Consider the following 139,491-nt stretch of genomic DNA (forward strand, 5'->3'; position numbering starts at 1 on the left):
GGTTGCAATAGTTCAGGCTTTCTTCCTTAAGTAGAGAACTCAGTCCAGAACTTCCCAGAACCTCCTGTCTTTATCAACCACCTTCTCACCTGGCCCCAAAGTCTCTCTCCCAATTCATCCTAATCCTCACCTTCTCTGACCTTGGTCCCTTCACCCTCCACCCTACCTGATATTTCTTCTTTATCTCTCTTTCAGGATCATTCTCCTTCCTATTTGTGTGTATTGGGAGCTCGGGGAGCGGGGGTGGCAGGGGCATTGGGATGGGGTTGGTTTCAGGGATAGAGATCAACATTGGAAATCCAGAGCAGACAAAGGTTGCTTCCTTTTATATTGTTAATATAAGAATTTCCTCTGTATCATCTTCTTCCAGTCTTCTTTCTCTGGGACATTTTTGCAGTGTTCCTTGTTTACAGAATATAACTTCTGCACACACACTTATATTAGTGACTTCATCTTCTTTACCTGAGTAAGCGCTGACCAATAGCTGTGTGACCCCATCCACCCTCTAGCCGCTGTCCAAGAAGAGTTTATCAAAAAGCCTCAGACAGGATGAAGCCATTTAGGGTCTGGCTAAAGACATTGTGCCCGTCTCATTAATTCCTTGACTTTTAGCTCAGTCATTCTGGGTTTCTGGAAGTCTGTGCAAGATTTGACAGAATAGCCAGGTCACATAAATGTCTGTCTATGGCCAACCTCTAGAGCTTGGCTGTGGCTAGGATTAGGATTAGGCTAGGCAGGCTGGGTGCCACTTGGGATGCTCCCAATTGTGACAGAATGGTCTCTGTCCAGCGAGGCATGCGCTTAGTGTGGCCTTGGAGTCAGAGCAACAAGTAGAGGCACAAACGTCTTTAAGATCACAGACTCTTCGTGCGACTGTCATTTCCCCAGAAGGGCAAGAGAAGGAAGGGATGTTAGAGAGGACTCTGGTGGCCATGTTAATGGCATTTGATAGTCTAGGAAGGATGAGTGGGTTAGGATACGTTAGAAAAATGTTAAGGCTGTTTTCCCCAGTGTAGGTGAATGCCAGGGTGTTGAGGTGGGAGTGAGTGGGTGGGAAGGGGGAGCATCCTCATAGAAGCAGGGGGAGGGAGGATGGGAGAGGGGGGGAACCAGGAAAGGGGACAACATTTGAAATATAAATACATAAAATATCCAAAAAAAGATAGAAAAATATTTTTGGAAGAAAGAGCAGGGAAATGCTGATGGGTGAGATCTGAGAATAAAGCTACAGTGACATCTAAGAGTCTGGAGATCAGGACTGGGGACTCTGTGACTTAGTGAATACCAGGAGCGCCAGAGGCCAGGGCATACATACATAATGCTGTTCTTAAATATGTTCACTGTTATTTATTTTAAAAAGGACACATTTAGTGAAACTTAAAAATTAAACAGACCAAAACTTAACACACTATAATTGTAAAACATTGTGTGTGTGTGTGGGGGGGGGTTCTTCCCATCTATCTGATTTGTCTGGGTCACACTGCTACCTCGCTTCACAATTTCTTTACAGGCAGCTGAATAAATATAGAAATAGGTTCAAAGACATTGGGAACACTCCTTTGTGGTCTTTACAGACAGAATTGGTGCCAGAGTCCCAGGTTTCACTATGGAGATACTCAGCTTTTGAATAAACCCACCAAGGAAAAGATCCTGCCTCGGGGATGTTGAGTTTGCCTGAAACTCTCCTTGCTACAAATCCTACCAGCTCTCCAGTATCATGGCCCAGCAATTCTTCTCCTAGATAAAGCAATACCCATAGAAATGACAGACATACGAATGTTTATAGCAACTTTATTTACAATCAGCCAAGCCCAGAAACAAACCCAGCTGCCTACCAGCAGAATGACTAAACAAACAGATTCATCTCTGTAATGGAAGACTTCTCAGCAATAAAAAGGAACAAACGTCCAACAGACACAATGGCCTGGATGAATCACAAAAACATCACGGGATGAGAAGGAGGCCAAGATCGAAAGTGCATTCCATATGACCCAAACCGCAGTGACACAAGTCACGTTAGTGGTTGTGTTTACGTGAAGGAGAAGCTTCTGGGGTCACGGGAATGTGGAAATGTTTTCCATCTTGACTAGGATGGTAGCTACTGTAAGATTTATACACTTTATGCAAATATACATATGTTACAGCTCAGCTTTTAGTAAAATTCCAGGGAAGGAAGGAAAGGGGTCTTCACAGGTCGAGGTGACATCTCTCTGTGCTGCGATTGGGCGGCCGATTCCCTTAGGGCACTGCACAACCCAAGAAAGCTGTCTTGCCTCCTCTGGGGAAAAGGAGTTGAGGGGTTTGGAGTGTGTGGAAGAGAGACCATTGCTGTCTTGACCTTGGGGCCCAGGGAATACCTTCATGCTCACAGGAGGATTCACTGAAGGGTCACAGCATGGATGACATTGGGAACTCAGGGCATCTGTTCTCTGGCAGCCTTATGGCTCTGTGGCCCTCTCAGAGCAGGAAGGTGCAGGGCAGAGGCTGGGGCAGGGGGCACCCAGAGCCTGAGTTGAGGCAGGTGGGCTGTGCAGGTTTTTGATATGTGGTTTCTGAGACAAACTCAGAGGAGATTGTCCTGCTTTCCTCAAATGATTCCCCCCAAGAAAAACCCACAGCAACACAGCAGTTTTGTGAAGGCAAAACAGAAACATAGACCTGTCAGAGGCGACCCCCAGTGTTCTGTTCCCATCCACAGTTGTCAGAAATAGGGGTTTTCCTCTCCTTGCTGGACATCCCATAACTTGCTATGTCATGAGGTAGGTATTGGACTGATCTTGTCTACCTGCCCAGAACATAGATGCTGTGAGGGGAGGGACTCCAGTTCCCTGACTGTGGTCTCAAGTGACAGTAACAGAAGACAGAGGGCAGCAGACCGGACAGGGATCCAGGAGGGCAGGCTCAGAAGTTCTCATAATGATGCACAAAGTGGGCCCGGTCCTGCCTGTTGATGAGCTGACAGGCCTTCTCCACATTCTTGGTCATCCCTGGAGGACCACAGCTGAACACACCAATCTTATGTACCTGTCCATGGAGAGACATGTGCCTTGGAGCCTTGAAATACCCACTGTCCAGGGAGATCAGCTTCTCCAGCCTGACCACAATAATCAGACCAAGATGAGAAAATGAAACAGAGTCCTAGGGTGGGAGGGGATGGACCCACCTGTGGATGAACCTCCTGCAGAGAGTCTAAGAAGAGCTCAAAGGGAGGGCGACCAAAGTGGGTGACAGAGCGCAGGCCCGTGAACAGACTCCTGTTCAGCACCTTCTGGAAGTGCCTCTCACAGATGTACTGGGGAGTGAGATGGGGGAGGAAGGTCATGGCCAGGACCAACCCTCGACCCCGAGAGTGGCCCGCCTGCCATGCCTGGCTGGCCCTGACCTACCAGCATGGTGGTCCTGAGGTCAAACTTCTCAGCCAGCTGAGTGATATAGATGTGCACAGATACCAGGTCCCGGCTGTCATTCTCCTCCACCTCCCGGATGATGTCAGCCAGCCACTCAAACTGCCGCTGAGTCCTTGTCACCCAGATGAAGTAGATCTGAGGACACACACTGGGGCTCAGGGCCAGCTCGGTCTGCCTCCCTACACTCTGAGATGCTAGGAAGCCTCAGATATCCTGTGTAGAGCGATGCTCTAAGTCTTAGCCTCCAAAGGACAAAAGGCCAGCAGAGAGCCTTCTGGCCACTCTCCTATCCACACTCAAGATTCGACATCTGAACTACTGTGTGTAATGGTCCACACAGACCCTGCAGTTGGAAGCCAGGAGTGCACTGCTGTGGTGCCTGGGCTCCATCGGGCCACACATTTCCCACACGGAGTGGAGAAAAGATGCTCACCTTCTTACATAGCATCTGGGTACCCATGGACGATTTGAAGACCAGGTCTTTGAGGATGGAGGCAAAGGGGGTGACCCCAATGCCCCCTCCTACCAGCACCGACACCTCAAACTTGTGCCATTCCTGGTGGCCCTCTCCGAATGGTCCATCGAGGTACAGCTGCCAAGAGAAGGAGAAGTGAGATGGGCCCGGCCTTTCCCCAACTCTGAGGCCAGAAATGGGGAAGCCTAACAGAGGTCGAGGAAAGAATACCTCAGAAGTCTTTCAGATTAGCTTAATCATGAAAGATACTGAGGCGTCTAGTGTCAGGGTACAGGGAGCAGGGACATTTCCAGGGATGGGCACCTTTGGGTATCTGGCGCTGGTGCCACCCACTGGGGGTGAGTAGATCTCCCTGAGGCGAGTGGTCCAAGGTCCCACAGCCCGGATGTGCAGGCTGAGTGTGTCCTCGTGGGGTGCGGAGGTCAGCGTGAAGGGGTGGTACTCATTGGTTCCCAGACTCAAGCAAGCGATCCGCACCCACTGCCCGGATTTGTACTCAAAAGTCTTGGGCCGCTGGAACTGCAGATAGGTCACCCCTAGGGGTCAGAGTGGGAGAAGAGCCTAGATCAGAAATTGTACCCAAAGATGGACAGGTGTTTGCTCTTTCTACACTTCTAAGGCCCAGAGGGTCTCACACAGGCACAGGGTCTAGGCAGGTGGTATGCTGGGGCTGAGAGCAGTTGTGTCTCCTGTTTCCTGGGTGACGTAAGAGGTGGCCACCTCTGCCCCAATCCAGTGTCTTTCTTTTCTCCCGCCTCATCGTGCAGAGGGTATAGGCTCATAGCACTGCCAGAACAGCAGCCTACAGGGTGAAGGGCTCTTCAGATCCCCAGAAGCTTATCCATCCCCCACCCTGACACACACACACACGGAGGTAACTTCCACAGATATCTGCACACCAACAACACATTTTGTTACCAAGTCCTAGTCGGATAGTGTTTGTTGCTTGACCACTGCTAGGCCTCAGGTTTACTTACATTTGTTGAAAAAGGAAGTTAACAAGTTTTGGATAGTATGAAAAGCTACTTTAATTTTATCCCCCATGCAGTCTTAACTGAAATAAAATTGAATTCTTCGCAATGTCAATCCTAGAGGTTAGACAATGCTATGACACTTAAATCACCCCCCTTCCCTCTATAGTGATACAAACCTCCACATCAGCCAGTTCGGACAGAGCAGCACTCTGGCTGTCAGAGCTGTTTGCCTCTCCGATGTGAACCACACTGCACACTGGAAGCCTGTCTCTCCTGAAACATCGCTCCACCCACCTCTTCCCAGCATTGCTTCTCACTGTCTGCGGACCTCTTTCTGTATTTTTAATGATGTGTATATATGCTTGTCCGTGTGTAGGTATGTGCACCTGTGAGTGCAGGTGCCTATGAAGGACCGAAGGGGGCACTGTATACCCTGGAGCTGGTTCTGAGCTGCCTGACATGGGTGCTGAGAACTGACCTCGGGTCCTTTGAAAGAGAAGAACGTGCTCTTGACTGCTGAGTTATCTCCCTAGCCCCTCGTCTGCAAGTCTCATGAGGAACTAAGCACACAGCCCTTCTTGGGGTATTGTTTCTATCAGAAAATGTTCAGGGCTCCTCAAGAGGATGTCAGAGGTAGGGGTCAACAAACCTGACAAGCCCCCATTATGTCTGAGGAGCGGACTGGTTCCTCATGCCTGGGTCAGGCCAGGTCTTACCTGAAGGCAGCAGCTCAGCCTTCACCACACTGATCTCCACCTTCTTCCGGCTCAGGCTCACCAGCTTGTCCCCCACATAGATAATGGCGGGGACCAGGAAGTAGATGTGGAAGCTGGGTAATTGGATGAGGGCATAGCTGCCATGGATGATGATCTGGAAACATGGCCAGTTAATACAGCACCACCCACCAGGCCCCGAGTGGCTCCTCCCTGTCAGGCATGGCCTACCCAGGCACTGGGTCTGATGGATTAGCACAGACCCCAGGGTGGGGTCTTGGCGCTCAGGATCACAGACCTTGGGTCTAATTCTCCATTTTTTCCTACTTTACACTCCCTTTCCATCCCAAGGGTCCCCCTCCAATGTTCACCCCTGCCCAGGGAAGGCACTCACCAGGGCATAAAGCACAACATAGAGGTGGTGGGTCAACCAGAAGCCCCGGAAACTGCGACGGCGGAAGTAGTGGGAGGCAAACACATACATGATAGCCAGGACCAGGAGCAGGAGTACTCCTGTCATACCTGGGGGCAGGAGGACAGGGTCAGTGGGTACCCTCAGAACCTCGTCCTAAGCTGAAAATACAACAGGACATCTGCCCATGCCGCTCTACTTCACTTTGGCTCTATTCCTGTAGGGCTTCAGAATAGCATATCTGGAGGGGCTGAAGCTGGGGCTGGCCTATCAGAAAGGGCCTATGGCTATTACAGGCCAGTATATATTCAGGAAGAGGAGAAAAAGGAGGAGATATGCAGTTGGAGTGTTCAGATCCCACACACAGCTCCATTTCCTACCTGGAACTGTCTCGAAGAACCACCAGTAGTACTTTGGGGGAAGCTTGGACCTGTGGGGTAAAGGCACGGTAAGCCTCTGGCTGAGGCAAAAGGAGGTTTGCCACTCCCACACCACAGCCTGACACTGCCCCTGACTCCTAAGGTTACTAGGACTCCTCTAAGATGGCTAAGGGATCCTTCCAAGGAACATGGTGTCCACTGTCACAGTTCTACGCCTGCACCCACCACAGCTTTTCCTGCTAATCTATCTTACATTCTCTTCCTGCAGTCGAGCCTTGCTTGCCTCCCCGAGTACTTGGTCCATTATGCTGTGAGATTAGTGAGGGCAGGGACTTGCGTTCTGTGCACAGCAACATCAAGTGCATAGCAAAAGCGTTCAACAACTGCACATATCTGGAATAGCCCTGCTCTCTGGCACTTGAATAAAACACCCAGCACATGGTGTATAAATATTTGTCCAATGAGCGGTTATCAAACTGAGATAATAAACTGTGTGTCAAATGGGAAAGAGGCTCTGATGTCATCTCCTAAGGTCCTTTCCTGGTCAGTCACAGACAGCTTCCTTCCTGAAGGAAAGTCAGTCACCTTTCAGCTTCCCCGTGAGGGACAGCTTTGCACCTTCGTGCAATGAGAAACTGCTTCTGTGGTCATCTATTTCTTTCCTTTTACGCCCTTAGGCCCACCCAGGTGCTGTCCCCTGAACTGACCCATCATTCACAAAGACATTAGGGAAGACGCAGGTCATCAGGCTGAGGGGACTGACTGAGAAGATGTACACGTTGACCGCATGTCCAAGACTGTGCACAACTGAAAGACACATCATGTCAGAGATAGGAACTGGGACCAGCACTACTCCCATCTCCCATCTCCCATCTCAGGAGCCACATACCAGCGAGGACAACCGCAGCCATGGCGATCCAGCGGTGGAAGTCCACAGCGGCATCGAAGGGAATGTAGCGGTTGAGGAAGGTCTCCCGCAGGAAGGTGATGAGGTTGCGGCACATGGTGAGCAGGATGTAGGAGAACATAAAGGAGATGCTGGCCGCCGTGCCCCGGGACAGGATGATGCCCACGTAGGTGGTTTCTTCAATGTCCGTGGGTGGCGAGGCAAAGCCATAGTCTGGAGACAGAGTTGAGGCAGGTCAGCATTGCACACAAGACAGGATCCTCAGCCTGAGTCAGAATGCCTGAGCTCTGCCATCCAGACACTGAGGACTGGGAAGGGCAGCCAGAGGACTCTTCACTCCCCACTGAGGTATGGCATGCTCCCTGCCCACTGCCCACAACCTGGCACTCTTACAGTAGGCACGGTCTGCAAACAGGCCTACGCAGATGGCTGAGAAGATTGTAACACACACGATGTGGCGCCGGTAGTTTTCCACAAACCGCTTGAACTGCTTGAGCTTCTGGGCCAGGAAGCCCCTCTGCATTTTCTCCTGCAATGCTTCCGTGTATAGCCGGGGAGAGGGAGCCATTACCCTGTAGCAGTGATAGACAGGGCATTGGTGAGGAAGGGGTTCCTTGGCCTTCCCTCAGTGCTACCTGTAAGTGAAGATCTAGTTAGTAATCATGAAGGATGGATGGGTCATAACAGTGGAAGGGAGACAAGCAGCCCTCGCTCTCCTGACCCTTACCCCAGTGCTTACTTGTTCCAGATGCCTTCCTTTCTCTCTGTCTTTGTCTCTGTTTCTGTCTGTCTGCCTGCCTGCCTGTCTGTCTCTGTCTGTCTCTGTCTGTCTCTGTCTCTCTCTCTCTCTCTCTCTCTCTCTCTCTCTCTCTCTCTCTCTCTCTCTCTCTCTCTCTCTCTCTCTCCCTCTCCCTCTCTCTCTCTTCTCTCTCTCGTTCTGCACCCTCATCCTTTGCCCTCTACACTAGCCTACTTACTTATGCACCCAAGGCAGCAGAAGCCAGGAGGCTCTTACTGCCACGGTGGTAGAGTTCTGAGCTAGGCATCTTGCCTAAAGATGAGTTTAGAGCCCGAGTGAAACTGAGGTCACTGGATGCTCCAGTCCTCCAATGGGCAGCCCTGGGGGAAGGTCAAGGAGCCACTTTCTCACTAGTGTCCTGTCTCTCCTGCTAAGGGCTGTAGGGTTCCTCCCTACAAAAGAAGAGGCAGTGGGTTTCCTGGCCCAGGAGCTACAGCAGTTCAGGTGTTTCATGGAGAGCTCCTAGTGTCCCATCATGTATGTCGAATGGAGGAGACTCGAGGTGTTGTGTCAGGGCTCAGCGACCCTGAGACTTCTTTCCAAGAATCCTGGGAATCCAGGAATCTAGGAAATACTCCCCTTTTGCCAAACCTCTTCTTTAGGCCAGCACTTCCCAGCTCTGGGATTTCTGTGTCAGGGAGTACCATTTCTGGGGGGCAGGAACCGAAAAATCAGACAAATAAAAGCCCTGGAACCTGTTTGCGTTTGATTGTTGCAGCCAAGAGAAGAGTTGCCATGTTAAAGTTGGGGTGCAGTCCAGGGAAGGACCCCACCCGAGCAGGAAAGAACAAAACAGGATGAGTAGCTACAATCTGCACATCTGTCCTTAGGGCGACTCAGGCCGGGAGTGGCAGGGAGAGAACCAAAGCTTTTGAACAGCACAGGCTGTAGGAAGCAGCTGGAGTTTGGACTGACACCCACCTTGCCAAGGCAAATATCTGATCAGTGATATCTGATCAATGGCTAATCAGCTAGCTCTGCTTCCTTCCTGTGTCTCTCCATGGATCTAGCCAAGGAGACCCCAGTCCCTCCCATGCCACAAACCTGTTCCCAGGAGTCCGGGTGAGGAATGAGACTCGACAGGCATTGCTTTGCTTAAAGATGTCCCCGGTGCCTAGAAAGGAGAAAGGGGATCCAGATTGGCTTCTCTAGAGGGACTGAATTGGGTGGGATACTGTCCTCTCCTCCTGGGACCTGGAAAGGCTGCTCAGTGTTTGGAAGTGACTTAGTCATGTCCAAATCTGGGGCTTCAGCCCTATTTTCCTCCCTGTACACAGGGCAGACAGTGTGCACAGAGAAGAAAGGGGCTCTGGAAGATAGAACTCTACACGTTCTTGGTGAAAAAGAAAACAAGGTTCCCTGCTCTGGCCAGATACACCCCCAAGCCAATGCCCATGGTCTGTCCCTCAGCTTTAGTGAGCAACTTTTGTACAATGTACAACTTGTCTCTGAGTATCCAAGCTGAGCTCAGTATGAACCACCAAGGACTCGTGGGGAAGCAAATAAGACCTGTGTTATGTCCACCAGAAACTCTGTTTAGGAGACTCCTCGTCTTCCTTCCATACTCACACACCTCCAGCCCCACCTTTGACACAGAGCTGTGTGAATCGGAGATCGCTGTCATGGTCGCGCAGCATGAAATGGAAGTCCTCCCAGGTCAGCTCCTCCTTGTCCTGGAAGCCCGACTCCCGGAACATGGACTCCACCACCTCAGCCAGCTGGTCCTTGGACAGGCAGTTGTTGGAGATCTCGATGAAGGACCTAGGGGAGTATAGAAACAGTAACTGTCATCTAGCAAGGACAGGCCGGGGCAGGTCTCCAGATTACCTAATGTTGTCACCAGCAACCTGGGAAATGTCACTGGAAAGTGTCCTTCGGCCTGGAGGTGACACTAAGGCCAGTGAGGTGATGGCTCCAGGCTCAAAGGACCTTGAAAACTTAGAAAAGCAGTGCTCCCCACCCCCGCCTAAAGACATGGAAATGAATGGGAAAGAAAAACACTTGCTGCAGAGATGGGTCCAGGATACACCATGGCCTCTCTTGTGATGGGCTCGCTGCTGACTCTCTTCTGTGGAAGCTCACCCATACCCATCCACCTCTGAGTCCCCACTTTCACCATCCAAAGAGGACACTAGCATGTGGGGGGGAGAGTGGCTAAAATGTCAGCTGCCTCCTTCCGCCTATACCCTAGGCCATGTGGAGGACCCGCTCAGGCCCAAGTCTGATGGCACCCATAGTGCTGCAGTGGTAACTCTTCCTACGTTGTGCATCGGGACCAAAACAAATGTGTGTGTGTGTGTGTGTGTGTGTGTGTGTGTGTGTGTGTGTGTGTGTGTGGCCAAGCAGGCACTATCACCACGCTAAAAAAGCATCACGCCATTGAGGCAAAGCAAGGCACACATTTTATTATAGGCTGAAAATAATGGAAGTGGCCATTGCTGATGGGACCTCCTGGATTTCCTGAAACGTAGCCAGGACTGGGCAAGCAGTGACGTGCTGATGAGATACAGGCTGTAGTCATCTTTACTGTTTTAGAAGTCTATGTTGGGGACTGGAAAGATGGCTCAGTGGGTAAGAGCACTGGCTGTTCTTCCAGAGGACTCAGGTTCAGTACCCAGCACCCACATGGCAGCTCACAACTGTCTGTAATTCCAGTTCCAGGATCCAACACCTTCACACAGACATACATGTAGGCAAACCACCAATGCACATAAGATAAAAATAAATAAATAAAGTCTCCAAAGAGGAAGAGGAGGAGGAAGAAGAGGAGGAAGAGGAGGAAGAGGAAGAGGGAGGCAGCAGTCTGGGTTGGGATTGTCGGGGAAAGAGAATGTTAAGACACTTTAAAAGAATCTGGGCTGCTGAGCTCTGTCCATTCCCTCTCATGTATTTCTCTTTGCCTTTTTCAGTGGACTATGTACCAAATGCCTGCATGTTAATGCCAGCATGAAAAAGAAGCAGATTCAACAAAAAATGGAGAGATGTGCCTCAATGTGAAGTTGTAGGTCTTGAGCATTCAGGATGCAGTATGTACCATTCAGCCTCCTTGCCTCCCTCCTCTGACCTGACTTGCTTTTCTGTTTAAAACCTTAAGCTAGCTCAGGATTGGAAAGTCCCAGCCTGTACCGCATCATGGTGAAGAATTCCTCCTTGGAGAGAAAGCCATTTCCATCCAGGTCATACATGGTAAACATTAGGCGCGACTTGTCCTGTGGGGAACCTGAGAGAGAAAGGAGATGTAGTCACTTCCTTGCTAGCAAGCTTGTGGTTCCTCAGATGCTCCTCTAGTCCCCACCCCTACCTTTCATGAAGACCACCAAGATGTCCAGGAACTCCCGGAAGGATATGTAGCCATTGCCATCCTTGTCGGCCAGAGAAAACATGGACTCCACAAACATATCCTGGGGTTTGAGGCCCAGGGAGTCCGCAAACTCCGCTCTGCTCAGCTCGCAGGTCAGAGCCTCTCGTACTTGCTGGGATGAGTCCAGAGGCAGAGTCCCTGCGTCGGCCTGATTGATGTCCAGCACCTGTACAGGCACAGAAAGGGAGAGCAGGAGATAAGGCCTAGCTTACCTAGCTGGGATGGAAACCGTTCAATGACTCACATCTCCCCTGTGTGCAGTTCAGAAAACCCACTCCTAAGCATACTCATTGGGGCCTCTACTCTCACATAGGAGGGGTTGACTGAATCTTTATAAGCTTCAGTCAACAATCAAGGAGAGTACTGATGGGGAGAAACAGGGAACATACGAGGCAGGGAGCAAAGTTGGGGAGTGAAAAGAGAAAGAGCCCGTGTGCGATGCAGTGGGTATTGGCTATAACATGAACAAGCCTGTATGCTCATGCTAATACAGGTAGAATTGCCATGTGCCTAGAATCTGAATCCTATCAGCGTACAGACAATTTAAAACTAACACATCGCTACCTTTTCTTATGCTCACAATGTACCAAGTACTGAGGCTTATCAAGGTCCATAGAATGGTGATTTCCAGACTCAAGTCTATATCAGCATCACCTAGAAGGACTTGTTAAAATGAAGCTTTCTGGGGATCACCCCCAGAGCTCCTCATTCAGTCTGTTTGGGGAGGAGTCTGAGAATCAGCATTTCTATTAAGTTTCTAAGTCAGTTGACACTGCTGGTCCAGAGGTACCATTAGCGAATCCATCGCATTGATGATCTCACTAGCCCCTCTTAGCAGTGCAATGGACACAACTTTAGTCACCATTCGTTAGATGACGAGGTAAGGAACACAGAGACAAGAACGTGTGAATTGCCCAAGGATCCAACCAAGAGTGTCCGTCTCTAGCCTACAGTGTGAGATCTTAATTCACCCACGAGAACCCACTCAGCTCGGGTTGGCTCCGTCCCCTGAGCCAAGTATAACTCATGGCACCTGAGCAAAAAGCTGTCTGAAGAAGATCTCCAAGATGCCTGCCCGCTGCTGCTTGGTCACAGCCTTTCTCAGTAACTCCTTCTCATCCATCTCAGCTATGCGGAGGCCGGGAGTGGAGCAGACGCAGAGGTCTTGCAACAGCTGCACGAAGGCATCCCGGTCCTCTTCAGAGTTAAACATCAGCACCTAGGTGGGAGAGAAGCCTCATTATGTCTGGGGCTGGCTTTCCCGATCCAGTCCTGCTTCAAAGGACCTCAGGCTGAGGGAAGAAGAGAAGTCTCTTCTGTGACCATCCAGGCTGTGGCTAGAGAGTGACCTCAGGGGTCAAGTGAGTCTGGAAGCTTCTGAAAGGAGCCTCCTTCCCCAGCATAGCCTCCATGAGTAAGCTCTGTAGCTGAGAACACAGAGCTGAGAAGACTCGCATGCGAGAGGGGATACATATGAAAACAGCCCACAGAGGGAGGCAAGATGAGCTGTACCAGGTCGTACTCCTTGGGGATCTTGAGCAGCAGGGTGCGGCGTCCATGGCTGCTGGACAGGATGAGGTTGACCTGCTGTGTGGGCTGCAGTTGGATGGTACGGAGCACATTGAGCCTTTTGTCAAGGACCTTCAGACTCCTGTCTGGAAGCAGCTGGACAGTGACTGGGTAGCTGCTCTCCTTGGGGCCTGGCCACTCCATCGCTGAGGAAAGGATAATTGTGCATGGTGACTCAGCAGAGCCCATGCGATTGTCTGATATGAGCGTGTAGTTCTAGTGAGCCTGGCTTCCATCCTACCCTGCAACACGTTTTTTCCCGCTCAGGCCCTGGCTCCCTCTCCCTCCTCTTAGCCCTCAGGTTTCTCACCTGGTACTCCATCACTGGCTGTTTGTTTCTTTAGACTCTCCTTGCCTTTCTTTAGTAGCATCTTGCGTTCTCGCTTCCGGAAACGAGCCACCACCCAAGCAATAATCAGACTCACTGAAGGGGACCAGAAGAGACGAGTGAGAGGGGAGGAGAACCCTTTGCTCATAGCTTCAAGGGAAGCTTCAGGTACAGCTCCTTAGCAGATCAGGACACCCTAGCCTGGCTCAAGCTATGCAAAGGAACCAGCCCTGAAAACCAGCTTGTAATGGGGTGGTAAAGGGCAGCGGGTGGGGTGGGGAGAGAAATGACCGGGCCAGTCTGTGAAGAGGAGGAGGTCAGAAGAGAGGTAGGGAGAGCTAAAGCACTTACCTACTGGAAAGCAGCAGACAGCCAGGAGGGTGACACCATAGCCAGCACCACTGCCCTCAAAGTAGTCAATCACAGTAACAGGCACACACTGGGGCAAGCCTTCAGTTGTGAGTTGCTGAGGCTGTGGGCAGGGTGCACCTAAGGGACAAGTCACAGAAGACTGAGCCCAAGAGCCCCTAATCCTTGGGTAAGCCTTGTCTCCTGTCTTAGAAAGGACGAAATATCTTCTCCCATTCCCAAACCTACCCCCACTGGAACTTGTTCCCCTCAAAAGACCTCTTCCATATCTAATCTCTCAGTATCCGCCCCACTCGATTGCTCTTGGGCCAGCCCAGACGGTAGCACAGGAAGCAGCCCAACATACAGAAAGCACGAGTCTCCCTGTACAGCACCTTCTTGCCAGAAGAAAACATTGGGCTGCAAGGCACTGGGGTCCACACTGGAGACAGCTACCAGTACATCCCGCAAGGTGGTGTTCCTGATTTCTGCAATCTCCTCCTTGGAGAACAGCCTAAATGAGGGGAGGCCATTGCTGGGATAAGAAGGGGATTTCAGGCTTCCAGTGACCTCAGGCCCAAGGATTCATGGGAAGAGACTAGAGTAATTGAAAGTGTGGTAGGCCCCTGGAATCAAGACCTGTGGGGGCTATCTAGGACCGGACAGAGTTTCTGTGGCCCCACACCAAGGAGAAGTGTTAAGCAGGGCACAGACAGGCCTTACCCATTCCTAGTGTTCTCAAACCAGTAGCGATCACCATCCCGGAGCCTTACAAACTGGTCAAGAATGATGTTGCTGAATAGAGGTCCAGGGTCCCCATGGCTCTCCAGGAGCCCGCCCAGGAATAGTTCCAACCGGGACAGGTCCTGGTTGTACAGAGCAGCTGTGGCCTCCAGCACCTGGAGCATCAGGGAAGGAAGTAATTGTACACCCCACCTTACGGACAATGTCATCAGCAAAACTGCAGCACTGAGAGAGACTGCCTCATAAATTCTTACATAGATCAAGTGAGTTCATGTGTGTAGAGATATTTGGAACAGCATGGAAAAGCTTTGGCTACCGTTATCTTGTGTGTGTGTGTGTGTGTGTGTGTGTGTGTGTGTGTGTGTGTGTGTGTGTGTTGGGGTATGTGTGCATGTTTCTGCACATGATTATGTGTGCCTGTAGATTCCAGTGGTTGACACAGAGAGTCTTCCTCAATCACTCTCTACCTTATTCTTTGAAACAGGGTCTAAGCCTGTCATCACTGTCTGGGTTGGCTGTCTAATAAGGGTCAGGAGTCCTCCTGTCTCTGTACCCTTAGAACTGGGATCACAAAACCATCTCAGACTTTTCGTCACTAGAAGTCCAATGCGCTATCCATTGCGCCACAGAGCCACCTCCATCTCAGACTTTTATGTGGGCGCTGGAAATCCAAATTCAGGTCCCCACGATTGCATGACAAGCATGTTACCAACTGAACCATTCCTCACCCCACCCCCACCCAACTGCCATTGTTAATGTGTTATTATTATTATTTCTATTAACCTGGGGATCCACTTTGGGGTTGAGAGCACTCCAGTTCTTGGGAGGCTCCAGTCCTAAGGCCTGCAGAGCCTGGCTATAACTGGGCAGCCCCATATCTCGGCCACTCTGGATACTGCTAGCCACGTAGTCTGTGCGAGAGTATCTGTCTGGGCCAGGCCAGTAATCTGAAAAGAGACCAGACTTTGAGTCAGTCATCCCAACCCTCTCCATGCACTGCAACCTTAGACCCAGCTATCTAGAGCTCTCCTCAGCCCTAGTCCCCAGCACTCCTCTACATGACATCAGTGACATTGCTTGCTGTGGTGCCAAGGTCACCATGTGTGGTCAGGGGCACTTTTTCTAGAAAGGTTTTCTAAGACTCAAGATGATTCTTGACACTGGCTAGAAATCTCCTTCTCTGCATGTCCCAACTTTAAAACAGGACTGGAATTGAACCCTTAAGACCTAAGTAAACACCAGAGATGGTGTTGGATTGCGGTACCACCATAATCAGACATAGTCAACTTAAAATAAAAGCAACACAAACACAAAACTATCATCAGGGTTGGGGGAGCTCAAATTTCAATTTCTTCTGACATTTATTTAAAGTCTGAGAGTGTACATCTGCTGTCTGCATGATGGGTACCCTAGGACTGCTTGTTGGCTAACTCTGACACCCCACCCTTTGAGCTCACCTCTCAGATCTTCAATCACTATCCTGTCCTCCAGCTCTGAAATCTGGGAAGCCATTCCCAGAAGCAGCTGGTCCACGTCCTGAGCAGTCTTCAGACTGGGGTTCTGGAAGCAAGCATTACACTCAAGATTTTGACCCTGGATCAGTAGCACCTCAGGAAAACAGGCCCCTAGTCACTATTCTCTCTCTCTCTCCTCTCTCTCTCTCTCTCTCTCCTCTCCCTCTCTCTCCCTCTTTCCTCTCCCTCTCTCTCCTCTCTCTCTCTCTCTCTCTCTCTCTCTCTGACTCTGTTGTTCACTCTCTTGCTTGATTTTCTCACTGTCTCTTACGCCTCTTCTCTCCATCCCCTTCCCCTCCCCACTCCCTTGCCTTCTTCCACTTTCTTTCCTTTCTCCTCTCTATCTTGGTAGGTTGTTTGAACGCCCGAGGTTCCAGCAGTAGTCCTGCCTCAGCTTCCCTAGCAGGAAGGACAGCATTCACACTGCCTGTGCCCAGGCATTTCCAGCTCTCCTGAACAATTCTCCCAGGTAATTTTCTTTGCCTTTCACTCCCTACTTGGAGCACTGCTACTCAAGAGCCAAACTGTTACTTTTCCAAGCATTTTTGCTAAGTGACTTTGACCCCACCTCCCCACCCCCACTCTCTGACCCTGATCTCATGCTAACCTCCCGAATCCAGTAGTTGTTGCAGACTCTGAGAGCTGGAGAGCTGCTGGAACCTTCCTTTGGGAATTCCCGGAAGTGACAGCTGGAGTTTCTGAAATAGGGTGCCAAAAACACAGTGAGGGGACTGGGGGCAAAGCTGACATGGTGAGTGAGGTGAGCACTTCTGGCTGGACAAGACTGAAGGATGACCTGTGAGTTTCCTTGAACATTGGCTTGGATTTGAGGATAGAATGATCTCTACGGGTGGGAGGTCAGCGGGTTCCCCAGCTACTAGACACACCCCACAGTCAGTAACTGAAATTCTGCTATTAAATCTGGGAGATTTCCCATGGATTCGAACTTCCCACCCCAGAATTCTGTTTCAGCTCCCCTCCGATACTGTGCAGCTCCAACCGGCAACCCTTCCCTTACCTCATGTAGACCCCAGGGGGCACCATGGTAGAGAGGAACTGCTCTGAGGCCGCCACGAACTCTGGGGAGATGCTGGGGTCCGTGAAAGGGCGGTACCCTGCATCAAGACAGGTGCCTTACCTCACACCCTGGCATCATGAACTCTAACCTTCGTTTGTCTATGGATCTTCAACTTAGGTGTCCCCCCACCTTCCATAACTCCTCTTCCTTACCCGAATACTCTGGGGGTGTTTTCTGCAGGAAGCTGGGCAACCATTGGTATAGAGCAATGTTCTGAGGGTTAGAGAAGGAAAAGGAGAGGTTGGTCTAAGCCTGTGGTGAAGGGAAGACTTAGGTGCAAAGATGAGGGCCAGGCGAGGCCAGTTAGTTGTAGGGGAAGGAAGAAAAGGCAACTCAATTATAGTCACAAGCAAAATCACCCATGTCAACATTTGCAGAGGGATCATAGATTCTTCAAAGAATTTACTGAGGAGAGATGTTAAGTAATGATCAAACCTCAAATTATCTGGCATAAACAGAGCGTTTCCTCTCTATAATGTACAGTAGTCTTTTCTACACATTAGCTTTCCCTGAAGGAGAGCCCTATTAGAAAGGGGTATACAGGAAAGGGGCGTTGTCCAGGACCAGGGAAGCTTTGTTGGGGGAGCAGAGTCGCCCTGGACCCGTGGCAAGACTCACCTGGTAAGTGGCAATGACCCTCTTGCGAGCATGCTGGAACAGCTCCTCATCCCCCCAGTGTGGGTGCTCCTGCGCCAGCCTCTTGGCACACAGGTTGTGGTAGCGAAACCACAACAAGCCCAGTGCCTGCAGAAAGGGCTCCCTGTTCCCGCGCTGGGCCCCGAAGGCTGCATCCATGTGGGGAAGCAGGACAGGAGATGGGCAACAGCTTGAGCCAGGGGAGCCCAGACCCACAGGCAGACCCCCTCCTCCAGTACCCACCCCCCACCAAGCAGCCTGGTGCCTCCAACCCTAGCCCTCCTGCCAGGACCCCCCACAGTCTCACCATACAGCCCCTGTGGCCCGCCCTGCCCCGTGGCGGGGTCTGGTGCCATCCACATGAGCAGAGAGTTCTGGGAGTTCCGCGGGAAAGCAGGGTCAGGGCCAGAAGCCAGCTGTCCTCCAGAGAAGCTCCTCAGAGTGTCGCTCCAGGAATGAGAGGAGCCATAGATGGCGCTGCCATCTAGCCAGCCAGTCACCTGGTTGGTCTGCAGGGATGAGCAGGGTTAGGAGAACCAGGCAGATTCTTGCTGGTGGGCGAGAGGCTCATCCTGCCCGGCCTTCCCAGCCAGACCCCAGGCCTCCAGCAGATCCCGCCTCAGATCCCCTCCAGCCCTCTGCCCTCCTGCCTTTGGCTGCCTGGCCTCACCAGGTCCCGGGGGTTGCTAGGGCTCTGTCCAGTGCTGCGGTCCCAGCGGCTCCTCTGAAAGGGCAGCACCACGTTCCCGCGCTTGTCAGGGTCAAACACTGGGTCCCCACGTGGGATGTAAATGTTGAGGAACTCTGCGGGGCAGCCTGGTGTTTCCACACTCACCAGGTCTGAGAGCACGTGATAGCCTGGGTTAAGAGAGCAAAGTGGTGGGTAAATCAGCAGGTCCTGCTCACCTTAAAATCGGAAAGGCCTCTAAATTAACAGAACACAGAGGTCAGAGCACAAGCTTCAATGCTGTCTCTTAGGCTTATCCCCTGTGAGCCTTGATCTGCAATGTTGCAGGCCTGCGGGAGATGGGGTGGGGTGGGGGTGGGGGATTAAGATTTGAAAAACCAGCTCCCTTCATCTCCGTGTGGCAGTCATTAGTCTTGAAGAGAGCAATGGTCAGGGCATCGGTTCCTGAGAGTTCTTAGTGGGGATCCAATGTTACTTGTTGGTTTGGAGTAAGGTGTAAGAGAAAGATTCCCGAATCACACCTAAGTCCTCGAAGGGCAAGAAGCCCTTCCTGGAAAATTCTTTTTTCTGCGAGTTGAGGTAGTCCTTTCCCTGGACACTCAGCAAGCTCCAGATCTACCCTGGTTTCCTCTTCCCACACTCACCAAAGAAGAGCCCCAGCACTGTGCGGTTGTGCGCCGAGGGCAGCCCTGCTTTGCCCTTACTGACAGCGTCGCTCAGCAGGCGAGGGTTGGGCAGTAGTGGCTCCTGCAGAGCCTGATAAACACCGTCAGCGTAATTAGCAGGTACTAGGCGACGCAGCTGCGAGCCTGGGGAGTGCCGAGAGTTGAGTTGGATCAAGGCTCCCCGTCCCCCAGAAGCAACAAACCTGGTTTTTCTTAGCTCTCAACGTTCCCCCCTCCCGCCCCCATTTCCTAACCCAGGAATGCATAAGAGTGTGGTAAGAATGTAATCCCGCTGGCCGCCCTCTCCCCACACCCGGACTCCTGTGCCCTCCTCTGCGCAGAACCCAGGATTTACCGGCTGCACCGCGCTGGTGGTACTTGAGATTATTAAACCAGCCGTCGTAGCGCTGCACTTCCCAGGGCAGTGAGGGTGCATCCTGGCCACCTGTGGGGGCAGAGAGCCTTTCACTTAGCGTTAACCTTCCAGAAACCCCTCCATGACCCAATGGGCTTAGACTCCTTCCTCAGCTGGCTAACTCCTGCCAATGAACTCTGTTTCCAATCCTTTCGCCTGGCCGAGGCAGTCAGAGAAGTCTTGCAGTTCCCTAGCCCAATAGGAAATGGATCAACCCTTCCAGCTTCCCGGTGCCACCTGCCTGCACCTTTTTCCACACCCCCATGGGACACCAGCTGACCCCTTTCAACTAGAGGCCCTTACTACCTACCTGCTGGACCCAGGGGTCCAGTCAACAGAGCGCCCAGGAGCACCAATGTCTTGAGACTTGTTGGAAGCATGCTGTCCTTGATCCCGGCGGCGGGAGGACACACACTCCCACAGTTGGTCCTGGGAGAGGAGCATAGGGATATTACTCAAGTCCCGCATCTTCATGACGCGCTTTCTGGGACAACCTGGTAAGTATCGAGACAGTCCCCTACCCCAACCCCGTCTGAGTTCTGATTTCAACCACCTGAACATCCTGGGCAGGAGTGCCTCTGAGGCTTTGTTCTAAAACCTGGTACTCTCACCCCAATTTCCCACATACCGATTCTCCAGGAGGGGGATAGAAAAGGGGGGAAGGCTAATAAACTGAGAACCTGGTGTAAGCCTCCGGTCCGGTTCAACAGTCTTCCGTGTTCTTGGAGATTTTGTTTCTCTTCTCCGCTCCCTGCCCGGGGCTCCGAGAATCTTCACCTTCCTGGATGCACTTTCACCCTCCTCTCTGCGTGCAGTCTCGCAGGTGTCAGCTCGGCCACCGCTGCAGGTGTAAATGTGTGAATCAGAGGCTAACCGTCGAGTTAAGGACGGGATTTCCGTTATTTGCATGTCTCCGCCCCTTCGTTTGCATGATCTCCTCCGGACAGGACCCTGCTACCCGGTTTGGACACCTCCCCTGCTTGCTGCCCACGCTCCTATAAAAGAGGGTCTGCTTCTCTTTGCGAACGCTGCGCGAAGCCTCAGAGCCAGGAGAAAGAGTTTCGGGACATCCTGCCTCTGTGCTTCTTAGGAGAGCCGCAGGGCTCAGACTTTTTATCACTCACTCCAGCTCGCTGCTTGCGGGCACTCTTCTTGCAGGATGACTGCTTGGGACGGGGTGCTACCCTTTTACCCTCAGCCCAGGCATGCCGCCGGTTTCAGCGTACCGCTGCTCATTGTTATCCTGGTATTCTTGTCCTTGGCTGCTAGCTTCCTGTTCATCTTGCCTGGAATCCGGGGGCACTCGGTAAGGGGGTTACTCAAAGCTCTCCTAAGAGGGATTCTAGAAGAAACTCATTTCGCAGGGTAAGAGAGTGATATGGAGAGTGTTTCTTGGAGTCTCAGGACAGAGGAGACTAAGAAAGTTTCTCCGAGAATCAGCAAAGCAAATTCAGAAGTCTGGTGCCGTAAACGACTCTGTAAGGGACAGCCCTGGTCTAGGAATCTTGAGAAGAGACTCTAGCTGTCTTCTTTTGGAAGATGCTGCAGACAGTGGGAACCAGCCCAGTATACTTGGGATTCCGTCTAGGCTTCCGGTGCTGTCAGGATCCCCCCATACCCCTCTCTCTTTCTGAATACCTTAGCACCTCTGTCTTGTGCTTCTGGCCGAGAGAATGGGGTCTTCTGTGCTTTCCTTACTCTGCTGAGTTAAAGACTCAGAGGGTTGCACAGAGGTTTCAAACACGTAGCAAGCAAAAGAAATTTCCATCAAATGCTCCCAGCTTCCTAAACCATCCTAAAGCGTACATTGTTACACGTCTGAGAAGACCTTTAATCTTTTTGTGTTGATCTTTGTTGGTTCAGATGAACCGGGAGATCTAGAAAAATCCGCAGTCCCTCTCCTTTAATCGACTACCAGTCCCCGGGGCCTCCCTCTTCTGGGAGAGGTGACCCCTGTCTGCCTGGCACTTCTGAATTCACTGAGCCTCACCAAGCAGAGATTGAATTAGTGGCTGAGAGCAGGCGCCAGACAGCAGGGGGTATAAAGGTAGCCAGAGAGTGCCAGGCAAGGTAGACCTGGAAGTAGGCGAGGGGTCATAGTCAGGGAAGCACATGCCCAGAAACTATCAGAAATGTCATTGGCATAGAGGAACTTGAAGGGAAAGCATGCATGGCATCGTCTTCAAAAGGTCAGAAATGCAGTGGAATGGGGTCAAGGGGGGCCTTGAGGATGGGTTGGGCGGTACCCAAGCCTGATCCAGTGTGTATCTTTTCCTGCAGCGCTGGTTCTGGTTGGTGAGAGTTCTTCTTAGCCTGTTCATAGGCGCAGAAATTGTGGGTGAGTGAATTGGGTAACGTGTGTTGTGGGGAGTGGAGGAGTGGAGTAGGGAAGAAAAGGCACCGAGAACCTGGGGTTTCCAGGTCTCTCTTCTACTTACACCTATTTGTAGCACCCCTGTCTGTTCTTTTGCCGTGGGCTTTTTTGTTTGTTTTGAGAGTCCCTAACTATGTAGCCCAAGCTGATCTTGAGAAGTGTTTAGTTGCCCAGGTATCCCCCTGCCTCCACCACTGTGCTTGCCCACTATTCTGCCCTTACCTCATTACGCCAGGCTCCTCGTCCTTTGTCTTTCTATTCCATCTCCCATCACTAAGCCTCTAGCTTCCATTTCCCCACTTCCACCTCACCCACTCGTCCCTGTGTGCATCTCCTCCTAGCTGTACACTTCAGTGGAGACTGGTTCGTGGGGAGAGTGTGGACCAATACATCCTACAAAGCCTTCAGTACCTCCCGTGTTCAAGTCCATGTCGGTCTGCACGTCGGGCTGGAGGGCGTTAATATTACACTCAGAGGTAAGGAGGTTGGGGCAAAGCGGGCGCTTGGGGCCAGGAGATCCTGCGGTTAGGAGCTGAGTGGCAAGGCTTGTTAAGCACCAGTTCTCAACCTGTGGGTCGCGACCCCCACTCCCTTTTCACAGAGGTCCTCTAAGACCCTCAGAACGCACAGATATCTACATTACGGTGCCTAGCAGTAACAAAATTACAGTTAGGAAGTAGCAACGAAAAATTTTATGGGGGGGTCACTACCACATGAGGAACTGTGTTAAAGGGTCATGGCATTAGGAAAGTTGAGAACCACTGTGTTAGGGGACCCTTTCACATCCCTCAGGCTCAAAAAACCTTGATCTTATTGGATTTGTGTTTTCCGGTACCACTACCTAAGCTATCTCTTTCCGGACAGTTGCCCCACCCTTAGTTCCCTATCTGAAACTGCTTAGTTTCCGTGTCCCTGGCTTTGCTTGCACAGTGCCATGACCCCACCGGCTTCCCGCAGGAACACCAATGCAGCAGCTGAACGAGACCATTGACTACAATGAGCAGTTCACTTGGCGCCTGAATGAAGACTACACCAAGGAGTATGTTCAGGCTCTGGAGAAGGGACTGCCGGACCCAGTGCTATACCTGGCAGAGAAGTTCACACCGAGCAGTCCTTGCGGATTGTACCACCAATATCACTATGCCGGTCACTATGCCGGGGCAACGCTATGGTGAGCCTATGATGGGGATGGGGATGGGGCAGGGTGCATGTGACTTGGAGAGCTCGGTCTTCGGAGCTGGAACTGCAGCCTCGCGGGCAGGATCCGCTGGCCATCTGCAAAACCCACGGAAACTCACGTCCCAGCTATAGGGGGAGGCCGAGGGACAGGAAGGGGAGGCTCCGGAGCCAGCTCTCCTACGGGGGTTCCCCTACACCTTCAGCAGTCCTGGTCTGGGAACTCCGCTCAAGAGCGTCGCCTTGCTCCCTCACAGGGTGGCGTTCTGCTTCTGGATCATCGCCAACGCGCTGCTCTCTACGCCGGCCCCGCTCTACGGAGGTCTAGCTCTGCTCACCACCGGTGCCTTCACGCTCTTCTCCGTCTTCGCCTTCGCCTCGATCTCCAGCGTGCCGCTCTGCCACTTCCGCCTGGGCTCCGCCGCCCTCACGCCTCACTACGGCGCCTCCTTTTGGGTCACGCTGGCCACCGGTGAGTACCGAGGGACGCTTACCTGGTGGTGTCCGGGGTGTGTATGGGATGTGCGCTCTCCGGCTTACAGAACGACTTCTCTTACTTAATCTGTTCGTCTCCATAGCAGGCAGAAGGTGGGGACAGGGTTATTTTACAGTTGAGAAGAGCTAGTTTGGGAGGGTTCAGTATCCTGCCCGGGTTTGCATGAGAACTCGTGCATCGTGTAATACGCATCAGTTCTTTCTGCGGGTTGTGCGTATAGGAAATTCCAGGGACGGGCTCCAAATGGTGGCAAGGCGCGCTTGCATCCCTGACTCCCTCTGTCTTTCTTCCCTCCGGCGCAGGCATCCTGAGCCTCCTCCTCGGAGGGCTGGTGGTGATTCTCCACTACACTCGACCCAGCGTCCTTCGAGCCTTACTGGATCAAAATGTCAAAGACTGTAGCAATCAGGCTGACGAAAACTCACATCTCATCCTCGACAACCCTCAACACAGACAGTTTAAGACTCCAGACTTAAATGTTACCACTCTCCTATGAAAAGCGTTAACTCCGGATTTCTATCCGTCCTTGGGATCCCACACACCTGAAGACAGTGTTAAGAGCGCGTGCCAGGAGCACAGCTGAGTCTGGAGGACTGCATACCCATGCGGAATACAAGGGGGCGCCCCAGATACACCTTGCTCTAGAGAATGGATTTCTCAGGAGAACTGTAAATAAACTTTTTTGTTTCGTTTTTTTTTTTTCAAAATTCCCTCGCCTGTCAATTTCCTTGGCTTCTCTTGGCCCTTGGAGTTACAACCTTGAGAAATTTGTAGAAGCCGGAGAAACACAGTAGGGCTCTGGGAGAGGCGCGCCCTCTAGTGAGACCTGAGAGGAACTGACAGGCACCTGCATCTTGGCCTGAGCTACTCCAAGGGGTGGTCAGTCATTTCTGCCCAAATCTCTACTGGCCAAACTGAATCTATTGGCAAAGATCAGGATTTTGGCGTTCGTTCACTAATCCTTTCCGGTTGCCTTCTTTTACGTTTGTATCTGAGAGCTAAGAAAGAGGTCAATAAGGCATAAAAATATAAATCCTGGGGTCTGGAGAGATGGTTCATTGGTAGAGCACTGTCTGCTCTTTCAGGGTATTGGGATTGGGGTCTTTGTACCCGCATGGCAACTTCCTGTAAGTCCAGTTCCAGGGTTTGTCTGCAATGCCCTCTCCTGGACTCTGCGGGCACTGCATGCAAGTGGTGCACCGACATGCATGTTTAAAGTTTCTCACATCTTATCTTACATAGCACATTTCAGAACTAAAGGTCAAAGAGAATGTGGCACACAGTCAGTTAATGTTAAAACTGAAACATGATGATTGTTCTCTGGCTAATGTGGACGCAGAGGTGGAAAAAGCTGGAAAAAAAAGGGAGAAAGAAAGGAAGGAAGGGGCCCAGACTCCCCCAAAGCAAGAGATCGATGCTGAGGGCATTTGATGCCTGACATATTTGCTGAGTGGAAGGTTGGCACCTTGAATCATTCAAGAAGGCTGTTACTGTGCATTAACAGCCACCCCGGTGCTGTTGCCATGACAACAGTTTATGGGCCTGTCTGACATGTCTTCAGAACCTTGGGACTTTTGTTCATTTATTTTTTGCATTAGTAGGTTGTGCCTCCCTGCTCTGTTACATCAACAAATTGGAGCTGGGCACGTGACACAACCCAAACCCACTTCCTGGGCAGTTCTGCTGGTTTTGTGTGGGCTCCAGTGAGGTCTGCAGCCAGTCTGGAAACTCAGTGTCCACCAGGAGAAGAGCGTTACAGGGAACAGTCGGACTCTTTGAGGTGTTCCTCTTTAAGACACATCTCAGAGGAAGCCTCTGACATGGGAATGTCCTGCGTCTCCAGACTCTCAGCTATGGACCGGTAGTGGGGGCTCAGGAGTCCCCCTTCTCCAGAGCCCCACTCCAACATGGGGTCCTCCGAGCTCAGGTTGAAGAGAGCCTTCAGTCTGTGAGGTTGCATCCTGTGGGCCACTGCCATGACCAGGCCAAGCAGAATGCACAGCAGTCCTGTGGGTGAAGGTGACACGTGTCTTGCCTTAGTTTAGTAAGTCATCCCGAGATCATCTAAGAGCACCAGAAGAACCCTACGGGATGTCTGGGCTGCTGCCTTAGGGTAGCTGGAATTCATAGAGATGACTTAATGTCCTAGGGGTCTGTACTGCAGATATGGATCTATTGTCCTGAAGTTTCACACTCCAAACCGAGTGAGAGGAAGAGAGAGAAGACGACAGGCCAGGAACTGGGAGAGATGGGAATGGGAGGAGACACAAAGACAACATGAGGGAGTTGACAGAGCATGGTAGGAGAGTGACACAGTGAGGCAGGTTGACTTAGGGCATTGACTTAGGGGTAGTGTGAGATGAGGACACACATGGCCTCTAGGAAGAGACATGAAAGTGCAGCTAGCAGATGCAGGAGGGACACACCACAGGAAAAGCTGGAGGACCTATGTAAAGAGAGTCAAGGGACAATGGATGAGGCAGAGAAGTGAGCATAGATGAGGAAAGGAAATGGCACTGGAGAGAGAAAGCTGGCAGATGAGGGAATCAGGAAGGATACGGCTCTAAGAAAGACCCTGACATCTTGACCTCCAGAAGCAGACCCCCATCCCACCAACATGATAGCCCCTCCCCTCCATCCTGAGCCCTTATTTTTAGGGAAGGGTCTCACCTGTGGCTAATGTGATCCAGAAAGCAGGCCCACGGTGAGTGTACAGTACAGCAGTGCCCAAGCGCAGCGGGCAGGACATGAGTGACGTGGTCATGGAGAAGAAGAACAGTGCCAACAGCTGGAAGAGGCCAGTGGCCAGCAGCATGTGGCCACCATAAACCAGAACTGGCATAGACAGCATCACATTGGCCAGCAGCCAGCAGAGGAATGCTACCCTAGAGAGCCAAGAGGCAGTGAGGGTTGGCTTAGGCACCTCTACCTGCTAGAGAGGATTGCAGGGCGCAGGTAGAGGGTGTCCCGAATGTGTGAAGAAGAAATCTTGCCTGTGGGCTCCCCAACCGAGAACTAACGGTAGCTCCTCCCACTCAGGATTTTCCCTTGAGTGAAAACCAGATGGCTAGAAAAATCTGTTTCTGGGTTTAAGCCAGTAGGGTCTGTCTCAACCTGTATCCGTGCTCACCACAGCATGGCTGAGGCGTAGTGTCCTGCCAGGCGGTACTGGTTGTACAGGCCACAAGGGCTTCGAGGGGCAAACTTCTCAGCCAGGTATAGCACCGGGTCTGGAAGGCCCTTCTCCAAGGCCTTGGCATACTCCTCTGCATAGCTCTTGCCCAGGCGCCATGTGAACTCCTCATTGTAGTTGATGGTTTCATTCAGCTGCTGCACTGGGGTCCCTGAGGAACAGGGCAGCAAGAAGTGCTTAGTAAGAACCCGACGACTGCATTGGGCCATTCACCTCTGGTAGGGGTTCATTCACTCTAGTCAGAAGGCCAAGAGCTGGCAGCTGACAGAGAAGATAACTCTGAATTTCTTTTCCTGCCATTCTCTCAGCGTCCGCACTTCCTCCAAACTTCAGTGCTAGGCACACTATAGTTCTGTGCTCCCCACAAAACACATCAATACATCTCAAAGGCACAGGGCAGAGCCTTCCCTCCCTCACAAGTAAGAACCTCACCTGTGAGGGTGATGTTGAGTCCTCCGAGCCCAATCTGCAGTCCCACGTCCACGCTGACCCGCTTGGGACTGAAGGCTTTGTAGGTTGTGTTGGTGTTGATATGGCCCACAGACCACTCAGAACTAAAATTCACAGCTGGGATTGGGGAGTTGCAACTCAGGAAGGTCTGGGCATTACTGGGTTAGTCAGAAGGAGAACTCCAAGGGCTCTGTGTCTGAACTTGTCGTAATCATATACCCATCCACAGGCCCGTGTCTGACTCCCTACTAAGTCTTCCAACCGCTATTGTGGGAAAGGTTCAGAATCTAATATTTTCCATGTTCACACTCTGCTTACCCCCTTCCAAGTCCATTTAGGGACAGCCAATCGTGAAGCTGGGTAAGGAAGCAGTAACATAAACCATGATGGGCAAACACAGACATCAATTTAAAAAACAAAAAGGTCTGTTTTTCCTAATCACTGAAGCCAAGCAAGCAACTTCCCGGGCAGAGTCTTCCTGCTTACATTCATTATGACCCAAATGAAAAGTTAGGAAGATTTCGAAGGCACATCCTGCGGATTTTCCCTAGCTCACACCTCTCAGGGCGAGGATAAAAGTAAGGGGCTAAAGCCAAGGTTAGAGAGGTATGTGGGCAGGATCACACCCGGAATCAGTGGCCACTACAGAGAAACAAAAAGAAGAGAGGCAGGCCACAAAGAGAAGTTCACAAGACAGAGGCAGCTGCCCAAGTCTGTGGCATTTGGCACTTACCCAGGATCACAGCCCCGATGAATAAGCTGGTCACCACCCGTAGCAGCCAGAACAGCCTCTGAGTCAGAGTGGGTGGGTTTAGTAAGTATAGCCCTTCTTCCAAGGTTGCCCTCCCTCTTTCTATGATGGGGAGGGGCAGGGGGGCTCTACAAACTGAGCCTATCTAACACAGAATCACGCTCAATCTGTTGTTCTGGGTGAGTGGAGAGCTCTGCACTAGAGATGTGCAAGGTCGTGGCTGGAGTTTCTTCCCTGGGTCTGCTTCTATCTAGACAGACTCTATACCCCTCACTCTTGAAGATGAAATCTCTCTGGGGCTGGAGTCTTAAGGGCTGGGGCTTGTTTCTTACTGTCTTCCCACGGATGCCAGGCAGGATGATGATGAAGGTGACCAGGGCAGTCAGGAAGATGGTGATAATAACAGCTAAAGTGGTGTCCATTGGGAAGGTTGGCTTGGGGCCAGTGTAGAAGGGCAGCGTGTGTCCAAGAGCAGCCATCTTGGTGGAGGTGCACAGGGGTGTTGATGCTGCGAAGAGAGGCATCCATTGAGAGTCCTCTGTGTCCCAAACACTACCATAGGGCTGGGGATGCAGCCCTTCAGCTGTGTCTCCCATCTATTGGCTGTCACAGATTCAGGGTCTCGGCAGGCAGTCTCTGCTGGCTGCCCTTTGCTCCCTTCCTAACCAACCACTCAACCTCTAACCCAGCTCCATTGTTACCCTCAGGGTGTTTCCGTTTCTTCTGGGAATTCTGAAGAAAAATACCTCTCTTTTATTCCCCCGGGCTGTAGCACAGGCAGATCGCAGAACATAAAAAGGACTGTATTTACTATCAAACAAAGCCATACGGATAGGAGATGGCACAGATTATGAAATGATCGCCTTTCCTTTTCAGTCTCCAAAGCAACAAGAGTCAAAAAGCTGCTAAGTGTACAGTACAACTACACCAACATGGGGCTGATCCCTAGGCTCAGCACTGCCCAGATGCTCAACTGGTAATTCCAGAAAAACCTGAATAAAGTGTCCTCCAGGAGGCACAGTGCTGGGACCAGACGTTCTACTATCCTATGTATCATCAAAATAGCCCTTTTCTTTCATTCACCTCCCCATGCAGTATTTCAGCTCAAATGCTGGCTTGTCTACATGTAGCTTAATTGATCTTACAGCTTGTCTGTCCCAGTATACACTGGATGTAAAAATGATACCTGGCCATTTCATCAGTGTGTAGACAACATTAATTGCAAGACACTGTATTGTTCCACAGTTCATGTAGAAAGTACTACCAAATTAAACCCTAACAGCCATTGATGGTAAGATGCACCACAACTTCAGAGAAATAAAATTCATGGTTGAAAGAACAACCCTAGAAATGTCCCAGAGACCCACAGACCCAGTTCCTGTCATTCTCCTTGGTGTGATCTGTACTGGGGTCTTGGGGACCCAGGGGGCCTGTGATTTTCTCTGAGCAGGGCTGGTCTTGCTAAGTGGGAAGGCGAAGCAACAGTTGCTTTGGACTCACGCAGCTCCAGAGGGCTCGAATTCTGCGTCTGTCTTTTGGAACCTCGCCTCGATCGAGTTTCACTGAAAAACAGAAATAATTACTTCAGAGGGTCTTTATGAAATGAAATTGGGTGTGGAAAGTGCAAAGAACACCTTTGGAAACAAACAGGCAGCGCTAGGCTATCAGACAAAGAGGCAGGAGACTTACAGCCTACTTTTAATCCTGTCTTTTGGGCAAGTCTTACAACCACAGCCTCCGTTTATAATGTGAAAGTTTTGCTTTCTTCTTAAGTGTTAGACTCTTCCATCCCAGAGAAATACCCATCTCGTCTCCAGCTCCGCAGATCTTCCTGGGCTCTTCCCCCCACTGCCTCTCTACAACTACCACACCATCAGCCAACCCTAATATTCTCCCAGCACTCCATTCACCATTGGACTGTTTTCCCAAGGCTAAATTCAAGTTTCTCCCAACAGAACTCTCTCTCTCTCTCTCTCTCTCTCTCTCTCTCTCTCTCTCTCTCTCTCTCTCTCTCACACACACACACACACACACACACACAGAGGAAAGAAGGGAGGGAAGGAGGGAGGGAGGGAGAGAGAGAGAAACTTTCTTGATCTCCACACTCTTTCCTTTTCACAGCCAGAATTTTTGGCAGACTAGTCTGTGTTGGTGTTTCCACATCTTTGTCTTGTCTCCTTGACCATTGTTACCTAACTTTACTGAACTCTTATCTTTAGCATTACCTCACTAAATAATCTGAAGGGAAATTCTCACTTTTAAAAAAACCTTAGGGGCTGAAGAGAAGAGCTGAGGACAGAACCCAGGGCCTTGCGCTTGCTAGGCAAGTGCTCTACCACTGAGCTAAATCCCCAACCCCTTAGGGGCTGAAGAGATGGCTCAGTAGTTAAGAGCACTGACTGCTCTTCCACAGGTCCTGAGTTCAAATCCCAGCAACCACATGGTGGCTCACAACCACTGCAATGGGATCTGATGCCCTCTTCTGGTGCATCTGAAAACAGTGACAGTGTTCTCGTGTAAATATAATAAATCTTTTTTGAAAAACCCTTTTAAATGTGTGCTATTTGACAATGCAGAACACATTTTCTTTCTTGAAACTTGCTCTTTGGTCTCACAGCACCATGTTTTCCTGGGTCTCCTGCCACTGGCCACCCCACGTCAGCTCCTCCTTCTTCCTCTCTACTAAACATTTATGCAGCTCAGGATTCTATCTTGATTCTCTTCCTTTAGTGTCATCAAGGTTTCCTGGGATAGCCAGGCATGGTGCAGACGCACCCCTGCAATCCCATCACCAAAGAGGTGGGGCAAGAGGACTGAGATTTTCAGGCTAGCCTGAGCTAAGACCCTCTCTCAAAAACCAAACAAAATAATATTTAGGTAATCTTATCTGTTTCTGTGGCTTATATGTAGCTCTCAGATGTCTCCCTGATCTCCAAACTCAAAATGACCAACTACCTCGCCGCTCTTCCTACTCGGATGCCCCTTTGATGCCTCAAATTTAACAGGCTCCAAATTATCCGTTACTCTGCCTTTATTCTATTTTCTTTTCTTTTTAGCCTCACTACCACCCATTAATCAAAGATGCCTGACTCAGGACCACTGTACACATACCCTAGGCCCATGTATTTCTTGAAATTATCCACCAATTGCATTCTCGTCTGTCTCTTCCCACGTTAGTCCCAATTCTCTTCTCTTGCCTCAAGCAAGAATAGTTTTTCTAATTAACAGATATAATCCTTTCTCTTCTCTGTCCTGGCTAAAATCTCATTTCTTACTATCAATAGAAAGTGCTTTGCGAGCCATGCCCCTTCTTCCCCACTCCGTGACTGACATGCTTTTTCCGAACTTCTTGCCTTTGTATGGGCTATGTCCTCTACCTAGAATGGTCTAGCCTTGACAAACGCCCTTTTTCACTTCGAGCCTCAGCCCATTTTACTTCTGTGTGAAGTTATTTCCAATGCCATTGGCCAGTGGGAAGGCTTCCTACTCTACGATTCCAACTGTGTCTGAAGCATACCTCCAGAATCACAATAATTACTGCACTTCATCTCTTTGAACGTTTATCTCCCTTTTACACAGAGTCTCCTTGAGGGCAGAGATTTAATCTTCCCATCTTTGTACTGTCTTCATGTAGCATAGCCTAATCAAACTCTGGATCAGATTAATGAATATAAATGAGTTCTTTCGGCAGGTGTCTCTTTCTGAGTCTTCACACAAGAGGGAGCTATGCCCCTCGTTTACCTGCTCTACACTTCTATTCCTATTAGCAGAGCACCACCAATTTAAGACTAAAAGCTGCCCAAGAAGGGATCTGATGAGCCTGACCTACATTTTGTAACCTCAAAGAACTGTCTAGAAAGCCTCTTCTAATAGCTAGGGTCTCTAAGAAATGTAAACACGCAGACCTGACTGCTTGTATTTAGTTGACCATGAAGCCTACTCTTAAGCTTAGCTGAAAAGGTAGAGTAAAGATCTGTTACTTTGAGGGGCTAGAAGGATGGCTTGGAGGTTAATTAAGAGCATTTATTGTTCTTGCAGAGGACCTGGGTTCAATTCCCAACAACTACGTGGTGGCTGGCAATCATCTGTAACTCCAGTTCCAGGGGGTCTGATGCTCTCTTCTGGCCTCTGCAGGAGCCAGTCACGTACTTGGTACACTGGCATATATGTCTGCAAAACACTCAGACACATAATTTTTTAATTAAAAAGAAACTGTTTTATGCATGTGTGTTCATGTGTGTGTGTGGTGGTGGTGGTGGTGTGTGTGTGTTTGTGTATTTGTGTGTGTGTGTGTGTGTGTGTGTGTACTTCCCATGGCATGCTCATGGAAGTGAGAGGACATCTTTGTAGGGTTGATTCTCTCCTCTCATCTTTATGTGGGTTCTTAGGCTTGAACCCAGGTTGTCAGGCATGGGCAGGAAGTGCCTGCACCGGATGAGCTGTCCCCCTGGCCGAGTGACATTTATTATAAAACATAAGGATTTTTTATAGTGAATTTTTATTTATGACACCCAAACGGAAACCATTGTATTTCTAGGGAGGTATATGTAGGAAGAAAGGCTATACAATGTAGAATGCCTTAGGTCTTAGTTTAGATAGGGAGCATGGTAATACATTCTCTAATCCCGGCACTGGGGAGGCAAAGGCAAGCAGATCTTTTTGAGTTGGAGGCCAGCCTGATCTACAGAGCAAGTTTCACACAATCCAAGGCTATATAATAATAATAATAAGAGGAGGAAGAAGAGGAGGAGGAGGGGGGGAGGAGGAGGAGGAGGAGGAGGAAGAGGAAAGGGAGGGAGAGGGGAAGGAGAGGAAGAAAGAAGGCATGGATTAAGATAAAGCATAGAGTGTTCATAGGAAGAACTCATTTAAACCCAGCGAGGTGACTCAGTGTGTGAAGGTGTTCACTGCCAAGTCTGAAAATCTGAGTTTAATCCTTAGAAGCCATGGCAGATGGAGAGAACTGATCTCTAACAGTTGTCTTCTGACATCCATTTCATGCCATAGGATGCATTCATGCACGTGTGCGAGCACGCGCACACACACACACACACACACACACACACACACACACACACCAAATAAGTGTGGAAAAAGTGAAAGAACCCATATTATATATTATACATTATATTATATTATACATTATATTACATTATATTATATTATACATTATACTATATATTATATTATATTACATATTATATATTATATACTATATGTGAATTCCAACCACAGATATTTGCAGAATAAGCAGATATCACTAACTTAATGCATCTTAGTCAGGACCACGTATTCTTAGCATTCCTGTGCTTATTTTAATGAGAGGTTATAAAAGTTTTGTGAGCATGGCTCATCTCTATTAACAAGATGCATCAAAGAAACACTAACAAAAGGCCTTTCTGTATCTCACGTACAGAAAGGGCATTGTTAAACTTATTTGCAATTCTCCAAAATATGCATTAAGGATGACTAGAGCAAGTGATAGTTGCTGAATATAATTTGCCTTGCTTGGTCCCCCGGTCTCTTGCTCTTCTGCTCTTCCCTTCCATGACTTAGACTCTCCTTACCCTATACTGCCTGGCACAGTCAAGCTGAATTTCACGACTGATCCTAATTTGGTTTCATTATTATGCGAACAGGGCTTCAGCAGGAAGAGAGCTACTGAAATAAGGAGCTGGGGAAACTCTGCTTTGCCAACAAAACCTGTGTTTCTCTTGGGACTGTCTTTCTCTCTCAGGCTTGACAAGTGAAGTCTAACTGTAGAATTGGTTCTAATCTAGCAAAATCTCACATCAATATTAACTTTATCCCTTGGTCCCTTAGTTCACTACCATGACTGGGATACACATGCATTTTATACTGATGGACATAAGCAGTCATAGGACAATCAAACACACACCTACAGCCTTAAAAGTACAGCCAGAAGAAAGGAGCACCCAGACTTTGCCGTGCCCAGTAACATAGACAACTATAGTTTTTATAGGGGCCCCTTGTGATGAGTTGGACGCTTTTGCACCGAGGAGGGCCAATTCCTTCACTTTGGGGTTCTATTTTCTCACTTGGCCTGGAGGGCAGCCTTTAGGTACTTACGACTCGCCCCCGTGTTCAGTAGTATTTCAGATTTAGTTACCTAGTCTTACCTATCACAAGATGAAATGAACTTCTAGTGTTTATAGGATGAGTGGGTAAGAAATCAATAGTCTTGAAGACCCCGATCTGAACCTCCCAAAGCCTTTCTCTGCCGCTCGCCCCCATCTGCAGAATCTGCACAGTACGGACTGCTCACTTCCTATAAAGGCAGTTTAGGTGACATGTCTAATATTGTCAAGCACTCTGATGGGTGATGATATATGGCTACTGGAATGTGATAGTTTATTTCTCTGATTGAAGTAAAGCCCATTAAACAGCCCTGGCTGGCTAAAGGAAGTCTTTTTCAAGAACTCCTAACCTAGTCCTCCTTTCTAAGGAAGTTAGAGGTGTGTGTGTGTGTGTGTGTGTGTGTGTGTGTGTGTGTGTGTGTGTGTGTGTGTGTGCGTGTGCGTGGGGGGGGGGGGAGGGGGGTGGGGGGGGGGTGTGGTCGTGGGGTGGGAGATTTTCCAGTGATGTGTGGTAATGAACTCGGGGATAGGGAACTGATCAATCCAACCTACCCAGACTCAGTTAAGAGAAATAAAGATTCGGTGTCGACAAATCTTGTGACTTTTAAAGCTTTAAGAAGTTCGCCTTGTCTTACTTTCTTGTCAAACGTTTTCCTTCACAAATCCCCCCCTTGATCTGAATTCATCTATGTAGACTCAAGAAGTGCGCCCCTGGAGGTCGGTATCGGAGCAGCACTTCAAGGTCTGATCTCACAGTCTCTGTACCCACCCGATCCATGGTTCCCTACCTTCCTTTCTTTCAGATACTGTGAGCGTGGCACCTGGCGCTGCTCGTCTTTGGGAACTCACAGCGCTCCTGGTCGTAGGAATAGGTCAGGAACCGGGTCCAGACGTAGACGTCCTGTCACCAAAACCATGCACTTTGTCGCGAGTCTCTTCCAATTCCCCATTCTAACTCAATTGCTGATCAGGTTGTGACTCCATAAACCCAGCCTGGTGTCGTCTCCGACTTCCATTTCAAGTCATTTTCAACTTTTTCGGCCCTGGCGCTCCGCCTTCCGACGAGGGACAGACTGGCGCACTAGGGCAGAACTCCAGCACTTGTGCCCTCTGCGTCCACCCCTAAAATCCCCTATTCCTACCCATGCCAGCATCCCGGGCGGCTGTAACACAAATGAGGCTCTCAGGAGAGTAAGACCTGGGAGATTCCACCAGGAACTCTGGTTACCCAGACTTACAGGTTTTGGGGACAGATGGATACCTTGCTTTGGCGCCAGGTCTGATCTGTAGGTGAATGTTGGGTAATTATCTTTGTTTTAGAGCCCCGACTGTGTGGGGAGGATTTGGGAATAGCTCTCCTGCCCCGCACCCCGTTTATCTTCCACCCTCTTCCTCAACTCTCAAGAGTTGGAACTTGGGGAGGGAGACTTGCCTTTCCCGCCTCCCAAAAAACGGCTTGAACCCTCGGCACCCAGGAGCCCTGCATCCTACACGGTCTCACCTTTCATGCTCCGGTCCCCTTTCACGCGGGTCCCGCGCTAGCCTCTATCCCGCCCTACTGTGCCCCGCCCCAAAGCTGGGACGCGCTGTCCGCTCTTCACCCCCCCCCAGCCCCGCCCGCCCCGACTCAGAGCTGGAGAAGCTGCCAGAACCGAGCGGGCTACAGCGAACCCGGAGACAGCCCGGAGCCTATCCGCAGTCCCAGGCTGGGACGACCAGAAGCTAAGGTCAGATCCCAGAACATTTCTCCTGGCCCATGGAAGTGGGTGCTCCCAGGGAGAGGGCTCTAGGAGTGGGGACAGTGGGGAAAGGGTGGGCCTCCTTTTCTTCGGAATGGGAATGGTAGCCTCGTGCACCTACAATCTTTCCCCAGAGACTAAAAGGGACCTTGCTAAGGCGGGAGCTCAGCACACCAACATTTTGAGAAACCAGGGTCAACTGGTCCTGAGAACGTTGAGTGACCTAGTTTGTTTGGGCCTAGAGGGTTTCTTGGCACCAGCGAGCGCATCATGCCAAGGAGACTTTGTTGGTCTTCAGTATACAGTTACTCCCTGGGTCTTCTGGTTGGAATCTCTGGCTTTAACTCATCTCCCTCTCCTTCCCACCTCGGGGCCAACAGAATTCTAAGACTCTGATTTGGGGAAAATGGCCATGTGGACAAGAAACAGACAAACTTGTAACTCTCCCAGATCTGCCACTGCCTGGGGCTTCATTGTCCTGGAGTTGAGCCTTCATTTCCAGATTGTTTGGGAAGTTACCACACCCAAGTGGCTGTGTAAACTGTTAAGGGCTACCTACTCAGAGAGAGGTTATTGGCATGGCCACTCTCCTGAGTTTGTCCCCACAGTCTAGCCTGAAAGCCTACAGGGTGTTAGGGATGGAATGATGTATCTACGTTTGGAGTCCAGGCTCCTGAAGACTTGACTGGAAGGGAAAGGAGGTCAAACTATTTGGATTAGGGAAGCACGACCATGGCCCGTCACTCTACCACCCTGAACACACTAGCTTCTGTTCTCTAGATCCCAGCTCCAAAGAACTTCTAGATAGATGGAATCCTGAGTTGGGGGCTGGGCAGGGTTTTCACACTTGTCTAGTAGGAGATGGGGGTGGGGTGAGGTCACCTGCTGGGTTCTCATCTTCAACTAGATAGCTCATTCAGATGCCCCGGCTGCAGATGGGACTTTCTCTGAGCATGTGTCTTTCACCATCCTGCCTCCAATCTTCAGGCTATCTTTAGGACATCTCCAGTGACATTTTGCCAGAGGAGTCCTGACTTGAGTCCCCTGCTGCCTCTGTTTACCTGTGGTCCTATGTGTTGGCCTCTGGAAGGCAGGACTGAAACACAAGCCGCTGGTGTGATATTCCACTTGAGTTTTCTCAAGGGAGTCAGAGTCACGCCTCAGCCTCTGTCCAATTTGCATTACACCTGTCAGTCTTCTTGGCTTGGATTCAACCTCAACCTCCTGTCAGACTCTGATCGTGCTGTAGAGTGAACAGTTCTGGCACGCTCCCCACCTTGGCTAGGAGAGGATGATAAGGGTTGGATGAGATAACTGGTTTACCTCAGATCCCACAGAAGATGAACAGCAGATCTGAGACCTTGGCTGAGTCCCTCAGCTTCCTCTTCCCATGCTGCGCTCTGGCTATGGAGCAGCCTCTGTGGGCAGCTGGGCCACAGCAAGGGTGTTCAGATACTCAGACACTAAAGTTCACAAGGGCAGGGTGGTCTTTGTTCTGTTCCTCACTGACTCGAGAGTTGAGGTCAGTTCCGTACATATCGTGTGTTGGTCAGTTATTTATTGAATGAACTAAAGACCTTCTGAGAGAGTGAGTCTCTTTCTTTTTGTTCCCCAAATCCAACTCCCCAGTCTTGATTCTTAGGGGCCTCACCTTATCATGATCCTCTTAAATACCCAGGGTTCATCCTTCTACCCTCTGTTGTTCTAGGACTCTGTTTTGAAGTATTTCAACATTTCATCCCCCATTACCATTTTCATCATGGCAGTCTACTCAGCTCTGGCCTGGATCCTCCTTTTTGGGACGCTGGCTTCTTTGGGTGAGTACAGATTAGAGGAAGAGCTGCATAGGATCAGAGGAACCAAGGTCCTCTGGCCTTTTCCAAAGATGTGTCAATCATTTCTGCATCCCCCACAGATATAGTACCCTGTATATACCAGGCACTTGTTCCTAGTTGTTGAGTAAATGGGCAGACAATAGAATGAAAATGGTTTCTAGTGTGGGTCCCTTTCTCTCTCCTCCGTCTTCTGTCTTGTTTATGAGGCAAGTTCTCCTGACGTGAAATAGGAAAGACTGAATAGACATCTAGGACAATAAAGCTTCCTGGAGTAAAATTGGACCCAATGCTAAAAAGGACTCACCAATGTTTTTAAAATAAAATGATCTTGGAACGGGGGATATAATTTTGTGGTAAAGCATTTGCACAGCACATATGAGGTCCTAGGTTTCATCCCCAATGTTGAAAAAATAAAGCACAAAATAAAATAATTTCATTAGAACACAATATAACCCCCAGCAATCCCAGCTTTGGAGGTCTGAGAGCTTTAGAATCAGTGGTTGTCCCCTGTAGTGTAGGGCTCTGAGGAGAGAGGACACATGATATTACAGGTTAGGTTCAAAGGAGCAGGCTTCTGTTTGGGTATGGTAGCTATGCCAGCACTTTGGAGGTAGAGGCAAGAGGATTAATTTAAGGTCATCCTCCAGTATATGAGTTCAAGGTCAATCTGGGCTACTTAAGACTGTCTCAGAACAAGCACCAACAACAAACCTTGAAAGTCTTTTGCACCTTGGGAGATGATAAATGCAGATGACCCTCCTGGTTGGCAATGTCGAGATACTGATGTGGACTTCACACTTCTCCCTTGCTAAAACCACTCACATTTCAGTTCTTTCCAGTACTTTCCCTTCTCGAGGCTTCATTTTCTCTCCCAGTTTGTGCCTCTTATCCCCAAGATATACTCTCTCCAAAGGTTACTGCCCTTGGCCTGCTACTGCTCATCTTATTTTGGAGGTCGTGTGTGTGTGTGTGTGTGTGTGTGTGTGTGTGTGTGTATGTGTGTGTGTGTGTGTCCTACTGCCCTAGATCCTAGCCAGGTGAAGTCATTTTCCTTCTTGATGAGTGTCTGTATGTGTCAGTGACAGCAAACATCACCCACATCTTGAAAATCCTGTCTTTGGTCTGAGGACATTCAGAGCAATGGGGCTCCTTTTGCTTTCTTCTGTTTTCTCAGGTGAGTAGAAAAGTAATCTAGCTGTGTTTTAGGGGAACGTGTCTGGCTGGTCACCTAATCTACTGGCCAAGAGGATTCTAGTCCTTCTTGTCCTGCTTCCTCAGCAACCTCTCCTCCTCCCCCAACAGCTGAGGGTTCCTCTTGAGCTGTGAGTTTTTAGAGTAGCATCATAGACAGGAATTGGGGTTGGAGAGAAGACTCAGCAGTTAAGAGCACTGGCTGTCCAGAGGACCTGGGTTCAATTCCCAGTACTGACACGGCAGCACATAACTGTCCATAACTCCAGTTCTGAGGGATCAGTAGTCCTCTTCTGGACATCATGTGGTACTTAGACATACATGCATGCAAAACACCCATTCACATAAAATAAATAAATCTTTAAAAAAAGAAAAAAGAACAGGAATGAGATGAGTGACAAGATGTTCCAAAGGAGGATGGAATAACGTCATTCACAGGATCAGTCCTTGGTCTCACCCAAGAAACTGGCAAAAAGACCAAGGTAGAGTAGCAGTAACACGCCCCTGCCTTGGGGCTCTGCTTAGTAGGAAAGGCCAAGCCCCTCTTCCCATTGCCCCTGCCCAGTGATGGGTCACAGAATGACTTGTCCTTCCCAGTTATAGGGTGTGGCTGGTTCTTGTTCCAAGTGGTAGGTGTCTGAGGGCTGGAGATGATGTTTGTCCTGGTGTGTCTCCCGGGGACTTGAGACATGAGGAGACTCCACGCTTCTGCCTCCTCCTCTGGATTGCCACTGTTTTCTCTCCTATCCGAGGTCAGCAGGCACTGCACACTGATGCACCATCTTCCACTCTAGGAGTCTTCCTCACTGCGTGCCTTGAAGTAGGCTTGAGTTTAGAAAATACTTCGCCCTTGTTTCTCCCTCTTATTAGAATCACAGAATCACAGAATCACAAGTTCCCTTGTGGCCTGCTTGGTCTCCCGCTGCGTGCACTTACCCAGTTACCTTCTTCCCTTTCTTTATCTTCCCCCAGGAGCTCAGAATTCCGTTTCTTGGGAGGTCCAGCGATTTGATGGATGGTATAACAACCTCATGGAGCACAGATGGGGCAGCAAAGGTGAGGGCACAGTCCAAGGGCCAGCGTGGTGCTCACCAGCGGGGAGTCAGGGCGGCAAGTGTGGCAAGAGGCTATCTCGTCTCACTGAAAGCTGCCAACATCTAAGGCTTTAGGGTTCAATGTGTGGAGGGACAGGGGAAGTCGAGAATGCTCGTGAGGTACGGAGATTGCTAAGTGGTTTAGAGTACAGTGCTGCTCTAACAGAAGACCTGAGTTCAGACCCCTGCACACATTTCCAGCAACTCATAATTACCTGTAACTTGGGGTCTGGGCATTCTGATGCTCTGCAGGCACATGTACTCACATTCACAGACAGACAGACAGACAGGCAGGCAGACACACACACAATTGAGATTCATTCTTGTCTTTACCTCTCCTATGCCAGGCTCTCGGCTGCAGCGCCTCGTTCCGGCCAGCTATGCAGATGGTGTGTACCAGCCCTTGAGAGAACCCTACCTGCCTAACCCCCGACACCTTAGCAACAGGGTCATGAGAGGTCCCGCAGGGCAGCCGTCTCTTCGGAACCGTACAGTCCTGGGTGTCTTCTTCGGTGAGAGCTGTAGCGGGGTGGTTCTGAGGTTTTGATCAGGAATCTGTGTTTACCAGTGTGGGACCAGCCAGGAACAAAAGCGGTATGACAAAACTACACGCTACAGGGAACCTCAGCCTCTGGAGGAGCCATTGGGGTGGGGGTGGGGTGTCAGCTGGACACCTCAGTGCCTAAGGAATCAGGGGATGAGACAAGATACTATGGAGGATCAGAGGTGGGCGTGGGAGATGGAAGAGGAAGTCATTAAAAAGGATAGGAATAAAGCAGATGGGGGTGGGGCATGCCGAAGTGAGGTCTGACATGAATCTTCCTTGTACTGGTAGAGAATATGGAGAGGAATAGGGTGTCCTTCCATTTGAGGGGAGGGTTGTGATACAGATTGTGATAGATCGTCCCTGGAACACTGTGGCTCCTAGAACATAAGGGGAGAAGGAAGGGTTCTAGTTGCAGCAGAGAGGACACTATGGGATCGTTAGGGGGTCACAAGTTCCGTGGCAAGGGGTTAGTCCTCCAGCAATGATGGCTCCTACGAGCAATATTGGGTGTCCATGCTAGCTCCCATGTGACTTCCTGCTTGGCTGCAGGCCTCCAGGGAGGTTCCCAGCTGCATGTTAGAGCTGGTGCTGACAACCCTGCCTACGAAACACCTCCCAGTTACCAAGGAGAACGCCAAACTGACAATGACAACATCTTAGAGCAGGTGTAGGCACAGGCAGGCCAGGAGAGACAGAATCAGGAGGGAATGTGGAGGTCAGGGCTTGGACTTGCCCATAATAGGAGATGACTATTCTGAAGCTTCGAGTATGGGGTAGGGGTGTTGGGGACTCCATACCTGAGGCGGGGAAGAGCATGGTCCCAAGCTGGCCTAACAAAACCTCCTGCACTATGGGCAGGCTACCACGTGCTCTCAGACCTGGTGAGTGTGGAAACACCAGGCTGCCCCGCAGAGTTCCTCAACATTTACATCCCACGTGGGGACCCAGTGTTCGACCCTGACAAACGCGGGAACGTGGTGCTGCCCTTTCAGAGGAGCCGCTGGGACCGCAGCACTGGACAGAGCCCTAGCAACCCCCGGGACCTGGTGAGGCCAGGCAGCCAAAGGCAGGAGGGCAGAGGGCTGGAGGGGATCTGAGGCGGGATCTGCTGGAGGCCTGGGGTCTGGCTGGGAAGGCCGGGCAGGATGAGCCTCTCGCCCACCAGCAAGAATCTGCCTGGTTCTCCTAACCCTGCTCGTCCCTGCAGACCAACCAGGTGACCGGCTGGCTAGATGGCAGCGCCATCTATGGCTCCTCTCATTCCTGGAGCGACACTCTGAGGAGCTTCTCTGGAGGACAGCTGGCTTCTGGCCCTGACCCTGCTTTCCCGCGGAACTCCCAGAACTCTCTGCTCATGTGGATGGCACCAGACCCCGCCACGGGGCAGGGCGGGCCACAGGGGCTGTATGGTGAGGCTGCGGGGGTCCTGGCAGGAGGGCTAGGGTTGGAGGCACCAGGCTGCTTGGTGGTGGGGGGTGGGTACTGGAGGAGGGGGTCTGCCTGTGGGTCTGGGCTCCCCTGGCTCAAGCTGTTGCCCATCTCCTGTCCTGCTTCCTCCCATGGATGCAGCCTTCGGGGCCCAGCGCGGGAACAGGGAGCCCTTTCTGCAGGCACTGGGCTTGTTGTGGTTTCGCTACCACAACCTGTGTGCCAAGAGGCTGGCGCAGGAGCACCCACACTGGGGGGATGAGGAGCTGTTCCAGCATGCTCGCAAGAGGGTCATTGCCACTTACCAGGTGAGTCTTGCCACGGGTCCAGGGCGACTCTGCTCCCCCAACAAAGCTTCCCTGGTCCTGGACAACGCCCCTTTCCTGTATACCCCTTTCTAATAGGGCTCTCCTTCAGGGAAAGCTAATGTGTAGAAAAGACTACTGTACATTATAGAGAGGAAACTCTGTTTATGCCAGATAATTTTGGATTTGATCATTACTTAACATCTCTCTCCTTAGTCAATTCTGTGAAGAGCCTACCACTTGATGCTGTTGTTTTAAAGGTTTTTCTCCCATGACCAACCTTTGCTGGTCCTCATGTCTACTCAATGGGCCTTCCTTGGGCCTCTTCCTCGGGGCCCAGTCCCATGCACATGTCTTTTTATCTCTTGATCTTCAGAACATTGCCATGTATGAGTGGCTGCCCAGCTTCCTGAAGCAAACGCCCCCAGAGTATCCAGGTAAGGGGTTGAGGAGGGGGACTGACAAATTGCCAGGTGTCTTTTAGTATGGATTTAAGGCCTTAATATGTCCATTTCTCTTCTTACCTCAGGATACCATCCATTTCTGGACCCCAGCATCTCCCCAGAGTTCGTGGTGGCCTCAGAGCAGTTCCTCTCTACCATGGTGCCCCCTGGGGTCTACATGAGGTAGGAGAGGAAGCTCATATATTTGTATCTTAGACCCACTTATTGATAAAAATCTGTCTTCTGGAGCCCTCAGACAGGATTACACCAATTGGAAGCAGCTAGTTTCTAGACAGAATGGTGAAAATGGAGGGGAAAGGTGGTCTGTCTTTAAATAGACCATTCATTGTGCATGGTGTTGGTTGTCTGTAGTCCACGATTGTGTGATTTGCTTGTATGCATGTGGTTGATGGCTTTTCAAGACAGGACTGAGTAGCCCTGGCTGGCCAGGAACTTGTTAAGATTCTCTTGCCTTTGCCTCCCATGTAGCTTGATTACAGAAGTGCACATTTGATCAAAAGAAAATTGTTTATGTTCTTTTTAAAAAAGTGTGTGTATGTGTGTATGTAGCTGGGTGGTGGTGGCGCACACCTTTTTTTTGGTTGTTGTTCATTTGTTTTTTGATCAGGGTTTCTCAGTTTAAATTGAGACCTGTCCTGGACCCTTTTGTTAACCAGGTTGCCCTTAAACTCACAGACATCCACCTGCCTCTTCCTTTAGTGTGCTGGGATGAAAGGCATGCGCCACCACAGAAGTCTGTGGCTTAGATCTTTAATCCCAGCACTCAGGAGGCAGAGGCAGGAGGATCTCTGAGTTTAAGGCCAGGCTGCTCTACAGAGTGAGTTCCAGGACAGCCAGAGCTAAAGAAAACCTGTCTTAAATAAAAACAAAAACACTCCACCAAACCGAACAACAACAAACAAAAACCCAAGCCATCAATGTGTATGTTTATATCGTTGCGGGCAGTGGCGTATATCCTTAAAGTCATTTCACTGCTCAGAAGGATGATGTGAGAGAATTAGCTTGAGTTCAGAAGGCCAGTGTAGGCAAAATGGAAAACTTCATCTTGATAAAAAACAAACAAACAAACAAACAAACAAACAAACAAAAACCCAAAGAACGTAGTGCATGTTTATAGTCTCTAATCCCAGCAGATGGAATCAGAACAGGATATTCTCTACTACACAGAGAATTCAAGGCCAGTCTGGATTACCCGAGACCCTCTCTCAAATAGAGACTACACATACATATAAATAGAAATATATAAATGATATGTACATAATAAAAGTGTGTGTGTGTGTGTGTGTGTGTGTGTGTGTGTAACTATGTAGGAAAGCTATTATATGTCAGGCTTCCTACCTACCCAGTCAACCTCAGATTTTAAGTATCTGAAAAAGTTCCTTCTGTACTGAAAATGTAGATGTTTTAGGGCCATTCTTCCAGAAATAATAAAATCTACTGGCTATTTAGAGAGCATTTATGTTATATCAAGTATTATAAGAATATGGATGGGGGAGATAGTTCAATTAGTAAAGCATTTGCCACTTAAGCACAAGGACTTTAGTTCAAGGGCTCCATCTCTAACATCCTATAGGAAGACAGATGATTCCAGGGCTGAGATGGTAGAAACAGGTAGATCCCTTGGGCTGGCCGATTTGTCAGCCCAGCCTAATTATCAAGTCCCAGGTGCCAGTGAAATACCCTCAAGACAAACAAAGGAACAAGCAAACAAAACAAAACAAGGTGGAGAACTTCCAAGGACTGATACCTGAGCATAACTTTTGGACTCTACATATGCCTGAACCCATATCAAACGTGTGTGTGTGTGTGTGTGTGTGTGTGTGTGTGTGTGTGTGTGTGTATACAAACATACATACAAAGACTCCAAGATTACTGTATGGGCTGATGTGCATAGATTGTTAGGCAAATATTATGCCATTTTACATAAAGAATATATATGCATCCATGGATTTAGTACCAGTAAGGGTCTTAGAACAGTCTCCAGTGGCCACCAAAGGACCTCTGTTTGTGAGAATGCTTTCTTTCTGGGTGTATTGGAGATAGTGGGTGTAGATTTTTTTTAATGGTCAAATTTTCAGATACGTGGTCAGATGGGAGGTAAGAACCTTCCAAAAGTCAAAATGCTCAGTAACTACCAAGGTCTTGGTTACACAGCAGACAAGGAAGGCTATAGCCTGGGACCCCCGGCCGAAGTCTTGCAAGCCAAAGCTGATACCTGGCATTAGGGCCCGTGGTCTCAGTAACCATTCTTGCTCCTTGCCTTTTAGGAATGCCAGTTGCCACTTCCAGGGGATTGCCAATCGTAACTCAAGTGTCTCTGGAGCTCTCCGAGTTTGCAACAGCTACTGGAGTCGAGAGGTCAGAGGTGGAGATAAAAATTGGATTGATAAATGCATGTGTGCATGTGTATGTGTCTGTGTGTGTGAGGGAGGGGGACACTAGGGCTGAAGTAGGCAGCTTTGATGGGCTAGAGTGAAGGGACCAGCTTGGGGACATGGTCAAAGGCCAAACCCCTATCCTCACCCAAGGGCTGCATATGAGAGACAAGAGGGGAGGGAACTATGTGTTCAGGTGTGGTTCCACATTTACTGTTCCCCCTAGGTGTCTCCCTTGACAATGCTGGGCCTCTGGAGGCTTTGGAGCATCCAGCTATGCCATCCCACCTAGATAACTGCTAGACCATGGGGTATATACACCCCTCGCTTGGGTTTCTCTTCTAGTAAGAGGAGAAGAGCAAGTTCAGTCAGGTCCTGTGACTTCTGCAGTACCACACAACTGGTTAATGGAAGAGCAAAAATGAGCATCCAGATGCTCTAGTGTCCTTGCCAATCATATTGTCAAATCTCCTAGGAGAGAATAAAAGTTTAAAAACCCCTGTGCTCCAACACATCAGCTTTGGGTGGGAATATCATGTACCATGAGTGCAGAATTAACCTGAAGTTGAGAAATGCTCACCAGGAGCTATGAGCATGACAGGCTCAAGGATGTGGCAGATGAGGGAGCCAGGCACTCAAACTCTGGTCCCTTAGCCGTGTCTGTCTTACTCTCTCTCTCTACTCCTTAAGCACCCCAAGCTACAAAGGGCTGCAGATGTGGATGCGTTGCTGCTGGGCATGGCCTCCCAGATTGCTGAGAGAGAGGACCACGTAGTCGTTGAGGATGTGCAAGGTGAGCCTGAGGCTGGTCCTGCAGGCTGTGAACTTCTGAGATCCTGCTGGACCTGCAGAGACAGGCAGGGAGGAGTTCTCAGGGCTGAGAGAATTTCTGATCTACTCATCATGGTTCCTTCTCCATGGCTCAGATATTTCTGGGATTGGTTAGAGTGGTCTGGGCTGGAGGCTGCATGGATGGCCCTCAACTCCCTCCAACCCTTTAGCATTTCTTTTTCAGATTTCTGGCCTGGACCACTGAAGTTTTCCCGTACAGACTACCTGGCCAGCTGCCTGCAGAGGGGCCGGGATCTAGGCCTACCTTCATACACCAAAGCCAGGGAGGCACTGGGCCTGCCTCCCGTTTCCCACTGGCAGGACATCAACCCTGCACTCTCGAGGAGCAATGGCACTGTGAGGAAGGGTCAGGACCCAGAGGGATGGGTGGGAAGGGCCTGGGCACATTGCCCAAACAGGGAAGATGAATAGTAAAACATGGGTACCAGAGACTAACACTTGGTGAGAGAACAAAACTCATGCAGGCCATTTTTTGCAATCTTGTACACCGAGTCAAGAGGTTTCAAGTTCAGCAGGATCTGCCTTTTGACTCTGAAGGTCCAGGTCTAGTAGATATGTATTAACTATCTGTTGCTTGCCACACACTTACTTGGTAGGCATTTATTTTCTTACTCAACAATCCTACAGTGGGAATCGTCCTTGATTTAGGAACAAGTGATGTTCTAAGTATTGATATCCTAGCTGCTTTACCTGAAGAAGGCTGCTATGCTCTGAACTATCCCTTGTAAGCAACTAGCATTGTCTGCTCATCAATAGACTGAGTTTGATTGCCTTACCATTTTGGCACAGTCATCTTGGCACAGTCATCTAGGCAGAGAGGAGTTTGCACAATCGTGTGCCCAGTACATTGCATTTCGCCTCTACTGTAGGGTTACAGGAAAGACCCAACAGGCTTATTATAAGGAAGTGCTATGCCGAGCATGGTGTCTCATGCCTGTAATTCTAGTATTTGGAGACAAAAGCAGGAGGTTCAGGAGTTCAAGGCCAGCAAGTTCCAGGCTAGCCCAGGCAACAGGAGACGCCGACTCAAGAAATAACTCTCCTTGCTCCTCCCGTAAAGTAATTCATACAATGGTCTCAGGGCTTAGCTTAGGGTGTAACAGCTAACTTAGGGGTGAAGGCGGCTGGATTATTACTACAAAGAAACACAGCTTGTTCCTGAGTCAAGGACCTACAATAACCACTATAGGATTGTTAAGAGTAACAAAAGCAATGCCTACCAAGTGTGTGAGGTAAGCAACAGATAGTTAATACATATATACTGAACTTGGGCCTTCAGAGTCAAAGGACAAATCCCACTGGATTAACTTGGTGTATAAGTTACAAACTTATAAAAAAAATCTACATCAACATAAATATCTTGAGACAAGTCAATAGGAACAAGTCTTTGGCTCCAGTTAGGAGTCATTGGAATGAATCTGATCAGGGACTTAGATACAAGTAAAGAACAGGAGGTGTCAGGATGACTTGGCTGGTGTTTGCTGCCAATCCTGAAAACCCAAGATTGATTCCCCCTAGGATTCTCACGGTGGAAAGGTAAACCAATTCCTGAAAGTTATCCTCTGGCCTCTACATGTGCATCACAGTGTACACACACACACACACACACACACACACACACACACACACACTAAAAATTTAAATTAAATTAAAAGCAGAGTAGAAAACTCTGGAAGTGGGTGAGGTATCAGAGACACCCATATCTCTGTCCCAACATACGGGAGGCAGAGGCAGGAGTTACCTCAGTTCCAGGCCAGCCTGCTGCAGAGTGAGACTCTGGTTCAAAACAAACAACAAAGGAGAGTCAGATTTTTTTTTAATACTCTCACTCGAATGCGTGGTGATCCCCTGCCTCACTTTCTCAGTGCTGGGATTACAGATGTGAGCAACTGTGACCACAAATTGCTAGAGACTTAGTTGTTTGAAGTTCTTTTTAACTCTAAGGATAGAAGCCTTTTATAGTATCATTCAGACATTCAAGCTTTCACAGTCTGACTCAGGTTCCACATCAAGAAACTACCGGGAGAACAGACAGTTTTTGTTTGTCTTCATAAAACGGGAATTGGAATCTGCGGAAAGCTTCCTGAAAATCAGTTAACTTACAGAAAGCGCCCAGAGCAATGCCTGGGGTGTAATAAGTACTCTCTAGGAATGTGGTCTCATAGAGGTCATTTGTTGTTTTTGGCCCAGGGGCTAATGCCTGGAGCTGTCTCTCTGCCCAGCCTGGTTGCTGAGTCCTCTCAAATAACCTCTGTTCCAGGTGCTGGAGGCCACGGCTGCCCTGTACAATCAGGATCTGTCCCGGCTGGAGTTACTTGCTGGGGGGCTTCTGGAGAGCCACGGAGACCCTGGACCCCTTTTCAGTGCTATTGTCCTTGACCAGTTTGTCAGGCTACGAGATGGTGACCGCTACTGGTTTGAAAACAACAGAAATGGGTGAGGCTGTGTCTTAGAATCTAGTGGACCACAGGCCCTCTGCTTGGCCCTACACAACCTCATGGGCTTCTGTTCCAGCCCCTCTGGGTCTCTCAAGTGAGGATTTGTCTCTGACAGCTCCCGGGGCTGGCAGGCTCTTACAAACAGCTATGGACCAGGGACTGTTTCCCATGGGACACCTGAGTGTGAGGTCCTAAATCTCTCCTTAACCCTGACAGCTCCCCCACCTCTCCTCTGCCCAGATTGTTCTCTAAGGAAGAGATTGAAGAGATCCGAAACACTTCCCTACGGGATATTCTAGTGGCTGTCACCAATGTGGACCCCAGTGCCCTACAGCCCAGTGTCTTCTTTTGGCTTGCAGGTAAGTTACCTAGAGGTAGTTGGAGGGGACGTTGGTCCAGTCTTGTCCTTTCTCAACTGAAGGCTTGGTTTGATGTGGCTGGATGACCACTCCAAGTGTGGTGTGAACTAGGGTTCTGCACTTGAGAAATTTGGTTCTAGGTGCCAGGGTTGCCACATACAGTTTCCCTTTTCACAAGCTTAGTAGATGATGAATTGGGGGCAGGGCCAACTCTCTCAAAGGGAGGAAGATTCTTACATTCAGATGGACCTGGATGGGGCTGGGAGTGGTAGTCAGAGGGCAAATGAGGGTAAAGGATATTATATTCCACTGCAGCTGAAAAAAGATGTGGGGGCAGGGCGGGCAGGGTTAGAGACTTCGAGGTTCATGCTGGGACCTGCTTGCTATCCACATGGGCAAATGCCATCATACTACAGCAATGACAGGGGTAAACAGTCCCGTCCTCTCTAGTTCCCAGATCACCCCCACCTTCTCTGCTAGCACCCTCCTCAGGGACCTTGTGCCAGACTGTGTCATCGTACTGAGTATTCTGACTTCCTCCCCAGGAGACCCCTGTCCACAGCCAAGTCAGCTCAGCACCCAGGGCTTGCCAGCCTGTGCCCCCCTCTTCGTTCGGGACTATTTCAAGGGGAGTGGATTTGGCTTCGGACTCACCATTGGGACCCTTTGCTGCTTCCCCTTAGGTAGGAGAGTAATGGAGTGGGCAAGGTGGGGCTATTGAAAGGTGTAATCTAGGGGGTGGGCTGGGGTTGTCTTCATGCAATAACAACAAACGATGCAGAATGCTGTCCTTCTGGGTGGTGAGAAAAGCATTAGGGGAGGGTAAGGTGTCTGGCTGCAGATAAGCGAACTCCAGGGAGATTTGCCTTCCTGATCTGGATGCCCCCAGCCCAGCTTGGTCCCGAATCCATAAGAGTCCTGTTTGTGAGAGCCTGCCAGCCTAGGAGCTAGGAGAGACAAATCCTCAGTTGAGAAGCAGAGCTAGGGCAGACACAGTTTCTGGAACAGGAGCATGATATGGCTGTGTGTGGGTGGCCCGGCAGCCTGGTATGGTGCGTTTAGCTTGTGGCTTGAGGAATCTGGACTTAGTTTCTGGCTGGGAAGAGGCTTGAGTAATGGAAGCAATGGTGGCTGATATTTTAGACACTACCCAGAGCTTCCCATGGGTTGCAACGTGCTCCCTCCACGGAGCCTCGCAATCTGAAAGTTGGGCATCAGGAGGCTCAGAAGGTAGGAATGGTAGGTGCTCTTCCTAAGAAAAGAGTTGAGAAGGGAGTGACTTCTTTCTCTGATGACCACTGTTCCCTGAACATCCTTCTCCACTCTCACACCAGTCAGCCTCCTCAGTGCTTGGATTGTTGCCCGGCTTCGGATGAGGAATTTCAAGAGGCTCCAGAGACAAGACCGCCAGAGCATCATGTGCGAGAAGCTTGTAGGGGGAGTGGAAGGTAGGCCTGGGGGTAGCCAGGGCTATGATCCTTACCCCCATCCTAGAAATCCAAGAGAAAAGACCCTCATTCCCAGAGCTGTAGGTGAAGCCTGGGCAGGTTGGGGAACACTATGGGTCTGCAGTTTTCCAAGCTGCAAAGCTCCTCCCAATGATCCTAAATAAATGGAATGCAACGGAGTAGAAGAGTCATAATACCCTGCCTTCATCTCAAAGGGCTATGATTCATAAGTCTTGAATGGTTTTGCGGCATCTTGTGCTGGAATTGCAGGCAACAGGACTAATTAATGAAGTTCTGAAGTCAAGCAAGATTGGAATCTTGGCTCCACTGCTGTGGACTAGCTGTTGGACCTTAGGCAGATTGTGTAAACCTGTCTTTTCTTATCTGTAAAGTAGCAAACCCTAACATTGCCTAGATCTTAGGTTGTGAAGAAACATTAATAGCTAATCCAAAGCACTACCGTGAGCACCCAGCAAACACTCAGGACACAGTGGCCCTTATCTGCCTTGTGGGTTAGAGGAACAGCAGAACTGTTGAGGAGAGAATGACCCTCAGAGTCCAGGGAGGGGTCAAGTTGCTGCTCTCTCTCTCTCTCTCTCTCTCTCTCTCTCTCTCTCTCTCTCTCTCTCTCTCTCTCTCCTCCCTCCCTATGTATTCTTCTGCACCCCAGCTGACCCAGCCCCATCTCTTGCTTCCCAGCTTTGGAGTGGCAGGGCCGCAAGGAACCCTGTAGGCCAGTGCTTGTGCACCTACAGCCTGGACAGATCCGAGTCGTGGATGGCAGGCTCACTGTGCTCCGTACCATCCAGCTGCGGCCCCCACAGCAGGTCAACCTCATCCTGTCCAGCAACCGTGGACGCCGCACCCTGCTGCTCAAGATCCCCAAGGAGTACGACCTGGTATGGCCCAAATGAGGCAGTTAAGTAAAGGGAAAGGAACACTGAGCCAGGAGACAGGGTTTTTGGCTTCTAGTCCCCAGATGTAGTACCTGATAGAGAGATAAATTTGAACATGTCTGTCCTGTTCTGGATCTGCTGGTTTACATGGTCTCCTCACACCCTGGCAGCAGCTGGCAGCCTCCTTCTTTGGTTATACGTCCTAGCCATGAGTTCCTAGAAGAACCTGGGTTCTCTCTTTCCTATTCTATTATTTCAGACACTAGAGGATTTTCTTTGTCTTTTCTTCCCACTAATTAATTTATTTATTCACTTTACATCCAAATCAGGACTTGGAGGGGAGTTAGACAGGAAGCTGATCATGGGTTCTGACTACCTGTGGTCCACTCCACCCTATGCTCCAATGCCCCCAGCTTTTCTCCAGTGTGGAATATGGCTCACTAAAGCACCTTTTCTCTCCTTGTAAATGAAAGATAATCTTGTCGTTCGCAAGGCCATACCAATGACCCCTTGTGTGTTCCATGTGAAACACGTTCCTTTAGAGGCTGTGACACGTTTGCCTCTGCTCTTGCTACCTTCAAAGGTGCTGTTGTTTAACATGGAGGAGGAACGGCAGGCACTGGTGGAAAACATCAGGGCAGCTCTGAAGGAGAATGGACTGAGCTTCCAGGAGTGGGAGCTGAGGGAGCAGGAGCTGATGAGGGCAGCGGTGACCAGGCAACAGCGGGGTCACCTCCTGGAGACCTTTTTCAGGCACCTTTTCTCCCAGGTGTGTTCATGGGATCGGTTCTGGTGTGCAAGCTTGTGTGTGTGTGTGTGTGTGTGTGTGTGTGTTTTGTGTGTGTGTGTGTGTGTGTGTGTGTGTGTGTGTGTGTGTGTGTGAGAGAGAGAGAGAGAGAGAGAGAGAGAGAGAGACCGCGTGTGTGTGTGTGTGTGCGCGCCCACGCGCGTGTGTGTGTGTGTGTGGGTGTGTGTGTGTGTGTGTGGGTGTGTGTGGGGGTGTGGGGTGTGTGTGTGTGTGGTGTATGGTGTGTGTGTATGTGGTGTGTGGTGTGTGGTGGGTGTGTGTGGTGTGTGTGTGTGTGTTTGTGTGTGTGGTGTGTGTGTGTGTGTGGTGTGTGTGTGTGTGGTGTGTGTGTGTGTGTGTGTGTGTGTGTGTGTGTGTGTGTGTGTGTGTGTGTGTGTGTGTGTGTGTGTGTGTGTGTGTGGTGTGTGGGGTGTGTGTGGGTGTGTGGTATGGAGTGTGGGGTGTGAGTGTGTGTGTGTGTGTGGGGGAGTGTGTGTGTGTGAGTGTGTGTGTGTGTGTGTGTGTGTGTGTGTGTGGTGTGTGAGGAGGTGCACGCGTGCATCTGTGGTGGCATGCTTTCCTCCATGAGGCCAGAGGGATGGTCACTCAGATCTCAAGGCTTGAATTCTCAGCTGAAAAGTCTGTCCAGATTTAGGCCAACCTTTTATGTTACTGGAATCCTAGGCCAGAGGCCAGATCTGAAGGTGTGGGGTAAGAGTGTGTCCCAACAGATTAGGTTCAGCCACTTGCCTCACAAATCAAAGTAATGGTAGCTACTCAGGGAAGGAACCTAATCAACATAGCCATTTTGGGAAGACAGATGGACATCTACACACTGCCTTTGAGGGTACTGACAAGTACTTCTGGGTTATATAGGGAAAGGGCAGAAGAGGGGGCCTAGAGGCACGCAGAGTTGGTTAATCTTAGTCAAACCATGGTCTGGTTGGTTAGTATTTCAGTGTTAGATCAGCAAGTGGGCTCCAGTGACTGTTATTCCCTGTTACTAGGGAAACATTCTGGTTCCCATAAGATGAATTATTTTGCTTATGTGGGTAGCCTCAGTTCCTATCATGGAGTACCTGCTTCTGTTTAGAGAGTGATGCCATCACAGGGTGATCTGCCTGCAGGCTCTGCTTGCTGTTCCTGAAGACCAAGGTGATTGCAGGTGCATGGCAGCAACTAGAGATTTTCAGGGGTCTAGAACAGGATGTAAAGTCTGGTGGCAAAATACCTTTGTTACTTCTCCTCTCGATGTCTTCATCCTTAAAAAAGGGATGAGATAGATTACGTAAATTTAGGACTGATCACCCACCCCAATGACATCAGGGAGTGTTTTGTTTTGCTTTTTCAAAAGGACTTATTTTTAACTATGTCCACGTTGGCGAGGGACAAATGAGTGTAGGTGCCAGCAGAGGGCAGAGGTTATCACATCCCTCTGGGACTTGAGTGCCAGGCAAGAGGTTGTGAACTTTCTGAGAAACCTAATGTGAGTGTTGGGTACTGAACTCGGATCCCCTTGAAGAGAAGAATGTGCTCTTTACCCCCAGCCACCTCTCCAGCCCCTGGTTTCAGGTTTCAGAGAGACACTCATTAAGCAATTCCCATGCCTTTGTGCCTGAGCTGAGCAGGAAATGAAGCCCAGAGGAGATACAGAAAATCAAGGCACAGACGCCAAGATGTGCTCTGCTCTGAGGAGTCTGTAGGCCCCCTCGAGCTAGTTTTCCTCTGCAAGGGCAGTCTCTAAATTCTTCTCATATTTACTGCGAAGATGTCCCAACCCATCTGAATCCTGACTCCTGATGTAAGACCCCAGGGAGACAATGGGCAGGAAAGAAGGAGGGCAAGCTAGTACTGTGGGGCCCCTGAGAGCTATACTTTATTCCTTTTTCGGGGAGTGCACCATGGAGATGTAGTATCTGTCATGTGCACTTTTGAGAACAGCCGGGAAGAAGTGGAAAAAGCTGATAGGGGGGAAAATCCCAAGACTGCTGTCCCCATCTAGTATGAAAATAGAGGTAACCTGGATAGAAATAAAGGTAACAGTAGAGATGGAAGGTTAAATGTAGAAGGCATGGTGGCATACAGCTGTAGCCCTAGCCCTGAAAAGGAGAAACAGGGAGATTTGGAGTTCGAGTCCAGCCTGGGCTACAGTCTCAAAACCAACGATGTCTGTGGACATGTTTTGGTGGTAAAGTTCTTGCTGGGATGTGTAAGACTCTGGGTTCTGTCCCCAGCATGGGGCTTATGGGTAGACATGAATACAGCATGCATGCCATACCTAACAAGTTAATCATTCTGTTGGGATGGTGGTGATAGTCACACAGAGAACTGGTAAGGGATGAAGATTATAAAAGTGATGTTAGAGAAGAAAAGCTTTCAGTCTGGTGCAAGTTCATGATGTAAGATTGGCAAGTTGGAAGAGTTTTGGCCCAGGGAAGTTGGAAGAGTTTTGGCCCAGGAGAAAGGAGTGAGTAGAACTAAGCACTGTAGAAGGGAGAGAAAGAATAAATGTCTGAGAAGGAGAAAGGAGGCTAGCTGGGAGAGGATTCATATGGGATATGGTCATTTAATGGGCCTATTCACATGGATTCTGGGTCAGACTTAACTCTCCACCTAATTGAATGTGGAGTTTGCCCAAGAAACAAGGGACCCTCGACTGATGGAGTAGGGCTCCTTGCTTGGGCACAAGTAGGATCTGGGCATCTGCACTCAGGTGGGATTTCATCAGGATGGAGGGAAGACCTTGTTCTGGAAGTTTAATGGACTGTCAACTGTCCCCATAGCCGCCCTTCCCTCTGCAGCCTCTCTTGCTGATTTCCATCACAACCTGTGAGATAAGCGAGGTGGTGAGGAAAGGAACCCCAGACAAACAAAGGGATGTGCCTGAGGCTATGTAGCGCACAGGTGCAGCGTTGGGACATGAACCCAGGTCTCCTACCTCCAGCCCCAGGCTCTTTCCACTAAAGCCCCTTGTCTGAAGCTACAATGCTTGCCTCATGAGAACACAGTCAGGTGTGGACTGAGCAGATGTCGATAGGCAGGAAAAACAGGTATTGTGGCCTGCGGCCTAACTGCTTCCCTCTCCGTCTGCTCCCTTCTGGGCAGTCCCTGGGTACGATGGAGGTGACCCGTAATAAGAATTCTCCTCTCCCAAACCCTTGAGATGTAAGTCAGACATGAAGGATTCACATAGTCTCAGGAACCTCAAAGTGGGGTCTTTGGCTTGGGGGGTGGGAAGATCCGGAAGAGAAAGCTGCCAGCAAACAAGGCCTGACTCTTCTTCCCCCTGTGACTCTGAACCAATTGTCTTCACCTCAAAGCATATCTGGGACCTCTTGGTTCTAACTCCAAATACCCAGGTTGGGTCAAATATACATACTTGGTTCAGGCAGCTAAGTCAGAGGGCCAGAACTCTGTGGTATAAATATAATTACCAATAGGCCTGGGCTGCTTATGGAGGGTGTGCTGGACAAATATTTGCCTCAGGAAGTAGCCCCATCAACCTGTAAGTGAAGGATGCATCCTCTTTGCCCCCAACAACCACCTTTGGGGCTGCCTAAATGCAGGTGTTAGACATCAATCAAGCAGATGCAGGGACTCTGCCACTGGACTCTTCGACAAAAGTGCGTGAGGCTCTGACCTGCGAGCTGAGCAGAGCTGAGTTTGCGGACTCCCTAGGCCTCAAGCCCCAGGATATGTTTGTGGAGTCCATGTTTTCTCTGGCCGACAAGGACGGCAATGGCTACCTGTCCTTCCGGGAGTTCCTGGATATCCTGGTGGTCTTCATGAAAGGTGAGGAAGGACAAAATAATTGTCCACACAGGGGTGGGGCACTGATGTTGAAGTATGGCTGACCTATTGGAGATGGAGAGTCTGAGGCTTGGTCTTCAACTATGGCAGATGCCTGGTAGTCTAGAAAGGGTTTCTAGAGGTTGGGTAGGTCTCTCCTCACAGAACCCTCCTTCCAGGCTCCCCAGAGGAGAAGTCTCGCCTCATGTTCCGAATGTATGACTTTGATGGGAACGGTCTCATTTCCAAGGATGAGTTCATTAGGATGCTAAGGTTGGTCCTCACCAGTGGGCAGGACAGGGACTGCCATGGGGAAGGGGCCATCAATGGGATAGCAGAAGTATAAAGGGGAAGTAGGGGGCATCCTCTTTATCTTTGTAACCGGAGCCTTCTAGAACTAATAGGAGGCTTGGAATTCAGCTAGCTGGGACTCTGTTATGCAAGCCAATGAGCCTTTGTGTCTGGGCTTGGGACCTGCTTCCAACCCTAGGTCCTTCATCGAGATCTCCAACAACTGCCTGTCCAAGGACCAGCTGGCTGAGGTAGTGGAGTCCATGTTCCGGGAGTCGGGCTTCCAGGACAAGGAGGAGCTGACCTGGGAGGACTTCCATTTCATGCTGCGCGACCACGACAGCGATCTCCGATTCACACAGCTCTGTGTCAAAGGTGGGGCCGCCCAGTCATCGGAGCTAATTTACTTGTCCGGTATAATTCCTATATCCTTTTAGGAGCCCACAGAAATACTTTATTTAAAAAACAGAAGAAAAGTCAATATAATAACGACTACATGATATGGATTAGTGGGTTATAGTCTTTTATACCCATGCAATTATCAAATGATACTGCTAATCTATTTTTATCTGTATGGAGAAAGGGGCCCAAGAAGACAAAAGCCCTGGGCTTATGAATGTATCCTGGCTGCTGCAGTGGGGGGTGGGTGGTCAGGATGGGGTTGAAGACTTTTGTTTGTTTGAGACAGAGTCTTGCTATGTGTATGGTGGGTGGCCTGGAACTTGTAATGTAGACTAGGCTGGCCTTGAACTTGTGGCTGTCCTCCTGCCTCTACCTCTAAAGTTCTGAGGTAACTGATGTGTGCTACTACACCAAGTCTTCATTAGGAGACGTTGCCTGGAACCCTGCTTCTCCTGGCTCCTAGCCAAAGCCACCCCACCCTTGCACCTCTATGCTTGGAGCAGGGAGAAGACAATGTCTCTTTGTTACAACTCTATTTGGACCAGGCTATGTTCTCCTCAGCTGGGTTGTATGGTTTGGGTATATTTGGGGTTTAGTCCCCCCAACTCCTACCCTATCTTCTGGTTAAGTGCTCTCAGTAAGCGTTTGCTGAGTACATCACAGTCTAACTCTTTTGTCCTTCCTGCTCCTTCTTACCATACCTGTGTCTGACTCACATGGGTGGAGGGCAGGGTCTCAGAGAGGGAAGGGACAGATAACAAGCAGGGGGTCTGTGTGTGGCCTGTTCTGAGCTGTCACATTGTCTTCGTGATTCTTCTCGGGGCATGTTGAGACCAAACCCAGTCCTTCCCAGATTATGAGACAAGTGGGGGCTGGCAGCACTGCTGAGAGACAGGAGCGAGTTGGGCAAGATGTGGATAGACTTCAGCATGAGGCTTCTTCTGGCCCGAGGGCAAGGGAAGCTGCTGAAGAGGAAAGATGAGTTTGTAGCTTTTCCTACCAAGCCATGGTGATGGGCACTTGGGCCTGAGGGTGGGCAGAGGCCAGGGAGGCACCCGGAAGTGAGTCACGCTACACAGTCGCTGGGATATTCTGCCCTGGGATACGGAGGCAAGGGACTGAGGATCAAGCAGAAGGTTAACTATGCGTGGCGTCTTGTTTCACTTTTAATCATCACCGTGCGTTGTGTTCTCTTCTGATCTTATTTGGTGAAGGTTTCGCATGACAGAAAAAGGCACAAGAATATTACAAACAGTCCCTCCCTTTTCGGCAGCCCCTCCCTTTTCGGCAGAATCCACTCTTCATTCCTATTTCGACACATTTGCTGTTTACTGAGAATTGGAGAGTGGATGTCTGTACTTGGTTTTAATCACTTGATGTTAGAGTAGGTATGGACCTGTGGTTAAGAGCTCTTGTAGAGGACCCAGGTTCAGTTCCCAGTAACCATGTGGCGGCTCACAACCGTCTGTCACCAAGTTCCAGGGCATCAGATGTTCTTGCTTGGCCTCCTCAGGCACCAGGCACGTGTGTGATGTACATGGATACATGGATATGAGCACCGGCAAATGTAACCATAAAACAAGCAAACCTTTAAACACTTGTGCTTCACATAGACCAGTTAACCGTGAGCCAAGACATCTTTGGGGTTGGCTCAGAACTTAGAAGCCCCTTGGAGGCCCCAGACTTCCTAAGCACTTGAACTTGTAGCTCGGCCTTGCTCTGCTCAGCCCTGACAGATCAGTGAGAGGAAGTCTCCAGGGTTTATTGTGAACATTTTCAAACACAGAATAGAAAGAGTTTTGAGCGACCTCACTTATAGCTATCTGTCACTGACAGGTGAGTGTAGCTCCCAAGGGGGGCCAAGAGCTGAGGCTGGGGTACCCTGAGGCAGGAGCTCTTTCTAATGGAGCCTTTCTACAGGCTTAGGCATAGGAAGAAGGGGACCCTGCACTGAGCCAAGCTCTCCTAGACTCTGGGCTCTGAGCTGTTCCCTAACCAAGCTCTGCACCACCCACAGGAGTGGAAGTGCCGGAAGTGATCAAGAACCTCTGCCGGAGAGCCTCCTACATCAGCCAGGAGAAGATCTGGTAAGCTCCCATCTGTGCGTATTGGGTAGTTGTCATTTGCTGAGAACGGCTGAGGTTGGCCTCCCCCTCCCCACTATCCTGTGCGGCACCGTCATGCAAACAGAAAAGGGCCCCACTTCCTCCAAGTGGACAGACACATCCTTCATCAAGATGAGGAAAATGCCTGCTGAGTTTCGGCAAAGCTCGCTTACTGCCTGGGCCAAGTGTCCTTGTAGAGGACATAATTATATATGGAGGCCTCACCTGGGATGCATGCCCTCTGTGTGTCTGCCTATCTGTGGGAATCTTGCTGTGCCGAGTGGATGGTTTTGATCTTCCCCGGACAGTCGGTTTGGAGGTAGAGCAGGGCCGCAGGGGTCAAATGGTATCCTTTGCCTTTCCTTCCTAGCCCTTCGCCCAGAATGAGTACCCATTGTGCCCGAAACAACACGAAGACAGCGTCATCCCCACAGAGACTGCAGTGCCCCGTGGACACAGACCCTCCTCAAGAGATTCGACGGAGGTTTGGCAAAAAGTATGCCTGCTGTGCCCCCGAAGTCTACGCATCCCTCCAACAATCTACTGCGTGGTTCAGGGCAGTCTGCTTTATGGGCGGATATTCCCTGCCCCACAATGCTTTGGTGCAGCGAGTCTGGCGCACCGTACTGATGCATCTTAGAATGGTAGGGAGGGCAAGGGAAACTCAAGGATGTTTTCTCCCTCTGCCTGGGGAGTCAGGAGGGCCTTCACAGAGGGCCTGCCCTAATTAGGTTTTGTTGCTAAGATAAAACCATGAGTACAAGCAACTCCGGGAGGAAGGGCTTAACAGGTTACAATCTATCATAGAGAGGCCCAAGCCAGGAGTGAGAAGCGGAAACCACAAAGACGCACTGGTTTGTGGCCTGCTTCCTCTAGCTTGTTCAGCTCCCTTTCCTGTCCAGCCTAGGCTCACCTGTCTAGGGATGGCACTGCCCATGGTCAGCTGGATTTGCTGACATTAATAAGGAAAAACTGCTCCACAAGTATGCCAACCAGATACCAAGTGTGCCAAGTTGACCGCTCAAGCTAACTGTGACAGGCCTCTTGAGCCTTCCAAAGCCTCACTGTGGGTGCCTGGTAGGAACTACAAACGGGGAGAGGAAGGGACTGTCTGTGAATGGACCCTGTTGTAGACAGAGTGTATCCTCGGAGATGAAGTACTTGGAAGTTAGCCCTCACTTAGACAGTGGGGCAAAGCCTTTGGGTCTGTCCTTCCCAGCTGTCCCTTAGAGGCTCCCCCTTGGGGTAGCAGGTTTCCACTGGTATTGAGCTTACAAGCCAAAGGCTAAGGTTTCCTCTCTCCCAGGGTAACTTCATTCCAGCCCTTACTGTTCACTGAGGCGCACCGAGAGAAGTTTCAACGCAGCCGCCGCCACCAAACGGTGCAGCAGTTCAAGCGCTTCATTGAGAACTACAGGCGCCACATTGGCTGTGTGGCAGTGTTCTACACCATCACTGGGGCGCTCTTCCTGGAGAGAGCCTACTGTGAGTGACATCATACCGCAAGTCTGGGGCCGGGCACTGGGGCTTATTGTGAGTGACACGCACCCCGGGGTGGGGTTGGGGGAAGGGCGGGCTGCAGTAAAAGACAATAGCGTCGCCTACAACTGCACTGTTTCCCCCTCCACAGACTATGCGTTTGCCGCGCACCACAGCGGCATCACCGATACTACCCGTGTGGGCATCATCCTGTCCCGAGGCACGGCGGCCAGCATCTCCTTCATGTTTTCCTACATTTTGCTCACGATGTGCCGCAACCTCATCACCTTCTTGCGGGAGACCTTCCTCAACCGCTACATTCCCTTCGATGCCGCTGTGGACTTCCACCGCCTCATCGCCTCCACGGCCATCATCCTCACAGGCAGGGGCTGCGGCTCTGGGGTTCTCTTGGTGCCTTTTGCCCTTGCTGGCTTCCTCTCCTCTCGCACTCCTCCCCACCGTCATTTGTACCTAACTTTAAAGCAATTTGGGGGGCCTTCTCCACTAGGATGGAGTTAGCTGGGCTGCGGGATGAAATTAAGCCAAGAGCCTACCCTTCCCTGACTGGCTTTTCTCGTATTTTCGAGGGCATCCCTGCCCCTACTTCCGACAATCTACCAAGACTCTAGCACAAGGATACCAATGATTGCTTTCCTAGTTCTTTTGCTTTGAAACAGATCTGTGAAAGAAACCATAGGAATGTGCTTCCAATCATCTAATTTTAGACTCATGTGGTTGTGTTCGGGGGTTGATTGGGGGAGGAGCAGAAGGTTGATTACAGGTCAGCAACCCAGCCCCCAAAGGTGCTGTTTCGGTCAACCCTGTTTGGCACTTGAATGTGTCACGCACCCTCACTTGGCTGTCCCTGGGCTAACCACCATGTCTGGTCTTTCTTAGTCCTACACAGTGCTGGCCACGTAGTGAATGTGTACCTGTTCTCCATCAGTCCCCTCAGTGTCCTCTCTTGCCTCTTCCCTGACCTCTTCCACGATGACGGGTAAGTGTGTGTCAGGAGTGAATTTCTTGAAGGGAAAGGATAAATCTTCTTGGCCTAGAGGGCAGTGTCCCTTTCTGGGATAAACTGGCAATGAGCAAGCTGAGCCACGGGCAGGAGGAGAGCCTGGTGACAAGGTCCTGCTGCTCCTCTGGGAACTCTAGGAGAGGTCGCAGAGACGGCTCCTCACTGCTTTGCTCTGTCTTCCGCACAGGTCGGAGTTCCCTCAGAAGTATTACTGGTGGTTCTTCCAGACTGTGCCAGGTGAGAGCCCCTCCCTTCTGTCAATGTCTGGGCTTCACTCTGAACTCTAGGCTCTGGGTTCTGTCACTGAACGGCTAAACCTTCTCAACTCTTACAGTAAGCAGGCTCTGTCCTCTGTCCCCAAGGACACTCCTTGGTTGTAAGACTTAGCTTGACTGCATTCTAACTCCCTCAACCTTGGGTTAGTTCCTCCCTGGAAAGGGCTTCCTGGCCCCCAATCTGGACCAGCTCTCAGGGGATTGGGAGTAGGTCCCTCTTCATAATACATCTACCTGTCATGACGTTTGCTCTGAGGAATGCTGTGTCCCAGCTGCATGGGAGAAGACTTGACTTTTTATCAAATTAGACATAAGTCCCTACCCACACGTAAGATTTCTTGACAAAGGTCACGGGAGGTGGGTGGGGTGGGGGGAGATAGTCCTAGCTTCCTACAATCAGCCGCTTCAGAGCTAATAGCTGTGAATCTATTAAGACTTGTCTAAACCTATTTCTATTTCAGTCTGTCCCCTCTTGGGAGTAATGTGTTTCCTATGCACGCCTTTCTGTGAAATACAGCAGGGTCTTTTTTTTTTTTTTTTTTTTTTTTTGTAATCCTACTGCTTTGAACTTCAGAGGGCGCTTGCTGACTTTAGCACACTGGGATTTGGTGGATAAGACTGTATTTATGCTCCTCTCTCTGCTCTCAAGTTTACAGGCTGCGGTTCAATCCCTTCTTAACCTTTGCTTTTCCACACATCAGGGCTCTAATCTTCCTAATTACTGCCCCTCTCCTCCTTGATCACTGGAGGGTATTCTGGTTTTCCACACCCCCAATCCTGGCTCCAGCATTACCCTCTTTGTACCCCTGACATGGGACCCTCCATGAAAGAGGATGGGGCTTTCTACCAACTCCAGGCTGGACAAAGAACTCTGGCCATTTGCTGGGTTAGTATGGCCCCATGCACAGGTTGGTTCAGAGTTCCTGTCAAGTCCTCTGATATCCAAGTGGGTGGTGCAGTTTTATCACCATGGGGACAGAGCCTGATAGGTCTATCCTATGTCATCTAGAGATTTCTGTGCATCTAATTCATTCAGCACACATTTCTACAAAGCCTGCGGTGTGCCAGGCCTGGCAACAGGGAGGAGGCTCAGTGGTGAGGCAGCCTAGTGTGGTCCTTGCTTTTGAGGACCTGAGGGTCAGGGAAAGGGGTGACATTTAAAAAAGATGTAAAGACACGAGCAGAAAGGATTACAGCTAAAGAAGATGAATAGGCAATGCTGAATTAAAAGGCACCTATAACCTGGGCGTACTCAAGTTCAAGACCACTTTGTCACCCCTCCAGTTTGGATAGAGTAGAGAGGGACCCTGACTGAATACCCCAGGACACCCTCCACACGGCACTGTCCCTCAGTCTCCTGCCTCCTGTCCTCTTCACAGGTCTCACTGGGGTCCTGCTGCTCCTGGCCCTGGCCATCATGTATGTCTTCGCTTCCCACCACTTCCGCCGCCGCAGTTTCCGGGGCTTCTGGCTGACCCACCACCTCTACATTTTTCTCTACATCCTGGTGAGGGTTTTTGGCCATGGTCCAGGCCTTTGGGGTATGTAAAAGACATTCTGTGGGAGGCCATGAAGGCTGGGACATTGATTTTTCCATTCCCTTAGTTATTTCACGTATTCGTTTCTCCACATCCCTCTACAAAGATGGAAATTATAGAGTGAAGCTCTCCAGTAGGCTGGCCCCATTATGCGGCTCTTGGAAGAGTCCCTCCTTTCCGTGGGTTTTTTTCTCCTTCGGTAGCAGCCCTCCCAGGCTCCTCCCCCTTCCTCACAGACTTCCCCACACCATTTCTCTCCAGTTCTTCTCTACCTTTGAGCGGCAGGATTTTGGTTCCAGGGTGGATTTCTTGCACCTTAAGCAAGAATTACTCTTTCAGAGAAAGTTTAAAGGGTTCTGTTCTGTTCTGATCTCAACTGAGAAAGCATCAGCCACATCATCCAGCCAAAGAACACTTGTAAAGTTAATGAGGTCACTTAAAACACCAGACAGATTGCTGATGAGATGAACTTTAGACTCCACCTTGTTAGGTTTTGGACGGAGCAAGTGGTTCAAGAGGACGCTGAGACAGATGACTGGAGGATAAGGAGATTATCTGGTGTTAACAACACCATGGACAGACAGACAGACAGAGGTACAGATGGTCTGGGCTCCAAGGAGAGAGTTCAGGTCCTGACACCGGCGACAGAGTAGCTTGGGCCTGTGAAGACAGTCAGAGGCTAGGTGGCTGAGGAAGGGATCTCTTACACCAGACCTGCAGCCAGGAGGAAGCAGAGAAGGGACAGAGAACAGGTGTGGCATTCTTCTGATGTAGACTCACCTTTCCAGGAGATGTCATGACACTGGCCTGTCAGCTAACTCAGAACTTAGAGACAATGCCTGACAGCGTCTGTGGGAGAAGGCCCAGGCAGAGGCTGGATTCTACCAGTGCTGTTCTTACCCACCTATAATGTTTCCTTCTCAACCCAGGCTCCATGTCTTCTCTCTTTCACATTCCCTCTCCTCTCCTGATCCCTTCATCCTCCGCTGTGTTGTCATCAGCTGATTCACCTCAACTCCTGAGCCGACTCTGACCTGGGTCCCTGTGCTACTACCCAGATTGCCCACCTCAGGCACACAGTATTGCCCAAAGGGCACGGTGCCCAAGTCTGAAGGCCTTCACTTTTCCTACCGGATGATTGATGGCTTGGCTGCTAGCATTCAAGGACCCAAGCCCCCATGACTAGCATTTGTATTTCCTAATAGAGTATACAGGTGTCTCCTTTGTTCTGAGATTAGGAATGTACCACTGCCTGGTGTGGCCTGATCCTGTTGTCCTTCTCCTTCCTCCCAGATACAGCTCTGTCCTCACTGACAGCTGGGATACACACACACACACACACCCCACACCATACACACAAATACAAACACATAACCATACACCACACACACACTACACCACACACACACACACAGACACACACCATACACACAAATACAAACACATAAACACACACCACACACACACCACACTACACACACACACAACACACACAAACACACACCACACACACACCACACAAACACACACCACACCATACACACAAATACAAACACATAAAAATACACCACACACACACACACACACACACACACACACACACACACACACAGATATACACACATATAACACACACACCATAGGGGTACATACACACACATATCAACAAGCACACAAACACACACATACACATAATACACCACATACAACAAAAAACAACCCACAACACACACACACACACAACACACACACACACACACACACACAACACACCCCACACACACACCCCACACCACACACACACACACACACACACACACACACACACACACAACACACACACACACAACACACACACAATACACATACAATACAATACACATACACACACACACACACAATACACATACAATACACACACACACACACACACACACACTCTTGCCTGTGGTTCAGCACTTTCTGATTCTGAAATAACTATCTGGCTTGGCTTCGGATATTTCCTAGAACTGCTGATGTTTATTTCCAAAGAATCTCTCCCTCCTCTGGGAGCTGTGGTTAACTAATTTCCTCCCTTCCCACTAATTTCTTACCTATCCAGTAATGTGTGGGGCCCTAGGGTGCTGCCTACTGCTTCTGCTACGAAAATGTTTCTTGTTCCTGGTGATAAAACTGGTGGGAAGACCCAGTAGAGTGGCTAGCTTGATCCCCTAAGTCCCAGACCGCTTCCTGACTCAGTGCTGCTTGTAGACATCACTAGGTGGCTGGGCAGCCCTACCCTGGCAGACTGAGAACATGGGTAGGGAGATCAGGACTAAGTGACTTCTCACTTATCACAGGAGGTGGAGGGAGGCACTTGGCTGTGGGCAGAAAGGAAAGTTATAAGTAAACGACTCCAGTATAGAGCAGACCCTGAGAAAGAATGTCTATGTTAGCAATTCAGAAACTGATCTCCCCCCACTGTGGGGGAAAGATTAAAAAATGTGGAACTCTTGACTGGGGGAGGAATTCCTGAACAAGAGACCTGATTTCAATTAAACAGATGGCAACCAAGGGTCTCTTCTGTCTTAGTTCTGAGGGAAATCCAACAGGTAGCAACTCAAAACCCTACCTTTAGGAATTTAGGATTTGCCGCAGAGACCAGTGCCACATGCACACTGCACAGAAGGAACTGCTGAGCAGAATGGTCGAACAGTAAGCCATAGAAAGCCACGGAGTAAAGGTTTACTTACACTTAACTGGTCAGGGGTGACTTTGAGAGAAAATGGGACATAGGCCACAGCTTCAGAAGAGAGCGCTAAAGAGTGACAAGGCTGACTGGAAACTGAAGAGCAATCCAGGTAGCAGGTTCTAGGTAGAAGGGCATGCACGCAGATGATAGACTTTTCGGGGGAACAAAGGAAACAGGCCTGGGTAGCAGCAGGACATGTAGGGGTAGCCGATAAGGCAGAATGGTTATGGCTTATCAGAGCCATGGACATGGTGGAGCATGGAAAGACAGAGCAGTGAGGGAGGAAACTAGGCTTGGACCACACCCATGACTGGGGGTGACAGATGGGGCCAGCACAGGATCTGAAAACTGAGTGGCCGGAAAGGCTGAGGCAGAACCAGAAGAACACTTGCTGAAGTAGCAACTTCACCGAGGTGAAGAGGAGGTCACTAGTGTTGCAGGCCACAGAGAGGAAGCAGGCACGCGTGACCTAAAAGAAAACCTTGTAGTAGGGCCTGACAGCACATGTCTCCAGTCCCAGCTACTGAAGTAGGAGGATCGCAAGTTCAGAGCCTGCCTGGTCTACAGAGTGAGTTCAAGGCTAGTTTAATTGAATTGTTAAGACTTCCTCAAAACAAAAAGAAAGAAAAGAGTTTGGATGTAGCTCTGTGGCTAACACTTACCTAGCTCGTCTAAGTCTCTAGGCTTAAACCCTAGAGAACAAAAGAGAGGGGGGGGAGAGAATCTTGGGTGGGGGTGGTAACAGTCAGGTTATTTCATGGAAAAGATAAACTAGTTAGGTGTTCTTAGCCACCAAAAGGTAGGATAAACAGGATGTCCTCTTCCCAACCTAGTGTGTATCCAGCAGGCACTATGAAAACCAAAACAATGCTGGCACAGTCCCTGCCTCCTCAGACCATTCAGTCTGATATGCATGGGAGTGAGCAAAGGCTGATCACGGATGATGGCAGATTAACGAGGAGATATGATGAGACTGACATAGGCTGAGGAGGTGCCATTTCTGCTGAGGCTTGGGAAGGGGGATGGAAGTTGCCATGGGAAGAACTGGGAGCAGGAAGCACAGGCTTCCCCTTAGCCCTGTAAGAGCAAATATTCTGAACCCAAAGGTCTTGTATTTGAGGAGCGGAGAGGAAGTCAGCTAGTACGGTTCTAGAGGCCAGAGCGCTGCAAGGCCAGAGGGTATAATGGGAAGGCTTTTTAGACAGAGGGCATGGTAAAAAGGGACTTCAAAAGGTCACACTGGCCAGGTGTGTTGATGCAGGCAACACACCTGCACTCAGAAGGCTGAGGCAGGAGGATCGCCATAAGCTCAAGGCCGGCATGGGCTATATCTGAGATTCCCCCAAACCCTGCACACGCTCTGGAATACACACACTAGGTATCTTATAGAGTTCAGGTGGGAGTCAACGTGGCTATGTCTGGGATGGTAGAACTCCTTTGGAATGCTTTGGAGGATGGAGGCGACAGTGGCTGTTTAGAACCTAGATGATGAGGTGGGGAATGGATGCCCCAGTGGGGAAGTTCCTAGGGTCTAAGGCCAAAGCTGGCCCCACAGTCTGTTGCGTGCACCTCTGGGTCTGAGCCATGTTCTCTGGTCTGTGCAGCTTATCATCCATGGCAGCTTTGCTCTGATCCAGATGCCCCGATTCCACTTCTTCTTCCTGGTCCCCGCCATTATCTATGTGGGGGACAAGCTGGTGAGCCTGAGCCGGAAGAAGGTGGAGATCAGCGTGGTGAAGGCTGAGCTGCTGCCTTCAGGTAAGGCCTGGAGGTTGTGAGGGAACCAGCTGGGCTACTAAGGCAACTGACAGGGCACGAACAGTGCCCGGACCACCCCAGTCTACTGGCCTTGCCCAGTGGAGGCGGAAGGGGCCTGGAGTCACTGGGAGGAATAATTTGATGAGAAATGTTCTTTGCTAGAAGATTAAGGCCTGCTTAAGACAGAGAGTGGAGCAGACTGGGCCAGGCTTCCCCTGTGCCCTGTGTATCCCCCAGCTCCTCCTCAAGGCAAGGCTCTATAAAACAATGTCTACTTGTTATCAGAGCTGAGGTTGGAGGAACTTTCTGGAGACCATACTGTTGCTGGTTCCAAGACAACAGTCTCTTGCATCATCCCTTCCCAGGAGTGACCCACCTGCGGTTCCAGAGGCCCCAGGGCTTTGAGTATAAGTCAGGGCAGTGGGTTCGCATTGCATGCCTGGCTCTGGGAACCACCGAGTACCATCCTTTCACACTGACTTCTGCACCCCACGAGGACACACTCAGCCTGCACATCCGGGCAGCTGGACCCTGGACCACCCGCCTCAGGGAGATCTACTCACCCCCAACGGGTGACACCTGTGCCAGATACCCAAAGGTGCCCCGACTTCAGATATCTATTCACTCTTATAACCCCAGCATCCCAGGCTCCCCATTGTACTGCCCCCTTCCACAAGCCAGAGACTGGCTATCCCAGAAAAGACACAGATCCAGCCCCACCCTGTATCTTTCCTGATGTTGTATAACTCCCTTTCCCAACTGTTTCCACTTCGGGCTTCAGAATGATGGCCAAGCTGAATTTAAAAACCACTGCACTCCCTACAGCTGTACCTCGATGGACCATTTGGAGAAGGCCACCAGGAGTGGCATAAATTTGAGGTGTCAGTACTAGTGGGAGCTGGAATTGGGGTCACCCCCTTTGCCTCCATCCTCAAAGACCTGGTTTTCAAGTCATCAGTCAGCTGCCAAGTGTTCTGTAAGAAGGTGAGTACCAAGGGGTTGGGGATTTAGCTCAGTGGTAGAGCGCTTGCCTAGCATGCACAAGGCCCTGGGTTCGGTCCCCAGCTCCGGGGGTGGGGGTGGGGGAGGTGACTACCAGCCCCTGTTCACCTAACAATGGTTGCATCTCCTGCCTCTGTTCCTGTCACTGATGTCCGGACAAAGAGGAGTTGGTCTGAAACCCGGAGAGGGGCAGTGTGTTGCAAAGATGTCCTGATAGCAGAATCTGTATACTGAAGACTGTAGGCCCCCACCCAGTTCCCAAGAGCTCCTTCATAGGAGTGCCCATGCAGAGTAACTTGTGGGAGTCTCTCCAGGAAGGGCTGAAGGAAGGGAAAACAAAACAAGCAAGCGATGAAACCACATTCCCTCATCCAGAAGAGGCCAGCCCTTGGATCACCGGCTAGGAGAGGGAAGGGCGCCTTTAGGGTGGGGTACAAGTAAAACTGGCTTAGGTCTCAGGATCCAGGGGAGGTGCTGAGGTAGGACTTGCAGGTGGGTTGGCCTAGCAACATAGCCAAGGCTTCAGGCCCCCTTTTCTGTAATTCTGACCCAGTGGCAGGCTCCGGCTTGTCTCTCTGGGCCTGGCAGGTGAATCAGGTGTGCTGGAATGCAGCAGGCAGAGGCCCAGCCTACATGCTGCCTGCACTCAGAGGGTGCCAGCTCTTCTCTGTTCCTTCATTTGCAGCAGTTGGCTTATTGTCTTGAAAGCTTAAGTTGGCTCCCCACAGGGGGTCCTCCTTTTTTTTTTTAAAATCACATTTCAGGTAGCTAAGGATCTCCAGGGTGGCAGTTCTATGAAATGCCTTTCAGCTCAAAAGTTCTGCCTCTAGTCAGCTGCTCAGACTAGCAGCATCCACTGAAGGAAGTGCTAGGGTGGACTTGGCTTGAGAAAGCTGTCTTGGAGCTGATAGACTTTCAGCTCAGTGGTGGAAGGCTCTTTGGTCTGGTAAGATTGCTTCTCACTCCCACCTCTCTCTGTCTAAGGTCAATACATCTCTGTATTGAAGCTGGCCCTACTTCCTGTACACTTTATTTCTTAGGTGGTCTAGGGGCGGGGACAGACTAGCCAAGGGCAAACCCGAGCTGGCCCTGAGCCCCAGTGTGTGTCCTCAGATCTACTTCATCTGGGTGACAAGGACTCAGCGGCAGTTTGAGTGGCTGGCTGACATCATCCGGGAGGTGGAGGAGAATGACACCCGGGACCTGGTGTCTGTGCACATCTATATCACTCAGCTGGCTGAGAAGTTTGACCTCAGGACCACCATGCTGGTAGGTCAGGGCCAGCCAGGCATGGCAGGTGGGCTGCTCTCAGGGTCGAGGGTTGGTCCTGGCCATGACCTTCCTCCCCCATCTCACTCCCCAGTACATCTGTGAGAGGCACTTCCAGAAGGTGCTGAACAGGAGTCTGTTCACGGGCCTGCGCTCTGTCACCCACTTTGGTCGCCCTCCCTTTGAGCCCTTTTTCAACTCTCTGCAGGAGGTCCACCCCCAAGTAAGTCTACTTCATATCTTAGTTCTCCACTCCCTTGATCATCTGGGGGCTAAGTAAAGCTCAATCCTATTCTATCAAGGGAACAATTGGCCACTGCTGAGAATCTATCTCTTGGAAGATTAGTAAGTTATAGACTAGAGCAACATAAAGGGCCATTCTAAGGCAGGAAGATAGTAAAGGAGGAAGGATGAAGGGCACAGAGATTTGCCAACTCTGAAGTCTAAGTTCATCCACTAAACAGAAGAGCCCAATAATACAAATATCCCTTACTATACACTCAGGGCTACACTCACCGTTGCTACTAAGCCAGCTCTTTTCCTGGATGTGGGACTAATTTTTATGGTGAACAGTGAGTGGGCTGACCACAGATATCATATACACCAAGCTGTCCCTCATTTGAACATTGGTTTGGCTGGACCTTTTATACCGACCTAGCACTCACAACATTGAGCTAGACTGTGAGCCAGCCCTCACCACACATGGTACAAAATAAATCAATGGTCTTTAACAGTAGCCTGCACCAGGAGCATGAACCTGGCCACTGTTTTGAATACTGACCCAGCTTTAGCAGCAATTGTGTTCCCCTTTGGCTCGTCCTCCTCCAACAGGTGCGAAAGATTGGAGTATTTAGCTGTGGTCCCCCTGGCATGACCAAGAACGTGGAGAAGGCCTGTCAGCTCATCAACAAGCAGGATAGGACTCACTTCTCTCACCATTATGAGAACTTCTAGCCAGCAACTATGCCCACTACTGCCCTGCGAGGACAGCAGGGGCTTTGGCCTGTGCCTCAACCCAGTGCTCTTCCTTTCTGGCCACCTCAGCCTTGGCCCTTCCCACCTGCACTTGATCCAGACAGCCATGCTCAGGCATCATGTGTGGGCTCAGAGATCTCTAGGCCAGAGCGTGTCGTGAGCTCGGAGAAAGAGCAATGTTTAAGAACTATAGGTTCTGAAGTAGGGGAGATTTGGAGTTGGGACTATGTGAGAGTCGCAAAAATCCAGCAGACAACCTGTCAAGTGTGTGTAGGTAACAGTCTGAGTGTAGTATGGATGCTGGCATCTTTGAGTCCTCTTCACTCTGTTCTTCCTGTCTTCAAAATGGTTGAGAGATGTCTAGAGTGGCCAGGGGCCACTTACAGAAAGACCAGCCTAACCGCACAACTGATCTCTCGAACTTTAAAATGTAGTCAGACCCTTCTGTACCCACTGACCTCCTGGAGCAGTGCCCTCCAGACCTATCTCCCTCTCTTTTGCAAATAAACGGTGTTTCTCTCTTCGGGGGTTTCCGTTTCTTTCTGTCTCAGGTTAGGGTGAAGCTAAGGAAATCATCCACCCAGTGGGCTTTGCCAATGTCTCACTACCGAATAAAAGCGGCAAAGGCTGAATACCCCAATGGAGGTCTCTTCCCTCCTCCTGGGGCGAGGGAGGGTCCCCTTCCTCACGCTGGACTGTGTGAGGCTGCTGACAGCGATCAGGAAGGACAGAGAGGAGTCCCCAGGGAGCTGCCGTCAGCCTGGCTTCCTCCAAGGCATTAGCTGTTCTAGCTCTGCCCCAGACAAGGTCTTCGGGGCAACACGAGGAGACAGAAGTCTCCTAACTGCCCCAGGTCTGTTTCCTGATATGCAAAATGGTGAGTTCTCTTCCGGTCACTCAAAAGCAGAGCAACTCTCGGAGAATTTCTGAGAAGCTGCCCAATGCCAAATGATTCCATCTACTCCCTGGTTTCTCAGATCACACATCCTCACTTGGGAGAAACTCCCAACTGAATCAAGGCACACACCAGTGCCGCGGACCTGGGTTGAAGCAAGGGGCCTCAGGTCGTCCTAACAGAGCCACCGTCCCGAGGGCGTCTGACCCCCACAGAACTTGTCTGTGGAGGAGCGAGAAGACCCGGGACCCACGGGCGTCGGCTGAGGTGCGGCCAGGCCACCAGAGGGAGCTAAGGGAAAGGGACTCGGCGCGCCTAGTCAGTCAGCGAGGAGCAGGAGCGCGCCTCCCGCTCGCGCGCGCTTTCCGCGTGGCAGCGCCGCCTTCGTCGTCAGCCAGGCGCGCTGCCTCTTTGTCTCTCGGCGCCTCCCGCTTCCCGGACAAACGGCTTCTGGCGGGAAGCTGTGCTCGCTCGGGAGCAATGGCAGGAGCGACGCAGCCCGGGCAGCCCCCGCCCTGCGTTTGCGGCGAGGGGACGTTTGGTCAAAGGAAAGCGAGTGGATGCTCGGAAAGTGCTTTTCGTAGGCGGCCGGCGTCCGCTCCAGCGCCGATTTATAGTCTGGCTCGCTCCCCGCCCCCTCCCGTCAGCCCCTGGGCGGCGCCGGCGGCCGCGGTTCTGCCTGGCCGAGCTTCTGGCTCAGAGCCCGGGCGGGCACTCTGGGGACAGGGGCTGGGGGTGGGGGACGGAAGAGGGAAGGGGCGGAGGGTGGGTCGTGCGGGAGGTCGCCACTTCCTCCCTAGTGTCTGACCAGGGCGGGAAGATCCTTTCCTCCTCAGGCTTTCCTCTGTTCCCAGCTCCACACAGCCCCTTTATTCCAAGGCCCATGATTCCCTCCCCTTTATAATAAATTAAGGAATCTTCAGCGCCTACTAGATCCTAGGACAAGGGGAAGCCAAGTTTCTGACATCATGTCCTTAGCAAGAACCGCAGCCCTCGTGCAGGTGACAAGGGCTGGGTCCAGGTCTATCATACTGCCCTGGTCTCACATCTACAGAGTCCGGATGGCCACAGGGTAGAGCAGGGACATGTGTTCCGCTCCCTTAATGGGCAGCTTTCGGCTGGCATAGTGGTGCACGATTTCAGGGACGCTGCTGAAGGGTGGGCTGTTCTGGCCCAGCACATACTTGTGTTCCTTGGTCCGAGACAGCTTCATGTGCATGAAGCCCTGACTGCTCCTAGGAAGAGAAAGGGATCCTGGTGACCAGGGGTTCCTCCTAGTGCCCTACCACCCTCCCAGCAAGTGTGGTTCCAAAGCCAGCTTCAAGTGGGAGGTGGCTAGGGAAGGGATGGTGAGGAGGAGAGGGTTGAGTAGGTAGCATGAGGCACTGGCTTTGTGGTGAGGACATTGGGTGTGCCAAGAATGTGTGTGTGGTGAGTATACAGGGTGTGTGCTGGTAGAGAGAGCAGTGACCTCCACCCTCCAATTCTGTGATTCTAGCCCATCAGCCTCTGGCTAAGGCCAGTTTAACCCTACCTGGTTTTTTGAGACAGATTCATGTAGGTCAGGCTAGCCTCTGTCTCTTCCTCTTAATTACAGGTGTGTGCCAGTTTATGGGGTGCTGAACACAGAACCCAGGGCTTTGTACATTCTAGCAAGCACCTTACCAACTGAACCGCAGCCTGCCTTATGCTCAGCGCCCCTTCTTGAGATTTATGGCCACACCAGTCTTTGGGTCTTACACCACGTCAAGCCCTCTCACTCCGTCCAGGCAGCCCTTAGGCCTAGAGTGACAGCATCTGGAGACTCTGTTAGCTTTACCTACCCAGAGTGATAGAAAACGGAACTACAGTGTGGAGGTGAGGCAAGGCGAGAGGGGATGGGAGTCCCCCATCCTGGAGTCTGATTGAAGCACAACTGACGTAGGCTGCAAAGGCTGCTGCAGAGACTTAATTAATCTTCCTTTCAGTACAGAGTTTGTGTGGAGCAGGTCTTAGGGCCTGGATGTGTATGGCCTTGGAGAGGGGCTTATTCTTTTTCCTATACTGTAGTTTGGCTGAAAAGTGGGGGGGGGGCAGGGAGGGGGACCTGTTTACAGCAAAGCGGTCCCACCTTCCTGTGTTCCTGTGCATTAAACTTTATCTTGGTGATAGTAATTCTATCGAGAGCTTGAAACAGTAACTTCAGACCCAACCCAAATCGGATGTGGCTACGGTGAAAACAAAAAGTGACAGAACATGAGGCTGCACCCTCTCCCCTCAGGAGCTGTGCTCACATCCGACTGTATCTTATTACCTTCTGACCACGTCTTTTTCTCATAGTCCTCATGCTTCACTATAAACTAAACTAATTTTAATAAAAACCTCCACGTTTGCCTCATAAATCCATCTGCTAGTCCTGAAACTCTTCTTCAGGCCACCAATCCTGGTTTGGCCCCAGTTGAGATCCCTAAAACCTTGTGGGGGAAACTCATGTTGTTGAGGACAACAGTGAGACACTGGACATCTTTTACCTGTACCCCAAAACTCTGTCAAGGGAACGGACACTTTCCACTGCTTCTCCCAGCTCCCTAAAGCCAGAAAGTCAGCATTAGCTAGCCCTCCCCTCCAGACAGACACAATATGCAAAGCTCTGGCCTGTTCTCGAATGCCCTCCACTTTATAAAGTATGGGGGTGGGGCACTCAGCAGGAGCAACTGTCCAGATTGCCACTGGCCGGTCTGGCAGCCCTGGGTCTGTACCATACCACAGGCATGGGGCTAAAGAATGTTTGGCACAGCACACAGCCTAATTTGCCTTTCCTAGCCTGAGCCCAGAGGAGCACGCAGAAGGTTGAGAGGCCTGGGTGGCAACAGGTCCTGTGAGGAGGCTGCTTCCATCCTGACGTCCTTGTTGGCAGGGGGTTGGCAAATCAGCTGCCCCATCTACCTGGGCATAAAAAAGGTTTTGACTAGACCTATTACACTGGGAAACAAGTGAGGAATGGAGAGGAACGGAACTGCAGAGGAGAAAGGGGTGGAGGGAGACTGGCTCTTATGTGCTCTCCTCCAGGGTCTTAGGAATCTGCCTGGCTGTGTATCAGGATATAGAGGCATCTGGAGTGCTGAGATACTGCCTGGTGTACACAGTGAGCACACAGGCTCCAAGGAAAAGGAAACAAGGGTGTGTAACGGGGAGGTAGGGCAGTAAGCAGTGGTCCCCATATGCTGTGGGAAGCAGTGTAGGCCCTATCTTCTCTCACCTCAGGGTTTGAGAGTAATGCCCCTTCCCACAGCCCACTTGGGAGAAATGGCTCTCTTAAACTGCACAGCGTGTTTTCTCAAGGGACAGACTCAGGAGGGTAACTGGCCTTCATCTGCATTGCCAACCTCTGGAGGAGGGGTGGCTGTGCTTTTCAACCCCCAGGGACTAGTCCCTAGGGTACATTAAGACACAGCAAGGTCCTTGCCAGACCCTCAGGATGTTGGGTGGGACCAGCTGGGCCCAGGGCCGGCAAGGCTTTCTGAGGAAGCTGTTTAATTACCAGTGAAAGCCCTTCCATTAGGGAGAGAAGAGAAACCATAATTGTATTTCAGAGAAGCCATTTATATGCAAACGAGACCTTGGCAGACAGCCTGTTGGGTGGGATCGGCTGGAGTGTAGCAGACACCCAGGCTGGCCTTCTTCCCTAGACTAAGGCAATCCCTCACCCCTAGTTGCCCAGTTCCACTCTAAAGTCCCCAACCTTGGGGTGCTGTCTCCCTTTGGGCTGGACAGTACCAGATTTCCAGCAAATGGCAGTGGGTGAGGGTTGGAACCCTGTCACTGAGCAGTGTAATTCCTGAAATCAGACTGAGCTAGGTGCTGTGTTTGTAGATTTTGAAACACTTTCTGGCTATGTTCTCTAAGCTGGCCTGGAAATCTTGGATGTAAGGAATCCTGCCTCAGCTTCCTAAGTAACTGAAACCACAGGTACTACCACCACATCTAGCTTAGGGACTTAATTATTAGCTGGTGACCTTGAGCAAGTAACAAAGCTCCTTGAATCTATTTCATTTGTATAAAACAGGAGATTTATCAGCACAGCAGTAGTTGTTTTGGACAAGGTATATATGCTAGGAGGTCCGTGCCAAGATTTTCAATTATAATCTTAGTAACAATGCACTACCTCAAGTTGTGTAAATCATATTTTTGACAAGTGAGCTTTTCCAAAGTCCTCTTTTTGATTTTATAGCTTGCAGACTCCTAGAATATAAGAGCTAGAAGAAACCCATATCAGTTCATTCAGCAAGAAGAGAGCCTGAGGCCTGGAGAAGGAAATGATTTGTCTACGGTCACCGTCACACAGCTAGTTTTATCAAACCCCAGAATAGAACCGAGACCACTTAACTGTCCGTGGTAGATTTTTTTGATCTTTTAGTGAAGTTGAACAATCATCTAAATGTGTGCAATTCTACCCCTTGGACTTGTTTGGGGTGCAGGGGGCAGGTACCAGTATCTAGTACCAGGGAATGTGGTGTGAGGTGTCCAAGATACTCCCAAATTGAGGGGGAAGGTCGATGCACACCTCACTCCAGCTGGCCACCTTAGGGATGGCTATACTGGGTAGACTTCCTGGTTGCCAAGAGGAGCACAGGCCATCCTACTGTGGAGAGCCTGGAGTCTGAGCTAGAGCTGCTCCAAAGAACAGGCTGATGGGAACCAAGGGCCCTATCTTGGCTACTTCTTCCTCTCTCCTCCCATATGCAGTGGACTCAGTGGAATGCTCTGGCCTCCTCCTCTGACCTAGATCTCCGACCCCCACCTCACCCTGCTGACCCTGCAGGTAGAACTACTCCCATATCTCCTGGCAGGTGCTTCTACCTGTTAGCATTTAACCGTGATGACAATAACAATTTATCTTCGAAACATGCTAGGTGCTAAGGCATTCAATCAAGTGCCTTAACATTAAATTTCCTTTAATCTCTCCCAATAAAACGGATCTTATCAATCTTATTAAGAAATGGAGACCTAGAGAGGTTGAACGTCCAAGTGACAGAAACCTTCTGAACTGGATGCTACCCTTTAAACGCTTCCTCCTGAGAAGTCTCAGACATTTCAGGTTCCCAGAGCCAGCAGTTGCTCAAAGGGTATCTGGTTCTTCCCCGTCTGGCTGGACCAGAAGAGAGTGCTGAAATCCTCTTCTGCCCTACAGGTGAGTGGGCACCTCTACCCACGGCCTTCCCTACTCACTTGAGGGAGAGGGAGAAGTCATTCTTGCTGCTCTCGCTGTTGCGCACCAGGTAGCTGGCCTCTTTGCACAGCCTGAGCAGGTTCTCCGCATCTGTTCGGCTGATGGCCCCGTGGTACCAGCTGAGGACGAGAGAGGAGAAGGGGGCATCTCTGCTGGGTCCCTCGCCGTCCAGGCCCACCCATTCTGGGTGTCCCCTGCAGGGAAGCCAGTGCAGGAGGGGAGGAAGAGGGAGGGAGTCCCCAGCTGGACACAGACACTCACACCTGGTTTTCCAGAGGCAGTGCTGGATCTGTCCACTCCCCCAGGGGGCTGCTGGGCTCCGCGCCTAGGGGCTTGGCTGTCTTGGGGTTCCCAGCAGACAGCCTGGGAGGTAGCCGCCCCTTCTCCTCCCGGCCAGGTGACAGGCAATTCTTCTCCGATCCTTCAAACTGGGCTGTAAGGAACACACTGGTCATGGACTCTGACGTGTCTAGAGGCAGAGCCCTCTCAAGCAGCCAATGTCCTACCCTACTTCTTCCAAGTCCTCACAAAGGCCAAAGGCATGTTCTGGGAGGGCATGCTCACAGGCCTGCCTGCCTGACTCCAAGGACAGAACCTAGACCACTCTCAGGGAAGGGTACAGCTCCTGAGCCACACCACGCCTCCTGGGGCCTCTCAGTCCACACAGGCAGGCCAAAGGGGACAGACAACAGGAGAAACCACTTAAGCTGTCTCCCTCAGCGGACTGTCTTCCTCTTTTCCACCCTCCTTAGGGTGGCTTCAGTGTTGATAATATTGTTTCTTTCTCCTCAGAGTTCATTACCGATCTCCAAATCACCCTGCCAGGCTGGTCTGTAGAAATGACTTATTGATCTAAGAACAATTATCTGACTCCCCTTGGTGCTGTCCTGACAGGCTAATCCTGTCCAAAGCCGCCAGGCTGCCTGGCCCTCTCCACCCCAAGGTTGCTGCTGCCCATTGTCCTCCCTCCCCTTCCGCAGAAGTCCAGGGAGGCAGCGCTGCATCTCCAAAGCAGGGCAGCCAGGTAGCTGAGCCAGCACAGGGGAACACTCCCTGCATCCTCCAAGTGGGTCACATGCACAAGCGACACTCTCCTCTATCCTGCATTTACAAAATACCTACAAACCCTCATGCTTGATGTACAACAGGATGCATGGCTGTGCACACACACACACATGCACACACACACACACACACATGCATACACACACACAAACACCCGCACACCCTTGGGTGTTCATGCTGGATGTAGAGGAAGAAGTTGATGCCTTTGCTTTTCCCCCTCAGTAGAGGCTCTCTCTCCTTGTAGCTCTCTCTCCTTTGCCAGCACTTCCCCATGCCTCACGAACACCTGCTTTAGCAGGCAGAGCTCCACACAAAAGAACTTAAGTTTTAAAAACAGTGGATTTTTCTTATTTTTAGACACAGTTCCACTTTATAGCCTAGGTTGTTTTATGGAACTATGTAGCTCATGACAGTCCTCCTGCCTCAGCTTCCCAAGGGAAAGGGCCTTTGTTAAGAGACCACACATACGGCTCTGGGTGGGGGTGGGGAACGTGCTTCGTCTTTTCCTTCTTCCCCCAGGACAGGGGATTCCTCCAACCCGAGCCCACAGAGGCTGAGAGGTAAAAGACCTATCACCCTGGCCACAGTCCCCAAAGGACCCACCGCTGCTGTCCTCCAGGCTGGGCTCAGGGAGGGGTGAAGCTGGAGCGGAGATGTCCCTGTCCCCGTCAGGCAGGGAGGGGCTGCTGTCCAGCTGTCCCACAGGCGGAGGCCAAGGTAGGTCTTTGATGACCTTTATGTCAACTGGAGCCAGCAGCAGGAGGGACAAGAGAAAGAGACAGTGACAGAGACAGGGAAAGGCAGAGGTTGAGGCATCAAAACACAGAGCTAAGATACACAGTAGCCTAGAAAGGAGGAGGGACAGAGGCCGAGGCCAGGCAGCACTAGAGGAGGGAACAGGACTCAGGGCTGAGAGGGCAGGTGCTAACCACACCAGCCTGGCCCAGTGAGGAAAAGGTAGGAGTGTTGAGTGGTAAACAGGATCTTGCTTGGTCAGCCCCGTGGGTTCCCTAATCTTCTACCCCCTCACTAGTTTCCAGGAACCCAGAGGACCTGGAGGGCAACATGGGAAAGGGACTGCCTACACCTCTGGAACCACACCCCTGACACTTCATTGTCCCCTTTCCTCTTCTGCCCCCAGCCTGGGAACTAGCAGAGCTCAAGACTGGGACAAAACCTCGGGTTATCTGGAATACTCAAGACTTGGGGCAAAGGGATTTTTTTTTTTTTATTTTAAATCGAATCCTGCTCCTCCAAGTCCTGAGTGACGCCACCAGTGGCTGGCTGTAGGGCCACTAACGAGGTTTCCTAATGATGAACATAGATTTCCCATTAAGCAATCCAAACAGTATTGATTCTCCAAGGAGACCTCTGGAGATAAATGGCCCATCCTTGATGGGTGTGTGCTTTACAGGAAGCAAAGCAGAAACTTGTGGTTTCCCAGTCTGGCTGCCAGGGTTGGGAGGGCAGAGCTTAGGGCTGGATACAGATTGAGCTGTCTGTGTGTGAGAGGTAGGGGTGTGTGTGAGAGGTAGGGGTGTGTGTGTGTGTGTGTGTGTGTGTGTGTGTGTGTGTGTGTGTGTGTGTGTGTGTGTGTGTAGGGAACGGAAGCAGGGGTGATATCTAATGGCATCTCGGTCCTTAAGATACAGGTACTCTCCCAGTTTAAGGCCTTTGCTCCACCCACCGCAGACTGTCAATGTGTACTGTTTCCATGGTGGACTTGGGCCTGGGACACAGTGGTGTGGTTGGGACAGGAGAAACCTGATCTTCATTTAGCAATCTCCCAGCCTCCATATGCAGCTCAGCATACCCTTGGAGCCAGTCAGGCTTGCCACTAGGGTCTCAGTCTCAGGATCCAGGTCACGCATATATCGATTTGTATCATTTGAGGTATAAAATATCCTCTTTGTCAAATATATTTAACATATGCCACACGTTTCATAATCTGTACTGGAATGTGTTTATTTTTACCCAGACTCCCAAAGGTGGTTAGAGCTGGAGCTTGGCCTGGAAGAGGTGAGATGTAGAGACGTATGCTCACTCTTGCTCGCCTGTGCACACAGCGCTGCCCTAGAGTTCCACCCCTAGACCTTGCTTGGTTCCTAGGGTCTGCTCCTTCCACTCTCCCGAGTCTGTAAAGTGCTCAGAGGCCCCAGCAGAGCTGCTCCTGCCACGAGACTCACCCGCAAAGGCTTTGGAAATCCGTTCCTTCTTCCACTCCCAGGGCTGGTCGTACTCTTCTGGAGGCCTCTCGTCATCCTCCGGCAGGCGCGACTCCCTGGCCCAGGAAGCCCCCTCACCTTCCGGGCTGGCCCCCTCATCTTCTGGCTCATAGGGTGTATCATAGAGAGGTAGGGGTTGAACTGCCGTCTCCTTAGATCCCCGGATCTCTGCCCAGTGCAAAGAGGAGAGAGGTGTAAGGAGTAGGCTTAACCCAGAGCCTATGCCTTGGCTTGAGGAGAACTCAGCAGCCACAAATCCTGGATCCCACGGGAGGAAGTGGCAGACACATGGCAAAGTAAAAGGAGAAGGACTCCAGGATAACCAGCAAGAGCTGGGAAAGCTAAGTGGGCATGTTAGGGAAACTGAGACACAGTGCTCCTCTCTGCCCACCTGTCCCTTAGTGCCCAGCTCTGTTTCCTTATGTTCTAGTTAAAGTAACTTCAATCAGGAAATCCTCTGTCACTCAGATGCCACTGACCCCTCTTCTTAACAGTTTCCCCTGACAAGTCAACTTTGCCCACTGTCTTCTCTCCTTCCCGTTGATCATGTTCTCCTGGATCCTCTCTTGGTCTCCATTCACAGGCCCAGCGATGCTTAGTTCTTCCCACCCTGACTCCTAAGCTGTTTGCTCAGACCTCACAGCGTCAGTCCTTCTGGCGTTCTGGTCCTCCTTCCACAGCTGCTACCAATGCTCCATTTTGTCCTCAGCTCCCTTCAGACTTTTAGGATCGCTGATGTAAATCTGATAAAAGATCCAGTTCTAACTTGCCACAAAATATGTATTTTAGGACTGGGACTGTGTCTCTGTGGTAGAACGCCTGCTTAGCACGCAGGAGGCCTGGGTTTGATCACCAGGGCCATCCGCACCTTCAGCCCTTCTCTCCGCAAAAATGTACGGTTAAAGCACTTACATTTTCACATATAATTCCAGGGTACTCACGGCCACACCATATCTCTCAGACCTAACTCGGTACCCCTTCTCACTGGCCACTTCTGCCCACCAGTGCTCCAGTTGGACCTGAGTGTACTGCACTCTTAAGTCCATCTCAGGACTTTCAACCTCATCTCTCCATAGCGAGGGTTTTACCAGGACGCACCTCACAGGCTCTTTGAAATAACCCTCCTGTGATGCCGCTCTTCCCCTCACTCATCTCTAAGGAGGAGGGTAGGGCAGCTGATCTGATTGGCCAGTGAGTGCTCACTCCCTTCCTCAGCTTGGCCTTCTCACAGAAACACAGGACTCCTGGATCCTTCTCTTCCACGTGTGCCTGCACAGAGCCGCCTGTGCTGCCAAGTCTGAGCAGGCATGTTTAACTTCCTGAAGAGTATTTAAAAAACCATTGTGCTAACATCGCTAAGTTATTTCCTTGGGTCAACTTTATCAGCAATAAAGTTGGCATTTAAATCTCCATTAGCCCTGTCCTTAATTTGACTTCTTAATTCTTTCTCAGCTGAGAAGAGGAAGAAACAATTTGTAATTACCGGCTCCTTAGCTTCCCAACAGTTGGGCTGGACATGGTGACGACCTATGTCTGTAATCCCGGCCTTGGAAGGTAAGGACAGGAGGAATGCTGTAATCTCAGGCTAGCCTGGATGATGTAGTAAGTTCCAGGCCAGCTTGACTACATATTGAGAGCACATCTTATAAAAGCAAACAAAAATGCGGTAATACCAAGTAGCAGTGAGATAGCTTGTTAACTCAGCAGTATGGCAGCTAGCTCTTCTAGTCGATTCTGTGTACCACGGCTCAGAACCCCCCTTACATGCCACATTAATCTCGTTTCCTTCTTCTGGCACAAGTCCACACTCTTTACTTGAACCTCTGCATCCTTCTTGGTCTCTGCCATCTCAGACAGAGCCTGAAGCACCATTTCTCTTGGCCTTCCCTTCACCCGTCCTCTCCGACCCCCTCCTGTCCTCTCTGTTCACCCTCACTGACTCTTTCCCTGGGTCATCTCTTGGGCAGGTCTGACTCAGTCCTTTCTACTCTAACTCTGAAACGCTTCCTCAGCCCCCTCCATGGCACCCAATGCATCTACTCACCTGCTGTCAGCGTTTCTCTTTGATAACGTTAACTCAAACTCAGCACATTTCCAAAGGCTACTGACAGACTTTCTTTTGGGAATGTTTGACTCAACTCATGCCACCATCCTGGAGCTAGGAAGCCTATGTCGCCAGTGTTTCTACTGGACCTTTGGTTACACAGCCTCCTCTATGGCTTCAGGTGTCACAGCTTACACCTTCTCTTCCAAATTCTTGAAGGCCTTGACCACATTCCTGAGAGCCTGGCACAGGCTTTCTCCCTGTTTGCCAGGGATCATGGGACCAGTCCTTGGATTTGTTGTGCAGAGCCAAGGCCTCAGAGCAGTCGCCCTCATCCTCAGTACTTACCAGCCATCATCTTTTGGGCCTCGTAGGGCTCCATGTAGCCATCATTTTCAGGGACCTTCTCTGCAGCTCCTGAAGTTCCTCCTGAGCCTTCACCAGTCTCCTGAACATCGAATGGGTCCGCATAGTCCTCTAGGATTGCCAGCTAGGAGAAGGCAAAGACAACAGGGCTCAGGCAAGGACAGGCAGCTCTGCTCCCCCTGGCAGAGATGGGACTTCTTTCTTTCCTACTAATGTCCTGCCTTGTGGCCATGTCCTAGGCTAAATAGCCAGGATGAAGCTATTGGGTCTTAAGAGTTAATCTTAGGGTCCGAACTGGACAACAGCAGAGAACAAAGAGTTGTGCTGAAGAGCAGAACGGTGAGGTGACATCTCAGAGAGTAGCACAGGGTAGCCTGTCACACTTCCACAGATGTTCAACAAAGAGCGAGCCAGTGACCTTGAAGAAACTAAAGCAGATGGTGTAGAGCAGGCTTTAACCCCAGCACTCAGAAGGCAGAGGCAGGTGGAGCTCTGGGAGTTCCAGGGTATTGCAGGCCAACCAGCGTTACAAGGTAAGACCCTGTCTCTATTAAAAGAGGAAGGAGGAGAAGGAAGAGGGGGCAGGAGGAGGAGGAGGGAAAAGGAAGTAGGGACATCACTCTGTCACCATTCTGTCATTTGATCCTTGTCAGGTCCTTGTTCTGTGGGTACCATAAACTCTTTTGAAGAAACTGGACAACAGGCATTTAGGAGATACACCCTAAACCATCTGACTTAGATGGAAAGTTCACTGGAACTCACGCGATTGGTGTACAGGGCTATTGACCTGTAGCTGGTGGGGCTTCTCAGCCTCCTGGGAGGAAAATGCCTTGGGGCACCCTGGGACACCCCTGAGACCGGATGAGGTCCAGAGCCAGGATCTAGAAAACCAGTCTCAGCTTTCCATTTCCCCGCTGCCTGTCCCTGTCTCATACATTGGCAAAGCAGTGACAACAGAGGACGCCGAGGCATGCAGGGCAGGGCAGGGCTGAGGACAATGGAGTCTTTCTCCAAACTGGGCAGGAAAAGGTAGGACTCACCAAGCCAGGCCCTGGAGCACTGCACCACTCTCAGGGTCACAGCTGGCATCAGAGGTGGTTCTGGGGCTCGCAGCGCAGGGAATGGCCGCTCCTGAATTTCACCCAACTGAAGCCTAGGCTGAGCCAGGTGACCACCCTGCCCTTGGTGAGAGGATCTGGGAAGGGGACCCCTGGAGGACAAGATGGAGCAAGAACCAACTCCACCTCACACATCCCTCTGGCTGTCCCTTTGGCCCCATGTGACCCATCTATAGGTTTCCGAGGTTGTCCCCGTGACTGCCTCTACCTTATCCTCAGGCGTTTACGCTTCTACCTCGTTTCAGTCTGGCCCTCAGCTCTTTACTTCCCTTCCTACCTGCCTGCTTGAGGTAGCTCACACCAACCCATCAGTAGTCCAGGTTATCGGCTACCCTACACATCTCATGTGTGTCTCTCTGGCTCCAATAGGCAACCGGCAGAAGGCTGTAAACGTCCTCTTTTATTCTACCAGCACTATACTCGAGCCCTTCAGCCTTAGCCCTCTGCTCTCCAGGGAACAGATGAGTCTGTCCGGGTCCATCACACACAGTCCCCCCACCCCCAGCTTTTTCCCCCTCCCAGGCCACTGGCATCTACAGCATCACCCACTGCCCACTGCTGGCAACTCTGCCAGTCAGCACACAGCGTCAACTCATGTGTGGCAGCCGCTCTACAGTGTCTGAGCCACCTGACACATTATCCTTACACCTCACAATAACTTCTCACTCCAGTGTTTTGAGAAAGAGTTCACCGTGAGAACTCTACTTTCCTCTCTGGACCACGCTCTGAAAGCGCCATGATTGTTTTAATCAATGGTTTCCTCTCTGCCTGCACCACCTTCCTGTCCTGGCAAATTCTTACTCAAGTTTCTTCTCTCAGAAGCCCCTTCCATGCTCCTCCGGGCCCAGCCCATTAGGTACCTGTCTGATTGCATTAAGAAGCAAATGCTTGGGGGTTGGGGATTTAGCTCAGTGGTAGAGCGCTTGCCTAGCAAGCGCAAGGCCCTGGGTTCCGTCCCCAGCTCCGGGAAAAAAAAAAAAAAAAAAAAAAAAAAAAAAAAAAAAGCAAATGCTTGTTCTACTGTTGTGTCTTTAGGCAGACTGGGCACTTCCTGCGGGCAGGACCTACATTTACAGCTAAATACCCAGGAACTGACAGCTCTCAGTAATTATGTTAAACCCATCACAGAAAAGGAGAGGAATGAATGAAAGCACAGCCCTTCCCCCGCCCCCCATTGACTGAGTTGATACAGAAAAATATAAGCCTAGGTAGATAGCTTATTAAAGGATGACCAAGCCTTTCCAAATAAGACTGCATTCTAAGAAGTTTCTCAGTGAGGTGCTGCCCTCAACACCCCTCCTAGTCTCCTAGGGCCCCACTCCAGAGCCCTTCCAGGCCTCCCCTCAGCAAGCCTGGTCAGAGTTGCACGCAGTTGCTTTTTCCTGGAATCCCTGCCCCTCCCAGGCTGGTGTGGGCCTCCCCACGCCAGCTGACAGTGCCTGTAGGCGACCTGGTGTCGTTTCTGCAGACAGCTCAATGGCTCTTCTGTTGTACTCCTGGTTCCACACCCTGCTCCAGGAAGCCCCAGACCCCCACCCTGGACTGGGGCATGCAGAGAGCTACTCGAAAGGCCCAGGACAGGAGCGGCAGCAGAGTCACCAGCTGGGAAGGCTGGCAGGACTGGTATCCACTCTGGGCACAGAAAATCCAAGCCAGACCCCAAGCCTGCTTGCCCAGTGTTTCTGTGTGAGAGGGGGAGAAATTGCTCACGGGAACACAGTCCATGCAGACTATGTTTGGACTACTACAATCTGTAGTCTGTGTCCCCTTGACCCCCTCTGATGTGCCCACTGCTCTATCCAACACTCATCACAGGCCTAGCACACAGTAGATGCTGGATGCATGTTTACTGGATACATAAAGGAGCTCCTACTCAGACTTCTATTGAAGTGACATTAGTACCACCTGCCCCAGGTGCTCTGACCTTTGAATGACCTGAATGACCAGTGGCAGTGGGAGGCTCAGGCTCACTGGAGAATCCATTTTGGAAAAGGGAAGAAGGGGAGAACTGTCAGCTAGGACGCGGGAAGGCACCTAACACCATGGCGAGCAATACTCAAGCACATCCCCTTTTCCAGCCAGGGCGCTGCTGAAAAACTTCCCAACCAGGAAGTAAGGTAGTGGCTACTCAAAGGGCCCTGTGCCACCCCTGCTCTCTCCTACCGTCCTATAAGCTGTCTCTAGGACCCTGCCATGCATCTGCTCACTTGGGCAGTGGCTCTCCCAGAGCAGCTGCCAGCCTTTGAACCTCCTTCCTGACCATGCCTCTCCCAGGGCAGCTAACAGGACTACCATCTGTTTCCACCTTCCACTTTTCAGTTGGCCCGAACGACATGTTTCTGACCTACCCATGGGTTCCCCAGGGTGGGTGTTGGTGTTGGTGACTACAGAACAGGCACTCTGTGGACTTCAGAGTTCCCAAGCTCTCTTACTGCAGCTCCTCCACAGCTCCCAGTGCACAGCTGCCCTCATGCCTGACTCTTTTCTTCCCTCCCTGCTGCAGCAGAGTGGCTAAGGAATAAACAGTAAGAAGGAGCTGTAATATTCTTAGCCGGAAGGCTGACAGGAATGAGTGGTCAATAAATGTCAGCTCTTAGGACTGGAGAGATGGCTCAGCAGTTAAGAACACTGGCTGCTCTTCCAAGAGGACATGGGTACAACTCCTAGCACCCACATGGTAGCTCACGACCATCAAAAGTTCAGTTGGGGCAATCAAGCAATGCCCTCTTCTGGTGTCCACAGGCACTGCAATGCACGAGACTGAGACCCACGCCTCCTAACACTCAGCGCCTTTTTACCAATGTTTCCAAATTTTTCTTTCCTCAATTTTTAGACTTATATTTTAGTTTAGGGGTTGAGGACATAGTTCAATGACAAGAGAATCTGCCTAGACTTGCAAGACCTACATCAGGTTCAATCTTTAGCACGAGAAAAGAAAATCACCTGAGTGTTGACAATCTAATTCTGTTAATTTAGTCCCCCCCCCCACAGTATTTAACCTTTTGTCACTGAAAACCAATAACCTAATCAGTGTGGCTAAGAGCACAGCGCTTACTTTCTGAGGCCAAGTGTCTGTCCCTGCTACTCCTACTTACTGTGATAGCCTTTCCTATCGTACATGCTCGGGAAGCCGACATGACACAAATGGGTTATTTCCTGATTTCTGATTATAAGGGTAATGCCGTACTTACAAAACACCCAAACATCACAGACATGTGGCTGATGTTACCAACCCTGGTAAGGTCCTTGGATGTGTTATGACTGTTTACTTCAAGACAGTTCCACAAGTGGCAGGCTTCAGTGCTCAGGAAATGGTGAACTAGGCAAAGAACACACCCTACATCATCTCTTCTCCCGAGTCTCTCATTGCTGGTTAGCAAATGAGTGCTGCCTCTCTCTGGGAGCCCTGGTGGCCGGTGCTGAAGGCCCTGGAGTGGAGCTCAGTACAGAATCGTACTGCTGGGCGGTCAGCTTCAGGTCTACCACTTGCTGGCCGAGAAGCCCTGTAAGTGGGACTCAACAGCCCTGTGCTTCTTCAGCTCTCCACGTCCAACCCAGGGTAGACTCTTTCTTATAGGGTTGCTGTAAACACTGACTGGCCCAGTACATAAGAGCTGTGGGAAAGGGTGCCAGGCACAAGACACATGCTCAGTAAATGCCTGCTACAATATTATTAAAGACAAAGAGACCAGATTTTGGGGTCCCCCAAGAGCTCATACTGACAGACACAAAATACTCTCTAAGAAGAGTGAAGCACCCTAAGGTGTTCAGGAGTTACCCACAAGTCCACGGGGTGCAGGAGTGGGGGCCGCATCTTTGCTCTTCCATAATGTCACGCTGGTTCTGGGATTAGAAGTACGGGAGGTACCCCGCTGGGTGCTCAGCCCAGGCATCTTTCTTCTCCTATCCACGAGCGCCAGGGTCTTAGCAGTTGCCAGCTCTCCAAAGGCAGAGTGCAAGGGTCAAGGTGTTACCAAGTCACTCACTGCCCAAGCCAGTGCAGATGTCTCCTACATGTCTGGTTCCCGACTGTGGTACTGCAGTGTGAGAAGGCAGACCCAACAGAGGACACAGGCCAGCCAATAACCCATCAGCAGTCATCCTCGGAGTGCCAGTGACAACACAGATACCCGGCCCAGGGCTGAGCCACTCCAGTCCTTCCCCTGGACTCCTCTCTTTACCACATTTCCCCCCTGTGTCTCCAACACAGAATAAACACAAGATAAGCCAAACTTCCATCCTCTGTGAAGACAGCAGAAGGCAAACTCAAAAAAGAAAGAAAAAAAAAAAAAAAAACCCCACCAAAACCAAAGTCAACACACAAGAAATCCAAAGCCAACCAACCAATCAACCTCCACAGAACAGGTATCCTTCTCTGCACCCAGACCAGCATCACCTAAGGACACCACACTGAATGGACACTGTCTAAGAGTGGTCCTAGTTTCGGCAGCCTCTACACAATCATCAGCACAGGAGCATCATGAGGGGACACAGATACCTCGGTCTCTTACCTCACTTTCCTCCTGCCGTTTGCTCACTTTCTAAAAGGAGCCTGGATGCTCTAAGCCTACGCAGTACATCTGTGACACACACCTGTTGTAAAAAGTGCTCAAAACTGGCGCTCAAAAGCTGGCTCAGTGGGTAAAGGTTCTTGTCTTCGAGCCTGTATCAGTTTATCTCTAGGACTCATTACTAGCAAGTCATTCCTCTGACTTTCCAGCATGCTTCTGTTTACAAGGACACACACATTTAAATTTTAAAACAGGTTTTCAGCAGAGGGCTAGAGGGGTGGTACAGAGGGTAAGAGCACATGCTCCTCTTGACAAGAATCTGAGTTTGGTTCCCAGCATCCACCTCGGGTAGCGAACAACTTCCTTTAACTACAGCTCCAGGGGAGGTCTAACACCCTCTTCTGGTCTCGAAGGGTACTGCATTCATATACACAAAGCCACATACAGATGCACACAAACGTATATAATGTTTAAAATTGCTAACGAAATCTTTTTAAAGTTAAAAAAAATTTTAATACTATTTTGGGGGGGCTATTTTTTAAAATTCCAATACTATTTTTGGAGAGGGGGGCTATAAGCTCCTGTAAAAATTTAAGAGCTATGAGCCTTTTCCCATATAAATGAGAAATACTTGCACACAACTTCTGGGTGCTCAAGAGCCCTAGGGTTGGCCCCAGGAGCTAGGAGTAAAAAAGAGGCCTGGTATCAATGTGGGGTGCCTGTTTTGTTACCCATGCCAGGTCTTGCCTTCATATTGGCACAACAGAGGACACACTGCAGATATGATAGGCAACTCCGACTTCATTTAATCCCAACCCCACTCCTTTCCCATAATTAGATCATGTTTCTTTTCCTGTTGAAGCTTGGAGAACAGTGATTGCATGAAGAGGAGGCCCAACCCCGGACCTTCTGCCGGAGCAGAGCCTGAAGTGGGCCCAGGGCCCAGCACCAGAGGGGGTTCTTTGGGGGCCATCTGGTCAGGCCCTAGCTGCCGTTGCAGGGTGTCGCTCTTGCTGTTCCCACACCTGCCCCGCCAGGCCTGGCCAGATGGTCAGCTCTGTGTCTTTGCCAGTTATACCAGTGGGCTTCAGAGTGGGCTGGCAGCCAGAGAGCCCAGCATAGAAAGAAGGCTAATGAAGCCCCAGGACCTTAGGGCCTTGTCCAGATCGCCACTCCCTCTTGCCTCCTCACTCTATGGCTCCTTGGCATCTCCAGTTTAGTGGGGAAACACTTCTACCCATTTCATCGAACCTCAGGACACAGCCCTGAACCTCTGTCTGCCAGCCAAGGAGCTCTGCAGAGCTGAGAAGACAGGGGAAGCTGCCACACAGCATAGAAACCACAGCTCAGAGGGAGTGGTGGTCCAGAGACAGCACTACACACCAGCCCTGCTGGTGTCTGGCCACCTGGGTTTAAGGCAAGAGCTCAGGTACCTTGTCTGGCTTAGCTTTTCCTAGGAGAATACTCTGGTATCCCTCAAATTCTGTTCCTAGATGGGAGGGAGTTAATTGATTTCTGAATTATGAGGAGCCATAGGTCAGCCCATGGGACAGCTCAGATGGTACACCCTGGATCCTTTTATCACACACACACACCAAAGAAAGCACAGATTGTGTGGCTCCCGGGAGAGCCTGTTGGATTTCATTCCTGTCTCTGTGGCTGACTGGCAAGAGACTCAGACACCTCTTGTGCATCCCCTCCCCCAGATCTGAAAAAGACCACAGGTCAGAGCTGACCCAACTGAAGCATGGACAGTCTTGGCAGGAAGGGCCTGAGGGTCTGTGCATAGGGCCACAGCTCCTTCCTTGGAGGTTTCTGGGAAACCATGGAAGGAAAACCATGTCTTGGAAATCTAAGCCCCTTAGCCACCCTGTTAATGGACACGCACATTTCAGGACACTGGGTCAGACACTTTGGAGACAGAAATGACAAAAAAAAAAAATAAACTGGACATTTTCCTGGAGGAACCCACAGTGTGGTGGGCAGCCTGTTAGGTCATTCTAAGCCACTACAGAAAGAATAGCCAAGGACAGCTTAGACCATGGGCCAAGAGCCAGTGGCCAGGGAGGAGGAGACTGGCCCATAGGGAGGACAAGGCCTAGCAACTCCCCTCTGCTTCACCGATGGACCACCGTCGTCGAGTCCTACAGCAGCAGGGGCAATTAGGAAGGAGGCTGCACACTGCCTGGGAGAAGTGGCCTTGGACCTTCCTCTTCAGCTGAAGGATGAGCCAGGACGGTCAGCCATGCTCTATGGCAAGAGCTGTGTGTGTGTGGGGGGGGGTGATTCACACATCTGAGGCTCTTTTAGACCCCAACACACCTCTTCTCCAGAAAGCTTAGCAGGACAGTGATCTTTTGGCTAAAAAGCCCAATTCTGAAACCTGAGGATTCAGACATTAACTGCTCTCTAATCAGATAAAGATCTTCTCAACTGAGGAGAGATGAGCTCTCAGTCTGTGGAGGCTCAGCGTCACCTTCCCCCGATTTAGGGGTGGGGGATGGCTTTCAGCTGTCTATCATCCAGGACAGGTAAAATTGGAATTAAGAAGGAAGGTCGGCGTCCCGAGAAACAAACTATTGGGAGTCTTCCTCCAGTGCCCCCAGACCATGAAAAAGCTCCAGTCTCTCCCTGAATGGACGGATAAGGAGGGAAACCAAGAGGAGATGATGCATGAACCCAGTCACTCAGCCTTAACTGGGCAACAGGTCCTGACCACCAAGTGTGCTCATACTTGGGGGAACACTAGAAGGAGTGCTCCTATACCTCAGGGGTGAATTTCTTCAGTAAGAGCTGGACAATGCCATGGCATTCTGAGTACAACAGTTCACCCCCTCTAATCCCGCCAGAAAAGGCAAAGGCCAGCGCTCGCTCACTGTGTTCACATAAGAAATCTTAGTTTTCAGCTCCTTTCTGGGGCTTCAGACCGGCAAAGATGCCTGGATTCCAGGACAGGGTGGGAGGGAGGAGAAGGGGAAGAGGAGGGGGGAGAGGAAAGCTTTGTGGAAGAAGAGTCAAGAGATCAAAGGGCAGAGAATCTGCTGCTCGAGAGAGGGCACAAAGGCCATAAACCAGCAAAGGGGAGGGAGGGGTGCTTCTCAATGCCCGTTAGAAAAAAGGCTCCAGGATCAGTGGGGAGGGGTTGCAAAGCTGAGGGAAGAGCCCACGGAGGAGGTCGTCACTAGTCCTGGGGCCCTAACAGGAAATAGGGCAGAGTTTGGAGGCTCAGATTAGTCAGTGGAAGCTAACAAAAGGGTTAAATTTGAGCCCCCCCGTGTCAGGGACGAAGCTTCTGTTAGCCAGAAATACTGACGGCTAAAAGCTGAGTCCCAGCCAAGCCACCTTTGTCCCTCCCTAAATCTCAGACCTCAGACCACCACCCCTCCTGGACACCCACGCCCGGCGCCGCACTCACCCTGTCGCTGCTGGCAGGGGGTCCGGAGTCCGGAGGCGGCGCTGGGGGCCCCGGGGTCTCGACCCGAATGAGGCGGTGCGGGGGTGAGCCGTGGCGCGGGGGCGGTGTGGGGCCAGGGACCGTAGGGGTGGAAAGGGCGGCGGACACAGACGAGCCCCCAGAGTAGGGGTCCTCGAAGTCGCGGTCTCGCTGCAGCCGGTAGGCGGCTAGGATGTCCGGGGGCGGCGCAGGGGGCGCGGCCGGACAGGGCGCTGGGGGGCGGTAGTCGGGCTCTGGGGGGGCGGGTTTGGCGCCCCCTCCGCCGCCGCCCCCGCGAAAGCCCAGATGCTCCCGCAGCCACTTAGCCACTCCGCCGCTGCCGCCCCCTCCCGGGCCGGTTCCCGCACCCCCAGCCCCGCGGCGGGATCCCCCGGGGCCGCCCCCCGCGCTGCCCTGCGCCCGCGACCCGGGGCCGGAGCCCGTAGGAGGAGCTCCGCTCAGTAGCATGGGGCCCTCCCAACTGAGCGAGCCGACCGCGGGCGGCGAGGGCGGGGCGAGAGGGGGTGGAGCTGCGCCGGCGGGAGGGGCGGGGCTCTTCAGCGACAAGAGGGGCGGGGCCGGCTGCCTAACGGGGACCCGAGGACTGGGAGAGGAGTAGATGGGAGACAGCGGGGTGCGGGGAGCAGTTGCTGCATGAGGGTGAATCCTCCACGTGTCGCCACGCGTGTTCCTGTGGGGCGTTCACTAGTCCCATCTGCTCTTCTTTTTCACCTCCGAGTTTGCGTCAGACGCGGGAAGATGAATCCCCAGGCACATCCTGCTCATCCTTATTCATTTTCCCCAAAACCAAAGACCCAAACAACATTTTCGAAGAAGCTGCTCTTTAAATGTGCCTATTACTGCCCTCACTTTGGGAGTACCGCCTACCTCCTCCTGTCCCTCATCTCACACCCAGATCTAGGTTGCCTTTATATCCAGGCAAACTTCTCAAGTGGCATGTAATCAATTCCCCAAAGACACCCTTGCTCTGATGTTTCCACACACACCCACCATCTTCAAATACTAACAACCCTCACACAAACAATTCCCATCCACGCTTACACACGCCCCAGCAGGCCCACGAAGCCCTCACAGCTGCACTGCTTTCTTGTGGAAATCCTGGGTTTGTCAATCAGTTTGTGACACGATAGAAACAGACAATTGAATAAATCAAGTCGAGGAACAGGTCTGATGTTGTCTATCACCAGCCCCTTATCTTTCAGGGCCCGGACACTAGTCTGATGATGCCCAGGCGCCTGGCGTTTGTTTTGTCTTAGAAATGAAGCAGATTATTCAACTGAAGTATTGTAGCCCTGAAGCTAAAGGCCAACATTCTCATTCATATTCTCTCTCTCTCTCTCTCTCTCTCTCTCTCTCTCTCTCTCTCTCTCTCTCTCTCTCCCCCCCTCCCTCTCCCCCTCCCCCCTTCCTCCCTCCACCGGAAACTGTCCGCATTACTTCACTGTTGTACTGGCTCTGCACACTGACTCTGTGCTTCCTCACTCTCTTCTAGTTGCTTATGGTTGTTTTAAGATAGGATTTCATACTGTAGTAATGCAGGAATTCTCTGTAAAAGCTCAGTCTGGTCTGCTCTGCCCAGGGTCTCCAGAGAGGGTTGACTTGACCTGCGTGTATCACCTTTTGTATGAGCAGGGAATCAGGTGAGCCTCCAAAGAGGGGTAAATTTGAAGCTGAGGAAGAAGGCTGTGATGGGAAAACATTACATTTATTATTCCTATGATTCCAAGTATGTTAAATTTCTGCCGTGTGCAAATTCTAATTTTATGTATTCTCAAACAGTAATGATCTTGATCTGGGGTGTGTGTGTCTTGTTACATTGTAGATTGCCACTTTTGCAGGTCTAACTGAGGAACTTGCAGGTGATAAAAATGCCATTGGACCCCTACTACACATTGGATAGCCTGCCTGTAAAAGACATTGGGAACTTTTACGTCACAGGGTATAACAGAGAAAATAAGAGGTTAACACTCCAGAATGTACAGTTTAAAATGTTAACTACTGATACAACACGAGATGACAGGCTCCTGAGGAGATTCCAGCTAACCTGTAGGAGAGGGTCTCCACACTCACCAATTGGGAGAGGACCGGAAAGGCGTTGTCCAGGAGTCCACAGCTCTACCTTCTAGTTAGCTTTTGGGCCAAGACCACGCCCTGGTCTTATCCTAGAAAGGTTGATAGGAGCTGCTGTTGTGCAAATTAAGGGTGCTGGATGGTGGTGGTGGTGGTGGCTGTGGTGGTGATGGTGGTGGAGGAGGTAGTGGAGGAGGTGGTGGTGATGGAGGAGGTGGAGGAGGAGGTGGGGGTGGTGGAGGTGGTGGAGGAGGAGGGGAGGTGGAGGTGGTGGAGGAGGAGGTGGTGGAGTTGGTGGTGGGTGGAGGTGGTGGAGGTGGTGGTGGGTGATGGAGGAGGTGGAGGTGGTGCTGGAGGTGGTGATGGTGGTGGAAGAGGTAGAGGAGGAGGTGGTGGTGATGGAGGAGGTGGAGGAGGAGGTGGTGGTAGCTATGGTGGTGGAGATGGTGGAGGTGGTGGAGGTGGTGGTAGAGGTGGTGGTGGTGGTGGTGGTGGTGGAGGTGGTGGTGGAGGTGAAGTTGCAGGTGGTGGAGGAGGTGGTGGTGGGGATGGAGGGGGTTGCGGTGGTGGTGGAGGAGGTGGGTGTGGTGGTGGAGGTGGTGGAGGTGGAGGAGGTGGAGGTGGTGGTGGTGGAGGTGGTGGAGGAGGAGGTGGTGGAGGAGGAGGTGGTGGAGGTAGGGTGGTGGTGGTGGTGGTGGTGGTGGTGGGAGGGTGGTGGTGGTGGTGGTGGTGGTGGTGGAGGTGGTGGCGGTGGTGGAGGTGGCGGTGGTGGTGGCGGGGGAGGTGGTGGTGGTGGAGGTGGCGGAGGTGGTGGCGGCGGGGGAGGTGGGGGGAGGGGAGGTGGTGGTGGTGGTGGTGGAGGTGGTGGTAGTGGTGGTGGTGGTGGTGATAGTGGAGGAGGTGGTGGAGGTGGAGGAGATGGAGGAGGTGGTGGAGGTGGTGGTAGGGTGGTGGTGGTGGTGGTGATGGTGGGAGGAGGAGGTGGTGGTGGTGGAGGTGGTGGTGGAGGAAGAGGTGGTGGGTGGTGGTGGAGGTGGTGGTGGTGGTGGAGGTGGTGGTGGAGGTGGTGGTGGCGGTGGTCACGTGTGGCAATTTGAATGAGTGTAGGCTTCTCTTTTTTTTTTTTTTTTTTTTTTGGGAGCTGGGGACCGAACCCAGGGCCTTTAGCTTGCTAGGCAAGCGCTCTACCACTGAGCTAAATCCCCAACCCGAGTATAGGCTTCTCAAAGAAGAGCCGAGGAAGCCGGACATTCCCAAGTGTGTGTACAGGCTGTGTAGGCTCCGCAGGAGTCAGGCTCATGGCTTTTTATGTTTCTGTTTGTTTGTTTGTTTGTTTGTTTGATGTTTTGTTTTTTACAGTAATCATATATAGAATTTTGGAGGATTTTGAAGTTACCACATTCAAAGAGTTGCTTAAGAAACTCAAATGAGACTACAAGGTGCTTCCTTAGGGGTCTCTGATAAGTCTATAAAATTGATGTGTGGCTCACAAGGATAGAGGGATGCAGGATAACTCTGTTATAGCAAAGCTAGCAGTCTTGTTACATATGATTCTTTGAAGAGAATGAATGAGGTCCTACCTGAGGTCATATATATCCAGAACTTAAGCCTGTTATTACTTCAGCATAAAACATCTATGTCTATGTATGACCAGGAGCACACAAAGGCAGTCAGTCAGAACAGCCTTTATAGAAAACACTGTATCGGAATTTTTTAACATTAAAAAAAGTGAGTGTGTGTACGTGTAGGTTAGAGTTACTTCTCTCCTTCCACAATTCTACCATGAATTGAGCTTAGGCCATTATTAGTCTTGGTGGTTGGAACCTTTAAAAGCTTCAATCAGACTCTGGAGTGAGGAAAACCTTCTGTTTTCCTATGCCATTCATTTTATATTTCTCTGTCTTCCTATGCTCCTTCAAGGTTTGGATAGATGAAATAAGGGGTGAAGTTCTATTCCAATCCAGGAGGCGCAAGAGGAGAGGAAGCCAGCAAGGGCAAAAGGCACCAAGAGAACCCCAGAGCCGCAGCCCCTGCCTGTGAGGATGATGGCCGGTGGAGAGGATGAGGCGGTGGAAGTCCATGTCCAGAGGCACGCAGCTACGTGTAACTAGCTCTAGGAAGTCCAACACTGGCCTCCATAGACAACTACACATACATGGTTCTCTCTCTCTCTCTCTCTCTCTCTCTCTCTCTCTCTCTCCAAATAAACACATCTTTAAAAAAAAGATCTGTTTGCATTAACCTATTCTCTTTTTCTTAAGATTGATTTTATTTATTTCATGTACACTGTCTTCAGATGCACCAGAAGAATCCCATTACAAATCGTCATGAGAATTGAACTCAGGACCTCTAGGAAGAGCAGCCAATGCTCTTAACCACTGAGCCACCTCTCCAGCCTCCAACCTATCCTCATCATTGTATCATAACTCCCTTTGATGCCCAAATTCTCCCAATTTGGCCAATGAGAGAGGACTTTCTCGAGAGGTGTCTATATACTTTTTATTTGACCTCAGCCACCTTTTCTCTTTTTCCAATACATGCTTTGTTATTCATTAAGACCGAGACTGACAAATACAGAGGTGAATGCTAGCAGCAAACCATTGAACTGAGAATGGGGTCGCCATTGGAGGAGTTAGGGAAAGGATTGAAAGAGCTGAAGAGGCTTGCAACCCCATAAGAACAACAATACCAATCAACCAGAACTCCCAGGGACTAAACCACTACCCAAAGAGTACACATGGACAGACCCATGGCTCCAGCTGCATATGTAGCAGAGGATGACCTTGTTGGGCAACAATGGGAGAAGAAGCCCTTGGTCCTGCCAAGGCTCAACCCCGCAGTGTAGGGGATGTCAGGGTGGGGAGCCAGAAAGGGGTGGGTGGTTGGGAGTGGGGAACACCCTCATAGAAGAAGGGGAGAGGGGGTGGGATGGGGGTTTATGGATAGGAAACCAGGAAAGGGGATAACATTTGAAATGTAAATTAAAAATATCCAATAAAAAAACAAGTAAATAGTAGGTTTATTGCAAAAAAAAAAAAAAAAGAGAGACTGAGACTGAGTTTCATTTGTATCAACTTAAAAAAACACACAAGGGTGTTTTGCCTGCTGGCACATCTGTGTACCACTTGTGTGTGAGATTGGATCCTGTTACAGGTGGTAGCAAACCACTGAGTGGGTGCTAAGGATCGAACCCAGGTCATTCCTAGTCATTTCTGTTTGGCCTACATAGTTTTGGTCAACTCACTCTTTAAAAAGTTAAGTCAGCTTCCAGTGTTTAAAATTATGGGATATCTTGCACAAAACTCCAAGTTCCAGTCATCTCCTAAAATACCAGGAGGTCTGGCACTTATATTCCTGTCAAGTGTCAGAAGATGAGTAGGAAGGGTGCCTGCAAATGAATTCACGCCGTCAGAGAAGGTCTTAGGAGTTCATTGAAGCTCCAAGCTTTTACCACTGACTTTTTCACTTTTCTTACTGTTTTTTCCCTTGGAAGGCTGGGGGGGGGGGAAGGAAAGGCAAAGAGGAAGGGAGCAAAGAGAGGTAGGGAAGGGAGAAAGGACTTTGTGTGACCGGAAAAACAGGAGGGTTCCATTTTCTTTTTGTAGAACCACAGACTATCTCTTTAATATGAAAATAATGTGGTTGTCTACTGAGAGAACATACCAGAAAGCTAAGTCTTGCAATCACAAAGCAAACCTTGCTATTCTTTTAAATGACGATAAGAAATCCCCCGAAGCCAGACACTCTTCCGTGTATCTGTAATCTCAACTACTCTAGAAGCTGGAGGACTGAGCTTAAGGCTAGCCTAGCTATAGACCAAAGCAAGATCCTGGAGGAATGCAGAAAGCCAAAAAGCCAAAACACCCCCTCTTCAAATACTCATTGATGGAGCTAGGTCCATAATCTCAGAACTTGGGAGGCTGAGGCAACTTTGAATTCCACAGCAACTTTGGTAGCCAAATGAGTTCAAGGCTAGACTCAGCTACATGAGACTCTGCCTCAAAAAAACAAAACAAAAGAAAAAACAAAACCAAAACACAAAAACAAACAAACAAACAAACAACAACAAAAAAATGTAGGCGGAGCTGTGTGGGTTTGGAGCACAATCATGGTCAAGATGGTGGTGCAGGGCACAGGGAAGACTGAGGCAGAAGACTCGCTGTGAGCTCCTGAAGTGATGGCTTAGGAGCTAGAAGAGCTTGCGGCTCTTGCAAAGGGTCTGGGTTCGGTCCTAGCACTCAGTTCTAGAGTATCCGCCAAGTTCTTTTGACCTTTCTGGGTATGCACTATGTAAGTAAGCAAAATTCTAATGCATGTGAAACAAAATAAATATTTTTAAAAGATCTTAAAAGCAAAACCAAAAACCTAAAACAATGAAAGCTACAAAAACAAAAGCCAGGGTAAACCACACAACAAAAAGGACTCAGTGAATCCTGCCTGCAATGCGCTTGCTTGCTTGCGTTTTTTTTTTTTTTTCCTTCTGACTTTAGTGGCTTCTTCACTTCAGTTACATCTTTTTTGGCAATAAGAGATGACAGTGGGGGGGGGGCTTTCAAGTAGACTGCCGAGACAATTTCCTCTTCTAGTCTCCAATTCGGGTCTTAATGGGTCGGTTCGTTCTTCTGTTTTACCACACTAAATTGTCCCTTACTCAAACTAGATGGGCAAGAGGGACAGGAGGTGGTGGGATTCGAGGAAGACAGGCCTCAAGATGGATGGAGATTCCCTCAGTGTGAGTACTCTTACCCACTTAGGCAAATCTGTCACCTATCTCGTATTCTCACATCATATTTTTGGGGGGAGTTGGAGGTGTGGGTATTTATGTAAGAAGAGGAGTACCTTCCCATGTGTGGATACATATGTATTTGCTACACTATGACTATCATGGCAAGATTGTGGCACTGGAAAATGGCAAGCATTGGTGGATGACATGAAGAAGGAGAAGGAACCTTTCGGTTAGACTTGGGCACATGCAGTCTGTAATTACAAACGAACGACGCGGTTTTTAAAAACAAAAGCGGAGGTGCGGGAAATCCTACAAGGTCACAGGGGCGCTGTTTCGATCGCGTTGAATGGCTTAGACAACGGCTTTTCAGAAGGAAGGGATTAGAAACTGTTCGATCTGAAGCGGTATTCAGAGTGTTAAAGAATTCTTAGATGCCGCGATCGTTAGAAAAGCCCGATTTTCAAAGGGAAAGAAAAAACAGTGGATCTTATTTCTAACATGGAACCCCCAAAAACATAGGAACCCCTTGCCGTGCCATTGTCGCCACAATGCCGTGACTCGGATTCGAACCGAGGTTGCTGCGGCCACAACGCAGAGTACTAACCACTATACGATCACGGCGAGCTACCAGGGACCTGTAATATTCCTCTTCTGAATATTCTCTTCAATACTCATAGGCCTTCCTACTTCCTGCGTCACTAAATGACCCATCTGTTGGGCGGGACTCCAACCTAGCATAGCGTGTGATGCGCAGGCGCACTGCACTCTCGCAGCTAACTAGGCTTCACTTTGGTTCCTTAGTCTGGGGCAAAGTAGTCGCTTGCGAGAGGTGTTAGGGGTTGGCCGGAGACCTCCTGAGTACACGGGGACCCGAGGTGACTGTCTTGGGGAAGCCGGTTTCCGGTGCCTGGACCCTTGAAGTGGACTCTGCAGAGTTCTCGGGCCTGCAGGGGCGTTCCCCATTGCGTCTCCTGGCTGCAGATCCTCCGCCATCCCTAGCAGCGACCCATCAGGACCTTTGCGTAGAGTGCGGATGCCCTCTGTACTGAGTTAGCTGTATGGAGAGAACTCAATTGAATGCCTGTCAGCTTCGGCTTTCTGCCCCCATAAACTCTCTCTCTTGCAGCCTCTCCCTCTCTTGGATGGCTAAATCCTCCCTCCAAGATACTCCCGCTCGGCTTTGCGCCCACTTCTGACCCCACTGGGTGGCAATTGAGACTCGGTCCAGTTTCCTTCTTGTCCCTCAGCGCTCCCGCCCACATGGCGTCTAGCCTGTGACAACTTCCATAGAGGGGCAGTGATATTTCCTAAACCAAGAGTATGCCAGTGGTTTCTGACAAGTGAGTTCAAAGTGGCCAGTACCCTCTTCTGCAGAACCACCGGAGAAATCGCTAAACACCAACTAAATTTTTTCCCCATTTCACAGCCCAGACTGCAGGGCATCCTCCTTCTTTTCCTGCTCACGTGGCTTAGAGTGTCGTTTCCCGCCCCCAAAGACAGGTGCCCATTCACTCAACAGGTTCTAGAGGAACGCTAGTTGTCAGCCAAGTCAGGCCCTAGAGCTGTGGGAGCCGGCAGGTCTTAAAAATGACCCTGGGAGAACACTTAGAAGAGGAATCACGACAGTGCCTTTTCATGACTGTGTTCAGCCTTTTGTACATTAAATTGCTGTTTGACAGATTTCCATTCTACTCATAAAAGCTCCCTCTGCGGAGCCTCTTCGTTCCATCACTTCGGCGTCTACTCCAGTGCTTTGATGGAAATCTGTGACGTCAAAGATATATAGGAGACTAAAAAAAAAAAACACGATATTTTTATGGAAACAGTCACATATGTACACTGCACTTTTCTGGCTGATGCAATTCCCTGGATTGGGGTGCAAGTACCATCCCCATAACAAACTGGAAGCCTCTGAGCTCCCGCAGTCTAATTTGGCCTACGCTGGTATAAACCCTGTTCGCAACTGTCACTTGTTTGGGGTCCATTTTTCTGGAATGTTAGCTGTGTATTAAAATGGAATACAAGAACAAAACAGGTCCCTTGCCGTGCCATTGTCGCCACAATGCCGTGACTCGGATTCGAACCGAGGTTGCTGCGGCCACAACGCAGAGTACTAACCACTATACGATCACGGCGAGCTACCGGGAACCTAGGGTCAGGACTTCTTACTTGATCTCTTCTGTATTGGATGCCCCTCCCCCTTTGACGTCACTGGGTTGATGGCATTTGTTTCCGCCTATCATCAACGGCGGGACTTACGAGTGTGCGCAGGCGCTTTGTTTTCCCTGGTTAGACCCGCGCGCAGGCGGAAAGCCCTACGCTCCGCAGCAGTGAAAACAGCGGTAGACTGGGTCTGTTTTTTTCCCTTTTCATTTCTCTTCTTTCTTTCTTTCTTCTTCCTTTTTTTTTCTTTTTGAGTCGGGGTCTCATTCGGGCAGGCTGGCCTCTTAACGTCCCGCGTTTTAGGTTCCCAGGCGCCACTACGTTGGGCTTGCCAGGCATTTTCATGACCGTTTTTTTTTGAGGTGCGTTCCCAAGCCAAGCGGAAACTCGAGAAGATTGGCCCATTGTTAAGGTCAGCTCGGGGCCCTTGAAATACAGTCCAGGGATGTCAGGAAATTGATCGTGCCTGTCTCAAGGGCCACACTGGCTATGCACTGCACTGTGGCGTTCCGGTAGCTCGCCGTGATCGTATAGTGGTTAGTACTCTGCGTTGTGGCCGCAGCAACCTCGGTTCGAATCCGAGTCACGGCATTGTGGCGACAATGGCACGGCAAGGGCGCCTTTTTAGTAGTGAAGCAATGCCATGTAATTCTCCTACTTAATCACTGTTGCCCGTGATGAAGGAATTATAATGCGTGGTTAATTCTCAGAAACATCTTACTGTGTTGTCCACCACTGAAGGTACAATGTGTCAGGTTATGTACCTTTCTTTTGTTGGTATTTCTGCGAGGTACTTTTCGATTTTCCTAATTCAACGGTTAAATCATATTTTGGTCCTTTAAAAACCTCACATGATTTAAGATTTCATCACAGATGGCGTAGGAATTATAGAAACAATGCGAAAATTAGGGGCTAGAGTCGGGTAGGTAGGAAAACAAACCAAATTATTTTTGGCTCAGATCATATGACAAATGAAGGAAGGGACTGGTTCCTGTGATTGCTGTGGCATGCTAAGATAGTCAGTCTCCTGGGTGCTGGTGATTTCTTGGAGTCCCCAGTCTACGACAGATTAGAGCAAATTACCACGTTGTTTTGTGTGTTTTTAAACAACCCCAAGTTCCACAAAGGGGGGGATCTGTTATTTGGCATCAGGCCAGATGGAAGTGAATTTTTTGACCTGGCTCTTGAGCATGTGATGGAAGGAACCCAGAGTGGTCCAGGAGAGTACCCAGAGAATGAGGAGTTTCTCCAGCTCCTCCCAGGGGCACTGGGGTGGCAAAGCAAGTCAGGAAACTTTCCTGGGAAAATGGTCTTTGTAATGTGGTTGGATCCTTTCACCCACAATCCATCAGGAACTACTTACTGAAGAGGGTAGAAAATTAAGACTTCATTGCAGCCCTCCCCCCAACCCCTCAAACAAACAAAAGAAGACAAAAGCCACCCTTGCATGCTGTAATTTCCCTGGGTCTCCCAGCACTTTACAAGATTTGGTGAGTTTAAAGCCACATAACAGGGCAGCTTGTACCTTACAAGTGTTCTGAACGAAATGCAGAAGGTGAATGTGAAAACCCATCAGATTTGTGTGAACAGCTGTGTATTTTGGAAATAAGTGTCACCAAACCCAGTCACCAGGACTGTGGCAGTTGTACCTTGGCTGACTTTGCTAGTGCTGTTCCTATGAATGGGGTTTGGGAGAGCTGCAAGCATTCCTTTCTCATGGAGACATAAACCATGTCTACCTCCCCCTCAACAATAGGTTAGGTCCCCATAACAAACCAAAGGTCCCCACAGGAACTAGAAGGTTGTTGGGTTTACTTACAGAGTCTGAGTGAGGGGTTACTGGCAGGTGACCATAAAGTGACCATATTAGAAAGTTCACCTAGCAAGACTTTCCCAAAGTCACATAGACAGAGTCCCCTTCAGTCAGCTTCTCCCAGCATGAAAACCGTATTGTCTCTGGAGACCTGAAGTCACATGCAGTTGGATGAGAATGACATGCAGGTGGCCAGGAAGAGTGGCTGGCATCTCAGGGAGAGCGGAGTGACCCTCCCTACCCATCCCCTCTTTGAGAGAACAGCAACTGTTCACTGGCTCAATCATGATGGCTGCTTCCAACCAGGCACAGCTGACCTGGTCAACACAGCTGCTCTTTGACTTGGATGACCAAGGAGGAAGGGGTAGACACTCTGATATTATTTAGGGGTGCAGGAATAGGTCCATTTTCTCTGTCAATTAAGTCAAAGGCAGGAAAAGTTTGAAAGTGAAGCAAAGCCAAACTTTATTCAAAGTGCAAATTTTATACAGTTAAGAAAGAAAGAAAGAAAGAAAGAAAGAAAGAAAGAAAGAAAGAAAGGAAGGAAGGAAGAAAGGCAAACTTCCCCAGGGCAGGCAACTTGTCAATCTTAGAAGCCCAGAGGAGGAGAGTGACAGGAAAGGGGCAAAGGGAAAAGCCATTTGAGTAAAGCCAGCAAGGATGAGTGGTGTATCAGAGAAAGAGTAAGGAAGCCCAAGTACTAGGGTGGAAAAGCATTTATAGGCTCTAGAAACAAAGAAAGAAGCAAAAGGAAATAGTTGAACCTTTTAAATTCAGGACTCATTAAGGTGGGCAGACCCAGTAGGGTCTCATAGCAGCTTGTAGGAATTGTAGTGGGGCTGGAAATTCTGGGAAGCCCAAGTATCGCATTTTGTTAAAGAGATAATTATTCCCCTGTCTGTGTAGCATGGTTTACGGCCTTCCTAGGGCTGGTCCCTTGGCAAGGTGATGGACAAACTATTACCTTCTGGGTAGCTGGAAATGTTAGCTGAGAACAGATCTCATCCTGTTGGCAGAAGAACTAGTTTTCCCTTACTGGGCTTTTCTGTTGCTGTGTCAATTCTCTATGAACACAGTAAAACAATCAAGAAAACAGCTCAGAAACAGCTGTCATCTGAGGTACCCCACTGGTCACCCATATCTGTGGCCGGAAGGAAGCTACAGAAATGTAGCGTGACCCCGGTGCATGAGAGTCTGGAGCGCAGGAGGATGCTCTGGCCTACAACTGGCTTCGGGACAGGAATATTGTCACGGTGGAGATGGGTCAACCTTGCGTCTTTTAAGGTCCTTGGCCAGTTTTCTTTGCTCTAATTTCAGGGTGACAGATCAGTCTGACATAGTGACTTGCCTGCCCATTAGACGTGACTTCAGGGAAGAACCAGCACTGCTGTGAACAAGCGCTGAGTGTTGGCTTGGCTTGGGCACCTTACTGTGGGTTTACCGTTTAGACTCCTGGGCATGGCTGGTGGAATTCATTTCCTCTGCTTATCTCAGGTGATGAGGTTTCTGGGCTGGCAATGCTGAGAGCCAGAGCCCCAGAGAGCCTGGCCTAGGTGATGTCACCGTGACCCAATGGCACCCTCAGCGGCCAATCCTTCCCTGTTCCCACTTTTTAAAACTGTTTTTGTTTGTTTGTTTTAATTGTTTATTTTTTATTCTATAAATGCTGTCACTAGACATGACATTTCCCAAGTTGGCTCCAAACCTGGCACCCGCAAACAAACAGGTGGTGTTAAGCGTCCCCTCAGCCTCCATCTCAGTTCCAGCAGCCTCCATTTTGGTTGGGTTTCTTCAGGTTTCCATCACCTTTTACTTTTTTCCAGCAGCAGACCTAGGTCTCCACCAGGAGGCGCTGTATCCCAAGCGGTTGACTTGGGAAGTGGAACCTGTAGGAGAGTCAATTAATTTGGGAGACACATCTGACTGACTTAGTTGAGGCATCCCTCTGGCTTCTCTGGTAAGTCCACACTCAAGCTCCCCCCCGCCTTTGTCTTCTTCTCCTCCACCATTCATAAACGAGACTCATTTTGCGCTGAAAATACTGAGTACGGCAGGCAGGACTACAAAACTGTGGACGAAGCTTTTGGTCCAGAGTTGTCGACTTTCCAGTCGCACTTGTCACCGGACATATGTGCAGGTCAAATGACTAGCACAGATGCATTCGTCAGCTGACCTCTTGTTTCTAGATCTTTCCGCCCTCAGAAGAAAGAGGGCTCAAGGAGTTCCTGTGGGACTTGATTCCTGTCCCAAGACCTGAGACTTTTTCCTGAGTCCGGAAGATAGCAGGGAGTGGTTTCCAGACATTATTCTAGAAGCGAACAATTGGAAGAAACTTTCTGTCACAGAGTAAGAAAAAGGTCAGTGTTACAAAACTACATTAAGATTTCATGATTCTCCAGTCAGAAAGGCAGCTCTCAGGAACACTAATGACAACAATTGCTGAGGTGATGTGACAAGAGAGGAGCTCCTAAACACTGTGTGTGTGTGTGTGTGTGTGTGTGTGTGTGTGTGTGTGTGTGTGTGTAGATAGTGCAGCCAGTTTGTAAATCAGCCTGGAGGTGACTGCCACATGACCCAGTGACACCATGCCTGGGCACACACCCAGTGGGCTCCACATCCTACCATAGAGATACGTGCAAATCCATGTTTAGTGCTGCTCTATTCATACTAGCCAGGAAAAGGAACCAACTGTGATGCCTATCAATGGATGGCTGAGAAAAGTGTGGCTCATATGCATAAAGGGGCACTACTCAGCTCTGAAGAAAACCCAAATAATGAAACGCAGGCAGATGGATAGAACTGGAAGAACGTGTTCCGAGTAGGGGAAGGACAAAGACACATGCTCTCTCCAATTTGTGGGCCCTAGCATTAAGTCTTTTGTGGGTTTAACTTGGAGCACAGTGGAAGCCGGAAAGAAGCATTTGGGGGGCACATTAGGGAGAGGGTGGTAAATTATAGGTAAATGAGAGAGGCGGAAAACAGATGGGTTACAAAGCTTCAGGGTGCTGGGGAGGGGTTGGGTAGCTAAGCTATGGAAGCCTGCTACCTCACAACCCAGTTAAAATATAGTTAGAGGGCTGGCAGAATGCACACGGGAGGAAATGAGGAGGGCGGAAGGACTAAGTGAGGATGGTGCAGGCTTTCATGAGAGGGGGAGAGTTAGGAGGTTAACCAGCACTAAGGGTGTGTGCAAAAGCCTAATGGAAAACCACTAAATAAGCTAATTGCAAAAAATGACTTAAAAATAATTATAATAGAATTGCCTTGCATGGGAAGACAGTAAGAATCTCAGACTACGTGGGTTATGCTATGAAAATTACCAAGTATGGGCATTATTGATCAGAGATGCCCCAGAGGTCTTCAACCCTGGCTACTGAATTGGCCTTGGTTAGCCTCCATGGTGAGACTGCATGCTAAGACCATGTTGCTGAAGTGTGTGGTTACTTTGGCTACAGAACATAGAAAAAAATCAGTCTCAAACTGTGGTGGCCCAGAGAGCGACACTATTAGGAGGTATGGCTTTGTTGGAGGAAGTGTGTCACTGTGGGAGTGAGCTTTGAGCCCCTCCTCCTAGCCATGTGGGAGCCAGTTGTCTGTTTGCCTTTGGAAGAAGATGTAGAACTCTAAGCTCCCCCAGCACCATGCCTGCCTGGATGCTGCCATGATTCTTCCATGATGAGAATGAACTGAACCTCAGAATCAGTAAGCCAGCCCCAATTAAATATTGTCCTTTATTATAAGAGTTGCTTTGGCCATGGTGTCTCATCAGAGCAATGGAAACCCTAAGATACAAATCTACCTGGAGATCTTCCTCTCTGCTGGCCCTCTTACATAGGGCCAGAGGGTGCTATGCAGACTACTGAGGAAGAAAAGACGTCAGTGGTCTTACCTGGTGATCCACCTTCCCTACCATAACACAAGCCTGCCAGGCAAGAGGTGTCAAGAGGTGCACAGCATTACGGAGTAATAACCAGTTTCTGATTAGGTTGAGGCCTGCTGCTCCCCAGGAGGCCCTTTTTTGCCTTATATTGTAATCTTGGTCAAAAGTCCATGGCTGGGAGGCCCCAGGCTCTAGGATAGAACCAACCGTTGTTATTTCCCTAAACGGTCATGTCAAATCGTCTTCTAAGTGACATAGATTGTTGCCACTCATAACCTTACAGAGAAGATAGGAAGCAGCAGCCACTGCAGAACTTCTTAGTCAAGGTATTGAGAAAAAAAGGCCCAAGGAGCAGCCTTAGACAGGACATCGTTATACCCTGCAGAGCTCAGGGGACATCTTGGAAGGGGGGATGGGGAGAATGGAAGAGCTGAAAAGTGGGAGGAGTGCTGTGAAATACTGCCTACTGGACAGGGTGTAGCTTCTTATCACTCTCCTGAATTCAGAAGCCAGGGTTACCAGCACAACATCAAACAACGCCCCTTACCTCTGACAGGCCTATTGACAGGTAGCTGTGTGTCGGATCTCCTACCCTGCCCTGCTGTGGAATCAATCAGATGAGTGAAGACCCTGCTGGGAGTTGTGAATTAATTTCTTTGGATGCTCAAGCCCTGAATCAAGTCATGAAAGGAACAGTCATGTTGTCAAATGTCTCAGGCTTCCCAAGGCTTGTGACCCTGCTGCCATTGCCTTTTAAGTGTTGGGATGACAGATCAGAAGGTTACCAAACAGGTAAGTGCAGTGGAGTGAGTGTCTCTTTGGGAGACAGTTATGAAGGCTACAAATGGAGATGGGAGTGGTCTTGTGCTGGGGCTTGCAGATGGTGGCCCTCCTGCTGTGTCTCAGGCTTCCTGTGTGTGCAAACCTGTTATATCTCTGGAAGTAGGATTCTCCTAGAAGGGCTCCTGTTGGAATACATCAGACTAGTCCTGATTGGCTCCATTTTAATTTCTTTAGAGCCTTCCTCATAGGCTCTGGTTTGAAGTATGAGTTTTAGGAGTTCAACTTTTGAATTTTAGAGGAACATAACTCATTCCATACCGGGAAGTAATTATAGGCTAAGTTCTTTGGTGTTGGCAGGGCTCTGTGGTATACATGGAGTTTGTAAACCCCTTTGATTAATAGAATCTATTTCTTCCAAGATTGTCAATGCAGCACCATGGTTAGGAGACAATGCCCCCTAGGCCCGGGCAATGGAACTCTTGATTCCCAGTCCGCGGTTCTGTTTGGAGAGGTTTAGGAGCTGCTGTCTTCCTTGCTAGAAGGAGGAGCGTCACTGGGGACTTTGAGAGTAAAGCCTTCTCACCTCCATGGTGATGCTGAGGATGTGGTCTCTCCTTTCCCCACCATGCCTGCTTCCTACTGCCACGCCCTCCTGCCACTATTCACTCCTATCGGTCCTGAACAACAGACTCAGATAAAGTCTTCTGTAAGTTGTCTTGGTCATGGTGTTTTGTCACAGCAGCAGAAAAGAAACTAATGCTTCGTTTACATGAAGTAAAAGATACTTAACAGGGGTCCTGGCAAGATGTCTCAGTGGGAGAGAATGTTTGCCACCAACCTGGTGACCTGAGTTACATACCTGGAACCCATGTAAGGTGGAAAGAGAGCAGATCAACTACAGAAAGTTATCCTCTGACCTCCAGATGAGTACTATGGCATGTACCCCACCTCAGATACCACACACACACCACACACACACACACACACGATGATGATGGTGATGATGGTGATGATGGTGACCATGATTAATAGTAACAATAGCAAGAACAAAAAAACAAACTTTGTGGAAAGAATAAATAACAGGAGCTCTACTGGTACCTTTGAGCCCATGGAGGCTGGCTTAGACAGAACTTCTATAAGTCCAAGTGTCTAGAGAGCTGTGGGACAAAGACATTGTTGTTGGTTATGGGCAGGCATCTCCAGAGCTTAGAAGACTCCTGCCTAAGCTGAAAGGGCTTTTACCCGAGGGGAAGCCAAGCTTTGCACAGGCATGAGATGTGCTCCTGTGTACAAAGCAAGAAACAACACGGCAACCCCAGTGGCAGACCAAACAGAAGCAGAGTAATTTGGGGTAAAGAGGTGATTGGGGTGAAAGGAAAGAGCATTAAGCTTCATCGCAAAGTCCCAAGGATTGATTCTTCCTGCCAGGCCACAGTGCAGTGTCTGAGTTATGCTGTACTCTTGTGCAGTCACACTTCACACCGTTATTTCTGGTACTTAGTTTTTTATTTAAAGGGGAAAGCATGGATACAGGTCCCCACTATCACAAGTCATGTGGTAGTGGAGAAATCATAGGAGTCCATCTCAAGAGCAAGGGATAGGCCTCACCTTGGGAAAGCCACCATCTTGATTATGGTCTTTCTGTTACCTGGGTGGTGGGAAGTAAGTGTGCTCTTGTCTTTTAGATTCATTCATTCATTCATTCATTCATTCATTCATTCATTCATCAATCTACCTACCTATCTGCTTATTTGTCTATCTATCTATAATCTATTTTTCTTTCTACCTAACTAACTTTCTGTCTATAGGAAGGCAGGATCTCTGTCTGACCAGGACCACAGTCATACAGGGTAGCCGGAAACTCACCTGGCTAGTGTCAAACTTGGAGAATCCCATGCTGCCTTGACCTACCAAGTTGTTAGGGCTTCAGACATGCACAACAATGACTGGACTGCTGTTGTCCTTTAAATTGTTGGTTTGAGTCTCTAAATGTCATTTTAAAAACAATTGTTTTATTTATTCGTGGTGCTGGGGGTCTGAAGCAGGGTCTCAGACATGCTACCCAAGTGCTCTACCACTGAGCTGTACTTGCAGCCAGCATGGATGTTAGGGCATTAAACAAGATGCAGGTGTCTGCCTCTGCTCAGGCTGTGACAGCAAAACACCACAGGTGTTTTGTTCCCTTTGAATGCATACGCTGCCTCAGCCAAAACTCCTCTCCAAGCTTTTACTCGCTTTTTCTGTCAGAAACAGATTTCCTGCAGTGAAATGAGGGTTGGAGTAAGGTAGGGCTACGAACAATGGAAGACCATGGCAAGGCATGGTCCTTAACTTATTTACGTTTTATCACTTTGTTTTTATGGGTGGCTGAATATTTCACTCAGCAGCTTACAGGTGGGGAAGGGCTAAAGAGGTCAAGAGGAGCTGCTATATGGAGCAGGACAGATCTTTCTCCACTCAGTGCTTTGAACCACAGGTATTTGCGTTTTGGTAGTTTCTTGAGGTTGGAAGGCAAAGTGCAAGGTACCAGGTGACTCGGTTTCTGCTGATCACCTCTGCCCCTGGCTTGCACACTGTTCTATATCACACATCACCTCACCCTTATATGACAAAACAGACTGACAAAAGTCACATCTCACTCATACAACAGGGTGAGCAAGCCGTCTGGTATGTCCTCTCAGAAGGACACTAATCTCATCAGCTTAGGGTCCTTCTCTTAGATTAAGAGCAAAGGTGTGATTTTACAGTCCTAGTAAAGAGTGTCTGACTTCCAAATTCCCCTATTTTACAAATTTATGGAGCTAGACAGGTGGAGGTGTTGGAGAAATAATCTTGACTGATATATGCTACCCCATCACAGATTTCAACTGCCCCACAACCCAGGACAGAAGACACAGAGTTACTTTCTGACCTGGGGTTCTTCCGGCAAGGGCACTGACTTCAGATCATTTCTGGAGGGCAGTTTTAGTCAAGCCAGAGATGGCTGGAGGTGAAGATGAGTGTTCCAGGCCTTGCCTGGGATGCCTAGGGTCCTAGACAGTTCTTCCCAGCATTGCATAACACAGAGAAAACTCATCATGACCAAACCAGAGAGAGGAAGTCAGAGGATGGACAGATGGACAGATGGACAAAGGCAGAGGGAACTTACCCTCTCAACACTCCTGGTTTCCCATTTATCGCTGCTATTCCCTTTGAATGCATACGCTGCCTCAGCCAAGACTCCTCTCTAAGCTTTTACTCACTTACTCTGTCAGAAACAGATTTCCTGCAGTGAAATGAGGGTTGGAGTAAGGTAGGGCTACGAACAATGGAAGACCATGGCAAGGCATCCTATTCTGACTTTCTCCCAGGCAGCGTTCCAGTGTTTGGTAGTAGGGTCAACAAGTTGTCACATTGAAAAGTTCTGGAGAACCCAGAACTCACGGACGGACTCATGGATGAGATTGAAGAGCTGGTATCAACCTCTTCCCCCCATCACACAGATCTCTGTTGTTGTTTCGTGGGAATATTAATTAGCCTGGTCTTGGTTGCAAGGCTGTTTGAGGAATGCTTGGCCTGAACTGGGAACACTGTGTGCTCAATCCTTATCTGTAATCAGTGCCCTCTAAGTCTCAGAAGTGCCAGAGAGCATCTTTACAACCTGTTTGTTTGGACCTGTTGACTCAGTTATCCGGACGAGTATGAAAGATTCTGCTCATTGCAGTTGGGCACAGGCCCTCCTCTCTCAAAGCTCCATCTTTGTTAGTAGGGATTTGAAGGAATAGAGATGGTTACTTTGGGAAGGTTCAGCATGAATGAGACACTTGACCTTTGCCAGGTTCTCTTGAACCTGGTTAGTGCTCCAATGCAGAGCTTAATCTGAGGGAGCCTCAGCTCTGGGCTGGTCCCACAATGTCCCAGGGCAGCAGCTCAGGCTCCAGCTTCCAGACAGGCACCACCAGCACAACAGGCCATGGAGTGTTTTCCATCAGTGTGACACCGACAGTGTATGTCTGTAGTCTAGCAGGACTGTGCAGTGCAGCATGTCCTTCTCCACTCTGTGGTGTTCTGAAGAAAAAGCTGTAACAATGACAATACATGTAGGACTAGGACCTGCTGCCGAAAGAAATTTGAAATGGGAGGAATTAGAAAGCTTATTTTTAAAAGTCCGATTGGATCAAATGAAGAAAATGTAACATTTGACTTCATAACTAGTAAGAAATAAATAGATGTTCTTTTAAAAGTATGAAATTTATAATTGTGACACAAAGACTGAATAAGTCTAAAAGCGATTGTCAGTAAATTTGTTTTAATTAAATTAAAATGTCCCACTAATACTCCATCTATCATATAACTTCTAGAATGCAGAAGACATAAGCTATGTCTATGAATAGCTGTTTGCCTTGTGAAATGTGCAGTGTTAGCTCTGTGAGCCTTATCAGTTACAGAGAGGTCCAATTTGGATAAGAAAATGAACCCCAGACTCATCCCTTGGGAGGAGCAGCTCCCTGGAAGGCCTCTGTAGGACTGTGCTGCAAACAAAGCACTTCCTTCCTCAGAGGAAGTAGCAGATCTTCCTGAGAAGGGAGGTTTAGCAAAGAACTCGCTACCTCCAATTTGTGTTTTACAAGTCAGACTTAATGTTCCATTCCAATTCTTCCATCAAATTCCTAGAAGGGCATTTAGTCTTTCGAAGGATAAAAATATGACAATCCAGTTTAAGAAGCTCAGTTAGATCCTGTTCCTCCCACTGGGTGAGAATAAGACCACTATCAAACTTTTGAGCCAAATTTGAGGCAAACATTATTTAATACTGGCCAGGATGGTGGACACCAGCCATGTCCATAGCTGGGAACCTAGACTCTGGCACCAAATTCCATTAGTGAGTTTGGTACAGGCAAACCCAAAGGTAGGCTCTTCTCCCCTTCATCTAATTAGGGGCAAGCATGGATCCTGACTCACTTCCTGCCTGTATACCTCCTGCCTACTGTGTGATCAAGCACATACTGTGCAGTTGGGGCAACCAATCTTCTTTACAGAAGCAAAAACACATGGCTTGTTATGTGACTCGAACTAAAGCTCCAGCATTCTAGGAAGTTATCTGCCTAGGGCAAGTGGGCCCTACTGATTAGAGGCATTTCTGTTTTAGAATCTCTTAAGCATATTAAGGTAAACAAAACATAACTTTAGCCATCATGATGGATTTTCAAATAAGTGTGTATGTATGTATTGTATGTATGCATGTTTGTATGTGTATATGTATGTATGTATGTATGCATGTTTGTATGTGTGTATGTATGTATGTATGCATGTGCCTGAGAGAGAGCGTGCATCAAGTGCATGCAGGAACACATGGACACCTGAAGAGGCAGTTGGATCTCCTGAAACTGGAGTTACAGATAAACGTGAGCTACCGAGTTCATGGTGAGTATCAAACCCAAGTCCTCAGCAAGACCAATGTGCACTGAGACATCTGTCTATGTGCACTCAGACATCTCACTTGCCCCTGCAGTTTTGATTACAGAGCTAGGTACCGCATCATTGCATAAAACAGAATAAGTACCTCAATGATCTGAGCAGAAAAGTTTGTATTATACATAGGAAAAGGCTAGTAAGAGTCAGAACGAAGGAACACAAGGGAATGGTCATTTAAAATGACTTTCCTTGTAAGTTGAGGACCAGTAGACAGAGTAGAAAAATAATGGGCTGCCTAATATCTGAGTACTTTATGCTGTGTGCACACTGTGTGTGAGTGTGTATGTTTAAGGGTTAACCAGAGGACACCTCAGTATTGTGCCAGTTGAAACTGGCCTGTTTGAGAAACTTGGCCCTTTTGTAAACTCCAAATCTTTTTTTAAAAATTCAGTCATTTACCATTGCACGTGGGTGGTTGATTACTAAGAGTAGTCATGGCAAAGCAAGGTCTTTTTCTGTTTTTTAATAAAGGAAGAATAAAAATTACATTGAAATCTTTTTTGTGAATTTTTCACTTTTAGTGTGAAGTCTGTCAGTAGGATAAACTGTATGAGTCTGCTTTTTTCAGTAGGAGACCTAGGAGGGCTAGAAAGGCAAGGCCTGACTTTTCTATAGGACATGGGCTGACCTGGCACTTGCATGTCTGCTGCCGGGCAACTGACCAAGCAACAGTTAACCGTCAACATCATTGGAGGTCTGAGAAAGAAATTCTGAGCAGGAAGTATAATCCAAATGGCCTCTCTATCAACTAAATTGACACAGACTTCTCTCTGGGAATCTCGATGGTTTCCTTGGGGGCAGAATTCCCAGAGCTGCAGTCAGAGGTCAGTGTGGTGTCCATCAAACAAGACAGTCCGTCACATACGGTGGCGTCTGTCTTCTGGTGCCAGAGTTAGAAGATCTGAGAGGCTTTCCTGAGGATGAAGAACTGGAGAGATTGGCCTACACTGGTGGAAGCTAAAGGGGGGTAGTAGGTTCTACAGGGTCCTGTGTGTCCATATTTTGGGCAGAGTACTGGCTGAGGGCAAGGCATGGGGCTAGTCCTTTGCCCAGTGGTTTTGCCCAGCATTACCCAGCATTTCTCAGCATTACCCCAGTCCAGGTGGAATTGTCTGTGCCCCATTGTCTTCTTTGAGGAGACCTTAGGGCTGTCTCTCGAGCTGGCATTTCTTTTCTTTTCTTTTTTTTTCTTTTCTTTTCTTTTTTTTTCTTTTCTTTTTTTCTTTTCTCCTCTTTCCTTTTCTTTTTTTCTTTTCTCTCTCTCTCTTTCTTCTTTCTCTTTCTTTTTGTGAAGCCTTTGAGAAAAAACATTTAAAATTCCACATTCACCAGATCTCTGGAGTTTGATGATCAGAATTTAATTTATTAAATATACCCGATTTAAAAAAAAAAAACAACTTCGTTCTTTTAGTTATTTATTTGAGACTCATCCTGACAACATCTACAAAGACTATATAAGTGGAGGTATAAATTGGTCTCTCCTACACATTTTTTTTGTAAATTATTACATTCTTACGAATCATGATTATAAAGAGTCTTAAGCACATTAATTAATTTGATTCATTATAAAATTATCTTGAGCAGTTTACCACAAGGTAGTAGCTTTTACGGAATTAGGATTTTATAGTTTTATTATAGTTTATTACTGTTAAATTTTAGTCTTAAAATTTTAAATTGAAAATTTAGTTGAAAAGTGTCTAGCAATAAAATAAATCTTTAAACCATTACTGTAGCAGGAAATATTTAAAAAATGAACACCATCTCACAGTAGGGCCGGTGCCAGCAGGCCACAAGGCACCAGTGGGGTGTTCTCACCTCAGCAGACTCTCTGTGGCTCAGAGAGTCTGTAGTGGGAAATAAAAAAGAAATTTCCATCCCATGCTACTTCCAGCTACCATAAGCTGCCCACTTAGGTTGGACAATTTGGTATCTACTCACAACTGTTTCTAAATAAAATATCTAGTAAGGTCCCTAGAAATTAACTCATTGCCAAGAATTTGTTATCTTGTATTGTTTAATCATCTAAAGACAGTTTGTAATGCCATTAAGAGAGGAACTGGGACTACATTTTGTACTTTTAAATTTTTTGTATCAATAGAAGAAATTTATGTCAATGAAAACCCTGATTCTGCATCAAAACAATTTCTGTACCAATGTGAGAAATTATAACTTCAACTTAGTAACAATTATAAGGATTTCCACCAAATGAGATTATGGCTGTACAATCAATTCTAGCTAATTCTTCCCTGTTAAATTATGACTATTTCTAATTTCCCCAGAAAAACAACCTTAGAATAACCACCTCTAGCCTCCCAAAATTTAGGGAATTGAGTAGAAGACTCTTGATGATTTCTTCAAGCTGTACATGGGTGTTGAGATACCTTTGGGGCTGGGGTGGGGAAATAGGGAAGTTGTTTTGACTTTAAGAAGGCCACACCTTTCGGTCCCCAGCTCCGAAAAAAAGAAAAAAGAAAAGAAAAGAAAAGAAAAAAAAAAAGAAGGCCACACCAAAAATTATTGTAGTGTCTGATGTCTGTCCTGACTGGATCCAGCTGAAAGTCGCTGAGATCAGGAGTTCAAGCAGGTCAGTTCAGCATGTCTGATGACACTCACCAAAGATGTACATTTTGTAATATATAAATCTCAAAAAAAGTTTTTAGTATCATCAAGAAATGTTTTGTGGGGTTGGGGATTTAGCTCAGCGGTAGAGCGCTTGCCTAGCGAGCACAAGGCCCTGGGTTCGGTCCCCAGCTCCGAAAAAAAGAAAAGAAAAAAAAAAAGAAATGTTTTGTTTGATTCTCTGGAATCTAGATCTTCTGGGAGTCTCCGTCTATCAAATCTGATCCATATAGCTCTGGAAGATGTCCAGAACATAATCACCTTTTCTAAAAAACAAAGACAAGCCCTTCTTTCCAAATGAGCATATCCTTTTGTCAACAGACAAGCTTGTATCTTGTATTCTCTCCCAGAGAAATAATATAACCCCAAAACTCAAAATCACACCCATTTTGAAAATTAAAACAATCTAAAACAAATGAAGTAAACTAAAATACTGTATGAACCCATTCTTAGGCTTTTTCTATTCTGTCATGTCAAGAAATTAACCCAACAAAGAATCTGAGTTTCCTGCAGACTATAATATACCATCTGTCTGTTATGCTGTCTACCTGTAGTTACAGACTTCTATTTTTCCTGTCTTAGTTCTGAACCCTGGGCAAAATTCCCCATGTGATTCAGACACACTTCCTATATGTCTATGCTAAAAGCAAATAGACCAGCCTTTGAACTAATCATACTCCAACCAGGCAGCTTCCATTTCCAGCTCTCTGACTCAGAGCCGTGAGCAGAAACTCCCCAGTGTTTGTTTGTTTCAAGGTACCTGTGCCCGAGTCCACGTGACTCATCCTGGTGCCACCTTTCTCTCACTTAGAAGATAAAACTCTAACTCTTAGGCTGACAGTCTTAAGTTTCTAATGGATTCTTGCCCCACACTGGGCGCCACCTATAGCATTAAATTAAAAAAAAAAAAAAAAGGATTTTTCCATCCCATGCCACTGCTGGTTACTCTCTGGCCCCATTGGTCTTACTGCCTCTATGGCTAGCCCCATGTAGAGACCATAAGTGATCATGGATGTCTTGTGGACTCTGCTCACCTTTCCAGCCAGACTCAGCAGACTCTCTGACCCAGAGCTCTCACAACATCTCCACCTGACTCACTACGTTCCCTTTGCAGGTCACTGCCACACCAGCCCCATGTAATAACAGACCATCTCATGTTTAACTGTCACAAATCCCTGCAACCAGGCAAAATTAAAATTCTAGAGGCTTGTAATTTATTAATCAGATATATATCAGTAAATTCTCACCCCAGAAAATGTCCACACAATAAACTCAGAGCCAATTGGTATTGATATAAACTGCCCACCTAGATAAGAAAAATTGTCCTGTAATTATCCATCTCTTATAAGATATTCATAGCTACCTGTGACTATTTAAGCCACATAGATCTGGGTTGTTGTTCTCTTCATCATCATCCCTCCTCCTCCCTCTGTACAGAGAGAGAGTTCTATAAGAATCTCAGCTCACCTTTCTTTTTCACTGCCCAAGCACAGGCCTTGCCTTATCTTGTGCTTACCCCCACCTGCGTATAGACATCAACCCACACATTACTTTAATCCATAGGCTGACTTGGAACCTTACAAAACCATAAATACGGCCCATAGAGAGACTGACAATCTTATAGTGTAGTATTACAGAACATTACTGGTTTTTGTAGCTCAGTTTATTCAAATAGCTAAAGCCTAACAAAGACAAAGAGGCTAGACATATATCTTTTTTTTTTAACATTTTTTTCTTCTTTATTAACTTGAGTATTTCTTATTTACATTTCAATTGTTATTTCCCTTCCCGATTTCCGGGCAAGCATCCCCCTAACCCCTCCCCCTTCCCTTCTCTATGGGTGTTCCCCTCCCCATCCTCCCCCCATTACCGCCCTCCCCCCAACAATCCCGTTCACTGGGGGTTCAGTCTTGGCAGGACCAAGGGCTTCCCCTTCCATTGGTGCTCTTACTAGGCTATTCATTGCTACATATACAGTTGGAGTCCAGGGTCAGTCCATGTGTAGTCTTTGGGTAATGGCTTAGTCCCTGGAAGCTCTGATTGGTTGGCATTGTTGTTCATATGAGGTCTCAAGCCCCTTCAAGTTCTTTCAGTCCTTTCTAAGATTCCTTCAACGGGGGTCCCGTTCTCAGTTCAGTGGTTTGCTGATGGCATTTGCCTATGTATTTGCTGTATTCTGGCTGTGTCTCTCAGGAGAGATCTACATCCAGTTCCTGTTGGCCTGCTCTTCTTTGCTTCATCCATCTTGTCTAATTGGGTGGCTGTATATGTATGGGCCACATGTGGGGCAGGCTCTGAATGGGTCTTCCTTGTGCCTCTGTTCTGAACTTTGCCTCCCTATTCCCTCCCAAGGGTATTCTTGTTCCCCTTTTAAAGAAGGAGTGAAGCATTCACATTTTGGTCATCCTTCTTGAGTTTCATGTGTTCTGTGCATCTAGGGTAATTCAAACATTTGGGCTAATATCCACTTATCATTGAGTGTGTGTTTTTCTGTGATTGGGTTACCTCAGGATATTTTCCAGTTCCATCCATTTGCTTATGAATTTCATAATGTCATTGTTTTTGATAGCTGAGTAATATTCCATTGTGTAGATGTACCACATTTTCTGTATCCATTCCTCTATTGAAGGGGATCTGGGTTCTTTCCAGCTTCTGGCTATTATAAATAAGGCTGCTATGAACATATTGGAGCATGTGTCTTTTTTATATGTTGGGGCATCTTTTGGGTATATGCCCAAGAGAGGTATAGCTGGGTCCTCAGGTAGTTCAATATCCAATTTTCTGAGGAACCTCCAGACTGATTTCCAGAATGGTTGTACCAGTCTGCAATCCCACCAACAGAGGAGGAATGTTCCTCTTTCTCCACATCCTCGCCAGCATTTGCTGTCACCTGAGTTTTTGATCTTAGCCATTCTCACTGGTGTGAGGTGAAATTTCAGGGTTGTTTGATTCGCATTTCCCTTATGACTAAAGATGTTGAACATTTCTTTAGGTGTTTCTCAGCCATTCAGCATTCCTCAGCTGTGAATTCTTTGTTTGGCTCTGAACCCCATTTTTTAATAGGGTTATTTGTCTCCCTGCAGTCTAACTTCTTGAGTTCTTGGTATATTTTGGATATAAGCCTTCTATCAGTTGTAGGATTGGTAAAGATCTTTTCCCAATCTATTGGTTGTCGTTTTGTCATAACAACAGTTAGACATATATCTTTAAATCAACTGTTGTTAATCTCAGTGACCTCAGGAATTTATAAACCTTATTTACAAATATATTTTATTTATTAGACATATGTTGCTTTTTATTTAAAATTTGTTTTAGGATAAACATTATTATATAAAAACCCATGTGAAATCCAAAATATCTTATAGACCTATAGTTGTCTCCTTAGTCTAAAGATGAGATAATGAGAGAGCTATTTCAATTTACATATGAGCATGTAGCAGCAAATTAAGATTACTTATGTATAGATTTTAACCTTTTTGTTACAAATTTTATGGTAGTTTTTTTTTGGCTTGGAATTTTGCAGGTTCTCTGTTCCATGTTGTACCCACTTCCCCAAGCAATGGTCTTACAGATACTGAGAGAAAGATAGTTTACATTTGAATATCTATGACCTTTAAAGGAAGAACAACTTTATAATATATTAATATATATATTCATACACATACCAAGAAAGGAGGAAGAAGGCAAAAAGTTAAACATTTGCAATTATTTAGCATCTTAATTTCTATATAAATCTTTTCTCATTAAAAAAATTTAACTAGGTGAGCAGGCAGAGGACAAAAGAGGCCCCACCCTCCACCACACCTGGGCAGAGATGGCCCTGGCCCTCATTGGCTTTGTTACTCAGAAGGGCCACATGGAACCTCATCTGGACAGCATAGTAGAGCTGTCCCTGGTGCCATGGATGTGTGAGAGCTGGCAATGATGGAGTGGCATGAACACAGGAGAGCAGGCCCTTCCCCTCACCTGGGCAAAACAAGAGAGCCAGCCCTGTTGGCAAGGGCCCAGGAGAGTTGGTGGACTGATCACATCAGCTACAACCCAGGCCAAGATCCAGAGCTTTCAGTTGACCTACCCCAACATCTAGTCTGTGTGTGAACTGCTGGAGCTTGTGAAGTGATCTCCATGACACAATAGCAGGTTATTTTAGACAAGTCCCAGTGAGGACTCTGTATTGATGGTGTAGCAGAAACCAGAGGCTTCAAAACAGACCAGTGACTGGTTGCAAGCAACATTCCTTTGAGAGTAAAGGTGTCTGGGCAAAAGGGCATATCATATAACATATGATCTACAGCTTCCACAGTAAGATTTGTTTTGTTATTTATTTGTCAATTTTTGTTTATTTTTTGTTTCCGTTTGTGAGGAAGGTTCCAAGGGTGGAGGGTGGATATAGAGGGAGGAGGAGATGAGTGAATATGAAATTCATAAAGAATCAATAAAATAAAAAAGACAAATTACAAAAAATAAAATAGCATGAGACATAACAGTAACTAATTTACCATTTGTTGTAAGACATCTTTCTTAAGGGGGTGTTAGAGAATATTTGGAGTCTTTACTCAGAATACATAACCGCTTTCCCCTCCTGCATGGATGGATTCTCTTCTTATACTTTTAGCTTTTAGCCTTCTACCCTAGTTTCCCTAGAAAACCTTGAGCCTTCATGCAATCAGGAGTTAACTGCATACAACCAGTTGGAAGGAGTGACCAGATACTCAGATGAAGGTTCAAGGGATTGTGGGATGGAGTGACTGGGAGTGGGGGCAGTGATTGGATGTAAAGTGAATTAGAAAAAAAGAAAAGAACTATTTTCCCAGAAGTTTCACCCTTCATTTTGGGTGGAGCCTCTCATATGAAATATTGTTCAAGAAAGTAACTCAGATTTGCTAACAGACGTTTTGATGGAGGCATTTGCTCAGTTGATGTTCCTCTTCTCAGATGACCTTAGGTCATGTCAAGTTGGCTAAAAACTTACCATCACCGTAAACTTTTTTTTTTTTTTGGTTCTTTTTTTGGAGCTGGGGACCGAACCCAGGGCCTTGCGCTTCCTAGGCAAGCGCTCTACCACTGAGCTAAATCCCCACCCCCCACCGTAAACTTTTTTCTTCTAGGGTTTAGTACAAGACAACATGACAAACAGCAGGACTAGAAAGAAATACAAATGATACCCCATGTTTGTTGCATGAATAGCTCACATTATAAGAAGACAGTACATGAGAGTCCTGGACTGCAGCCCAAAGGCTGAAATCAGGGCAAGGGAGGATCTTGAGTTGGGTCTTAAAGCATATGTGATACTGGAGCAGGAAGGGAAGCAGTAGGGTTAGGGGCCTGAGGCAGGATGAAGAGTGAAGTCTGGGTTAGCTGCGAGGACTCTGGGCTCAAACAGTATTATCATTTGCTCTCTGGATGACTTCTGCAAATTCCTCTACTTCCTTGCATGAACTGGAAAGCTGCCATAATACTAAGTACCTGCCTAAAAATTCATGGGTGGGGATAAGTGAGAAAACACAAGTAAACTGAGGGGAAACAATACTGGAAATGAGAAAGAACAATCTAGCTTACATTAAAGCAGAGAAAAAAAGTGATCATTATTACCACCGTTGTACTTAAAATGGCTATTGAAATAATGTTTTTGGAATGACCATTCATGTTTGTTATCTCCTTAATATTTGCTGTAATTTAAGGTTTCCAATAAACTTTTTTAAAAGTTATGTGTGTGGGTGTAGGGATCTGTGTATGTGTGAAGACAACTTGTGGAGGTGTGTTGTTTCTTTAAGCTAGGTGAGTCATAGGGATTGAACTGAGGTCTTCAGGCCTAGGATAAAGAACCTTTATCCACTGAGTCGACCTCTCTAGTAACCTTACAGGAATAGGTGGTGACGTCACTTCCATTTCACAGATGTGGAGATTGAGGCTCAAGGAAGTTCAGTAGTCTCCTCACAGTCATTAGGGCATTCTGTCCACAGTGCTTCATAATTCAAATCTTTGCATTTGTGTTTTAATAGTAAAACAATAAATGGAAGAAACCCACGGGCTCAAGCTCTGAATTCTTCAGAGCAGGTAGTTTGGCTAAGGAGTACATCCTGATAACTTGTTTTTCAAACAGAGGTAGATTTTTATCAATGGGATGCAGTTAGAACACATAGTGAGAAGGCCAGGAGTTGGTCAATTAAAAACAATATTCTTAGACTTTGTCCCCTTACACTAATCATGCAAATGATTAGTCAACTCCAAATCAATAAAGAACTGATTATAATTAAATAAGGAATGCTTGAAGTCAGACTTTTAGAATCAGAACTCAACTCAAAGTTTCTCAAGAAGAATAACTCATGAAAACAAAGATGTTAACCTCCCATAAGATGGTACAGAAGGTCGTTGACGTTGGATCTCTAGACCTGATGAGTAGGCTCACAGTTCTGCCTTGTCAGGCCTCATCCTTGCCTATCACAAGCAAGAGACAGGGAAGAAGACGAGGCTCAGCACCACAGAGACACTAGCTCCTCAGGAGTTGCTGTATTCCCATTCAGCTTTCTGTGCTCAGAAAACAATGAGATGTTCTTCCCTGGGAGATGGTGGTTTGAAACAAGGTAAAAAACAGGGGCTGCCATCTATAACCCAGACTGACTTGAGAGGCTTTCTGTAGACCAGACCTCGAACTCTGGTGATCTTCCTGCTTCTACCTCTTCAGTGCTGAGATTGCTTGTGTGAGCCACCATACTTTGCTGGAGAAATGTATCTCCAGATGCTTCCCTTTGCATTCCATTCCATGTCTCCTCTTCTTCTCCACAAGCTTTTTGGAAGCTCCCAGTGAGAGCACAGGAGGGACCCCATGTCTAGCATTCCCACAAGACCAGATCAAGAAAGTGCTGTCACGGTGACAGAACCCCAGAAGCAAGCAGGGCAAAAAGAAGAAAGAAGATGAACAGTTTTATTGTGACAGAGAGGGGAGCTCCAGTTTTCACTATGTTGCTCAGACCTGCCTTGAAATCTCCTGGGTTCTACTATGCCCAGCAGGTATAAGTCCAGGCTTTTGGAAAATCAGGGGTATGTATGGGAGGTGAGGGTGGGGAGATGGATACATGCTGTCTTCACTAAGTGAGTTGGGTGACAGTTTTACTCTGGGTCGGAGTGAGTGACATCCTTGTGATGCTATCAGGCATCTTCAGCTTTATGGCTGGTGTTAACCCAGACAGTGAGCTTGGTATCATCAAGAACATGTCCAAGGCTCATTTTGTTGTATCTCGGTTCCACACCCATTGATAACAGTCATTTTGGGTGGTGCAGATGTAACTGGAACATCATCTTCTTGGAATCTAGAAGATTCCTTAACTTGTTTTCTTATACAGATGACTAAGTTTCATATCATAATCCAGTTAACAGTTGCTTGGCCAAAGATAAGAAAGTTGGGCTGTTCAGTTGGCTAGTTCTTTCTCTTTCCTTTACATATAATTCTTCCATTTTAAATAAATGTTCTGGATTTTCTCCACAGGTTGCAAGATGACATGACACTACCATTGCATTAAGGGGAGGCCTCAAAGTCTTCTGTCCTTCTCATCATTCATTATCTGGAAAGCAGTTGCCTAAGTTCCTGGGGTAGAGCATCCAAGGAGGCACCCAGAGGCTCCAGTGATGGACTTGTGGCTGGTTAACCTGTGTGTTTTTCCTCTTACTGGGGCTGTCTGTTTAACAAATGATGGGCAGCTTCATGGAAGGGGCTGGGACTTCTCTGGAGGTTAAACAGGGATGAAGTCATGTGTATGTGACTGGGCAGTATCCCAGGACCACTCTCAGGGGGCCATGTGCTTGGTTGAATGCTCTCTTAATTCTGTCTTAGAATACTCTCTATATTCAGACACGATGCCCTGTTTTTATTGTATATACTTGGACTTGTAGACTATGTAACTACTCCTGGACAGGAACTCGTCTTTTGTGGAAATGAATCTTAGCATGTAAGAATAATAAGAAACAAACACCAAGGTGCTGGAGAGATGGGTTAGCAGTTAAGAGCATTTACTCTTCCAGAAGACCTGAGTGCAGTTTTCAGTGTCCACACTGGGAGGCTCACAACTGCCTGTAACTTTAGCTCTAGGGCATCCAATGACAATTTCTGCTCTTCAAGAATACATGGGTGCATGTACATCCTGACATCTATCCATCCATCCATCCATCCATCCATCCATCCATCCATCCATCCATCCATCCATCCACTCATACATCCACCCAATCACACAAATAAAAAAAAAAAAATCCAAAATCCCCCAACCAAACAACAAAGAAAAATAAGAACAACAAACCCTGGAGTGGATACACAGGTACTTTGCATCATTCTGAGACGTAGGTCTGTTAAATGTGGGTTTGAGTTCCTAAGTAGCTTTGAATTTAAACTGAAGTGAAAGCAGGCCACACTGAACACCGTGCTTATTTCTTACATGGACTAACTCAGTTAGACTCACAGAGAGAGTATAAAATGAACACAACAGTCTCCCTTCTTCCCCTTTCAGTCCACTCATCTCCCCTCACCTTTTCACCTGTCTTTCCCTCCCCTCCTCTCCTCTTTCCCCAACTTCCCTTCCTTCCTTACCCTTCCCTTTTCTCCCATTCCCTACTTTCCCCTCTCCTTCCTTTCCTTCCCTCTCTCATTCCTTTCTCTCTGCTCCTCTTTCCCCTCCCAGTTCTCATCCTTCCTTCTTTCTCTTTCTCTTGTCCCCTCCTCCCCTTTCTTTGGCCTGTTTTTCTTCTGATAACGACTCACTAGGTTGCCTAGGATGAACTCAAACTCCTGGACCCCATCCCCCATCCACCTCTCAGGCAGCCTGATTCAGTTTAGTTATAGCCAAATACCCATTTAATTCAGTGTATTTCCATCATTTTAACTATGCATCTCTTTGTAGCCCTATTTTGCCATCTGTGCAGTCTGCTGCTGTTTGAGACAACAGACATGGAAGGTCTACCCAGGAGCATTCAGATCTTTGAGTATTGACTGGATTCCCTATTTGTTTTCACAGGCTTCTTACCAGAGGCCAGGACCTTTTCCTGTGAAGATCATAACTCCTACCTTCAATGTCTAAGGCAGTGCCAAGCATGATAATTATAAACTTTAATTTCTAGCCAAGATAGAAAAACAGAGGCCAGCTTTACCCTCCTTCCTTAAGCAAGCTGAATACCAGGCTGTGATCCTGAAAGCTGTGTTTTCAGCTATTGTGCAATAGGTTGTATAAGATGGAAACCCTCAGAAGGCCATGAGGACACGAGAATGGAACCTTCCTGGTTTGAATTCATGTCCTTAAGAAAGGGGTCACAGAGCTCTCTGGCTCTTTGTTGACTATGTGAGTATATAAGAGAAAAGAAAATGAGCCTGCAACCTAGAAGTAAGCCCTCATTAGATCTCACCCATGGTGCACCACTCAGTGATCTCAAAAACCATTGTCTTCCACAAAGACTCCAGGCAGCATGTAGGACATTGGAAAGAGATGCACAGAGATGAGGTCAACATTTGCAACTGGGGCACTGATTCATTGCTCACAGACTGGACTAGCTTTTTCAACTCAGTCATCCAAAGGAGGCCAGGATCTCCTATCAGGAGGAGATCTCAGGGATGAAAAAGGAATCCAAGAGACTCAAGATTAATTCACCAATCAAGGTAGCCAGTTTCCATATCCTATATCTTCACCCAGCTCTCTCACCCCACTATATCTATTCTTCCTTTATTTAACAACCAGTGCCGACACACTCTGTTCTGTTTTGTTGTTGATGTTGATCTTCTTCTTCTTCTTATCCTCCTCTCCCTCCTCCTCATCCTCCTCCTTCCCCCCTCCTCTTCCTCTTCTCTTTTGAATTTCTTCATTCTTCTTTTCTTAAGAACTTAGAGAAGGGGGAGGGGTTAGGGGGATGTTGGCCTGGCAACTGGGAAAGGGAATAACAATCGAAATGTAAATAAGAAATACCCAAGTTAATAAAGATGGAAACAAAACAAAACAAAACAGAAAAACAAACAAACAAAAAAAAAGAACTTAGAGAAGCTAGCTGTGTAGGGTCTCTGTGGCTCAGCCTCCTGAGAGGTCGGGTTGACCCTGTGCATCTGATGATTGCAGACTTTCCCTCTTTCTTTTCAGTCTACATTTAGCCAAATCCCTCATAGGCCTCTCCTTTCTCCTGAACCTCCAGTTTTCCTGTTAGTGTCCCCACCTCTGTTTTCTCCACATCACCCCAACACTAATCATGAGATATAGTCTGTTTCTCTTTTCCTTTAAACTCATACTCATAGTATCCAGTATATCACCACATATGGTATTATCAGTCTTCCTTTATTTCCTAAAATGATTGGTTCTTAAGGGCTAATTGATTTTTAATTTGTTATCAATCTATTTTCACAGCTCTGTCCTTGGAGAGTGACTATTATTTCAGAATAGCATGATACTCTGAGGGAAGTATTAAGGATAGATCCTGGTGCCCCCAACAACCATATACCAGAGGAATGACACCCCAGTCTTACTAAAATCTTGTTCCTCCTAGGCACTGCAAACACTTTCATTGAAAAAAGAAAGGTGACTTAAAAACTCAAAATTAAAAAAAAACAAAACCCTCAAACCAATCAGGTTGCAAATTCTAACTTAAAAACATAAGTAGCACGAGGAAACAGGAGAACTTATCTTCTTCCAAAGCTATAAAATGCAGTAATGGCCACAATAAAAATGATTTAAATGAAATACCATACAAAGAATTCTACACTTGATCTTAGTCAAAAGGCTGAGAAGTGATCAGACAAAGAATTCTAAAGAATGATTATAAATATGTTCAAAATACAACAATAGACTTATAAGAACCCCGTTGAAGGAATCAGAGAAAGTACTGAAAGAGCTTGAAAGGGCTTGAGATCCCATATGAACAACAATGCCAACCAACCAGAGCTTCCAGGGACTAAGCCACTACCCAAAGACTATACATGGACTGACCCTGGGCTCCAACCTCATAGGTAGCAATGAATAGCCTAGTAAGAGCACCAGTTGAAGGGGAAGCCCTTGGTCTTGCCAAGGCTGAACTCCCAGTGAATGTAATTGTTGGGGGGAGGGCGGTAATGGGGGAGGATGGGGAGGGGAACATCCATATAGAAGGGGAGGGGTAGGGGTTAGGGGGATGTTGGCCTGGAAACTGGGAAAGGGAATAACAATTGAAATGTAAATAAGAAATACCCAAGTTAATAAAAATGGAGAAAAAAACAAAAGTAAAAAATAAAAAATAAAAAAATAAATATGTTCAAAGAAATAAAGGAGGACACAAATAAGCTCCTGAATAAATTCCCAAGAGAACAAAAACCAGTGAATTAAATAAGGAAGGCAACACAGGATGTGAAAATGAAACAATAAAGAAATAGAAACACTGAATAGAAACCGAAGTGAAATGGTAGAATTGAAAAATTCACTCTATCAAATAAAAGGCTCACAGGGCAGCCTCAGAGGTAGAGTGGGCCAGGAGGAACACAGACTATCAGGCCTTGGGGACAAGGTAGAGGAATTGGAGCTTTCAGTCGGGGACAACGACAAGTTAATAAAAAAAAAAATACTAATTGAAGAGATAAGATCTCTGGATACTATGAGAGGAACTTGAAGCTTTACTTATGGACCTGGACAAAGGAGAAGGATTCCATGACAAAGGCATCGGAAGCATTTTCAGTAAAATCTTCTCCCAAAGTTACAAAATGCAGTAATGGCCCCAATGAGAATGACTTAAATGAAACCCCAGACAAAGAATTCTAAAGATGATTAACAATACACTCAAAGAAATAGAGGATACAAATTAGCTCTTAAATGGATTCCCAAGAGAACAAAGCAGCTGCATTGAATAAGGAAGTCAATAAACGATGTGGAAATGAAACAGTAAAGAAAAGCAATATTGAACAGAAACCAAAATGAAATGCAGAAATCGCAGAAAATGTCTAAAGTCTAGGGAAAGAGATGCCCATCGAGGCCCAGAAGGTGTACAGAACAGCCAACAGGCAGGGCCAGTAAAGAAGTTTCCCAGGTCTTCTTCATAGTTAAAGCACTAAAGGCACAAAATGAATAAAACACATTGAAAAATACGAGAAAGAGACGCCAAGTCACACATAAAATCAGGCCCGGCCCGCCAGACAGCAGCTGATCCCCTTACCAAGTTATAACTGAAGGAGAAAGAAAACCTTTCCACGACAAAAAGAAGCTAAAGAAATTGATAACCACTAAATCAAGGTCTGCAGAAGGCACTGAAGAGAAAAATAACTGCACTCAAAGGCTTTGAGAAAGAGTAAAGGATGCTGTCACTGTAGTGAAGCAAAGGAGGACTAAGTCAATTCCAAACACTGCAAGGTCAACCAAGCAGCACCCTCCACACTCCTTCACTACTTATTATCTATCTCAGCATCTCTTCATCTGTTTCTCAGCAGTGCCCTTCACTCTTCGGCTTGGCCCCCTTTCAGCCAAGTGTTACCAGCTTTCTTGACACATCTGCCTTGTCTTAGTTGTGGGGAGCAGATGAAGTCCTAAGTGAATGGGTATTGTTGGCATGATCATGGCTATGGCAAGAACCCCAATGGCTCGGGCCCATGGGAATAGCAAAGCCCTCCCAGGGCCAGGCTCAGGGTCAGGCACAGCCATTCACTGGTCCACATGTTAATGTTAACAGTGTACAGAAAGCATCAACCTACCCCAGTGTTTTCCTTCCAAGTGTTTAGAGCTGGAGATTGCTGCTCTATAAAGACCTGCCCCCCCCCGCCAAGACTACGTAACCCCTCCTCTTTTGTTCTGTATGTAACAAACACACTGAGCTTCTGGGTTGAGTAGTAGGTGCCCTCTATCAAAGGTAGCACAGCCTACCCGATCCCAGCTTTTCTGGATATGTGCCTGTCATGTCTTCACCACCATGTCTGCCCCTAACTGTTTTCCAGGATCCTCTAGTTCAGAATGCCACACATAGTGATTCCTAAATTTCTGAATAACAGAGACATTGTCTTTGTGTCCTCAGAAACCAAGACAGTTGCCAGGGTGACAATAAGTGCTTACAAGTGTTTGTTTTAAATCAAACGGATTTAAAAGGAATTCCAATCAGCTCTTTGGCATAGAGTCATGTTTAGTCCTACTTTCTACTGTTTTCTAGGAGACATATTCCAGTGCAAAACTACTGACTCTTGTTCACATGTCACTCGTTACCTAGTCCAGTGGTGGGTAGTGCTTCTGCAGTTATACATGTTTGTCCTGGGCTGCCCGGCCTGCTTATGCCTTTCTTTGCCTGAGCTAGGTGTTTTCTACTTCATGGGTCCTTGTTTCCAAGTACCATATGTGGCAGCTACCAGCAGCCAAGAATACTGGGGACTTCCTGGTAGCTTGCTTCTGTACTAGAATGAGTTTCACTCTATTGTTAGGAGCTTCAGGGAAATGGAAACTTGTAGATTAGAAGTTTTTGAGAAATCGAAACTTACGCCATTGGTTTCTGATGTGATGTATGTTATTGTTACCGTGACAACCAGTTTGTGTTATGTGATTTTTCTGCTTATAAGCAAGTGCTTTTGCTTTATTAAATGAGACTTGACCAGATTGCTGTCTTGTCTCCATTTCTTGCGACTCTTATCCCATCCATTCCCACTCCCCTCTCCAGGGAGTTAAAATCTTCAGCAGAGTTAGTTGAGGATGTAGGCCAGTGAAAGAGTACTTATCTAGCAGGTATGAGGTCCTGGGTTGAAAATTCCTACACAATTCTTAGGCCTGCAAATTAGTCAGAAATCTGTAAATATTAACTTGAGAGTTGCACTCTTTTTTTTTTCTTTTCTTTTTTTTCCGGAGCTGAGGACCGAACCCAGGGCCTTGTGTTTGCTAGGCAAGCGCTCTACCACTGAGCTAAATCCCCAACCCCTGAGAGTTGCACTCTTAAACTGAGAGCAAGGGCAGACCCAGTGACGGAGGGCCTGAGGCATAAAACTAATCCGTATCTGGAGACCTTGCCTCTGACTCCTGCATTCTTGGTCTTCAACAGAATCTACAAAGGAGCATAAGCTGCGGTAAGTGAGGCCCTTGGAGGAGGGCAGAAGTCACATTTATCAGATTTCTTAATATCCAGATGAAATTCAGGTAACCTGTCCTATAGAGGAAGGCATAATTTACACAATAAACATTGATTAGATACATTTAATTTTACATTTTAGTTGTGTGTGTTGTGCATGTGAGTGTAGACGTGACGTTCACACTCCGAGGCCAGAGGAGAATGCAGAGTGCTCTACTGTGTTACTCTTTGCTTTATTTCCCTGAGAGTTTTTCAGGAACCTGGCCGCTAATGAACCCTTCCTGTCTCTGTCCTCTTCAGTTCTTGGATTACAGGCTTGTATGGCTATAGTTTGTTCATTTTTCCTGAATATTGCCACTGAAGATTTGAACCAAGGTCCTCATACTTGCATGGCAAGCACACTTATCCACTCCGGACTCATCACACACCAGAGGATAAGAAACACAACCAACCAAAATCCAAGAATCTTCTACCTCAGTGAAATTTCTTAAGAGTGTAGTGGTGTGGGGCAGGCAGTGCTGTTTCTTATAGGTTGAATGATAAGTTGCTGACTTGGCCTCTCTCACCCCCAAGAAAAAGTAGAATGCCTAGTGGCCCTGTTTGGATTTCAGAGGCAGTGCATTCCTCACTTGGGTGTGTTACTCCAGCACATGTACCAAGAGTCTCAGAAAGCTGTTAGTTTTGAATAGGGTCTGGAATATCAGGAGGCTCTTCTATAGGTCCAGGCTCCTGTGCAAACTGCTAGACAATTTGTACCATATGATTTATTAGGCCCTTGGAATTTTAGAGCAAAACCCTACTGTCATTTGCAGACCGTTGGTCCCCATTTGAGAAGCTACTCTCGGCCTCCTATTGTGCCTTATGTAGTGGAAATTGAGCATTTGACAATGGGCCATAAAGTTCATGAGCTGTCAATCATGATCTAGGTATTAACCTGATCCATCAAACCACAAAGTTGGGCAAGCACAGCAGCAGTACACTATGTATGTGATAGGGTTTAAGCAGGTTCTTGGGGCACCATGAAGTTGCATGAAGAAGTTGACAAAGCCTATGTACTACTCTTAATGACTTCTGTCTCCTAACATGCATCTTAGGCCTTCTTGGATGTGCTCTATGACTGACCAAGAAACAGAAGAGTAAGGCTTACTTTACAGATTGTTCCGATTGCTGTGCAGGGTCCACTCAGTAGTAGAAACCTTGGAGCAGACATGAAGGACACCGGGGAAGGGAAATTTTCACAGTGGGCAGAACTTTGGGGAGTACACGTGGTCATGATCATGCATTTTTTTTCTTGGCCTAAAAATGACCAGATCTGGTATTATATACTGACACATGGACTGTATGTAGCTAATGAATGGGAAGGATAGACTGGGACTTGGAAATATGATTGGAAAAATTGGTGTGAAAGACATTTGGGGAAGGATCATGTGGGTAATCACTTCAGATGGGCAAAGGGTGTGAAGATAGTTTTGTGCCCTATAAATGCTCACTGAAAGGTGACTTCAGAGGGGGAGGAGTTTAATAATCAAGTGGATTGAATGATCTACTCTGTGGGCAGTCAGTTTCTTTTCGTGGCCATTCCTGTCTGTTGCCCAAGTGGCCGTGGTGTCAGGGAAGTTATCTATTGGCTAAATAACATTGACTTTTATTCATCAAGCTTGGCCTTGTGGTGCATGCTGAGTGCCAAATCTGCCAACAGCAGAGATTAGCAACAAGCTTTTGATATGGTATTCTCCCTGGGGTGACCAGCCAGTGACCTGGGGGCAGGTTGACAACACTGGCGTAGAAAGGCAGCATTTTCCTCGTACTGAAATAGGAACTTATGCTTACTTATTTCCTTTCCCTGCTTCCTCCCTCCCTCCCTCCCTCCCTCCCTTCCTTCTTTCCTTCCTTTCTTCTTTCTTCATATGAATACACTGTAGCTGTCTTCAGACACACCAGAAGAGGGTATTGAATTTTGTTATAGACGGTTGTGAGCCACCATGTGGTTGCTGGGAATTGAACTCAGGACCTCTGGAAGAGCAGTCAGTGCTTTTAACAGCTGAGCCATCTCTCCAGCCCCCATTTCCTGTCTTTTCTGGGTTTCTGCCAAAACTACTACTCATGAACTTACAGGATGCCTTGTTTACTGTCCGGAAAGCGTTGCTTCTGACTGAGAAACTCACCCCATGGCCAAACAAGAGTGTCAATGGACTCGAGCTCATGGATCCTATGAGTTTTACCATGTTTCCCAACATACTGAGGCAGATGGACTGGCAGATGATAGCATAGTGGAATGAACTTTGGTTGCAGGATATTTGATTACAGTGTGAACCCCAGATCATGTTATTTACTGAAAACAAAAAACCTGTTTCTAGTTGTGGTGTGGCTCAGCCCTTAGCGCATGCCTTTAATGCCGTGGCTCGAATATACACACACCCTTAGCACACACTTTTAATCCCAAACAATGCAGCTAAAGTTAGTTTGTAGAAAGAAACACCCAAACCCAAGTTTGAAAGCGATGTCTAATTGAGGGGCACACAAAGTAACTCATCAGGAAAGATCTGACAGAATAGGACATGTCTAACTCTCCCAAGAAGAGAGGGGAAAAGGAGTTACTTGAGGGAGCAGAGCAGAGAGAAAAAGGAGACAGTTTTACTGGGACAGTTGTACAGAGACAGGTTTCATAGACAGATCAAGCTAGACACAGGTGAAGACAGGTGGGACATAGAACGAGGAGCCAGAAGATTAGAACAGATTGCCCAAAGTCAGTAAAGCCAAGCAGAGCCATTCGGGAGACGGGAGGGAGGGAGGGAGGGAGGGAGGAGGGGAGGGGAACGAACTTGGAGAAGAATTTGAGGCAGAACAGCTCAGTTGAACCAGCCAGTCAGAGTTCAGAAAGAACTAGAAAGGGGTGAGTTTAATCAGCAGTAAGTCTTGGAGGCTGAAAATATTCTTGGCTGAGATTAGATTGTACAGATGTTAGACGCTTCCAGAACTAGGCCTAGGTTAGCAGACTGAGGCAGTAAACCTCAGATGACAATTACATCAGGTAAATAAAACATACATTTACAGGCTTTCTAAACTACCAATAATTTTATTTATGTTTGAGAATTTCATGATATACTTTGACCATGTTCTTTCCCCTCCATAGCTCATCCAAAGTTCCCCCTTACCAACTTCTTGTTCTTTCTAAGAAAATAAAACAAAATGAAATAAACCCATGGAGTCCAATTTATGTTGGTGGACGACCTCTAAGCACAAGGCTTGTCCTGGAGCACTGCTGATATACCCATTGCCCTCCATTCATGAAAACAGATTTCTCTCACTCAGGACTAAAATTACGAATAGTTTCTTGCTTAGGGATGGGACTTTGTGTCCACTTCCCTCTTCCATGATGGGATCTTGTCTGACTTGAGCTTGGCAAATCTGTGTATTCCGTCACAGTCTGTGAGTTCTTATGCACATATGCCCTGTGGTATCTAGAAAACACTGCTTTCCTGAAGTCATCCACTAACTCTGTCTCCTATTCTCTGCATAGGGACCAGTTGTGGATCTCTGTGCTAATAACCATCTACCACAAGAAGCTTGCACTGGGTTGGGGGTTTAGCTCTGTGGGTATAGCAATGTAACACTAGGAGTCATGTTACTGCTGTGCTCATTTAGCAGAATAATAGTGGTAGGTTTTCCTCTGCAGACCATCCCTATCCAAACAGATTTTTGACCTTATCAAAAGTGTCTGTTATGGGTTCTAGCTCATTGAGCTGGGTTTAAATCTATCTTAAAGAGTTTTTACTCCTGTAATATTCATACCACCATGACAGCAGTGCATATATCTTGTAGGAAGACCATTACTGTGGCCTGCAGGATTCATAGCTAGGTGATTTTTCTCCACCAATAGCAAGCATAACAACTTCCAGAACTATGAACGCTAAACAGTAGGGGTGAATCCTCAATGTGCACCATTTTTATTTCACCATGTTCTATGACATAGGTATCTGGTGCTTTCAGTAATATGGTCTTATCATCAAGTTGTAGGGAGCAACCAAATAGCACTGGCGTTAGCATGTAATGTTTGTGGAGGGTTCTATGGGAACACACTGGCCAACAATTCTAAAAGATATAGCTTATTCCCAGGACTCGATCTGCTGGAGCTAGGGTTACAGGTGATTATTAGCCAATGGATATGGATGCTTAAGATTGAACTCTTGTCCTCTTCAAGAGCAGCAAATGCTTTTACTCACTGAGCCATCTCTCCAGAACCCCCCCCTTTTTTTTTTTTTTTACCATTTATTGTAATATTGAGATAATATCAGTGGTTAAGTTTTGCAAATATGTTTATCATACTCAGGTTATGGGACACTAAGAAACTAAATGTTCCCTAAGCAAGTTTGCCACCTATTGTGGAAGAAAAAATGTGCTTATGGTTTTATGTGGGACAGTCATGCCATCCTAGGCAGAATTATGGTTTGTTATTGTTTTTATTTGGGAATTAAGAATGACATGAAGACAGGTGAGTGGGTATCAAGTCGGCAAGGGGCAGACTTCTGATGGTTAATTTTGGTTGTCAACTTGACTGGTTATAAAATCAATATTTTTAAAGGCAAGAAACTAGGCACACATGTGAGGAACTTTCTTGACCAGATTATTAGAAGAGAAAAGGCCCATTGTTAATGTTGACAGCCCTTTCCAGTAGCATCCCAGATATAAGAAAGAAGGGTACTGGAGAGACTGACTGTTCAGTGGTCAAGAGCACTGGCTGTCTTCCAGAGGACCTAAGTTCTGTTCCTAGCTCTCACACCACAGTTCACAACCATTATAATTCCAGATCCAGGGGGGATCTGACACCTGTGGCTTTTTTGAGATCCAGGCCATATACATCGTTTAGTGACTTTTACTTCCAGATTGTGGTCATTTTTCCCCCTGTTTGTTGGGGGACGGTTTGTGCAATCCAAGTCCAATGGGCAGTCCTTGGTTCATAGGCCCCAAAGTTAATTTTATGATTCATAGTCAAGTGCATCTGACACAACCTCCCATCTTAACTGTTCACGGAGAAGCAAGGTCTATGTGGCAGTTATCCAAGGTTGAGAGTACTTCCCAAAATAACACAGTAGCGGCTTGACTCACATAAACTTTAGCACCGCCTAATTAATCATGGTGTTCCCAGAAGTAAAACAGACATGGTGTCAACTACATTTTGCTTGATCTTTTTATGCAAAGGAACTTCAGAGAATGGAAAAAAATGTAACATTGAATTACTATAATAGAGAATCAAGGTCCCCTTAACTAATTTCCAATCTGGAGTCAGTTACAGACATAGATCCCCTCAGATCAATGGGAGGCCAGGTCTCCTTGAGGCAGAACCTGGTATAATGCCAGAAAGTTTCCCTGTGACTTTTTCTTCTTTCCCCAGGGACCTAGAATTTTTATGAGGGTGAAGTCACATTGAAGTAAAGGAGGTGATCAAACTTCCTCTGGTCCAGGAGACACTGCTCTGAATTGACATTGATTTCAGAAGATGGCAGACTGCATTTTGCTCAGAGTCAAAGAAGAGGCTTATGGGAGTCAGGCCATTGATAGAGTTTTAGTGTGTGACTCACACTGAGTCCAGAGTCTCCCTATATTTATGCTATTGTTATTTTCCAGTCCCAGAATGCATAATTGGGATAGATACATTTAAGTATTGACAGATTCCCCACATTGGTAACCTGATCTCTGGTTGGCAAGGCCAAATGCAAGTGAATAGAGCTGCCCCTGTCAGGGAAAATGCTGAGTCAAAACTGGTGTGCAAAGCCCAGAGGATTACAGAAGTTCGTGCCACCATCAAGGACTTGAAAGATGCAAAGTGATGGTTCCCACCTCATCTCCTACTGGCCTGTGCAAAAGACACAGGGATCATAGAAAATGACAAACTTAATTAAACAGTGACTCCAATTGCCACTGCTGTACCAGACATGGCTTCTTTCTCTTAGTAGACTAGCATACCTCCTGGTACCTGGTATGAAAACATGGACCTAGCAAGTGCTTTTATTTCCTTGATACGTTTTACTTTAAGAGTTCACTAATTGTCCACCCCAGTGTCCTAACCTAGTTTGCAATAATCTTGATTGCTAGAATCTTCCACAGTGGTCACACTAGTCTATTTTATTGAGGATGTTATGGCTATCAGAACAAGAAAGCAGGGAGTAGACAACACTTTGGTATTATTGATAAATCATATGTACATCAGAAGATGAGAAAGAAACTGGACCAAAATGCAAGGATATTCTTCAGTAGTAGAATTTTAGGAGCCCAGTGGTATGGGACAGACCACTTCTTAGAAGGTTAATGAGAAGTTTTGGGATTTCGCCCTTCCTACCACCTACAAAGAAGCATGCTGCCTACTTGCCCTTTTGGATTTGTAGGCAGCCTATTTCCTCAGTTGGCCATGTTACTCCAACACATATACCAAGTGCCTCAAAAGGCCGCTGGTTTTAAGTAGGACCTGGAATAAGAGTTTTTGTTTTACAGATCCAGGCTGCTGTACAGGATACTAGTGCAATTGTGCTGTATGACCAGCAGACTGGATGGTACTTGAGGAATCAGTGGCAGACAGGAGTGTTGTTTAGAGTGTTTGGCAGGATCCTGTACGTATATTCCAATGGAGATTCTTGGAATTTTGGCGAAAAGTCCTACTGTTAGATGCCTGCCAAGGCCTGCATGGCTGCAGAAGGGACTTCAAGACACAGTTCCCTCCTCTGCAGCAGAGCCAGCAGGGCCTGGGCCTCTATGAGTGATGATGGCTGCAAGGCATAAGGCTTGTCTGTATAATAATGTACATATTTTCATGCTCCTCTTTTGGGGAATGCTTTCCCTGTTAAGGTTAATGACTCCATGATACTTAGAAACAGCATGAGTCCAGGAGGCAAGAATATGTTCCTCAGCAAAATGGTAAATGCTGTGACCTTCAAGGCAGCCCTTAAGGCTGTGGGAAAGAACTCTGAAAATGAGTTCAAGAATATGTAACTCTCAAAAGCAAGCAAACAAACAAACAAACAATAAATGCAACTTCTTAACTATGCAAAATATAAGAACATAATATGAATTGTATGAGGGGCTTCATGGATCTAAAAAAACAAAGGCAGCTGCAGTAATGAGCCAGCTCAGCTCATCAGAAAGATTCAAAGGCAGGTGGATTTCTGAGTTCAAGGTCAGCCTGGGACAGAGCAAATTTAGGTCCAGGCATGGTGAAAATGGTGATCTCAGAGCTCGATATCACCCAGCTAAATCATTGTCTGTGCTTACAAAGGCAGGTGGACCACTAATTCATTTGCTATGTTAAAAATATATATTTGCTGTCTTTTTCTAAAATCAAATGGCTAAGGTCATAAAATGATGGTTCATGGGATAATCAAAAGGTAATGATTGAATTGATATATAAATAAAAGACTGGGCTTTGGTTTGTAAGAGCTAAACTATCTAGATGAGCAGTCTAGAGAGGTGTCTCGAACAGAAGACAATTGTCTGCTTGCGTCCTTCACTGGCTTCAAGTCATTTCTTTCCTTGCTCTCAAACACCCAGTCCTTGTGACCCCTCTCTAAGGCAAGGCTGGTCCTTGGCATCTGCTGATAGCCATTCTCCCTTTGAAAAGCAGCTTTTGATCTGCTATTGTGCTTTATTTAGTGGAAAATGAGCATTTGACAATGATCTGCAAAATTATCACGTGACATGGACTGTCAGTCATAGGCTGTGTGCTGCCTGCTCCACCAAACTGCCTCATTGGAAATCCGCAGCAGCTATGCCCTATGTGTATGATTGGACCTAAGTAGGTACACAGGGCACAGTGAAGTTACATGAAGAAGTTGACTAATCCTGTGTACTAGTAACAGTATGCCTTCTGTCTCCAAGCACGCACCTTAGGCCTTGCTGGATGTGTTTTATGACTGACTGACTGAGAATCAGAACTAGCGCCTGCTTTAAGGATGGTTCTTACTGCTGCACCTGTAGCATCACTGTCCCATTCTGCAGTAGACATGAAAGACACTGGGAAAGGGAACTCTTCACAGTGGGCATAATTTTGAAGAGCACACGTGGTCATGATCATGCACTTTCCTAGGTATAAAAATGATCAGATGAGTATACTGATGTTTACATACTGCTGTAGGTAATGATTGAGTGGATAGTTAGAGACTTGGACATATGACTGGAAAATTGGAGTGAAACAGATTTAGGTAAGGACTATGTGGACAAACTACCCCAAATATGAAGATATTTGTATCTCACATAATAGATCACCAAACCTAACATCAGCAGAGGATTTTAATAACCAAGTTTAGGTTGACTGTTCTGTGAATACTAATTCACCTCTTATTCCTTCTTCATTATTGACTCATGGGACACATGAACATACTTGTCATGGTGGCACAGATGGATGGTATACATGGGTTTAGCAGCATGTACTCCTTTTCACCACGACTGACCTGGTACAGTTGCTGCTCAGTGTTAAATCTGGCAACAACAGAGACTACCACTGTATTCCTGATGTCACACCATTCTGCAGCATGACCAGCCTGGAACTAGGTGACAGGTGGACTGCATCAATTTACTTCTATAGTAAAAATATCAGTGATTTGTTCTTACCAGAAAAGATACTTCTTCTGGCCACGGATTTTCCTTCTCTGAAGGCAATGATTCAGATAAAGTACCCTTTTTGGATTAATAAGTGCTTCTATAGTATTCCACATATTGTTTCTGACCAAAGAATTCACTTCCTCTCTATATAAAGAAGTATGATGATGGTGGTATTAGTAATATTTATATTGCTGTGATAAAACACCATGACCAAAAGTAACAAAGAAAGTTTATTTTTACTTATGGTTCCAGACAGCTACATCCATAAAGGAGCATGACATCAGACAGGCATGGCAGCAGGAGCAGGGAACCAGAGTTGACATCGCAGTCACACATAGGGAGCAGAGAGAAACAGGAAGGTGGGTGAGCCTGTAAGCCCTGAAACACCACACCTTGAGATGTCCTTCCTTCAGTCAGGCTGTACCTAAACATTCTATAGTCTCCTCAAATAGCACTACCAACTGTTGACCACTGTTCAAATGCACAAGCCTATGAGGAACATTTCTCACTCAAACTGCCATGTTCCCCACCATCTTGAAGCAGCTGACTTGAGTAAATGTTAGAAACAGCTTTTTTTTTTTTTTTTTTTTTTGTTCTTTTTTTTTTCGAGCTGGGGACCGAACAGGGCCTTGCTTTTAGGCAAGCGCTCTACCGCTGAGCTAAATCCCCAACCCCTAGAACAGCTTTTTAAAGACACAGTTACTGTGCCGTAAAATGAATAGGAATAGAAACTATACTGAGGTAACAGAAACTCAGGTCTCTTTCAAGGTGGATCCTGTCTTCTAACCTTTAGATATGTACATTTATGTGAAAATAACTGTGTAGATCCCCGGAAACTAGAAGGTATCGAGTGCTAAAGGGGGAAACGGAATCTTTAGTAGAAATAGAATGCCTGTTATATGTAAATGGAAAGGGGAATGCTGGGAGTGAAGAGGTATGAGGAGGACACAGAGGAAAGGAGTCAACCCAAACTAAGGATGCATGAAAACATCACACACACACATACACACACACACACACACACACACACACACACACACACAAACAAACAAAACAAAACAAAAAAACAAACAAAAAAACCCCATGAGTCTTGATAGGGGAACAAAAATAAGAGTAATAGTTTAAATAGAGGTTCCTTGTGTAGGTAGCAAAAGCTGTTAAATAACCCTGAGTCATGGATGATAACTAAAAGCCTGTGTCAGGTATGGATTGCTGATCAGGGAGTCTCACGGAAGGGGGGGGGGCAAGACAGGCATCTGGTATTGTTTGCTCACCAGGACTAGGTAGTAAAATCAGATTGCTGAAGATGCCCCACTTCTTGATCACAAGACATAGAAAATCAAGCTACAACTTGGTTGGAAATCTCTTCCTTGCTGGCGATCTCTCAAGAAGCCAGAAGGTGTTACATAGGCTGTTGGAGAGAATTGTTCCCAACACCCTTACTTGGCCGTGGACCCTGTGTGAACAGTACTGACAGGCTAGATAAGATAAGCCCACTAGTACATCAGTGGTAGGGGATACCCAACTGCTATCTGGTTAGGTTTTATGTCCACCACCGGAAGGAATTCACAGTCAAAAAGCCTGTGGTTAGGGAGGTTATGTTTCCCAATGGGGAAGTACTGCTGTTGCTTTGCTAAATGCACATGATGTTCCCATTAAGTTGCGTTGTAATATAACTGTTTGTGTTCATAGGGTACTAGTTATCTGCTTAGGTCAGTGAAATTTCTTCCTGCAGTTGTCAGTTTTGTCTGAAGAAATACAACTGGTCAAAGTACTCAGAGCAAATGACCACTGATAATAAATGAGATATCTGTTTAGTCACTTATAAGACTTCTGAGTACCACAGAAAGAGGGCAGGGATGAATCTATGAGTTGGAGGAAAGGAGTTGTCGATGCTGTTGTGGTGGTGACTTCTGAGCATGATATAAGTGCTGTACTCCTGGACTCACTACAGCTATGAGTACTTATGTAAGACATGCATACCATTAGTCCTGTACTGTCGATATTTGTTTAGGGAAGGAGAGAGATTTGTGGAGTCCCACCCCTTCCTGAGGATTCATCCATATCAGTTGGTGGTTGATAGGGGAAGGAGACACCTCTTTTTCAGGTATAGCCATTGACAAGGTGCTCATGGCCCTGTA

At 48.4% G+C, this 139,491-nt stretch overlaps 6 protein-coding genes, 3 non-coding genes and 1 pseudogene across 12 annotated transcripts in view; 4 read left to right on the forward strand and 6 right to left on the reverse strand.

Annotated features, from left to right (window-relative positions):
* Positions 1–1,775: 1,775 nt before the first annotated feature.
* On the reverse strand, positions 1,776–20,274 carry LOC116901885 (dual oxidase 2). The gene is made up of 33 exons (XM_032904092.1): positions 20,094–20,274; positions 19,724–19,842; positions 19,354–19,443; positions 18,978–19,142; positions 18,316–18,503; positions 17,953–18,154; positions 17,628–17,794; positions 17,162–17,222; positions 16,950–17,046; positions 16,539–16,629; positions 15,875–15,977; positions 15,201–15,364; positions 14,397–14,572; positions 14,069–14,187; positions 13,677–13,814; positions 13,308–13,421; positions 12,941–13,143; positions 12,462–12,647; positions 11,369–11,594; positions 11,194–11,287; positions 9,641–9,828; positions 9,112–9,181; positions 7,662–7,840; positions 7,251–7,481; positions 7,069–7,168; positions 6,362–6,411; positions 5,964–6,091; positions 5,573–5,726; positions 4,186–4,418; positions 3,841–3,999; positions 3,387–3,542; positions 3,164–3,292; positions 1,776–3,024 (listed from the first exon to the last, which is right to left on the reverse strand). Exons 2-33 carry the CDS (start codon positions 19,791–19,793, stop codon positions 2,902–2,904), a joined length of 4,554 nt encoding a protein of 1,517 aa, XP_032759983.1. The 5' UTR covers positions 19,794–19,842; positions 20,094–20,274; the 3' UTR covers positions 1,776–2,901.
* A 102-nt stretch (positions 20,275–20,376) lies between these two features.
* Duoxa2 (dual oxidase maturation factor 2) lies at positions 20,377–24,159 on the forward strand. Its single transcript, XM_032904093.1, has 6 exons — positions 20,377–20,719; positions 21,694–21,751; positions 22,129–22,263; positions 22,745–22,958; positions 23,221–23,435; positions 23,762–24,159. The coding sequence occupies exons 1-6, from the start codon at positions 20,573–20,575 to the stop codon at positions 23,953–23,955; spliced, it is 963 nt and encodes a 320-aa protein (XP_032759984.1). The 5' UTR covers positions 20,377–20,572; the 3' UTR covers positions 23,956–24,159.
* A 764-nt stretch (positions 24,160–24,923) lies between these two features.
* Duoxa1 (dual oxidase maturation factor 1) lies at positions 24,924–35,434 on the reverse strand. 2 transcript variants are annotated; one of them, XM_032902323.1, is made up of 8 exons: positions 35,213–35,434; positions 34,740–34,852; positions 28,186–28,361; positions 27,836–27,893; positions 27,085–27,219; positions 26,590–26,803; positions 26,130–26,344; positions 24,924–25,466 (listed from the first exon to the last, which is right to left on the reverse strand). In XM_032902323.1, the coding sequence occupies exons 3-8, from the start codon at positions 28,330–28,332 to the stop codon at positions 25,213–25,215; spliced, it is 1,023 nt and encodes a 340-aa protein (XP_032758214.1). In that variant the 5' UTR covers positions 28,333–28,361; positions 34,740–34,852; positions 35,213–35,434; the 3' UTR covers positions 24,924–25,212. The 2 variants fall into 2 exon arrangements, with proteins under 2 accessions (XP_032758214.1, XP_032758213.1); XM_032902322.1 differs by lacking the exon at positions 35,213–35,434 and adding an exon at positions 29,354–29,415 and having other exon boundaries at positions 25,213–25,466.
* Positions 35,435–37,424: 1,990 nt separating this feature from the next.
* Positions 37,425–70,868, forward strand: Duox1 (dual oxidase 1). The gene is made up of 33 exons (XM_032904094.1): positions 37,425–37,507; positions 39,689–39,772; positions 40,158–40,322; positions 41,216–41,403; positions 41,565–41,766; positions 41,927–42,093; positions 42,467–42,527; positions 42,620–42,716; positions 44,822–44,912; positions 45,620–45,722; positions 45,945–46,117; positions 48,042–48,217; positions 48,460–48,578; positions 49,124–49,261; positions 49,913–50,026; positions 50,726–50,925; positions 51,506–51,691; positions 55,276–55,501; positions 55,678–55,771; positions 55,989–56,164; positions 58,209–58,278; positions 58,667–58,792; positions 59,603–59,781; positions 59,927–60,157; positions 60,673–60,772; positions 60,984–61,033; positions 62,451–62,578; positions 66,945–67,098; positions 67,464–67,696; positions 67,924–68,082; positions 69,214–69,369; positions 69,464–69,592; positions 70,201–70,868. The coding sequence occupies exons 1-33, from the start codon at positions 37,450–37,452 to the stop codon at positions 70,321–70,323; spliced, it is 4,656 nt and encodes a 1,551-aa protein (XP_032759985.1). The 5' UTR covers positions 37,425–37,449; the 3' UTR covers positions 70,324–70,868.
* A 1,214-nt stretch (positions 70,869–72,082) lies between these two features.
* On the reverse strand, positions 72,083–91,679 carry Shf (Src homology 2 domain containing F). Of its 3 annotated transcripts, XM_032904095.1 has the most exons (7): positions 91,193–91,679; positions 82,131–82,272; positions 79,700–79,906; positions 78,117–78,257; positions 76,710–76,881; positions 76,448–76,567; positions 72,083–72,474 (listed from the first exon to the last, which is right to left on the reverse strand). In XM_032904095.1, the coding sequence occupies exons 1-7, from the start codon at positions 91,676–91,678 to the stop codon at positions 72,288–72,290; spliced, it is 1,455 nt and encodes a 484-aa protein (XP_032759986.1). In that variant the 5' UTR covers position 91,679; the 3' UTR covers positions 72,083–72,287. The 3 variants fall into 3 exon arrangements, with proteins under 3 accessions (XP_032759986.1, XP_032759988.1, XP_032759987.1); XM_032904097.1 differs by lacking the exon at positions 78,117–78,257; XM_032904096.1 differs by lacking the exon at positions 76,448–76,567.
* A 6,897-nt stretch (positions 91,680–98,576) lies between these two features.
* Trnah-gug lies at positions 98,577–98,648 on the reverse strand. The gene has a single exon. It is a non-coding gene; the product is annotated as a tRNA-His (tRNA).
* Positions 98,649–100,090: 1,442 nt separating this feature from the next.
* On the reverse strand, positions 100,091–100,162 carry Trnah-gug. The gene has a single exon. It is a non-coding gene; the product is annotated as a tRNA-His (tRNA).
* Positions 100,163–100,709: 547 nt separating this feature from the next.
* Trnah-gug lies at positions 100,710–100,781 on the forward strand. The gene has a single exon. It is a non-coding gene; the product is annotated as a tRNA-His (tRNA).
* Positions 100,782–108,178: 7,397 nt separating this feature from the next.
* Positions 108,179–108,325, reverse strand: LOC116902624 (annotated as a pseudogene).
* A 30,238-nt stretch (positions 108,326–138,563) lies between these two features.
* LOC116901889 (sodium/nucleoside cotransporter 2) overlaps positions 138,564–139,491 on the forward strand; it is a 23,550-nt gene continuing 22,622 nt past the window's right edge. Inside the window, exon 1 of the mRNA XM_032904098.1 lies at positions 138,564–139,491. This exon is cut by the window's right edge and continues 1,524 nt beyond it. The gene's annotated coding sequence lies outside the window, so the exon portion shown is untranslated.

The sequence above is a fragment of the Rattus rattus genome, chromosome 5 (assembly GCF_011064425.1).
Source record: "Rattus rattus isolate New Zealand chromosome 5, Rrattus_CSIRO_v1, whole genome shotgun sequence".
Lineage (NCBI taxonomy): Eukaryota > Metazoa > Chordata > Mammalia > Rodentia > Muridae > Rattus > Rattus rattus.

What these genes read in the sequence shown, in the direction of transcription:
- Duoxa1 (XM_032902323.1), bottom strand. Translation starts at nt 28,332, where the DNA reads ATGGCTGCTCTTGGACACACGCTGCCCTTCTACACTGGCCCCAAGCCA. An exon ending in ACTCAACATCACCCTCACAG is followed by an intron (nt 26,804 to 27,084) that starts GTGAGGTTCTTA and finishes CCTGTTCCTCAG; the next exon opens with GGACCCCAGTGCAGCAGCTG. An exon ending in TACGCCTCAGCCATGCTGTG is followed by an intron (nt 26,345 to 26,589) that starts GTGAGCACGGAT and finishes TTGGCTCTCTAG; the next exon opens with GGTAGCATTCCTCTGCTGGC.
- Shf (XM_032904095.1), bottom strand. Translation starts at nt 91,678, where the DNA reads ATGCTACTGAGCGGAGCTCCTCCTACGGGCTCCGGCCCCGGGTCGCGG. An exon ending in CAGCCTGGAGGACAGCAGCG is followed by an intron (nt 76,882 to 78,116) that starts GTGGGTCCTTTG and finishes TGTTCCTTACAG; the next exon opens with CCCAGTTTGAAGGATCGGAG. An exon ending in CTGCCTCTGGAAAACCAGGT is followed by an intron (nt 76,568 to 76,709) that starts GTGAGTGTCTGT and finishes TCTCGTCCTCAG; the next exon opens with CTGGTACCACGGGGCCATCA.
- Duox1 (XM_032904094.1), top strand. Translation starts at nt 37,450, where the DNA reads ATGGCAGTCTACTCAGCTCTGGCCTGGATCCTCCTTTTTGGGACGCTG. An exon ending in AGTCCTGGGTGTCTTCTTCG is followed by an intron (nt 40,323 to 41,215) that starts GTGAGAGCTGTA and finishes CACTATGGGCAG; the next exon opens with GCTACCACGTGCTCTCAGAC. An exon ending in CCTGTGCCAGATACCCAAAG is followed by an intron (nt 67,697 to 67,923) that starts GTGCCCCGACTT and finishes CACTCCCTACAG; the next exon opens with CTGTACCTCGATGGACCATT.
- LOC116901885 (XM_032904092.1), bottom strand. Translation starts at nt 19,793, where the DNA reads ATGCTTCCAACAAGTCTCAAGACATTGGTGCTCCTGGGCGCTCTGTTG. An exon ending in CCACCAGCGCGGTGCAGCCG is followed by an intron (nt 19,143 to 19,353) that starts GTAAATCCTGGG and finishes GGCACTCCCCAG; the next exon opens with GCTCGCAGCTGCGTCGCCTA. An exon ending in TGTCTGCTGCTTTCCAGTAG is followed by an intron (nt 13,422 to 13,676) that starts GTAAGTGCTTTA and finishes GGTCCCCTTCAG; the next exon opens with TGAGTCTGATTATTGCTTGG.
- Duoxa2 (XM_032904093.1), top strand. Translation starts at nt 20,573, where the DNA reads ATGACTGCTTGGGACGGGGTGCTACCCTTTTACCCTCAGCCCAGGCAT. An exon ending in CATAGGCGCAGAAATTGTGG is followed by an intron (nt 21,752 to 22,128) that starts GTGAGTGAATTG and finishes ATCTCCTCCTAG; the next exon opens with CTGTACACTTCAGTGGAGAC. An exon ending in TTGGGTCACGCTGGCCACCG is followed by an intron (nt 23,436 to 23,761) that starts GTGAGTACCGAG and finishes CCTCCGGCGCAG; the next exon opens with GCATCCTGAGCCTCCTCCTC.